The sequence below is a fragment of the Gymnoscopelus microlampas genome (assembly GCF_963454915.1).
Source record: "Gymnoscopelus microlampas genome assembly, chromosome: 11".
Taxonomy (NCBI): Eukaryota; Metazoa; Chordata; class Actinopteri; order Myctophiformes; family Myctophidae; genus Gymnoscopelus; species Gymnoscopelus microlampas.
Window position 1 is genome coordinate 37410687 of NC_139948.1, and position 114776 is coordinate 37525462.

The following is a 114776-nucleotide window of genomic DNA, read 5'->3' on the forward strand; positions in this document are numbered from 1 at the left end:
CACCGATGAATCAAGGGCAGTCCTCTGGTGCTTGCACAAAAAGTGATTAAGAGATGGACAGGATGTGGACGAGATAGATGTGGCAAGAGTGAGACAAGGGGTAAGAAGTCATCGCTAATCCCTTTTAGTGAGGTGGACACTTGCTCCTCTTATTCACTGACTTCCAATCACAAGACATGATGTCACGGTCTCTCCAAAGGGCCTCAGAGCTGCCCTTTCCAGTTTGAGGCCCATGTGTCTCAATCACAGCGTTGTAATCTAGTCCATGGGGATAACAGGGGGGTCAAAGCAGGCTATTTCTATTTGCCGTGAGAAAGCCAGCAGTTGCGTGCTGAGGCTAGTGCATCTGAGAGGAGAACTGAGAGAGAGCGTTTCCTCCGATTTGGACAGGCCGATGATGGGCCACTCACCAGCCACTTCCTAAACGCTGTTTCTGGGCTGCTGAGAAACGCACTAACGGATCAGCTAATAGCATACCTGCAGGGGAGAGGGAATACCGTGTCAAGTAAAAGCCACTGTCAGTCTGTCTGTCAGCCCCGGTTCCTATGCCTAACTGCCTATGTGGAAGAATACCTGTCTGTCTGCCTAGACGGGTTCCACCTCTCTCTCTCTCTCCTGACAGGGTAACCGTTTCCAAACATAACACCCTGTCACCGTGCTCCCTGCCATGTCATAGTCATGTGAGATGATGACGGCAATGATCATCTGAAATGTATTATTGTTTGATTCCTGACTGAATCAAATGACAATAACTTCCTATAATCAGATGTGGCCAAGCATGCACGCCACTTGTTTCCTGCATGTCAATGTCATAATAGAGGAAAAAAAACACTTATTTAAGGTCATTGCCCTCATACTGTCCCATCTCAATATAAGGACATAACAGACTAACTGACTCTCAGCATCCAATTAATTATATAACAGGCTTGCAGTTGTTTGCCAGAGTTAAGTTTGTTTGCTGGCATAAAAACAGGCTAGCAAGGTGAACAATGGACAAGTAATTTTAGGCACTGCACAAACAAGGGGTACCACCACAACAACACCCCCCATTCCCCTTGCCTTCCTTTTGAGAAACTCTAGGGTTACCATGGGAACTGAAGTATTCCTGGGATAACTCTCCTCGCATGCCAGCTGGCCTTCAGCGCACCGACTCCCCACGTGCACTGACTGACCTGTTGAAAAGATAGATAGATAGCCTACTGTGCGCCTTTTCATTCTTGTTGTTTTCGATCTTTATAACGGTCCATAACGGTTTAAAGTTGTTTTCCTGCATGGTGCAGGACAGTTGTAGAGGTTTTACTTCTGCTGTATACCGTTGCTCTGACTGTATTGTTGATGAGTCTTGCTTTTCTTTTTGCCTTGTATTGCTGTAATCGATCAGTACTTGTTCTTTTCCTTACTCTTTACCAACTCTGTAACCTTAACTGCTGTGCCACCAGGCTCTTGGCGACTGAGTTTTCCCCGCGGGATAAATAAAGGTATCTAACTATCTATCTAAGACTAAGTTCACTTTAAGCCTTGGCTTTGTAATGAAGTGTGTGTGTGTGTGTGTGTGTGTGTGTGTGTGTGTGTGTGTGTGTGTGTGTGTGTGTGTGTGTGTGTGTGTGTGTGTGTGTGTGTGTGTGTGTGTAGCCTACTACTTACCAATACAGAGACATAATACATCCAAGCACACGAGCATCCTCCTCTTGCCGCAGAGAGAGCCCTCCTCCCCGGGTTCAGAGAGGTAGTGCATCCCCACACCAGAGCCGTTCTGGTTCTCCCGAGCCTCTCCCACTCCTCCATTGTCGGCCAGCCGCAGCTGGAGCTCGGCGTCCCGGGGCAGCGTTGTGTGGTGGGTGTTATTAGTGGAATTTAACTTTTGCATGATCTCTAACTAAATGTAGTGTCTTAGAAACTTAAAATAAAAAGAAAACGGTAGGGACAAAGCCTGGTATGAGGTTACTAGGCTGGGTCTTCTTGTTGCAGAAAAGTTAAGGAATTCCAAAAACGTTAATTCAGTCCATTCGTTGACAGAAAAAAAAATCCATGTTCCAAAAAAAACAACGGCTGTAAATCGTTGTTAATAAGACGTCAAGGTAGGTGTTGCGAAAGACGTAATCAGAAGAATAAACATGCGCGCAAACTTCAACGCTCTAAAACTACAGCGAAACTTTCGCTGATTGGCGTGAACAACACTCTTCCTTTTCAACTAGTGTCCTCAATAAACCTTTAAATTACCACCAACAAAAACCCGATCTTCTCTAAGTATCACGCCGCCGGAGCCCACAACAACATGTTCGATCCGTCTGGCAGCTTTCACTGACTTGTCCATAATATTCCAGTCAGTCAGTGAACTATCTCAACTTTAACACACAGTACAGCCCCATCCATGTGAGAGGAGCACTTTCTCTCCCTTCCCTCTGCTGCTCTGCCCCTCTGAGCCCCTCCTTCCCCACAACCAGGAGAGTTTGTTTTCATTCTCAGTAAACCCTGTTATGTAGGGTCACACAACACCCTGCTGCTCTCATCTCTGCTCTGACAACCAGTGGTGGGAAAAGTTTTTTACTTGAGTGAAAGTACAAAGGTATTGGTATCTAAATGGACCAAAAAGTATCTAAAGTAGAAAGTACTAATTTTGCGGAATGCCCCCATTTCACAAGTTTTCAAATGTATAAAAATCAACAGTGGTGGAAAAAGTAGGCCTACTCACATTTTTTGTATCAATTCTGCAATGTAGAAATACTCTGTTAAGTAAAAGTTCCAGGAATTCAAAATGTGCTTGAGTAAAAGTACAAGTAGGCCTATATTGGTATCAAAATGTACTTAAGTACTGAAAATTGGAAATCCAGTAAAGTTAAGAAAAAAATAACTCAAAACTGTACTGTAGGCCTACAGTACTTGAGTAAATGTACTTAGTTGCTTAACACCACTGCAGACAGTACAGTAATGTGGGCCTTATATCTGACATAATGATGATGAACATTATTTTTCTTACTTTTGACCAATGTTTTAGTCAATGAATATCTACAACTGCAAGCCATAGTATTAATGAATAAAAACGATTATTTCTTTAGGCCTTTGTTGTCCGTCCTATAACATAATTAGGCCTATCAGAATTTGAAACATCTATTTTGCAGATCTGCATTTTACCCCAGATTAGCTGACTAAAGATAACACAACTGAAATACTTAAAACTTAATAGATGAATTAATAAAACTTAATCAACTTAATCATTTAATAATAATACAAAAAAAGAATAATAATGATAATAATCATTTTAAGTTTAAGGATTTTGGTTGTTGTTGTTGTTGTTATCATTATTTTATATAAAAGCAGTTTCACCATAAGCCTTATTATCTGGAAATTGCCTCATGTGAATTTTGCTCACCTCATTCCCAAAGGTCATTTGATTCCTTAATAACCATTTTCTGCATGTATTTTTTTGTTATCCCCTCCTATCTTGACTAAGCAGGAAGACTGTGCCATCTGGTGTAGAGAATTAGGCATTGCTCCTTCTTTTCCATTTCTTGCAGTGTCACTGAAAATACGAGCTATTTCCTGTCATACTGTAGTAGTGTGAACCTCAAACACTAGACTAGACGGTAACAGGAAAGGTGGGCACCATAACATTCTGGGCACTAGGGAGAACTGGGGACTAGGGAAATGTGGGCCTGTGGATGAGTGGGCACTTTGGGGGGAGAAGAGTGGGCACTACAGACTTCTATTGATTGCTGTGTGATGTGTGAAGTGCTGGACAAGACAATCCAGGTGTTGTACCAATGTTGTGCTAATCTGGTTCAGATGGAACCAGTTTCACATATAGGCCACATTTCTTGCATGTGATTAAGTACACACAATTAGCTGTATTACTTTAAATTAATATCTCATTTGTAGTGTTTAGGGTTAGGGTTAAGGTTAGGTTTAGGCCATAGTTTTACTGAGGTTATAGGGTTAAGAGGTCAGGCATAGTTTCTGTTTTACTAAGGTTAGGGTTAAGGTTAGGATCAGGCATAGTTTTACTGAGGTTAGGGCTAATGTTAGGGTTAGGCATAGTTTTACTGAGGTTAGGGTTAAGGTTAGGATTAGGCATAGTTTTATTGAGATTAGGGTTAGGCATAGTTTTATTGATGTTAGGGTTAAGGTTAGGGCATAGTTTTATTGAGATTAGGGTTAGGCATAGTTTTACTGAGGTTAGGGTTAAGGTTAGGATTAGACATAGTTTTATTGAGATTAGGGTTAGGCATAGTTTTACTGAGGTTAGGGTTAAGGTTAGGATTAGGCATAGTTTTATTGAGATTAGGGTTAGGGTTAGGCATAGTTTTACTGAGTTTAGGATTAAGGTTAGGGTTATGGTTAGGGTTAGGCAAAATTCTACTAAAGGTGCCAGTCATCCCCCATAAGGGTTAGTTAGGGTTAGGGTTCTCTAGTGCCCACTCTTCCGGGTGTCCATTCTTCTCTAGTACCCACTCTTCTCACCCAAATTGCCCACATTTCGCAATCTCCGTATTTCCCGTATTTCCCGTGTATATATATATAGTAGACTGTAACTGTCAGATCCTGCTCAACGCATGCCTTACCTTAGTCACTAAAACAACCATGGCATAGCACATGCCATAAGGCAACCACTATGGTTATGGTTTCTCTACTAGTACTCTACATTATTTCTATGCATTTGATATATTACCTTGTGTTGTCCTTGTTTACTGTAAATCGCTCTGTATTAAAAGCGTCTGCTAAATGCCTAAATTGTAATTAAAATGTATTTATTTGTTGACATTATCACTTTGGTACAATGCAAAGAATTCACCAAAGATAATAACACACACACACACGCACACGCACGCACGCACGCACGCATGCACACTTTATTTATCACTCATTCCTCCATAAAATTGAGTCATCCACAGATTTATATGTGCCTTTAATTGCCCCAACAGATGTAATTTATTGTGACTATGATGTAACCACTCCCATTTCTCTTGAAAACATGCATTGAACTAACACAGACAGACCAATACAAAAATCTAGTCACTTCTGGTTTTAGTTGAAATATCAGAAAGGTTTTTGGTATCACCTACTAAGCTGCAAAAGTGACAGATATGCGTGTCATTCATTTGCATAATGAGTGCATGTTGCTTTCCACTAGAGGGCCCTATATCATCAGTTACTTGACAGACATTTAGAACAAAAGGGAGGAAAGGCCTGGTGTACTGTAAAATCTAAATGAAACTGCAGTGAATGAGAAATGCGTGGGTGCCTGGAAGTCAATGCACTGTGTGTGTGTGTGTGTGTGTGTGTGTGTGTGTGTGTGTGTGTGTGTGTGTGTGTGTGTGTGTGTGTGTGTGTGTGTGTGTGTGTGTGTGTGTGTGTGTGTGTGTGTGTGTGTGTGTGTGTGTGTGTGTGTGCGTGCGTTGGGGGTGACATGAATCTCCAGAGCACAACCTGGATGGGCTGATACACAATGGTACCATAACCTGGATTTTTCAACTGCAGCTTTAACGCCACACCACACCAGTACCACACCACACTCAAAATATCTACCGTTTCCATTACACAAAAGTACCCCCTCTCAAATCCACAGGCATGACTAGCAGACTCCGGTCATTGACACTTCTTTGTAATGTAAACATAGGTGAAGGTCATTGCTTCTTGCCTAACAATGTAATGTAGATGAGTGGCCAACTGTCTTGTATACAAATGCAAATCGCCTGTGCACGTACAGGTGTACTCCATCTATCGGTAAGAACCAAATGGACCCTTATAACTGTGATTATAATACAATATTATAAATCATAATGTGTAGTGAACTGTACCAAGCAGCACAGTCGGTCATGCAAATCAACAAGCTGATACTCTAGGTTCAAGTCAATGTTGTTGAAACCTTGAACCTACAGTGTATTTACTGTACAGTGTCACACAGGGTCTCTCTAAGTGGCTCTCAAATGGAAAACATTCGATCAAAATGTGGGTTTGCGTCAATAGATTCCTTGTTTGTTTGTGTACGCTTAGCCCTTGTCAGTGGAATTGTGTTTCTAGGGAACAGCTTGGGTCCAAGTTTATTTCCTGGCTGGCTGTCAGCGACTCATAGGCTACTCACAGACATTGTAACAGGAAATAAACATGTACACGGTCCCATTTATAATGTTTATGTTGTGTGAAAAGGTTTAGCGTCTGCTAAATGCCTAAATTGTAATTAAAATGTATTGTTTTGTTGACATTATCACTTTGGTACAATGCGAAGAATTCACCAAAGATAATAACACGCACGCACGCGCACACTTAATTTATCACTCATTTGTCCATAAACTTCCACAGATTTATGTGTGCCTTTGGGTTGCCCCAACAGATGTAATTTATTGTGATCTATCCATTCCTTGTTTGTTTGTGTATGCTTAGTCTTTGTCTTTGGAATTGTGTTGCTAGGGAACAGCTTGGGTCCAAGTTTATTTCCTGGCTGTCAGGGACTCACAGTCACTTATAACAAGTGAACGCGCACGCACGGGCACGCACACACACACACACACACACACACACACACACACACACACACACACACACACACACACACACACACACACACACGCAGTTTGCCTGGACCTGAGTGGTGTTGTGGACACAGAATGTGCCTCTGTTTGTCAGCCTCTGTCACCTGACACTGATAGTATAGCCTATGCCTCCTACAGACTAACAGTACTTAAAGGTAGGGTAAGTGATATTTCTTTGTATTTTTTGTTAAAAAGGTACTAAAAGTACTACATTCTGATAGTGATCATTGCTACAGAGTGTTTGTTTGGTCACAGGGGTCTCTACAGCTCCAGTAAACAGAATATAGTACATTTTCAGGTAGGTGACAACATTCAAGCCAACCAGGAGGGAGCACTGAAAATGCTTTTTCTGTTTAATAAAGAGCTGGAGAGACATGGGAGACTCCTTTTACCGAACAAACACTCTATAGCAATGAGTACTATCAGAATATAGAGCTATTTAACACTTATTTTAACCAAAGTAAATCACTTACCCATGGACCATTGATATGCACGAGTCGGCAGCAGTTCTGTAAAAGGTGAGAATGGGGCAGCCAATGTCTATTGTTGTCGGAGGAGCAGAATTGTTTTTTCTCGACTTTGTCTTTCAGCAGCTAGACTGGGCCAGAGCTCCATTGCCTGGGCTGGGCTGTAGGCCGAGTGGCCCAACAGACTCTACGCATCTGAACACAGCACCACTGCTATGTTATTCCTCTTCACCTTCTGTGATCCTGCTTAAGGCTTTGGGTATCGAGCTGAAAAGGTTTGGGAACCTCGGCTCTAAATATAGGTAGATGTTTATTGTCATTGCATAAAAACACAATGAAACCTCAGCAGCAATCCATTCCAAGAAGCAGCATAGATTAAAAACCAGCCTGATCGCCAGAGAATTAGTATACATTGCACAGATTTGTGCACGTCATTCCGTGCATAGTCGCCTAGAAACCCCCAAATTCCGTGCATATGTACGGGGAGTCCCACGGTGGGCGTAACCAGTCGCAACCCGGAAAAACCAGGAAGTAGAGCAGTCCCCACAACAAAATTTACGATTCTGTGCCTATCGGTACGTAACTCAAACGGCGCTGAGTAGGCTCAAGGGAATGTCGCAATGTTCAGGACGGCAACTCGCTCGCTTTAGCTCGCTCGGTTGTCCTTCACACGGCGACAATTCCCTTGAGACTGCGCGCCTCCGAAATGGTTTAGTCACAATGGGGGAGATGCGAGGCGGCTATGCACGGAATTTGTGGTTTTCCAGTAGTCTATGCACGGATTTTGAGAAACGTTGAAAAACGTTCAATGAGAACGTTTCCTCTGGCGATCGGGTTGTTAAAAAAATATATACAAGGTGAAAAAAAAAAACAGTGGTTGGATACATTTCACTTGTCCGTGGTGTGTGTGTGCGTGTGCGTGTGCACGTGTGTGTGCATTTGGGAAGGATGGGTTATGATTTCAGTAGTGTTTTCACAGCTCTTGAAGACACTGTTTTTCAGTCTCTTGGTTCTGGCTCACATGTACGTAGAACACTGATGTGTTGCTTTGACCTCTGAGGTCACTATTCTCACTGATGAAAAAAATATCAAAACTCATACTTAACTGCCGTGAAATTTCCCCAAAAAAACCCAATCCAAGAAAGTGCTGGCCTCATCATTTGCAGAAATGTCAAAGTAAACAATTGTGTTACATAATGACCTCCTTACAGGACCAATGACTTCCTCAAAAATCAAATAAACCATGGTATGCTTTGTAAAGTTGTAGGAATGTAAGAATGTGTTCATTCTACACGGTAAGGTGACTCCCCACCACACAGACTACTTTCAGACTACAACAGACAGGCAAAAGTTGGCATTTAGTTCAGCACAAACTCTGTCAGCCGACGTTAATATACTGTCCTTGCTACGTGTACATTAGTGTACATAGTTAGACAGTCAGCCAAACTCCTTTCAAAAATTACATGGGAGTCAGGAAGTAGCATCCAAGCTCTGGTGTTTTGTCACACTTGTACATTCAGAAATGGAGTAAAACTATGTAGAAAAGAAAGAAAATGACAGGCTGTATCAAACAAACAAACAAACAAACAACCAAGCAGGTGAATCACTGAGCTAATCTACACAGTGAAAATCCTAATCTACGATAGCAAATGTAAAACAAATCAATTAAGCATGAAATAAACTCTACAAAGTTGCATACAAATCAGAACTACAGTCTCCTGTCATAAGAAAAAAGGAACAGATCACACTTACAGACAATGCTGTCAACTGGTCAACAACAGATGGTGAATTGAAGAATTTCAGAGCACATACATAATTAAGAGCACATACACCTGTGTGCTTCTCCTAATCAGGGCAATGCAGTACACCTGTTGTATAAAGGTGGCTCTGGCAACACTTGCCAATAAATTGAATGGCCAGTAGGTGGCTCTGGCACACTTGCCATTAGAGGCCAAAACAGTTAATGAGGACTCATTACGTTAATTAATTTACATGCAGTGTTGCCATATTTTGTGAGAGAAATAAGCAACCAGGTCTAGGAAAACAAGCCCAAAAGAAGCAACTTAGGCCACATGATCACTTGAAACCTATATGCATCGGCTATTTGAAAATAACAGATCTACAAGCTGGGGTATTTTCAAAAACTCTTGCAATAAAATGTGGAATATTTGGAAACATTTTGAAACATTCTAACAACACAAATGCACAAAACATTTTCATGAAAATATTTGAGAACCACTGGTTTAAATAATAATTTCATTTTTTGGAAACAAGCCTAAATAAGAAACTACACTTTAGAAACAAGCCAAAAAAAAAACGCAACCCGCAACTACCAATTTTTTCAAGCAACTTTACTGAAAAAGAAGTCCAAAGTCGGTTATAATAAGCCGACATGGCAACACTTGGGCTAGGGAAGGGGCAACAACCGTTTCTCATGCTTTGATTCACTTCAATACCCCACGGCTAATGACGGCTCTACCGGTCGGGACACGACCGAACCTGCTCGGTCGTTGATCGACGGTATAGAGGCAGTATGCACGTGACATCATCGTACCCGGAAGTTATGTGGGAACGCCTACTGAGTGGCAAAAAAACGACTTTCTGGCCTTAATTGACAACCCATACATCTAAACGGAAAGTCCTATCTGATTGCACTAAACAACGTTAAACTCACCAACTTTGCAGCTGTATGGAAAGCTTGAATTATATATCCTCTTTCTATCTGCAAAGTTTTTGTTTCATGAAAATCCAAATGTTATGAGCTACTTTCTGTCAATAAATTCCATGCAGGTGATTAATTTTCGAATTGGAGTTTGCAAGCACTCGTTTTCAGTAACGCAACATCCTGCTGCGGCCTCCTGCATTGTGTAACAGGTGGTACGCAGGACCGTTGAGTGATTTCCAACGAGCACTTCCAAGCTCCAACACTCCATGTTGTTTGCCACTCAGCCTAGTTGAGGGGGGGGCATGTCCCGGCGGAAAAGTGACTCATGTGCATACTCTCTATTATAGAAGTCCCGGCGGCACGGCGTTATCTACAGCAGGTTGTCGGCAGGAGACTGTTGTGGAATTCTGGATCAATCAGCAATCGATAAGGCACATAAGAGTCGAGACAATATTCTAGGTGGAGGTGGTTATGCTTTATGTACATGATGTCATGGTCAGAAGTACATTAACACGCATGTCAGTGGTACGGTAGTTCTGCCTCGAGCACAGGGCAGAGATCACAGTTATACTGTAGCTGCCTGAAGGACAAACCGAACCATAACAAGATAGGCTGTTCCAAAACAATAGCTATTAGGCCTAGTGGAGACATCTAGGCTCTCACAAGCTGTCAAATATCATAATGTATTGTAGAACCACTATAAGGGATGCATGGTATAATATAAAGGTTAGATATAAGCAGCCATATAGCTTCTTCCTCAAGACGCTTTCCAACGCCTTCCGCGGCCGAGTCGGGCCAATATCGGTGCGGTGGAGAGTTGGCTTTATGTTTTGCGTGTGCCTTGGCATGTACACGTGTCGAAACTAAGGGCAACCTTTAGCGTAATATTGTTGATGTAGAAGGAGTGCAGAATATTTGTAGATGGAATTCAGAACATGGCTTGCTCGAACGTGAAACAAACTATGATAATGATAATGAATTTATTTGTATAGCTCTTTTTGGGGGGAAAAAAGTTACGAAGTGCTTTACAGAACAAAGTAAAAAATCTGCAAGCAACAAAGCAAAATCTGAAGCCAACAATAAATGTCAAACAGAAAAACACGTTTAAAATGAGAGCTACATTATCATAATCAAATACACATGTCTGCATGGACAGGCTTGCAAAATAAGTGTTCTTCTGATTTTGTTCTTCTGAAATCGCTTCCTAAAGTGTTTTTAGGACATTTCTAATGGGGGGGCATAGATGTTCATGGGTGCAAACCTTCTCAGGATGAATTAATAGGCAAAAAGAAATTACACAAATTAAATGATCGATGTGCTGCAATATCTGATGAAAGTCCGGAGTAAACCAGTATTTAAAGAGGTGGTGCCGTGGTTTTGCACTTTTTCTGTTTTTCATGTGTCTATGAAGTTGATAGAACTTTATTAAGCCCCATGCCGGTGTTTTTATGGTGTTTTACGTATTCTCTGACTATTTGGAGTTTCTTCCTGGAGGCTGAAACCTTGCGGGTCAAACGTGCCAATAGAAAAACAGCGCTTTAGTGACATAGTAAAAACATGCCCTCCCCCTCATTATCATAACACAACAGGTGTGGGCATGAGGAGGAGGAGGGACTAGGACAGGTGGGTGGTGCTAAGGTGGTGGAGGAGGTGCTAAGGTGAGAACCAGGTATACTTAATGAACTGGAGGCGTGTCCACATAAAAACATAATTTTAACATTTTCTGTACACTTTTTTGAAAAAAATCTTCCTCCTAGTATAACCATAATACCTGATGATTATGTTTTAGGGGGGGGTAAAATCACTGAAAATCACGGCACCCCGTCTTTAAGTTATCACTGACTGGAACAGACCAAGGCGGCCATGATGCACATGTGAGGAAAAGCTTCAGACCCTAGACTGTAAAAGCTTCAGACGCACGAGGAGAGAGGACCAACACAGTAAACAGCAACAGCTGGAGACTGTGTGGTCCCCTAACCGCACGCAGAAGTCACGTAGTCGGAATAATGGGCCGTCGGACTTATGACCAGTCCCCGGAAGAAGGGGGGTGAGGTGTGATTTGCAGGAATATATGTGTCAGGAAAGTTTAGGCCTTGATGCTCGTAAGCAGTGATGCTATGCTCATTTGAGAAGTGGTTGCACTCTCTATTTTAATGACGTGACGCGCACGTTGCTTAACACCTACAGTACAGGTCACACAATGGACAATTGATATTCATATAGGCTAATTCCTATGTTAATGTACCGCGTGAGTCGGGAGCCTTTGTAAACTTTGATGAAGTGTGAATTTAAAGTAGTTTTAAATCTATGCGTGTGCCTGCACGTCCCCCTGGCCAAATAAGTGGTTGCACGGCGTGCAACCGCGTCCACTGAGCATTGCACCCCTGCTCGTAAGTGCCCAGACTGCCCACGCCTGCCTTGTTCTTGAATCTCAAATGATTTTAAAAGTCATACATTTGTTTTAAAAACATACGCAGGACGTTGCGTGAACCAAATAAACCTCGTGTTGAAGCGGAGTGGCTTCTGAAACCAAAATGCTGGAGCAAACAGAACAAGAACAAAGAGTCTTAAAGGGTAAGACCACTTTGGTAGAGGTTTGGGTTGTGTAGTTACCTTGCCATGATGTAACTGGTGGGCAAGAAATTAAAAAAAAATTGCTCCATTGATTAGAAATTGATAATTCAAAATATGCTCCTCATTGACTTACATTGTACTGTAAAACAGCTCTCAAAGTCACTCTTTTAGCACATAAATGAACCCAAACAAAGCTGATTCAGACAATATAGAACATCCCCAAACCCAGTACTGTTTGTTTTTTTAATAAAAATGTCAACTTCCTGTTGATTTTACTATTTGAAGATCTGGATCCGGATCCGCCGATCCAGTCCGGGTTTTCTACTTATTAAAAATGGCAAAATCAACAGGAAGTTGACATTTTTATTTAAAAAAGAAAACAGTACTGGGTTTGGTGATGTTCTGTATTGTCTGAATCAACTTTGTTTGCGTTCGTTTTTGTGCGAAAAGACTGACTTTGAGTGCAGTTTTACCTTACAATGTAAGTCAATGAGGAGCATATTTTGAATTATCAATTTCCAATCAATGGAGCAATTTTTTTTTTTTTTCTTGCCCACCTTTGGAGTTACATCATGGCAAGGTAACTACACAACCCAAACCTCTACCAAAGTGGTCTTGCCCTTTAAGTGAAAAAATATTTCTTTCAAGACATTGCAATGGAGCTGGTACAATACAACAGGTGTCGTTGTACTGTACCAACTGGTTGAGACAAAGATGCATATCAGGATATGCACTCTGTCATCTCCCATCTCCCACACATGTCTGGAAATAAAGCCTGAATTTATCTTACAAGGTGTGTGGGCCACTTATCTGACATTTAGCACTGGTACAGAACCATTCATTCATTTGTTTGATACAATCACTGCACCTCTCATCCTCTCCAGGCAGAGATGTATGTCTTATTTATTTACTTACAAATGTTGAATAAATCTCCCTGCATGAATATTTCTCTGTTTGTGTCCATGCCTGTGTCCATGTATCTGTAGGCCTATCTGTATCTGTGTTGTACTCAACCTTCCTCCCAATGACACGTGTGCTTTTGGCACAAGTTCCTCATCTGCACACCAGATGGCCATAATTAATGCAGCAACATGCTCCAAATGTCTCCGCTGCTCATTGACGTCCTTTTGTAATCATTGATGTCCTTTTGTTGTGTGGATGGGGTGGTGCCTGTCCTTGATGATGCGCTGATGATGCGCCGGCCAAAGCTCAGCGCATCATCAAGGACAGGCACCACCCCAGCCACAAACTTTTCATACCCCTACAGCCTACAAGGACCGCGACCAGGCAAGGTGGCCTATCGTAGTATCAAGGGTGGGACCACAGCTTCCACTTGGCTACAATTAGACTGTTGAGCAAGGCAATGAGGCATGACCACTGCCTTTCACCTTGGACTTTTGCTCTTCCTTGTGGGTCTACCTGTGGATTAAACAAGTGAAAGTGACCTTTTGTGGACTACACTGTATGTGGTTGAACCTGACATGCGCTGATACTCTGCATCTTAATCTCATGTACAATACGTTGATATTCTTGTACCTTAATGTTGAATACTTTATTAACAGTACACAAAAATACAGTAGTACGATTATACAATGATGCTAAAATGTCTATATCATGTACAGTATACCTGCTGCTATAGTATATGCTCATGCAGCCTTATGTAGCATCCTGACTAGTTTCATCACTGCCTGGTATGAGACTTGTACTGACCTTAACCACAAAGCAATGCAGAGGGTCGTGCGGTCAACTGAGCACATCAGTGGATCTGAACAGATATTTAAAAATCACACCCTGTGTGAAGGAAGCGGTGCCTTTGGGGCGGGCCTTAACTCATTTCAGTTCGTCCCTATTGGTGGTCTGAGTCCACTTACCAAATTTGTACTTGGTAGCATGCTGCAAACTGGAATGATGGCTGTTTAAAGCCCAGCCAATGGGCAGACAGAGGGGGCGGGGCTTAAGTAATGACAGTTAGTCCCTATTGCTGGCTTTAGTCCATGTACAAAATTTGTACTCCATAGCATGCTGCGAACTTGAGTTATGACTGTTTGAAGGCCAGCCAATGGGAAGACAGAGGGGGCGGGGCTTCAGCAATTCATGCTGGTCCCTATTGGTGGTCTAAGTCCACATACCAAATGTGGACTTGGTGGCATGCTGCAAACTGGAGTTATAGCTGTTTCAAATCCCGTGCTCATCCCGTGCTCATACGGGCGCTGGGGGTCCCTGGACCCCTCTTTGATAACTTCATCAATTCATGCTCGTGCCTATTGGTGGTCTAAGTCCACATACCAAATGTGGACTTGGTGGCATGCTGCAAACTGGAGTTATAGCTGTTTAAAATCCCGTGCTCATCCCGTGCTCATACGGGCGCTGGGGGTCCCTGGACCCCTCTTTGATAACGTCATCAATTCATGCTCGTCCCTATTGGTGGTCTAAGTCCACATACCAAATTTGGACTTGGTGGCATGCTGCAAACTGAAGTTATAGCTGTTTGCTTCTTTGCCGTGCTCATCCCGTGCTCACACAAACGGACGGACCCACGGACACGCAGACAGAGTCAAACGTAGAGCGATTGGCACCGCTAAAAAGTGCACTCCTGCACTGTCTGCACCGAGTTGATATTTGTGTTCAATTTTAAAGGGATTCTATCAGCCACTATATAATGATGCTGGGGTGTTTTCTTGCATTGAAACACAGTCCTCTTTCTGAAATCCGTATTTTCTCTACTATTTATGTTTTGACATCCGGGACTGTCCGGGACGTACATGAAATGAAGTGCATGTGTGTCCGTGCGCAATTCCGTAACAATTATTTTGTCTCTGTACAGCTTCTGATGTCAGGTTGGTGGGAGGAACCAGTCACTGTAATGGTATATTCGCGATGCACCACCAGGGAAAGTGGAGAACAGTGGATGATTATCAGTGGAACCGGCAGACAGCATCTGTAGTGTGTAGACAGCTGAACTGTGGCTCTCTTGTTTCAACAAAAGAAATGTCTTCGTCTTCAACCTGTATGGTTGATTAGATCTTTTTGTAAGGGACCTGATTCTTCACTGAGGGAGTGTATATTAAAGTGGGATGATAGATCTATCTCCAGAATAGAAGTGATCTGTTCAGGTGACAAACAATGACTTGAACAATGACAGTATCTCTGGGATAGAAAGGCTAAAACACAATAAAGATCAACAGCTTATTTCCTTTGCTGTCCTTTGATAGTAAGGGTGTGTGTAAACTGAGTTCCACTGATTGGGGGGTGGGGGATAGCACAGAGACATACAGAAAAATACAGTCAAATCAATGATAAATGCAATCATATCATTTCCAATGTACGAAACCACACACAAAAATAAAACATAATTATATCGAACCTGCTACAGCTCAACTCTGCCATTGAAATTACTGTATATCTTCAGCTTGTTGGTCATATAACTCTTTTCTCTTCATTGCTGTGGTATTGTTCATTGCCTTTTTAATATTACTACCTTTTTAGAGCAGAGGTCACTCTCCACTGACCTATGGTACGTATGAGGCATTCCAATCGACAGTTTTGGAGAAGCCAATGGCTGGTCTGCATATTTAGGACAGCTGAGCCAAGTATATCTGAGCCAGGTATATCTGAAAATGTGACTAAATCAATCTTTAAGAGAACTTGTGTGTGTGTGTGTGTGTGTGTGTGTGTGTGTGTGTGTGTGTGTGTGTGTGTGTGTGTGTGTGTGTGTGTGTGTGTGTGTGTGTGTGTGTGTGTGTGTATAAAGGAAGTCAGTCAGTCAGAAATCTTATCCAAATGCATCATGTCTTGCATCACAGATGTGTCATAGACTAGTCTAGTGTTTCCCAAACACTGGGTCGGGAGTTGAGACCTTATTAATAGATTTTCAGAAATATGTGATAGGGGCGTCTGCTGGCCTAGCGGTCCAGGCGCATACCACATAAACTGGTAATCCAATGGGGACTCCCGTTCCCAATGACCTTTGCTGTCTCCCCCCATCTCTCTCCCTATTTCCTATCAGCATAAAAGCCCCACCCCCCAAAAAAAAGAATAAAAAAATAAATTAAACAAAACTAAGAAATTGTGAAAATAGCAGATCTACTGTACGAGCTCACATGCGTCGCATCACGACACGTTGAGGATATCAGTCTGTTTTACATCTGTTTGTCCTACAGTATATGCAGCTATGTCTAATACCTGCTGGTTACCTGTTCGGTATATGTGTTATTAACTAAGATTAGCATGCTCTATGTAGAAATAACCATTTATGGACCTGTTCACCAACAGAACGTCATATGTTTGTGTCCTTCTGCTGTCTATAAAGAGGACGTGTGAACTGGATTCCGGATTCTGGAGACTTGCCTTTGATGTTGCGGCCTCTACAGGAGTTCCTACTTTGGAATTTACTTTTAAGATATCTGTTGGATAGAATTTAGTTGTTTAACTTCATATATGTGGTCAATTTATCATGACAGAGCCTATTTTTTTTTTTTTATCAGAGAACCGGCAGGGGCGGGCAGTGACACGGATGTATCCGAATAAAGCAACCTATTTTCGGCATAGCCCCTTCAAAAGTCCCCTTGCGTCATATTGCTGGTGGTGGGGAAAATGGGCTGCTGATTGGCTGAAGGGGAACGAACTGCTGATTGGCTGAAGGGGTTGTCAGTCAACGGTACTAATCCAGCCCAGCTCTGTTTGACAACAGTTTATTTCTTTTTTTTATCTCTGAAGTTGCCTAGAACCCCTTTAAATGCTTTTGAAAAACTTGCTATTTGTCTTGAAGGTTTTATACCAAGTAAAAGCAAAATCTTGAAATATTGCTGCTATTCGTTTCAAAAGCTTTATACCAAGCTAACCTTGCTTAAATGTATAACTATTTCTAACAGCAAATGTACAATTCTTATAGCTAGGTTGCAATGTGTATGGCTGGACTCAGAACTCACATTTAAATCTCACATTAATCATGTTCTAAAAAAGGTTAACTTTGGAATAAGTGTCTTATATAGATCCAGAGACTGTTTTTCACTCAATGTCCGTAAGAAACTGGCTACACAATTAATACTTCCATTGTTTGATTATTGTGACGTGGTATATCAAAATGCCTCGAAGAAAGATCTTGTTCCACTTAGATTTGTCCTTGGTTGTCCTTTTCTCACACACCACTGCATAATGTATGACAGACTTCAATGGCAATCACTACAAGTAAGAAGACACACGCACTGGCTTCAGATGGTATTCAAATGTATTTATTTTAGTTATCCCATCTACCTTGAACGCTTTTTAGTTCCCATTCCTTCAACACAACGTACCAGACACTCTACACAGGTTTATTTTACTGTCCAGTTGGCAAGAAGTAAAATTGGTAAACATGCCTTTTCTTTCAAAGCTCCTTCAGATTGGAATAATTTACCGGTTAATATCAGATCCATTACAACATTCCCACTTTTTAGTTTGTCAAGGTTCATAATGTTATTGTGTGTCTGTTTTTGTTTCGTTTGTCTATTTGTTTTGTCTACTCTGTGTACATGCAACGATTGTGACATGTATTTATGTTGGGACCAGGACCATGCCGATAAAGCCCCTTTGAATTGAACTCAACTGAATTGAAATAGAGAGAAAGAGAGAGACAGAGACAGACACAGAGACAGACACAGACACAGAGAAAGTTCCCCTTTTAGTACACCACAAACCACAGCCTATAGGACTGATGACACATGTTTGAAAAATATTAGTTGTTGAAAGGGATCCAGACAGCATCATTCTATGTAATAGAAATAGGGAAATAAAGGAAAAATAAAATAAGATTGTTGCAAACTCTCATTTCTTTTTTCTACAGTGAAGAGTGGAAAGATTCAATGGAAACTGGAGAAAACAGAAAATCTGAAAACAGAAAATCAGCTACTAAGCCTTGTGGATGGAAATATAACTATAATGGCGGATGGATACTACTTTATTTCTCTACAGGTGACACTGATGCGCTCACAGGAGATGGGGAAAGTGCACAGAGTGCTGCAGAAATGGGACTGAGGTAAGAAGGGGCTTCAGCGTGGGATAGGAATGCAATGCGGTATTCAGAAACTCATGTTGTCTCAAACTAGGAGACATATTTAATTCCTGAACAATATGCCTGTGCTTGTGTGAACGCGTGCGCTTCCTTCACACATTGTCCAGTGTATAATATATTATATCCTGAATGGAGGGAAACTCACATCCACTGATGCTCTAGGCCAGGGGTCTTGAACGCACCCATCGTTTTCCTACCCGCGGTGACCACCCCGCATCGTAGCCCACTGTTGGCTTGTTATGCAACGCGGAGTCCTACCGGAGACTCCGCCGGAGAGGTTCCTCTGTCCAGGCTATTACGCAATTAGTTTTTAGTTTTGTTGCTTTGTAGAATCAGCAGGAATGGTTGTTATGGTAACCCATGCCTTTAGTCACTGGGTGCTCCAGTGATTGTGATTGTGATGGCATTAAAAGAAGTGTACTGTAGCCCTATTAGTCACCTAACCCTAAAGCACTTGCTCTTGATCTACTTGTGTTTGTGACTCAGTTCATCTAAACTGGCATTGGATCCCACCGCTCGGCCTGATTAAAAAAAAAAATCAAGTGGCATTTCTTCCTGGGCCTAATTGGAATGTGCGTGCAAATTTTCACACAAAATCGAAATCGCACACCGTGTTCTTGATTTGAGGCATTTTGTTCAAAACGGAGCACTCTTCAAACTTTGGAAGCCAATCTTAGCCAATCAGAATGGAATATGAAAAATCTGAAAGACACGTTTTGTTTAATGACTATATAGAGAATGATACTGTGTACCGATTATGAGTGATGTTTGGCCAAATGTACACACGTCACCATCAGTGGTGGAAAAAGTACTCAAATTCTTTACTTAAGTAAAAGTACCAATACCGCAATATAAAAATACTCTGTTACAAGTAAAAGTCCAGAATTAAACATGTACTTGAGTAAAAGTACAAAAGTATTGACATCAAAATGTACTTAAAGTACCAAAAGTAAAAGTACTAAATATTTGAAAATAGCAGATCTACAAGCTCACAACGCGTCGCGATGCGACGCGTTGTGAGCTTGTAGATCGGCTATTTTCAAATAGCCCAGGTATAAAATAGGGCTAAAGTGGTTAATGTATGTTTCATTATATCATAGTTTATATCTGAAAAGTAACTACTAAAGTTTTCAAATAATTGTAGTGGAGTAAAAGTACAATATTTGCCTCTGAGAAGTAGTGGAGTAGAAGTAAAAGTACTGAAAATGGGAAATACTCCAGTAAAGTAAAAAATCCTCAAAATTGTACTTAAGTACAGTACTTGAGTAAATGTACTTAGTTACTTTACACCACTGGTCACCATGGAGATCAACAGCAGAAATTGCCATTAGTGGGAGAAAGGGAGACCCGAGTATAGGCCCTTCAGAGGTGAATGATTCATTTCAAATGAATGAGTCAAATGTTGTTAATAGTGAATCTTGTTCCCTCTCTCTCTCTCTCTCTCTCTCTCTCTCTCTCTCTCTCTCTCTCTCTCTCTCTCTCTCTCTCTCTCTCTCTCTCTCTCTCTCTGTTATTTTTAGAAACCATTACAGGCAAAGAGGGCCGGCCTTGTGTGTGGCCTATAAAGTCTTCTCTCTGAGATGCTTTTCAGCAACACATGGGGAAAGTAGGCTACTACGCAACACAGATCAAATCTGTACAAATTTAAGATCACACTGGCCGGCACAGCTCACAGTCAGACGTCATCAAGCTCAGGAAACAACAAAGACTCTGGTGCACAGCAGATCAGGAAAGGAAACTCTCAGAACCAAGACGTTCTGCAGACAGACTGCAGTTGAACTTGTCACCCTCTCTTCCTGCGCTAATAAGCTTGGCTGCTTCGTCCATCCTCAGCCTGAAGATGTCACAGCAGCACCAAGGGCGCATCCATCTCTGCCTGCTGTGGACCTTTGTCCTTACCAGCATTACCATCCAGCTGGGGTTCATCACTTACTACTTCAATGAACACCACCACCGCCAGGTAAAAACATAGCCTATATGCATGCTACACTGTGTAAAGTGTAAACAATGAAGAGGGTCACATTAAATATTTAGCCTACCATAGTTTTTTTTCTTTTAGTTTTTTGCACATAATATTGAGGTCATAAACGTATGTGCTACATCTTAACATGGATAAATTCACTACAGAGTAGTAGTTTAAATGTAAATAAAAAGTCTGGATGAAAGTTTCCCAACATACAGCTGTGTTGTAGGCTACTGTACACCTGCTGCAGGGACACCTGTGCAGTGCATCTGTTCTTTGTGGTGGTTTCTGTATCACAGCTGGCGGGAGAGACACCTCAGACTGTGGTCTCTGCCGATGCTGTGTGTAGATAGATACAGAAAGAAAACCCCCCCAAAAACCCAATTTTTATCTTTATGTATATGTTTTTTCAAAATTTACCAAAGTGGCATGTCTGTTTTGTAAGAGGCCAAAATCTTAAATATAGTATATTTATCATCATTATTTCCCAAAGTCACAAGGTTTTTTTTATATGCTATTTTATGTATATTTTGAATATGTTTATGGGAGAACACAAACCAACAAAGACCTTTGTCATGACTCCCAGGAAACTGTCATCTGTTTTAGGCTATTTTGCAAACAGACATTCAAAAGTGCTCATTTCTGAGATCTATCAGCATAGCAAGTGGACAATATTGAACTTATCTATCAGAGACCATTCCTGACATAGAGCAGTGGTTCTCAACCTTTTCAGGCCGTGACCCCCAAAATAATCATATTTGAACTGGGGACCCCCCCACCCTGATAAGCACTTGGAATGTAGGAGTTGAGGCATTCAATTTAGTTTGACTCGGTTCCACAGATTTTGGAACCGACAAATATTGTGAGAATAGCAGATCTACAAGCTCACAATGCCTCGCAATGTGAGACGTTGTGAGCTTGTAGATCTTTTCAAAATGTTTGCCTCTTTCTTTTCTTATATTATTTGACAATTTGGCCAATATTTGACCAGTTATTTTCTATGAAGCATTAGTTCATGCAGGACACGGAAGTCTTGCACGCCAAAGCTGTAATCAGCTGTCAGTCAGCTGATGTTGAACATCAGCTTTCTATTCCCCATTCACAGCGCTGCTGGTCATTACATCACACATTCATACTCCAATCACAACTCATTAGCAAGGGGTTCCTTTAAATACGGCTTTGTATTCACAAGGTCTTTCTTGGTTGATGACCAAATACCAATGCATTCTGCTAGCTCCTCCTCCACCCCAGCCTCCACCTTTTGATTAGAATCTGGCATAGGCTCAGATACTTGTGATTATCATGTATATCTGCTAATTCAAACTTGTCAATGTATTGCTTATTGTTGACATTGTATCCCTATGGGGGATTTGCTTAACATTTTCTGAATATATGCTTAGCAGGCTGCTTCGACTAAATTCAGGGAATATCTCCAAGAGCGTAGCTTTAACGCCAAGCTTAACTGTATTCCATTTGTTGCAATAAATGGTTAAATCTACTTTGACGTGAGTGTTTCTGATTGAAGTATAGTTCGTTGATTACTTTTGATGCAGCTAATGGTCTTTTTCTTTGCTTTCTTTTAATTTTTACTATGTTAGGTAAAAGGGTACTTAAATAGTCACTTCACTGTCATCTGGGGACCCGCCCTAAAAACATGTGGGGACCCCCCTGTTGAGAACCACTTACATAGAGAACCTACCAACCACATTCTGTTTCTGACTCTCACCCGCATCCTCAAGTTGTGTCTTGGCAGAAACTTAAAGTTGCCATTATTACCACATTGGGGAAAAGCCACATACGCATTGTTTTCCTCTTTTTCATCCTCATATGAAACAAGTGTATCACTTCATGTTGTGCTCAAATCTCTGACTTTGTTTAAGGATACAGGTTTGATTATCATATCAGAAAACAATCTCAAGAAAATGTTTGTCTTCTTTACAGCTAATGAAGACACCAGGCAGCAAAGTGGTCACTGCGCAGGCCACTGAAGGTATGCCATTTATGCAGTAGGCCTATCTCTGAATAAATTAAAGAATCAAAGAAGCAATAATAATAATTTACAATGATTTAGGCTTCATTTAACAAGTCACTCTTCCTCAATGGGTTAATAAAGCAACTATCTGGTTAGGAGATGGAGTTCCACTAATCTGACAGTGTGTGCACTTATACTGGTACTTTGAATTATTAAATAAGTGCCAATTACCCTAGGCAAGTACACTGTATTTTTTAATATAGTTAACCAGTCAAACCCTCTATTCTTAGTAAAGTCTTAGTAAAATGGACCTGAGTTACAACTGTACTTGGACTGCCTTTTTCCCACCTACACCAAATATCTTTGCCAAAAATTGATGATCTGGGGTTCAATTGGTTAATTAACACTCAGAAGTTTTAATTGATTGATTGATTGAATACTTTATTAGCAAAAGGTCTGCTAAGAGAATTATACCCAAGAAAGCACGATACCTTGTTTCCATTGGGGTCCTTTGTACTCAATTCATCGACACATTTAATGACAGACATACAATACTATGCGAAAACATCATATAAACGAGTAGTAATCAAAAATAAAAATATTTACAGTAAACTGGGGTGGGGGGAGGTTTGGACTTTTTACAAGGGCCAGTTCAGAATCGCAGCCACCTGCAAGTGCTCTTTTAGAGCGGTTTTGAAGGAGAGTACTTTTTTTATGGTAGGGCATTCCATATTTTGGTGGCATAGCAATAGAACAAATTTAACCCGTTGTTTTGTGGAGCTCCCTCTGGTGTTGTGATTGTGGACGTCTTTGACGTTTTTGAAGTAGTTTTACAGGCACATGGGTGTCTTTGTCTAAAGCCGATTAGGCAGCAAAATGGTCACTATGCAGGCCACTACTGTGTACTACTGTATGTACGTACTGTATATGTACTAGTCTATAACACGTTAAGCCCCAGAAAGTTGCATCATTTAAAGTCTTCTGCACCGTGGTCAACACCTCTGCCTTTTTGTTAAACCCCAGAAAGTTCCCCTTTTAGTACACCACAAACCACAGCCTATAGGACTGATGACACATGTTTGAAAAATATTAGTTGTTGAAAGGGATCCAGACAGCATCATTCTATGTAATAGAAATAGGGAAATAAAGGAAAACAAAATAAGATTGTTACAAACTCTCATTTCTTTTTTCTACAGTGAAGAGTGGAAAGATTCAATGGAAACTGGAGAAAACAGAAAATCAGCTGCTAAGCCTTGAGGATGGAAATATGACTATATTGGAGGATGGATACTACTTTATTTCTCTACAGGTGACACTGAGAAGGTTCTCACAGGAGAAGGGGAAGGTGCACACAGTCCGCATCAAGAATGACAAGAACAAGGTTTTCCTAGAGGGAGAGATTGCAAACTCGTCCCTCAGCACAGGCTTCCTTGGCAGGGTCAAGGAGCTGTCTGCTGGGAACAAGCTGGTGGTCACCATAGAGCCCACAGCAGACATCAACTTCAACTCTGGTAGCCGCCTAGGAATCATCTACCTGTCTGACCATGTCTGACCATGAAGATCAAGGTGATAGCTAGATGTGGAAGGTGTTGATGTCAAACAGACCCTGTTCACGAACATTGTCTTTGGAGCACCATAGGTCAACCCCCCTCTCCACACATTACTTTACATATTGGTAAAGCAATCCTCTGCATTTCCAGAGTGCCTCTATACATCGACACACCGATGATGGAGGCAACCACGTTTATCGGGAGCAGTTAGAGGTTCAGTGTCTTGCTCAAGTACACTTTGATATTAAGCCAGGAAGAGGATGGGAATTGAATAAGGAATATTCTGGTACCTGGACAGCCACTCTACCTCCTGAGCCACTGCCACACATACATCAACACACATGTCAGAGACTTGATTGGATTTATTTCAACCACTTAAAGCTGCACTCTGTAACTTTCATGTCCTGCATGAGATACAAACCTGGGTGCTGAATTGTGTTTTTACCAATGAGCTAATAGAGCAGCACACCTTCTTACTAAGGCGAGACATTTTATGAAAGTGTTTCCACAGAATAGGGATCATATTTTGATTTTGATTTGATGTATTTGAAAAGCAAAATGTGGAAAAGCAACATGGTTACAGCACTTCAATGATTACACAAGAACACTGACACTTATTTCCATTGAGGTCCACATTTAACAGCCAATACGTTAAAAATACATTACAATACAAAACACATGACAATCACATATACAGTACACACATACAAACAAGTGCTCCCTTATCATTCCCTAGACTAATGACCCTCTATAGGGGAGCATTTTCTAATAGTCTGCTGCTCAGTTTGGTTGCCAGTTTGACACTGGTTTCGAGGTCGTTCTACTGTGTGGCTCCTATGTAAGTAAATGATCCCTTGCCCACTTTACTTTTATATCATATTAGGGTTTAAGTCATAAGATTCTACTTTTTAGGGCAGATTAGCTATTTTCATCTATTTATTTATGTATTATGTCAGATATAGGAAATATTGTCATGACTTTCCAGTTCAAGATTGAATCTTTAGCTCTCTCACTCCTCTGAAACCTGCTTGCCGTAGTTTCCAAAGGAAATAGGTTTGGGTTGTTGTTCGGTAGTTCCTCAGGGAAATATTGTTGATTCCAAAGGTCATGGTTCAAATGGAAATAGGTTTGGGTTGTTATGGTTGTTATTTGGTAGTTCCTCAGGGAAACACTATAGGGACTGTTTTTTTTTTATTATTCAGAGATGCATTATTTTACGCATCAGCTCTATGCACTGAAAAGGAACTGAATCACTTTTATCTACATTTATTGAAGGAGTGCCTACTAGTACAGCGGTTAAGCTCCCATTTTTGAGAAAATCGTGCATAGTTAGTATATGCCGTAATGTTCATTTTCATATGGGGAGGGAGGTCAGATTTGACCTCTGAGGACCGTGAGAGGTCAAATCCAAAATGGCCGCTAGTCCAACTTAAGTTTGGAACCAAACACAGCCAAAAAAAGTATAGTAGTATAATTTCCAACTAAATAGGGAATGTCTTTTCATATGGTGATACTCTCGAGATCACCAGATATCAAGGAAATGCATTTAGGTCAAGGTCAAGGTAAAAATGAGCCCCCCCCCCCCCCCAAAAAAATAAAAAAAATAAAAACTGATTTCCTCAGACTCAACAAATGGCAGTGTAACAAACACTGATCTCTTATATAGGCGACACCAACAATTACACACCTGATGGGGTTTAGACAATTAATGAATTAACATTCCTCTAGCAGAGGGCAATGAACTTTATGCAACCAATGGAAGTGGAGTCCCCTCTTCTCCTGCTGATTCAAACCAGTGACGTAGCCAGAACGCTAGCGTAGGCTAGGCCTAGGCAGGAGCAGGTGCGCGTGCATGTGCGCCCATACCTCTCAGTGGTCAGGTCAAATCTGACTTCCCTCCCCATCTGAAAATGTATGTTATGGTATTTACTGACTATGCTGAAAGTTTCTTGCTTCTTACCAAAAAGCGCACGATTGTATTGCTAACCAGCTGCACTATACAACAATTTGTCAGTGATTGTATCACACTGTGCCTTAATACACTCATTTACCATTTCATCATAACATTATATCTGCTGCTTTATTTTTCTATTTTGTCATTTATTTGAGCTCTGGTTTATTGATTATTCTCACAGAACAGGTCAGTTACAATTAATTTATTTCACTATGTGACCAATGGTGCCAATTGACAGACATCCTCTGATGTTACTGAGTCCACGATTGTATATATGTACAGTCTATCTATTTTACTTGATTTGTCCATTGGTTTCATAGAATATAAAATTCAAAGAACTTGAAGAAAATGACTGATCACTGTGTGTTTCAAAATCTTAAGGTATGTCAAAGACAATAAATGGACAAGAAAATATTTATTTTGTTTTATTTATGTTGCATGTTAATTCCTCATATCTCTCCTCTTATAAGAGTTGATCATGACTTTCACTCTTTATCAAACCAATTTGATCTCAGAAGCAAATATTGCACTTTTTTCTCCACTGCAATTATTTTAAAACTTGAGTTAGTAATCGATTACAAGCTCACAACGTTGTGAGCTTGTAGATCTGCTATTTTCAAAATATTATTTTATATTGTACATATTGAACTTGTGAAATGGGACATTCTGCATAATGAGTACTTTTACTTTTGGTACTTCAAGTATATTTTGATGACAATACTTTTGTACTTTTACTAAAGTAAATTTCCTTGTAAAACAAATTTTACAAACAAATAAATAAATACTACATGAAATGCTACATGTATTGTAAACACAAACAAGTACTGGTTCTGCAGCCATTCTTTGTGGTAGATGAAGTGCGATAGCACCGTTGCCGTACTGCGAACGTGTTAAGCAGCCCTGTAATGCTCTCCAGATGTTCTCTACTGGTTTGTTCTTCATCTTAGTTTAGGCACGTAGGGCACGGGGATACCATTCAAAGTCATGAGTCATTGAGTTCAATGGAGAAGTGGCGCCCTGTTCTATTCGGTTCCTCAAGCTATATTTGACAGCGGTGCTATATATACAGTAGCACCAAAAGAGGCTGTTTTGGTGCTATATATAGCCTATGATCGTAATCATAGGCTATGATTACAATCCAAAGAACCACTTTTAGAGCTATTTAATACCATGTTTGATTAGTGACACTGTACTAATAGAGAAATGTCTTGTCTCTAGTTTTAAAGAAGAAAGTTCCTCTCATCAATGAATTAATAGAGGAAATTAGGCGCTTGGGTGGCACAGTGGTAAAGTCCCTGTTCACCATCACGGAGGTTGTGGGTTCAAATCCATCGCGGTGCATCCGGCTTTGTCGAGCGTCAATGCGAACACAATTGGCCCGTGTTCGGGGGAGGGAAGCCGGGCGGGGAAGGTGATATTGGTCATTGCACACACTCCTACGGGCTGCGGCGGCACCTGTTGGCAGGGGCGTAGCACCAAATTCTGGGCCCGGGGACAAAGATTCACTGTCGGCCCCCTATGATTTTATTTCTTTAAAAAAGACAAATGAAATACGCCTACTAGGGCCCCTTACCTGGGGCCCTATAGTAACTCAGTCCCATTTACCCCCCCTGTGACGCCCCTGCCTGTTGGGCGGGAGGAGTAGGACGAAGGCCCTACGTCCTCCCGGTGGGTGCTCCTCATGAGTCAGTAGGATACAACACAGAAATGTGTGTGGGGAGGGGGTAAAAATAATTGGCTTCATCACATTAGTTGATCAACATTGCAACAACAGAGTTGAAAAATAAAGTGCCGTTGGAACATTTGTTACTCATCGCAAGCCAGACACATACATTCCAGTGAGTGAGGTTAACATGAAACCTTTTCTCTTCCTGAGCTCAGTTACAGCCTGCCATCTCTCTCACCACTGGTTATATTAGCTGTTACCACCACCAGGTTTCAGCCATACGTTTTGTGTACAAGGTCACAGAGATAGGTACCACCCACACTGGTGGAAGATGTACACCGTTTCAAGTAAAATTCCTGCATTCAAAATGTTACTTGAGTAGAATTATAAAAGTATTGGCATCAAAATATAGTCTACATAAAAAGACTTCAAAAGTTTATCCAATTATTTCAGGGGAAAAAAGTATATAATAGGACTTTAAGTATGTTTTGTAACATAATCTAAATCTGGAAAGTAAAGGAACTAAATTTTTCAAATAATTGTAGAGGAGAAAAAGTACAATATTTGCTTCTGAGATGAAGTGGAGTGGAAATTAAAGTCAAGTAAAGTAGAAGTACTTAAAATGTGTACATAAAGGGATATTTCACTTTCAAACATGTTTGGGGTCATTTTAACGTCCACTCAGGCTTTTGTGAGCAGTTTTTAAGTTGCTTCAGTATTTAGATATTTGACATTCCTATACAAACCCATTGTAACTTCAAACTCCATTTTAACCTCATAACCTCATAACCTCTTTAAGCTCATTGAAAACACATGTCCTTGTTCTGGTGACTGATATTGTCCTGATATTGTCCTTCAAATACATGAGGGACCATATTTGTTTTAAATCATTTCCCAAAACAATGATCATTTTTTGGGGGAAAAATATTATTGGAAAACGTCATCCCCCTCACGTATTAGAAGGACAATGTGAGTCACTAGAACCAAGGACATGTGTTTTCAATGAGTTTAACATGGTTAAAATGGAGTTTGAAGTCACAATGGGTTTGTATAGGAAGGGGGTGTGTCTGATAAAATGGATATCAAATGTCTAAATACTGAATCAAGCTACTTAAAACCTGTCTGGGGGTGTAATTAGTTACTTTCCACCACTGCCCACTGCTTATTATCTTTAGTAGGTTTATTTTTGCCATTGTTTTCCATTCATATGAAGGCGGCTACTCAAGAATCGTATGTCCTCAGTTTCAGTTCTTCGTTTCTCTGGAGAGGCAGAGGCATCCCTCAGAGACAAGCCTCTTCCCACCATGTCCAACCAGCATGGCATCATAGTTGATGAGCAGCTTTCACTGTTAACCACTTTTAACATAGTGTCCCTATTTTGGGCACATAGGCTACCTGACGGTTTTCAAAAATACTTAAGTGGTTAAGCTCAGTAACCAAATGAGTACTTGTAGATCGGCTATTTTCAAATGCCTGATGTATATTTAGGGCTGTAGACTAGTGGTTAATGTATTTTTGTGATAATAATCTAAATCTACAAAGTAACTAGTAACTACAAGTTTCCAAATAATTGTAGCGGGGTAAAAGTACAATATTTGCCTTTGAGACGTAGAGGAGTAGAAGTAAAAGTATTGAGCATTGGAAATACTCAAGTAAAGTAAAAGAAAATACCTCAACATTATACTTAAGTACAGTACTTGAGTTAGTTACTTTCCACCACTGTGTGTGGCCCATTTTGATGGAGAGGCATGAAAAAAAAAATCCCATAGGGTTCCCCAACTTTCTTTCAATATTTGCAGAATTATTTTCTCTTTGATAATTAAGCACCCAGAAAGTGACATTAGTTGACAAGTATTTGTGTACTGTACCTTCTATAAAGACTGTCACAAGGGGACAGTATTTAGCTGTGGACTGTATACTACTGCGACAACCACTTCCAATGTCATCTTGCAGAGAAACCTTTGTCTACGTACATTTAATGTCATATAGCTATGGCAAGGCACTTCTTTGACCGCAAGCTTATAAACCAGTTATTTACAGTAGCACCAAGCCTTGGGTTTTCCAATCCATCAACACACTCCAAGCTATAAACAGAATGAAATGATATTCACATTTAGAAATCTATGTGAAACTGTAGGCAATATTAGAATGCTCCACATCAAAACAAGTCCAGAAGAGAGTACAATGAGGGGAGGAATTCCACCTGCATAAAAACCCAACCACAGTCAGTCACACCTCAGTCCTCCATTACCCCACCATGACTGTGACTCACACGTGCACCACCAACACAACATACATACAGTATTGAAAACAGAATACAGAAAGCAACAGGATCGCACAGATGAATTGACAGATTACAGGGGAGAAGGTTGGACAAAGTTCCAATCAAACAGGACCCAAGTTCCAATTGAATGCCCCCCTTCCCCATCGGCATAGAGATCAGATGCACACACAAAACATCTAGCCTTAACTCTCCTGGTTGGGGGCAGTGGTGGAAAAAGTACACATTTTTTACATAAGTAAAAGTATCAATACTGAAATGTCGAAATACTCTGTTACCAGTAAAAGTACGGAATAAAACATTTACTTGAGTAAAAGTACAAAAGTATTGATATAAAATACTTAAAATAGCCGACCAAAAGTAGAGAGTATTCATTATGCATTATGTCCCGTTTCACCAGTTTTTCAAATGTATACAATAAACTTCAATGACGTGAGCTTTGATTGTGAGCTTGTAGATCGGTTATTTTCAAATGGCCGAAATGTATATTGGGCTGAAGTGGTCAATGTATGTTTTGCAATAATAATATAAAAGTCACTAGTAACTAAAGTTTTCAAATAATTGTAGTGGAGTAAAAGTATAATGTTTGCTTCTGAGATCTAGTGGAGTAGAAGTAAAAGTACAGAAAATTGGAAAGAGTCAAGTAAAGTAAAAGTACCTAAAATGTGTACTAAAAGGGATATTTCACCTTACTACCTCACAATTGTACTTGAGTAAATGTACTTAGTTACTTAACACCACTGGTTGGGGGTTGGAAATGAAATGAGTCAGCAATACAGCCACGTGTGTTACCTGCTGTTCATATCTCCCCCAGCCGTCCCCACCTCCACTTCCTCTGCAGTTTACAACACAAACAACTGAGGCCTGCAGCGTAGGTGCTCTTAGAATGTAGATTCTGCGAACAGGGCACAGCTGAACGGAAAGAGCGACAGAGCATTGTGAATGCACAGAAATAAGAAGAAAAGCTCTTCTAGATAGAGAGAGAGAGAGAGAGAGAGAGAGAGAGAGAGAGAGAGAGAGAGAGAGAGAGAGATGGAGGGAGATAGAAGACTTGTTGTTTTTGTGTGGGTGTGTATACAGCTTCTTCGCCATGACATGCCAAAAATAATCTAGAATCTTGATAAGGCTATTAAACACATGGCTATGAGTTAGATTAATAAACAAATGAATTCCTTTATCTCTGGAGAATTTGATAAATTGCATACTTATTATGTGTTTTTCAGAAACATTGGAAACCATGACCAATTCCACAGTGATTGTGAGATCACAATCACTTTATGTATTTATGGTGCAAGTGACTTGAATTGGCTCAACTCTGTGATTAAAGCTGTAGGTTGAGGTTTATATCTTTATACTTTAACTTAACTTATACTTCACTTAGACTTAATTTATACTACAACCATGCTGCTCATTGAAAATAACTGGTTTTCGGTGAGCAATAGTAGTACAATGAAGTATAAATTAAGTGATTCATAAGACAGATAAATAGACATCAGTGTTGGCCTATTTTACCTTCTGTACAGGCGTGTGTGCACATTGTGGTTTTAGCTGCGATGTGGTTTTAGTGAGTGGGTGTGATATCCTGCCTCTGAGACCACTCAACAGAAGCTATATACATATAGCTATACAGGACAGCCTAGCCTGCTCTTCTGTGCAAAGACATGCAAGAGTTTACTCCACATACGTAAAGCCCAGGTGTGGATTACCGAGCCCAGAGGCCCAAGAGCTCAGATGGCCCCTAAGCGTAAATGTTTGCCTTTATTAAATTGAAATGTATTGTCATTCATGTCAATAACAGAGCCCCAAAGGTCCTACTGAAAACTAAGAATAGCTTAAACATTCACTTTGAAGATGTCAAAAGAAACAATGTTTACAAGTCCGTGCCAATCGTGTCATACGCTGCCTATGATAAAGCCTATAGATGACTTCAACTGTCTATAATTGCTAGGAAACCATGGCCAACTTCCGGTCCCCGGTTAACAGACCAAACTTTACTATTTGACAGCGAATTGCAAAACACCTTGTGGCAATAAGAATTATGTAGTTACAACAGTGACAAATTTGTGTTTGTTCACGTTAAGGGCAGATATGTTATTGAACATATAACATATATATGTTATTAGTATATAGGCTATATAATAAAAAAAAACTCAAAGAAAATGGCAAGAAACACAGGCTATGAGTTAGGATTAGATTGATGTTTAATATTCAATACACTGAAATAATAAAAAACATAATTTTGATCAACACATTCATTCCTTTAATCACTGGAGACTTAGATAAATTGCATACATAGTATGTGTTTTTCAGAAACAATAGAAACCAATTAATTTATAAACAAGCCTACAGTGATTGATTTTGATGGCGTAGAATACAATGCGATACGCACGCACGCACGCACGCACGCACGCACGCACGCACGCACGCACGCACACACACACACACACACACACACACACACACACACACACACACACACACACACACACACACACACACACACACACACACACACACACACACACACACACACACACACACACACACACACACAGATTTGAGAGATTATTTAAAAGTAAAGCATTCAAAGAGTATACAGCTTACATTACTAAACAAGATTGCACAACTTCACCTCCAGTGTGATGCAACGACAACACTAACGCCACTCTACCCAGCAGAGTTTTGGATCTGGTCCAGAAATAAACAAACAGCTTTCATACCTTCCAGTAGGGCTGGGCGATATGACTTCAAAGCAATATCACAATTATTTAAAACTTTTGCCTCGATTACCATTAATGAACGATTATTATTTTCAAGCTCACAACGTGCCACGATGCAACGTATTGTGAGTTTGTAAATTTCACACATACATTTTGCAGGCCACCATTGTACAACGAAGTACTGTATAATACAGGGCTTAATTTAGACTTATCAGACTTATCGATTTAGTCGATTATAAGAAATCTGTTTCGGTTAATTGTCCATCCCTACATTCCAGTAATGATTGCATTACAAAAATATAAAAAAGGGACATCATAGAAGCCCCACCAAACACCACCGAAATGATCTAACTCGTAGGTTTTATGAACTTTAAGGGTTGTAGGGATTTAGGGCAGAAACAATATGCTATCATGTCCACATTGGTATGATGTGGTGTGATATATCAGTGTTTCTCAACCTTTTTGGGCCAGTGCCCCCTATCCAATATCCAGGTCCCTTACCGGACCCCCACACCCAATTAAAATGCAAGCTTTATTTTTTATTGTGTATTGTGTCTGTAATGTAGAAAACACGATTTCCAAATATCAGATTGTATGTGATTATTACACCAGGATAGTGACATGATACTGACCATGATACTGACACCATCAATATCATGTCAGTATCATGGTCAGTATCATGGTCAGTATCATGGTCAGTATCATGGTCAGTATCATGTCAGTATCATGGTCAGTATCATGGTCAGTATCATGGTCAGTATCATGTCAGTATCATGGTCAGTATCATGGTCAGTATCATGTCAGTATCATGGTCAGTATCATGTCAGTATCATGGTCAGTATCAGGTCAGTATCATGGTCAGTATCATGGTCAGCGCCATGGTCAGTACCATGGTCAGTATCATGGTCAGTGTCATGGTCAGTGTCATGGTCAGTATCATGGTCAGTGTCATGGTCAGTGTCATGGTCAGTATCATGGTCAGTGTCATGGTCAGTGTCATGGTCAGTATCATGGTCAGTGTCATGGTCAGTATCATGGTCAGTGTCATGGTCAGTATCATGGTCAGTGTCATGTCAATGTCAGTATCATGTCAGTATTAACCACCACCACCCCCCCCCCCCCGCCCCCATTGAGAAACACTATTCTATATCATGTATGCACCAAAATAGTTTTCATGGGCCCAGAACTGTACAATCTGTGAGGTGTCCTTCACTTCAACAAAGAGGCTGTCTCCTTCGAACAGGTGGAACACTCCACCCAAGTAGCTGTTTGATCGTACCTGTCCTTTTCCTGAGTTGTGGGAGGATTTTCTGGACTGCAGAAGGGTTATGGGTTTACCAAGGTAACGTGGTGTATCAACCTTGACACAGTGGTCAAATGCATCGCGTTCCGTGAAGAACACTTTGGAATAGACGTAGTAGTAGCCCTCCTTTTGAATGACAAGTTTTTCATCTTTTATCTCCATCTCATAGAGGATGTCTGCGTCCATGCTCCATGACATGATCTTAACTCCGCTGGCCTGTGGCTGACTGGCTGTAAAACAGAGAAGATAATGGTCACAGATTGACATCATACACAGTAAAATCAGAGCATTTTCTTTATATAAACTGATTAAAATGGAATGGAAACAAGTCCCCAGGACTTTTTTGTATTATCCTTTTAGCCTAAATGTCTGACTGTACCTCGTTCTGACTAATAAAGAATTCAATAAATCAATCAATCAATCAATCAATCAATCGCGGATTATTTGTGGTTGTGAACCTTCTAGTCAATGATCAATGAGCTATGTATCAGATATCGAGGGAAGAAGGTGATGAAATATCAATAATCACTCAACAGTGTGTGATGGTACTAATCCACCCATATGAGAGCAAAACTTTGAATGGTAAAGATCTCACCTTTCAGGTGTGCAACAGGTTTGGAAGGCAGGACCACAGGGTTTGGTCGTTTAGTTGGTGGTGGAACAGCTTCTGTGTTGGGAACAGGAATGCATCTTATTGTATATCGTTGCTGTTGGCACAAACCTCATATCTCCATATTGTGTCTCCAATGTTTTTCCCCCCGTAAATTAATGCCCTGCTTCATCATATAAGAGTGTCACTCAAAAGTAGTAAAAATAGCCGATATACAACCTCAAACAAGCACAAGAACAGCTTGTGGATCGCCTATTTTCAATATTTAAAAATGGTTTCAAAATAATAATAAAAAAGGAACGGTTTTGGCCAAGGTTTCCACCCGACAGTAACAATATGATGAACGTAATTAATGGAACAAGGAAGAAACAGAGACTGACAAATACGTACCTCCAATAACTTTTGAAGCAGTTGCTGACTCCGCCTAGAATGGGAATGAAAAGGGATTACTCCTCCTTGATACAGCACAATATGCGTGTGTGTGTGTGTGTGTGTGTGTGTGTGTTTGTGTGTGTGTGTGTGTGTGTGTTTGCGCGAGCGCACGCACCTGCGTGCGTGCGCACAGTATGTGTGTGTACTTGTTTAGCTATACATCTGGGGCCCAAAGTATCCCACATGGATAGTAGCCTACAGCCAGACAAACCTAACCTTATGGGGACATTGTTTTGGTCCCCATGAAAGGGTAGTTTTGATGGCTAAGAAAGATGTTCAGAGCTAAGGTAAGGTTACAATTAAAAAGACTTGCGTTGGGGTCAAAGTTAAGATTAGGAATTTAAAAGTTAGATTTAGGGGATTGGGTTGGGTTCAAGGTTAGGATTAGGTTTAAGGTTAGGGTTAGGGTTAGGTTTAAAGATGGGCAACATGTTTTGTTTTCTTTCTGATTACTGTACTGTCATTTTTGATTAACATTGCATCCTAAAAGCATAATATTTCCCAAAAAGCTAGAATCCAGAAAACAAAGAAAGAAAAGTAGATCACAGCCCCCATGCAGCAAACAAGACCACCTCTTTCACCCTGCCCACAAACTCGGTTTCCACACATAAGGAGGACCCTTAGTGAGTGGAAACGGAACCTATGCAGTATTGCAAAGGCACCTGACCAGACATCGTCACGGAACATCGTGCGTGCCCTTTAGAACGTAATTTCTCCGAAATGAAGTTACGGCTAAGATACTTCTCCATCTCCACTCCATCCTCTTCCTCATAGTGAAATAATTTCACCATCAGCACTTTTAAAAGAAAGAGTAGGAGGGTCACTTTCATTTCCATCTCAAACGTCATTCATTAAATGAAATATTACATAAGGAATGGAAAGTGAAGGCCCTCAAGTCACAACTTCTTTCACTGCTGAAATATACAAAGTTATTTTGAATTGTCAGCGTTTTGTTTTGCATAAAATAGTATTATGACAAAAATATACAGTAGTCCCACACTTTGGGGCAGAATCTGATTGAATCCTAGAATGATGGAATGTAGAGTATAGCTGATGTGGCACATGCATACACATTTTTCTCTCCATCAAATACTGTGTGCTTTACAGTATTCTAAATGATCAATTCATTTGCTCAGTTCATAGCATAATCGGGGAATTTAATTCGTATTGTGTAATGTTCTTGTTGGTTCAATAATCAACAACAATTACTGTGTATGGCATGGCATTTTATGTTATTATGTAGATTTGGATGATTTTTTGGGTTGTGTCTTTGCTTGTGAGCTTGTCTTGTCTCTTCTGCTGCTAATGTACAAGTTGTCAGGCAGAAAACCTTGTAGAGTATGCCCAAAATCCTTACTTTTCAGGAAACCTGTGTTCCAATGGATCCAATGTAGTTATTAGTTAGTCACAAGCTCTTGTTAGTACTTTCCATATGTATAGATTCTACACATACTGTAGAACCACTTACAACCTGGCTGAAAGTGGATTGATTTGAAAATGATCAATGTTTCAAAAATGTTTCAACAACAGCAGCTCTAGAAGTAAGTGAGCTTGCAGATCGGCTGTTTTGGCTATACTTTTGCACAACATTGTAAATAAAACAGAAAAGGGTCAAATATAGAGACACATTGTTTGAGCCAGACAGCACCGATATCTATGCTGTTTTTATAAAATATGACTTTAAAATAAGGTGTTGGACAAAAATAAATATTAAAGTGAAAGTGAGACTCTCAGCTAAAGAGAGTGACCCCCCCAAAATAATCATATTTGAACTGGGGACCCTCCACCCTCCACCGTTTGGAATTGTATAGGAGTTGAGGCATTACATTTAGTTTGACTTGCTTCCACAGATGAATATTGTGAAAAACAATATTCATGCGAGGCGTTGTTAGCTTGCAGGGCTATTTGAACAATGTTTGCCTCTTTCATATATTATTTGACAATTTGGCCAATGTTTCACCAGTTTTTATAGAATAGTTTGTTGATTACTTTTGATTCAGTAAGTCTTTTTTCATTTCATTTCATTTTAAAAAAAGGTATTAAAAAGGTCTTAAAAGTCCTTCAATTGTCACTTTACTGTCATCTGTGGCACCCCCCCCCCCAAAAAAAAAAGAAATCATGTGGGGGTCCCCACCCACAGGTTGAGGGTCTATAGGGAGGTGATCCATACACTACAGACAATGTTAGCACTTACCGGGCCAGGGTGGTAGAGACGATAGATGAAGCAGGCTTCGATGGCCATGCCGAACAGTGCCATGCTCACCAGGAAGAACAGCAGGGTCTGAGCCACCTTGGCACGCCGTGGTGGACGCTTGATCCTGGGGGGCATCGGAGGGTAGGCCCCATGGCTGTCTACCACAAACACAGAGGGATACTGGGCACTACTACCCTGATCCATGGCTTCAGTATCTGTTCTACTTCTCAAACGGGAGATGTACGAAAAGAAGAAATGATCATCCAGGAGAAGGACGCGTTTACGTCGTAGTCCGAGAGGGGCTCAGGGGTCTGTGACGAGAAATGAAGACTTCCTCGTAGTGAGAATGAGTATGAGTGTGTGGGTGGGATCGGTTACAGTCGGTTCAAGATGCAAGGCGACTCAGACAAGAACTGTCAACCACAGATATATATACGCAATACACATCCAACCAAAAATGTCTCACTAGAGAAACCAGAGAGAGACACCCCTAGGCTACGTGCTCACAGCAGGGGCAAGTAAAGCAATCAAAATTATTAACAAATGCATCCACAGCTACAGAGATTTAGGACAAGTCACACCACCAAGGTAAAAGATGAGCGTATTAAATTGAGAGACGTATTAAATGTACAATGCATCTTAACCTCCCCCTTTACGGCCTCCCACTTGATAACAATGTTGAAATATCTCACATTTTTGACTTCCTTCTCTTTCTCACTACACTCACTTCCATTACGTGAAACAACTATGACATGTGTGACAGCTGACACGTGCACAGTACGTATTTACGGCAAGCCACCTTTTTGTTACATGAAAACATTTGTGTTCTTTTATGTCTTATCACTTGGTATCAGGAAGTGGTGAAATGAACCCCAATGTATGGGGCTGCAGGATTTATATTGGTGTTTCACAACCCTGTTGTGACAACAGTCTCAAAGACAGTATCTCTGTCAGGCTTATAAAAGTTGTTTTCACTTTATGCAAAGACCTTTTCTGTAATCAGAATCAGAATCAGCTTTATTGTCACATCGCAGGTTTACAGAAGAACAAAAAAAAGTTTTCGTGCATAGTTCCCATCGTATCGTTATTATTTACATAGAAAAAAAGAAAGAGAAGAAGAATAAGAAGGGGGGGGGGGCAAGGGGTAAAGGAGATCAAACCAGAGAACAAAGAAAAAATCAAATAGTTGCACCATGAGCATGCGTGCATAAATGCTAATGCAGACGTACTTTACAATGGTCCTCCTCAGACGGCTGTTGTCTGGCTAGACTTTGGTTCAGTCTTCTCAGAAATGACTGATGCATGATCCGCTGGACTTTCTCTGTTATTTCCCACACGAGATCTCTAATGGGGTGGGGACCTATTTGAAAAAATGTGCAGATCTACAAGCTCATCTGCTATTTTCATCATTTTGAGAGAAAATAAATCTGGAAGATCTTTGAATTCCTACTATAGATGTCTACTATGACAGGGGTCTTCAACAGGGGGTCCGGGACCCCAAGGGGGTCCTCAGAGTTACTACAGGGGGTCCGCCAAATCTTTGTGTGATAGGATTTTTTATTTTACCTTAACCACTTGAACCCTAGTTTCCCTTTTCTGAGGAGAACTTTGGCCAAAAATAGCAGATCTACAAGCTCACAACGCCTCACACTGCGAGGCGTTGTGAGCTTGTACATCTGATATTTTTGGCAAAGAGGTATATAGGTGTAGAGGGGGAAAACATGTATATAAAGGGGGTCCCTGCTTCATCTCTCTCTCAGCTAGGGGGTCCCTGGCCTGAAAACGTTTAAGACCCCTGTACTATGACATTATAGACAGTATACAGACCAACGGCTAAACCTTTACCAAAAAAGGTCCAAATGCCCATCCCTAATGGGCATAAAAGGGACACAAACAGACAGAAAAACGGTTACAACGGGTATTGCATAACCGGATGGGGAATGCATTTCCAACTTGAATCATTCCCGATTAGGCCGGTGCCCAGCAGGATTTATTTTTTATAATTGTTTTGTGTATATTTTGAAAATATAGTTGCGGGAATCATTTATTTCTATAAAAACATTTTTTTAAATGTCCTACGAATGGAGCCCGGGCTTACAGACAAAACTGTGGTATTGAGGATAGATTTAAAGACACAATTGATTGAAAGTGGTGCTTCTTAACCTTGAGGATCAAGTCCTGGTAACCACATGAAACATTATATTCCTATTCTGGGCAAACTGTAGGCCCGGGGACCATTCATCAAAAATAGGCAGTTATTTGGTGAAAACAGTTGATCTACAAATTCATGACACAGTGCATTATGAACCTGTAGATCGGCTGTTTTGTTAAGACTGTCAGGAACTGGTGTCAGGACCCAAGTGCAGGAACTCAAACTTGACTTGAATGATACAGATAAACAATCTGCGCATGCACACACACACACACACACACACACACACACACACACGCACACGCGCACGCATGCATGCACGCACGCACGCACGCACGCTCACGCACTAGGGCTGGTAACTTTCCTCAGAAATTATATTCAAATATTGGTCTTAAAAATTGGCAGATATTCGAATATATTCGAATATAATTATTATTATCATTATTTAAAAAAATATTGAATGAAAAAATTAAACAGGGACAATACAAAAAACAATGTATCAAGTGTTCGGATCCAATAATACATTGTTTTTTGTATTGTTCCTGTCAAATAAACATGATTTTTTTTATTTTTATTCAAATATTAATTTTCATATTCGATTATACATATTTCCCCCATATTTGAGGAATATTCGAAATTCGAATATTAATTTACCAGCCCTAGCGCGCACACACACACACACACACACACACACACACACACACACACACACACACACACACACACACACACACACACACACACACACACACACACACACACACACACACACACACACACACACTTAACATAACTTACACAGACTGTTGTAACTAACACAATAACTGAACTCAAACATAACACTCGCAACAAAGAACCTCACACACAACTTATGACCCAGCACTGAGCTAGCCTGGCATGGACAGACTAATGTCACTGCGTAGATATTAGTCTGGAATCTCTGTGCGGAACTGCATTTCCAAGGGGCTGATTAAAAAAATGCCTCTGATGATAAACCCGTCCCTCATTTGCATACTGGGCCCTGATTGGTGCCACACAACTTAGGGGGCAGCGAAATCCAATCACAACCAAGCAGAGACCCAGACCAAATCTGCAAAGGGTAATTACTTTTTTTTCTTTGCAATGGCAGATTCGTCTGGTTTCCAGGCTAGCACTGAACACACACAAGAACAGAAATAAGACAGTCTATCGTCTTTATAGTCTCAGGGTCTCGTGACCCAACCAGGCTCAGCTGGTCCTCACAGGTGACAGCACTCAGGGCAATCAGACTCCTGGCCTCAGGGAGAGGAGAGAGGAGACTGGCTGAGGGGAAATAGGAGCAGGAAAACAGTTACATCAGAGACAAAACAAAACAGAGGCACACCTTACACAGACAGAGGCCATGATCACGACAGAAAGGAGGGGGGGGGGGACCAACAACAGACCCCTGGGGACCCCTGTCAACTAAGTAGGCCTAGATAGGGTTTAATTGGTTAAAGCCTAATATACTCCATCACACAACAGTGTTCCTTGCCAACAAGAACTGATCCTCAAGCTAACAATGTGACTCGTCTTACTGTCCCTCCGGAAGAACATTAGCAATGAGCAGAGCACACAGTAACATGCAACTTGGAACAAGCAAATGCGTGACTCAAGCAATACTGGATTTTGCACTTTATTCCACATCAACTGAGATGTCGATGATGATGTTACTTATCCAGCTTTGCTGAGCACTGGTCAACATAAGTCCCAACAGAGATCTCTTATTAAAAAGGTTGCTATTGAGATGCATTTGTTAGGAGATGACTGCTTCAGGCAGAAAGGCGGGGTTTAATGGTGGGATTTCATGCTCTGATTTGTTGACTATGTCAAACATTATCTGTGAATGGTTTAGTAATAGCAGCAGTGTAACAAAAAAAATGTTTCAAATGTGTCTTCAGATGGCAAAATAAGTGCAATCTGAAGTGCAATTTATTCAGATAATCAGAACGAGCAATGGCCCTAGCCAGCGTGCTATAAATCCCCCTCACAACCCCTGCTTGCAAACAGAAAAAACACTGAAAACCACTTCCTCTGTCAGTGTCCTCTTTTCACTGACAGAGCTTCTCTATGTTGCACACACGCGCACACACACACACACACACACACACACACACACACACACACACACACACACACACACACACACACACACACACACACACACACACACACACACACACACACACACACACACACACACACACACACACACACACACACAGACGGACAGACAGACAAATAAACATGAACACTGAACTAATGCCTCCCCAAAACAAAATAGCAAATGCAATTTATACGGAACTGGTCTGGCTAGAGAGCTGGTTGTGAGGTCATTCCACTCTGTAGGGAAGTATACTTTTTTCAACAAATGTGATAGAGAGACCCCGGGTGGAAATTCCCTTTAAGATTCAGTAACGAGTGGTTTGTAGAATGACTCAGTCTCGGAGAGCAAAGCTGGGCATCCACCTGTCATCATGAGCAATGGAAAGAAACACTTTCTTTGCCGGTCCAGACTAGACGCTTGGGGGGGGGGGGGGGTCAGTGCATGCAATCATACAGAGATATTCACTTTTAAGTAATGAATGGTTATTATTAAAGATGGGTCTCTTACGTTGCTTCGGTCATGATCAAATACATTTCTGTAGACCTACTTTTTGCATTTTAGATAGATAGACACCATCAATTATTAATAAAAAGTATACTAATGTATACACATCATCCTGCCTGATACAGAATGAGAAAGAAATTAAGCATAGATAAGCAAGCAGAGTTATGAATGACATCAGCACAAACCACAGGTAACGTTACAGATGACAACAGAGTGCATGTTACAATAATTGCATACCGCCATATGAGTCACAGAAAGTAAATTAGTGTTGACCCTTGCGTGCATCGCTGTACATTCTCATAGCAGCCGGCACAAAGGACTGACAAAGTCCCTCCAACCTCATCTCGGGGTAAAGGAACAAATCCTTCCATCCTCTTGCTCTTCCATCTCCGTGTGGAGGGGGTGGGAGTGGCTGGCCCTGATGGCCTCGAGCTTCCTCTGTAAAGTCACAAGTGTTTCCTTTCTGTCAGGTAAAGTTGTCCCTGGATCTGGTGCCATTATTTATGGTCCTCCCATAAGGCAATAACTCCCAGCCAACATGCCACTTGAAGGGACAGTTCACCTCAATAGCCTCAGTGTCTCTCTAACCAGACCACCAGCGGAAGCACCCAGGATGCCCGACACACACTCCGTTACCCCTGACATCTTTTCAAAGTTGTCCACTCCCTCCCGCTGATGTGCAATTCCCCCAGTACAGACTGCACTCCACTCTCCTCCTTGCTCAAGAAGATTGTTGAGGATTTACTGCCTGTTAAGGGGTTAGAGTCTCATCAGCTGCCACAGGCGGTTCTTCCCCTGACCCGCTACTGCTCATCTAGCTGTCGTCTGATCCTCTGACAACAGCATGGCATTGAAGACAACATCATCATTCTAGACATGTGTCCTCTGTTCCTCTGACCACAGCACGACACTGAGGACAACATCATCATTCTAGACATGTGTCCTCTGTTCCTCTGACAACAGCACTGAGGACAGCTTCACAGCCACAATGGCCCAAGGAGGTTCACAGTCTCCCAAAGAGCAAGTTGATAAGGCCCTAAACATATACAAGCATGCAAACAACTACTTACGCGCGCGCACACACACACACACACACACACAGGCACACAAAGAAAAGAATTCCAATGCACTCCGTCTCATGTGAAAAAAATTTATGAATTTATTTAGAGCAAGGCTAATCTCTCAAGAACAGATCCATCGCTGCGCTTGGATCTGTCGGTAGCCGTGTTGACAACCCGTGCACATTGGCGTGGCGTGGGCATGCCTTCAGATCAGGAAGCAGGCCGCGCTTTACCCAATCAAATGTAGTGGGCGGGATTTACATGTGTGCTGCTCAATTCCCACTGGAAACAAACCGAAACTCATTTAACAATAGCGTCCTCGGAGCAGACAAAACCACGGAAAGTTAGTAACATTTCAACTTGCTCTTTCATCATAGAAACAAGTGGGCTTATAACCAAAACGATCCATGTTCTTTGGGAGAAATTGTGTTAGTGTTCCGTGGAGAGCAAATGAGTATGACCAGCGCGTTTCGACCTAGAATGTCTTCATCAGGGTCTATCTGGCATTTTGGCTAATCAGTCACTTAAATACAGCTGTGGGCGATGTTTCAATCATGTCAGTACGTTATTATCACATTTAAATGACGCACAATTGCCAAAATCAAAAAGCAGAACCCAGAGTAATGACGTAATAACATACTGACATGATTGAAACATCGCCCCACAGCTGTATTTAAAGGGGCTACACCATGAATTAAAAAAAAATATATTATATATAAATATTGCCCCCTAATACGTTTTAAACAGGTTGTAAGCCTAAAAAACATCCAGATATTTTTTCTCACAATCTGACTGTCTGTCATTCCAAGCTTTTTCAGCTGCAATACCAAAACGTCCTATTGGGCAGGGGGGAGCTACTGAGCAATTCTGTCTGGCCATCGTCAATGCAAAATCAGTGCAAGTGACATCACTTGCACAGCCATTCTGAAATGGCCTGTTCAGACACGCCCATTCAGGAAATCCATGAAATGAGCATGAATGACTGAATGTTAAAAACAAATATTTTTTGGGGTACAAGAGACACTGGGGAGCCCAAAAAATACTAAAAACCTAAAAAAAAATGAAATTCATGGTGTAGCCCCTTTAAGTACTCTGAGTGTTGCTTTTTGATTTTTATTTTATTTTCATTTATTGGGGCAATTGTGCTCATTTGAACTGTCATTTAAATGTGATAATTACGACATGATTGAAAGCTCATAGTGCGGCACCGAGTGCTGAGCTATGAGCTTTCAATCATGTTTTGTTTTTTTTTAAATCGTGAAAAAATATATTTTTATTTTTTTGGATTTAGAAAACATTTTAAGAATCGGACTCAGGCCTTAATGTATTAAGACATATAAGGCTTATTAGCCAGGGATTCTTTTAAAGGTTTAACTGAAATCTTACATACAGTACAGTAGACAACTCAGAAAGGATGACTAATATGGGTGCTACAGCGATACTAGTGATCTGTTATGTTTACTTTACTTTATCGGTTGTATCTGTCAGAGAATGTGTAACCAAGTGTGACCAAATGGACCCGTACAGTTTACATAATGCACATTCTCTGAGTTAAATTAACACCGCAGGATTTAACCTGTGAAAACTCTCCAACATACAGTAGGCCTAGTAGACGACTCATCAGACGGTATGAGTAATATTGGGTGCTATAGTGATATAGGTCTGTTGTGTTTACTGTATCTGGTTGTTTTGGATGATAAGTGTGTGTGTGTGTGTGTGTGTGTGTGTGTGTGTGTGTGTGTGTGTGTGTGTGTGTGTGTGTGTGTGTGTGTGTGTGTGTGTGTGTGTGTGTGTGTGTGTGTGTGTGTGTGTGTGTGTGTGCGTGTGCGTGTGTGTGTGTGAGACAGCAGAGAGCTAGACAGCAATGGCACCAGCGTAAAAAAAAAAGTTTGTCCAGAGCAAACTCATCGACGCGAGGACGCCTAAACGAACGTCAGCCAGGCGCCAACGCGTCGCCACCGCGACCGCCTGATTTGCCTGGCCTTACTCATAAAGAGATCGTGCGTCCGCCACTGCTGTAACTAAAACACAAGCAGTAAACACGGCTGATGTCAGGGATTACACCCTGCAATGGCGCCGCTATGGTCCCACCATAGGGTGTCCTCAACATATTCTTTACGACCATAGCCTCAGATCTGGTTGTAAAACTACCCCCTCACTCTGGGAGCTACGGTAAAGAGTACGGTATGTTGACTCATTTTACGAAAAACAAAGCCGTGGCCGGGTAGAGTGAACTGGAAAACCGCAAGGTTTCCCAGTTCGATCCCGGGCTGGGACGCTCCCCTAGAGTTAGTGTCGAAGTGTCCTTGAGCAAGACGCTGAACCCCTAATTGCTCCCGATGAGCAGGTTGGTGCCTTGCATGGTTTCCTCCGCCATCAGTGTATGAATGTGTGTGTGAATGGGTTAATGGCACAATCAATGTAAAGCGCTTTGGATAAAAGCGCTATATAAATGCACCATTTACCATTTTACCATTTACGCAAAGATGATTTTAAACTCTCCCCTGTGAAAACAGATGAGGTGTTTAAAAAATTGAGCGCACTACAACAACACAGAACCACAGGCCTCGACAATATCCCCTCCAAATTTCTAAAAGACTCAGCCGCCTCCATTGCTCCAATCATTACTCACATAATAAACCTCTCCATCATACAGGGACGGGTCCCTAACGACTTAAAAAAAGCAAGGGTGACCCCTCTGTACAAAAAAGGAAACCAATTAGACCCTGGTAACTACCGCCATATTTATATTCTTAGCTCCATCTTGAAAGTCATGGAAAAAATAGTCTACGAACAGGTCGATAAGTATCTTGCAGAGAAAAATCTAATTTACAAATTCCAATCTGGTTTCAGAACAAACCACTCCACTGACACATGCCTTCTCTATTTGAACGACTCTATCAAACAAGATGTCGACAATGGCAAATATTGCGGCATTGTCATGCTGGACCTCCAGAAGGCCTTTGACACCGTTAATTACCCAATTATGATCGATAAGCTCAAAGCAATATGTTTTGATGAAGGGAGGGAGCAAGTGGTGGAAGTAAACGGCACCCAGTCCCCTCCCAGTGACTTGTGGTGTTCCGCAAGGAAGTATACTAGGACCTTTACTGTTCCTGATATATGTGAACGATATGTCTTCAGCTTGCGACTGCATACTGTTCCTGTTCGCAGATGACTCGGCTCTGCTGGTCTCGGACAGGGACAAGCTGCAGGTTGAGAAAACTCAGCACTGAACTCAACAAGATCTGTATCTGGCTCTCCGACAACAAACTATCATTACACCTGGGTAAAACTGAATCCATCCTCTTTGGTCCAGTTCTAACCTTAGCAAGGCTGAGAGTTTCAAGATCAAAGTGGGTGATGATGTTATCACAAGAAAGGAGGAAATGACCTACCTGGGTTCCATCTTGGAGGCAAACCTCTCCGGTAACAAAAAACAATCAAAAAGGTCAACCAAAGAATACGCTTTTTGTATAGGATTGGAAGTCTAGTCAGTAAGAATACTTTGAAGATTCTTGCAGGGGCCCTCATACAAGGTTATTACGATTATGCATGCTCCTCATGGTATCACAACACCTCCAAGGGCTTAAAAACAAGGCTCCAAACATCCCAAAACAAACTAGTAAGGCTACTTCTTGGCCTCATCACAAAACCCATCTAACCCCTGCTCATTTTGCTAGGATTGGATGGCTTAGGGTTGAGGACAGAGTACAGCAACTTGCTATGGGCCTGGTCTTCAAGATACACCACAACATTGGGATCCCCCTGTATTTGTCAAAATACTTCCAAAACGTTAATGAAGTCCACGATCGTAACACCAGAGGCAGCTCCACGAATCATGTTCAACCCAGATTTGGCACAACAAAGGGAATGAACACGTTCTCATGCTATTCATCAAAAATGTGTAATGCCCTACCAAAAGGAGTAAAGGAGTGTAAACCCCTAGTCACTTTCAAAACCGCCCTAAAGATACACCTTCAGGAGGTTGCAATTCGAAAATGGCCCCTGTCTAAGTCTTAACATACAATTTGCACATGGTCATTATAATAATAAACACCGGACCGCTCATGGTCATTATAATAATACATGTAGAGAGAGAGAGAGCAACACTACAGTCTAGGAAACAAGGCACGCTCATTTATGGCAAAAGTACAAACGTATTGGCATCAAAATATACTTAAAGTAGAAAGTATAGGCTACTCCTTATGCCGAATGTATTATGAAAAGGCTTTGAAAAATGCTGCAATTCATTCACTGTGACGAAACCCCTCTTTCTGCGCCGAGTAGCGCACACGGGTTGAATGCGGGGTCTGTCGTCCTAAAACACAATCACCCCGGGTCAAAATCCAGCGACCATGGAACGGCCGTGGATGGCCCGCTGAAAAGGTGCGTGGGACGGGGTATTTTGGGACGACCGTTCCGGCTACCCATGGAATGAATTGATGAAGTAAAACTCAGCTGTTTGCGCTGTAGCTGCGCCATAATAATGTTGTTTTCGTTTATTTTTGTTCACGTATGCTATTAAAATAATGCAGCTATTGCAGTATTGGGCCTTAACATGTGATTAAAAAGGTATATGTATTTGGCCCCTTATATATAAAATAAATGTAAATCTGAAATCTGATCAGCTAGCTGATCAATAATATTGATCAGAAAAAAATCCCTGTCCACACGTAAACGCAGAAACGCATTAATGCGTTTCTGCGTTTATGTGTGGACAGGGATTATTTTTTTATCTTTGTCATGTGTCCTGGGAATCAGGGATTCTTTTTAAAAACGGAGGACTAAAATATCCGTTTAGAAAACGATCCATATAAATGTAACCTATAGGCCAGAAATCCTCGGAGCGTCCGTTCTCCTGGACAAATCTGGGCTTAACCATTACAGCCGGCTTATTAAATGACGCTATAGAATAGAATCATTCATTTTATCCTGCAGGAGCGAGCGCTTCTCAGCACCAGCCGTGGCCGAATTAGAGATTAGATAGGTCATTTTTGGACAATTCTGACAGTACTACTAAGCACGGACATGCGCAAAGGAATGCATGTATTCCAAACAGACAGGAGCGTTCGGAATAAAGTGTTTATATGGTCAATTCCGATTGGTATACACCGATTCAAACGGTATATACCACCCCTCCTAAACCGAATGAAAATGCATTCGGGTCAGACTGGAATGGAATATTCTATTCCAATTGAGGTGTTTACATGAGCATTTCTATTCTGAATGAATTCATTCATTCCGAATAGAAGTGCATTCATTCCGAATAAAACTGTCCATGTAACTGCAGCCAGTGAGTGGTCTAGTAGCCTACAGTGGTTCTCAAATCTCAAACAGCCCACGCACGCAAGCACGCACGCACGCACGCACGCACGCACGCACGCACGCACACACACACACACACACACACACACACACACACACACACACACACACACACACACACACACACACACACACACACACACACACACACACACACACACACACACACACACACACACACACACACACACACACACACACACACACACGTTGGTGTAAATTCCAACCTTTTAACTTTCGGCAGGCATACAGTAGTGTGAACGGCTGGAGACACACTCGCACATACAGACATACTACAGAGCGGGTAGCTAAGTAATGAATGATTATTATAGACCCCTTAACAGACGACGTCACACTGATAAGAACCAGTATGCGTGCAACCATTATGCACGCAATGAAACCCATTCTGTCAGGTCTCGCTATAGGACGCGCCTCACTAGCCAACACACAAGAGGGGGTTGGGGTGTGCTGAAACCAGCGCACCCCAAAACAACAGTTTGGGAATTGATTGTGTGAAACAATCACCTGTGCGTCCAGTCTCAATGTTAGTAAACAAATAATTGGTCTATTAAAGATTGGTCTTACATTGCTTCAGTCATGATCAAATACATTCTGTATGACCTAGTTTTTTGTTTTAATGGATGTATCCATCATTTCCCAATGCTAGTCAATGCAAGCCTGATTGTTAAAAAGTTTCGGGGAGAGGACCCCTAGCCCCCCCCCCCCTTCTCACAGTCAGATGTTGGCACAACTTGGCAGGCCTGGACTACATATGAAATGACAAATGCTATGCATATTTGGAACAACACGGCACGCAGATGAGATCACGCACGCACGCACGCACGCACGCACGCACGCACACACACACACACACACACACACACACACACACACACACACACACACACACACACACACACACACACACACACACACACACACACACACACACACACATGAATGGAAATTAAATATGACTGAAAATAAATAGTCGAGTATCAAAATAAGCCGATTAAAACAAGCAACTATACCAGTAAAAAAAACAACAACACAATTCTCCAATGCTTGGAGACAAGCATTAGTCGTTGGGTTGATTTCAGTATTTGTTTTTATTTGAAAGGAGACAGGACAGCTAGTGACTCACTCTTACTAGAGAGACAGTCAGGAGAGATGGAGAGTTGACATTACAGAGGTCGTAAGGTCAGGAGTCTAACCACTGGTTGCACCACTGGTTGTGTCCCACACAGGGGCGCCAGCTCTGCAGGTTTGGAGGTGGACAGACAGGTGGCCACCGGTCAGACTACAGCGCTATTGGGCTAATCTCTATTTAACTCATTTCAACTTTGGTCGAGAAGGTTCATGTTTTTCTTTATTTTTAAACCACAGTAAGAATATGAGTTGAGAGTAACAAACATAGTTTTATTAGCCTATGTATCTCGTATGAGCAAATCTCAGTAGACACAGGAATTAGCCTCTTAAGCAATGTGTTGCGAATGGATAGTGTCTAAAGTTTCTGCTAAACTCTGTGTGCTGACATGTTTTGCGCTTGTTATGGACTTGACTTTCGGGTTGGGACAAATTAACCAAGACGCTGAATTCACCATCTTATTACCTGCTGGCAAAACGGAATGTTTTTTCCAAACCACTGCGAAAAATTGGAGTATGGAAATAGAATACCAGGTAATATCTCTGTCCCTCTCTCTCTCTTTACACCTTGAATCAGTGGTTGGAGGTTTATATATAAATCAATAGTGGATACCATCCGCTGAACACGTGGAAATGGACTTTGATCAGGTTGTTTGTTTTCCTCTATTTGGTTCCTTGACTGCTGCAAGGCTGCATACAATCCGAGGTAAAGTTAAAGCAGTGGTTCCCAAACTGTGGGTCGGGATTCCCAGGGGGTCTCCAGATGACAGAAAAGTGACAATGTAAGGACTTTAAGACCTTTTTAATACCTAAAAATAAATAAATGAAATGAAAAAGACCACTAGGCCTACTGCATCGTAAGCATCAAACTATACTATAAAAACTGGTCAAATATTGGCCAATTTATCAAATAATATATAGGAAATACAAACATTTTGAAAATAGCTGATCTACAAGGGGTCGTGAGCTTGTAGATCTGCTATTTTCACAATAGTTATCTGTGAACGGAGTCAAACTAAATCTAAACGCCTCAACTCCTACAATTCCAAGTGCTTGTCAAGCTGGGGGGTCCCCAGTTCAAATATCATTATTTGGACACACACCACCACTGTCAGCACTAGATTAATTACTTACTCACCTTCTGCAAAGATGAGAAAGAGAACACACGTTGTCCCATAGGCCCACATTGTCTTGGTTTCAGAGAGCATGGTGGTAAATATGAACTTTTGCCCCAAAGTCTTTATATTCCATAATGTCCCACCACGTCCGTGTTGTTTACTTTTACTCATGCATGGGGAACGTAGGCTTGACTCAGAAATCTGTTTCCTTTCAAAACAATGCGCATTTCAAAATAAGAGTTTTTGTTGTAATCTATACTTGTAATGTGTTATGTGTATAGATGTATAGATAATTTATGTTTGTGTATGTTGTTTGTGTTTGTTTTTTATTGTGATTTCATGAGATTATATATATATTTTTTTTTAGGGGGGAGGTGGGGTCACCCCCTGCCTCGGGGCTCCATGCAAGTGCGTGGTCTGCCTAGTTCAAATATCCGCCCCTGCCTACCAGTGACATCATTGATGGGGAATCCAAGCCAGCTGATCTAGTATGAGAGTGACGACACTATCATAGACTCCCATTGTAAGAATAGAATGCAGAAATGCTCTTTCTATCTCAATGAGGAAGTTCCAATGTTTGGCAATACAGCCCATATTTCTATTTCTATTCCTGGAAAGTTAGCGTGCTATAATAGAAGGAAGACCTTTTTCTCATGTTAGTAAAAATCAAAATACAAAATTTGAAATCTTGTTTAGAAAGATAAATAAAACACCTGCTGTCACTGGTAGGTGGGTTTCTGAACTGTCCACAGCCCTCGTCTGAGACGGGTACACAAACCTTTTACCATTTTATAATGAGCATTAGTGAGGACCAATGTATATGAATATAGGTTGAAAATGGGTGAACTCGTGCTTTAACACGTCAGAGCACAGTGCCTGTACATACAGTAGGCTATTCAGACTCTTTCCCATCCCACTCCCCTCCACTCCAAGCACTTGGAATGTAGGAGTTGAGACATAAAAATTGGTTTGACACGGTTCCAATGCCTTGAGTTGCGAGGCGTTGTGAACTTGTAGACTATTATAATAATTATTATTATTAATAATAATATTATTTGAACTATTAAAAAAATATTGCCTCTTTCTTATATTATTTGATAATTTGGCCAATGTTTTACCAGTTAGTTTGTTGATGACTTTTGTTGCCGTTAAAAACTGCAGTTAAACACTTCACTGTCATCTGGGGACCCCCCCAAAATCATGTACTAGTCAGAGTGGAGCCTGCCAGGATTCCCAGGATATCCTCAAACAGCTGACACATTGCTTAGGGGCATGAACACTGGGCTGATTGCTGAATGGCTGTAATGATGGAGATTCCTTATGCAGACCTCTTTATCTCACCTGCTCACAAAGGGAAACCACACTAATGCTTGCCTGTGAAGCCAAGGGGCTGGTTCATAATGTGATATTATTCATAGATTTCTCACAAGGTCTGCTGATGGTGTTGTATTTTGGGAACATGGTGGCATTTATGGTATGATAACGTCCTAGCAATACTGGATAAAAATAACACAACAAAGCACAGCTCAGTTATACTGTAAAAAAGGAAAGGAAAGGGGGTGCTCGGAAGTTCAAAAAAGTGTAGCGAAGGTGCTCTTTGGTAGGGGACTGAAAACGTGCAACAAAGGGGAAAAAAACAAGGCACTCTTCTGGTGAAAAAGGTTTAAAAGCCTTTATTGATGTGGCTATTTCATAATGGAATTTGTTAAAAACTGGGATAACCTATGCGTAGCGACCTGCACGGCCTTCTTCAGCCTTCAGGGCATACTGTACAGTTCTGTGAGCTAACTTGAGTTCATGCAAAAGGTGCACTGTAAAATCCAATTGAACTCTGAAGGTTTTACTGTCCTGCAGGGAACTTGAATTTGAATATGAAAATCTGTTGCCTAGAGAGACAGATCAAGGCCTAGCCCCGGCCTGTGAGCTGGGTCTCTGGAAGGCAAAATAAGAACATGCTAGTCATGTGAATAATCTCCTTGATTTGGTATCAAACTCCCAAAATTCACCAGAACATGTATCTACTACGTTAAAAGGTTTCTGGGGGACGACCGCCCAGACCCCCCCCCCCCCCCTTGGGGTTTGATAAGTGCATGCAATCATACAGAGATATTCACTTTTAAGTAATGAATGGTTATTATTAAAGATGGGTCTTTAATAATAAAGAAATATAATAATTTTACTTAACTTGCTTCAGTCGTCAAATACATTTCTGTAGGCCTACTTTTAGCGTTTTAATGGATGACATTTTAAAATGTTAGTAAAGCAAGCCTGATAAAAGTATCAATACTCTGTTGGACTAGATGTCATTTCTGTGGGGGTCTGGTCAGTGCCCCTCCCCCCTCAGGGTAGTGAGGGTGCTGTAACAGAACACACCCATGCTCTGTCATATGACGGTGTATAAATCAGCCTTAGTAGTCTTGAATGCCCTGTGTTCTTCTTACCAGTATCTCTTTCTTTCCCCTACCAGGTGATAGCAGGGTCTGGTCTGGATGTGGGCTTTACCCTCATCTCCCCCAGCGGATATAAGCTGGTCTCTGACTTTAGGAGATCTGATGGGATCCACACGTAAGTTGTAGATTTCTATAGGGCTGGTTTTATTCTGCATACACTATAACAGTGGTTCTCAAACTTTTAAATTTCAAGGACACACCTTAACTCTTGACAGTATACAAATGGAACCAAATGGACCCATGAGGGTCCATTTGGTTCCATTTGTAAACTGTCAGAGTTACAGACTTGTAACGGTCATTTTAGAACCCCTACAAGGAACCCTGAGAGCCCCTGGAACCCACTTTGAGAACCACTGCACTATAATATCCTTATTTGCCAGCATGGGACCCCCAAAATACACAGCTAATGAGCTTTTAATAAGTGGTGTATCCTACAGACAGAGTCTGTCCTGTCCACCTCGTTCTTCTCTCCTCTTATACATTTCGGAATAAATACTATATTTATTTTGCAGATTGTCCCACTGATTTCAGACTGTCTGTGTTTCACTGAGTGGCGTGACATCAAGAGCAGTCAGGCAAAAATTGAAAGACTTGAATGTTTTGCCTGGTGCCTGTGAGGACAGTTGTACAGTATAATAATACTTTCAGTTGTTTTTGACTTTCAGTCGTTATTACATTTTGAAAAAACATCTCGTGTAAATGTGCTATTAAACCTAAAGCTATTAAACCTGAAACACAAGTGAATAAACAGGCTGAAATATGGAGAGACATGCCAGAAATGCCCTCTGCACAATGTGTGCAATTAAATCATCTTACGATAGCTCATCATTATGAGAGAGTATTCAGTCAATGTTCAGTGTTTAGGCAGTGAGGGGAGAAGTGGAGTGAAACGGTGTCGTCCTTTTCCCCCCAGAGTGGATCTCACCGAGGCCGGAGACTACCGGCTGTGTTTTGACAACAGCTTCAGTAAGCTGGCGGAGAAGACGGTGTTCTTCGAGGTGATCATCAGCAGTCAGGACAAGAGCCACGAAGAAGTTGAGGATTGGGCGGACGACGTGGCCACCCAGGACAGCATGGTGGAGTACAAACTGGAGGACTTCAGGGTGAGAGTCACTGGAACAAAACACTGTCTGCAACAGTGGTTCTCAACCTTTTCAGGCCCCCAAAATAATCATATTTCAACTGGGGACCCCCCCCCAACCCCTAGCAGTTGAGGCGTTCAATTGTTTGACTCGGTTCCACAGATTTGTGAAAATTTCGGCTATTTTGTGAAAATAGCCGGAACTACAAGCTCACAACGCCTCGCAATGTGAGGCGTTGAGCTTGTAGATCAGATATTTTCACAATATTTGCCTCTTTTATAATTTGTCAATTTGGCCAATGTTTGACCAGTTTTTATAGTATAGTCTGTTGATTACTTTTGATGCAGTAATGGTCTTTTTTCTTTTGTTATTAAAAAAGGTCTTAAAAATCCTTAAATTGTCACTTCACTGTCACCTGGGGACCACACCAAAATCATTTGGTGACCCCCGTGGGTCTCGACACCACAGGTTGAGAACCACTGGTCTGCAACAACAAAACTAATGTCATAGTTACCCTTTGATCTCTCATACTGTACCACAGGTCCATTTGTACACTCTGAACACTGAGGATTTTACTGTGTAGCTGTCACCCGCACCGCTCTGATCTGATGTTTGCTGCACTTTTCCTGCGTATAGGCAACCATAGAAACCATTTACTGGCACCTGGAGAAGAGCCGGAAGGTCCAGACCATGCTCCGCGCCTTCGAGGCCCGGGACCGCTACCTTTTGGAAGACAACCTGTGGCGTGTGTCCTTCTGGTCATGTGTCAACCTGCTGGTCATCCTGACCGTAGCCGTCACTCAGATCTACATGCTGCAACGCCTCTTCGAGAGCAAGAAAAGGGTCTGTTCGTAGCACAGGCCCTCGACAAGTGTGCTTACTGCAGAGCTGCAAGACTTAAAGACTCTTTTACGTAACCGGAAGACTCGCCCCAAAACACGCTCGCCCCATTTCCTTTTGCAGACCGCTCGCCCCCAGCGGTTCTTTTATTCTTGTATTTGTTTTACTGAGGATAAGGTTAGATTTAAGTTTAGGGTTAGGCATAGTTTTACTGAGGTTAAGTTTAGGAATAAGGTTAGGTTTTGGCACCGTTTTACCGAGGTTAGGTTTAAGCATAGTTTACTGAGGTTACATTAAGGAACACCTGGTGGCGACGGATTTGACCCGGGGCGAGCGTGTTTTGGGGCGAGCGTTCTTGTATTCCTATTAGATAGATTATATATACTGGCAAAAACATTTCTTGGGAAAGAATTATGCCGATATTATGAAACACGGCTTGAAAGGAGCTACTAAAAAAAATGTTTTTCTCTGTAAAACTGCAATCTCTTCTTCCAAAATGGCAACACCAGAAGCGTGCCAAGTTTAGTATGAATCAAATTAGTTTTTTAATTAAAAACCTAAACTATGCCTTAAGCTCTAGTGCCAAACCTATTCATGCCAGTCAGAAGCACTGAATTTCAAGCCAGCTCAGTTCAAAGTTGGATCTTATTTTTTTAATTATAATTGTAAAGCAACAGAGTATTTATTAATGAGATTATTACTGTATATACTGTATTGCATTAATAAACACAAATTTTCTTCCTCCTCGTATCTTTTTTGGAAATATCAGTGCAGCAGTCTGAATCGTGCTGTTCTCAAGGGAATGTTTTTAATTGGGTTTCTGTTATTACAGTTGTTGACATTATGACATTATTACTACATTGTGTGATAAGGATGAGACAAAATCAGCCCAACCAAAATTCAGAAACCTCACCCCCAGCATACTACCACTAGCCTGGTAAACCCCTCCCTCCGGAGATTTCCGGAAGGGGGGTTTACCAGGCTATACTACCACAACTACACTTCATCCTTGTAGGCTAAATCACAAATTGTTCCACACATCAAATTAAATCAAATCCCTTTTAAATACAATCATTGACCTCCTAAAAAAAACATATTCACACAATCTAAAAATAAAATTCCCTGATCAAGTTTTCCAGCTGGGACGAACCTACCTAAAAATGTCTAACGGAGCAACATAGAAGGCAAGTTTGTTTTGGCTAAAACAGCACACTTTTGGCCACACTGTAGGCCCCTGACAGTATGCATTAAAGCAGTATTTATACAATTGCACTTGCCTGGGTATAAATACACTTACTGTAGTAAACACTACCTAAGGCATATCATGTATACTGCAAAATCCTGAATGTTCATTTTACTCTGGGAGTTAAATTAACACTCAGGATTTTGCAGTGTATTTTATTACACATTTCTCTTAGCAAAAAATAGTTTGGTATTTACAACTTGACATTTCCAAGTACAATGCTTAGCACCACTTTTTTTGTGGTCTGAAATTTCAGATAGACCAAAAGCTAGGAATTAGTGTTATATAATGCCTTCAGTTAGGCCAGACATTCCTAGACACCAGTCATCTAGAGTTCCACATTTTGAGCTGTTATGACTGCTGGCACATTGTCAAGCAATTTTCCCATGGAAAATGTTTCTCAAATTACTGTTCTTGGTATGAATAAGCAATGATATTGTTATGTTGTGAAATTAGCTGAAATTTGAAAACCACTGAGTGTCATGAAATTCACTCACTCCAGTATCATAAATTGGTTCATTATTGTCAATGTGGATATACTGTCAAGACACAAGTCAATATCTAACATTGGCCTGTATGCATAACAATAATCTTCTTGTATTTTATGAAGATTGTGAGCATGTATTAAGCATTATTGGCTTGACAGGAATGCATACACTTATTCTTTGGCGTGACATTAGTATCAGTGGTTCCGCTGTCCAACAGTTCTTGCCGTGGTAAGGTGTCAGGTCTTGTCCAAATGGTTGAAGTCACCACAGGTTTCGTCGAGGGGCAGGGCGCCTGTTCAGGAACAATCGCAATGACAAGACCAACATTAATCATTTTCCACTCCTTCTGATGGACTCGTTGACATGCAAGTAATGCCACTTACTGTCATGGCAAGGGCTTATTTTCAATGGGGCTTCCTACTATAAAAGATAATCTTTGTCCCCAAAGGGATATTCGTCTTCAATCTGTTCAAATACAGCACATATCATATCACACGAAACAACACCAAGACAATACATGGTCCCCACTACACATAGAAAACCATCCTATCAACGGGGACGTTTATTTAATGCCGCAATGGCTGAGGGGATAAAACTCCTGCTAGAACGAACCTTTTCCCACTTCAAGGTTCTGTATCTTCGTCCAGATGGCATGAGTTCGAAATAGCGATATAGGGGATGATCAGTGTCATTTGTTATTGTAAGTGCTAAGTGTGTGATGGCCTTATCGTTCATATCAGAAAGTGTGGCCGATTCGTCACTACCTCCCCGTATATAACTTGAGTGGACACAGAGATCTTGTGCCGTCATGAGGATCAAGAATGGAACGCATTTGATAGGTCTAGCCTTCATTTAGGTATCACACATGGTGTTATTTTATCCAGTCACAAACCACTACAATTATACTTGACGCACTAATGAATGCATTTCAAATATCCTATTAAGCCATTTCTGAGTTCTGTAATTCTGCAATGCAATTTCTTCTCACTGCTGGGGAGCCATGATAACTCGCACACCTTAGTACTTTGTGTTATGCTTTTAGCATCATTGTATAATTGTACCACTGTACTATTTAGCAAACTAAACTGTTAATAAAGTATTCAATGCCTACAGCTTTTACCACTGACAACTTGTGACAAGTTATTGATCGGTGCTTTTCTGTAATTAAACAATGCTTCTCTGGAATTCCCACCCTCAATAACCTGAGGCAGACAAGTCTGCCGCTGAAGAGTTGCCATGGGAACCTCTACACGGGCTGTTATGTCTGCTGAGGAGGGAAGGAGGCAAGAACAGGCAGTCCAGGCAGGGAAGGTTGCATGAATGGAGAGAGAGAGGAAGGAGAGTGGACAAAACAGGACACAAAGAGACACCAACCACCAGAGCCAGTCCCTTTATTGTACACAATACCTCTTTATTATTAACGCTCCTTTCAAAAAAAAAAAAAAAAATCAGATCATTTTGTTTATTCAAATCCGTTAATTGCTACAGAGGCACTTGACATGGATTTGCAAAACAAAAGAAAAAGAGCGATGCGCAAAGGTTGGTTTACCCAACGTTCACATCCAGAGTGTGTAGGGACAGAGGGAGGGGGAAGGGGGGGGGGGGGGGGGGGAGGAGAGGAAAATGAAAAGATCAAGTCACCACAAGCTAACTTTATCACAGGGCAGTAACATTACAGGCTGTCAGGGGGACAGGCTTGAGTGACAGACGCCTGATGGGACGGAAATTTCATCACCGTAGCAGGCCGATCGGAATTTGAATGATTGCAATTAGTTGTTCTATGAATTCTCTTGAAACCACTGGGTGGTTGGGGATGCCTTCACATGATTAAACATAATTCAGGGAATAGCATAATCACTTCCTTTTTTTTTATGATGCCCCCAAGTAGTACTGTCACTGTAGCCAGAATTGCTGAGAAACACAGGGGTAGAAAAAAAAGAGTGCATCCTGCCTCGAGAGGCTGTTGTTCAAGGACCACCTCGGTCCACTTGCCGCTGTGTATTGGGTTTGCTATTAGGGTTGGGATCCTTTAGGATTTTAACGATTCCGTTTCCGACTCCCTCATAACGGTCCGATTACTAAACGGTTCCATTTAACCATTCCTATAGGGGGTTTCAAATGGACCCTTACAGGTCTGTAACTGAGAGTGTACAAATGATCCCGTGGTCCTTGAAATAAAGACGTTTGAGAACCACTGGTATTGTAATTTGTATAGCAGACGTGAAGTCCACATGCCAGTTCTGACAGTGTGATAAAACCCGGTTCCAGAAACGGTTCCAAATGTGATGGAACCGATTCGGTTTCCTACGGTTCCGGATCCCAACCCTAGTTGCTATCCAGTGGAGACGGCCTCTCCAGACAGGATGTGCAGTCACACACACCACAACAGAGTTCCAACACCCACTCACAACCACACCACCACCTCCTGCACTACTCATCAAATCCAAAACAGAAAACATCAAAGTAGTCCATTGTTAAAACCCCGCCCCCGGGACCCGTTTCTCCTTTCCTTCCACTCCCACAAAAGTTCAAGAAACAAGAAGAAAAATATATTGATCAAAATACCCTCACAGAGCAATCAAGATATTCATGAGCAAATAATCACAACTTGTGGAGACTGTTTTGCCCTAGTTACCCCACCCTGTACAGACAGCCAAACCCTGTCCTACAATCCACAATAATGTCTGCTTTATACTTAGTTGTGCAAAATGTAACCGAAAATAGCCGATCTACGAGCGCACAACCCATGGCAACACACCGCGCTGTGAGCTTGTATAACGGCTGTTTTCGGTGAGTGACGATGGCATATGAAAAGAAAAATACTTGGGCACTTCAAAAGAGACCCAAATAAAATACTGGAGCACTCGACTGGGTCTGCACGTTTTATTAATTTGCAGGGGTGACTGAATATATATATATCAAACCTACTACCTTGAGGTTACCTCAAGATGTTATTGGAGATTGTAGGGGGGAGGGGGGGTGCACTGAGTAAAACATGTTTGGACAGAGCCAACAGAATGGCAATCAATACATCGTAAAAGAAATGACAAATGCCCAGGTTATAAATAATAATACATCAGGAAATGACAAAATATCTTTCCATAAATCCCAGGCTACTAGTATGTAGAATGACTGTTAGTGCTTCAATTAGTATGATGTCTACATGATGTACATTTAAAATGTTGGGTTTTCAATAGCAATATCGATAGCATCTTTTTTTTTTTTCGTGTGTACGCACGCCCCATTGGCCCTGGAGTTAAAACGCGCCATCAGTGTTCATTACCTCTCCATTTAAGGCTAGTTATATACAACGATATTCTATGGATGGCAAGACAAAAAAATGAGAGCGACCATAAACGTCCTCGTCAACCAAGCCACTAAAGGGACGTGCCAAACTCTCTGTGCATGGTGCCACTCCCCCGTGTCCACACACACCCCACCGCGTCATCCTCATTTTAGAGGAGACCGTACTACACGTGCTGTCCAGTAGGGGATCCATTAACCATATTGAATCCTAGTATATACTTAGTTGACCGGGGTCCCACAGGGATCCGTACTTGGCCCCCTCCATTTTCTTTTAACCTCTACATCAAATGTCTTTGCTATTTTCCCAGAATGTTCACCTATTAAGACAGGCCCAGGATAGGGATGCCAGGTTTCATGAATCATATGGTTAAACCCAATAAAACCAGGAAAGCATCCGTGTAATCTTAGATTTTAGTGTTGGCTATTCAAAAGTAGCAGATATACAAGCTCATAGCAAGCTTGTAGATCTGCTATTTTTGAAAATGTATGCAAATCTTTGAATATATAATTTTTTTTAAAGCGAACATTTTTATCAAAAAAAAACTTTGCTTCTGGAGGTCCCTGGAACAAAATATCTTTGAGATGTGGGTCGGTGGTCAAATACATATAATTTTGGGGGTCCTTGACATGAAAAAGTTTGAGAACCACTGATGTGGAAACATAAGTGTTTCAGAAAACTGTTAGGACTTAGAAGACATTTGTAGAATCGGCCTCAGGTCTTAACGGGTTAAAGCATGAATGACTAAGTAAGGTCCACTCAGTGACTGAAGGGATCAGTGCTCTCTGTGTTTCCTGCAACCCAGACGTGGAGGAGAAGAAAATCTGCCCCACAAAGTGCAGTGTCTGTCTGTCTGGTCTGGTCTGGTCTGTCTGTCTGTCTGTCTGTCGGCATGTGCATAATAATAATAATATGACAATATCACAATGGATTAAAATCTCACTGTTATGAGTGGCTTTGTTGGAAGGCTAGAAGTGGTTAGAAGTGCTTGGATTAAAGTCGTCCATCTGGCTGACACTTTCCTAATGCGACATGATATTCACACGGCAGGCTGAAGCTACGGTTCATTTCGTGCAACTTCAATGTCTTTTTATGATTTTTTATGTTTTTGCTGCTGCAATTAGAAATTCATTTTTAAAGCTACATTGATGGGGTCAAATAAAATAGACATGGGGGAGGGGGAGGGGGGGTGATCAACAACACCACCAAAATAACAATGATAATAAGCCATCGTTTTCAGTATGAAATCAGTTAGAAACATGGAAAACCCAGAGAACATTGACAATAGAATAAGTGTGTATATTACACAGAGGTGAAGGGTCAGGCTTGAAGGTCAATCTAAAGACAGAGGGACGGAGGGGAGAGGAAGTCCAGCCTTAAACAGTGTATAAAAGGGTTAGCCACTTAACCACAAAAATGTTCTGAATACTTAAGCGATGTGCTGTGACTTGTGAGCTTGTAGATGGCCTATTTTCAATTTGTTTTTAATTTAGAACATTTTAGACTATAGATTATTATTATTATTATTATTTTGTTTTACATTTTCGCCTAGAAATTACATGTCCACAATTAAAATTGGGAGGCCAGGGTTAAAGTGGTTAAAGGGCTGCTGCTGGGCACCTTGTCAGGAGAAGAATTTGCAAGTCTACCATTATAATAAAACAGATCTCAAGCCGAGTATATTATCTGACCAGATCTGCAGAACCGCCTGATGCCTCCTGCTGGTTGAACAGGAGTACTTCGCCCGCATCAGCTCGCCTAGATTGAGTGTTAAAAATATATATTTTCGTAATATTCCAGTGGTTAATTAAGGTTTCCTTTCTTGTGCATGCGGACTGTTCCCACCTGGTGGAGACTAAATTAGCAGCCTATTTAACATCGCTTGAGTTCAGTTTTATTAAGGCTGGACGATGCAGATCACTGCACATACATTACACTCCCCCCTCCTGACCATATTGTGCGCACATACATACATACATACACACACACACACACACACACACGCACTCTCTCACACATACACACACACAAAGACAGACAGGAAGGCCTTGCCACAGGTCTAGTCTAGCAGGGAAGGTTCTGCAGGGCGGATAATGGTGGGCCGGTGCGGAGGTGCGCCAGGTGGTCTTCGGCTGCAAGGAAGAGGAGAAGAGGGAGTGAGACGCGCTCACTTGGAGAGACGGGGGAAACAAAACAACCCGACAGGTGAAGAGGGAGAGGGAATGAGACTGAAAACACCAGAGGGGGAAAACGACATGCACAGGAGATGGACGAGTTCAATAAATGGTACGAGGGGAGAGAGAATCGATGGCATGCCTGCGGTTGGAAAACAAGACAGAGATGAGATGAGATGCTGGTGATGGAATTATAAGGGGAATCAAATTAAAACCTGAAACTGGAGAATGTGCGCGCACACACACACACACACACACACACACACACCGCGTGAACAACACACAAAGCACTGTTAACCCATTTACACCGGGAAAGTATCTGTGTAATTTTTAGATTTCTTTGGCTATTCAAAAATAGCAGATCTACAAGCTCATAGCGCTATGAGCTTGTAGACCTGATATTTATTTTTAAAACGTGAAAATGTGTGCAAATCTTTTGAATATATATATATTTTTTAAAGCGAACATTTGTACTTCCTCCAGAAGCAAAGATTAGAGTTAAAATGTCTTTAAAAAAAAACAAAAATAGCAGATATACAAGCTCATAGCGTGGCCAAAGTATAAAATAATGGTTATAGCAAAAAAAATCTAAAATGATACAGTATGCGTTCTCGGTCTTAATGGGTTAATCAAGTTCATGTTGGCTCCCTCTCACCTGTCTGGAGACTAGGAGGGCGTGTCTTACCTGGGTACGCCGGGGGGGACGCGGGCTGGCCGGGAGGGAATCAGCGGGGGGGCACTGAAGGGGTCCTGGCCGCCGCTGTTGAAGGCATTCATTGGTGGGCCGCCCGGACGAGAAGGGATGGGGGGCGCGCCGAAGGCAGGAGAGGGGTTGAGGGGCGCCCCGAAGGCCGGGCTGGGGTTGAGGGGCGGTCCTGGCGTTGGGCCTCGCACGGCAGGCGGGCGGCTCGGGGCCGGGGCGGCCGCTGCTGCTGCCGCCACCGGCCTGCGCTGAGGGGTTGGGCTATGATGGAGGAAAAGAAAGAAAAACGGGCTCACGTCATGACCTAAAAACATGTCTTGGATACAGTGCTCGTGGGTATAAATTCAGAAAATGTAGCTAGTGTTTCACTGCTTTTAAAGCTGTGTTTTTTTTCCAAAGTGGGCCCCCAAGGGGTCCCCAGCAAAAATAGTTCATAAATCAACCAACCAATGAACAAGCTCACATCTCAACACATTGTGAGCTTGTAGATTTATTTTCTAAAAATTGCTAAATTTTAAAAACAATTTGTAATCATTTTGACACAAATCTTCTCTTATGGGGGTCCCTGGCACAAACCCTTTTCAGATGGGCATCCATGGCCTAATACAGGGGTCTTCAACCTTTTCAGGCCAAGGACCCCCTAACTGAGAGAGAGATGAAGCAGGGACCCCCACTATATATTACATAAAATTGTGTTGCAGATTAAAGCTTTTCATAGATGTTGGATTCATATTAATGTGTATTTTCAGACATGTAACGACTTAAACCATCAATACTTAGTGAACTTTCACTCTGTACTTGGTCTGTTCGTTATTCCCTCTTTGCCGAAAATAGCAGATCTACAAGCTCACAACGCCTCGCCCTGCGAGGCGTTGTGAGCTTGTAGATCGGCTATTTTCGCCTAAAGTTGTCCTTAGAATATAGGGATGCTAGGGTTCAAGTGGTTAATGTAAAAAACAATGATCCTATCACACAGAGATTTGGCGGACCCCCTGTAGCAACTCTGAGGACCCCCTAGGGGTCCCGGACCCCCTGTTGAAGACCCGTGGCCTAATATCAATGTGGGGGTCCTTGACATGAAAATGTTTTTGAGAACCCCTGTTTTTTTGTGTGGCGGACAAGAAAACTACAGTAGCCTATGTGAGTTCTAGTACTAGTAGTTCCTCACAGTTGAACACAAACACCCAGCTCATCGGCTCTCTCCGCTCACCTGGATTGATTGATCCAGTCGCCGGCGCCGCTGAGGGGCGGCGGCACGGGCACTGAGATGGTGGTGGTGCTGATGTCGCCGATGATGTGGAGCGCCTCTTTGAGGGCGTGGTACATGCGCAGCATCTCCTCTCGGTGCTGCGCCTGGTCCGCCGACTCCTCCATCAGGCTGTTCTGGTCCCCAGACGAGTAGAGGTAGGATGGTAACTCTGTGTGGATGAACTCCTTTGTCTGCAGGCCATGTCAAATAGGGATGCAACAGTTAATCCAACTAATCCATGTCATTGATCAGAAATAACAATCGATAATTGATTAGGGTTGTCACGATTACAAATTTAAGTTGACGATTAATTGTCATTCAAATAATTGTGATTAACTATTCAACTGTGTGTTTGGCATTTAACATTGGAACATATGAAGCCTTTTAGGTTTCGTAATAAAAAATTGCACAGGGCAGATATGACAAATAACTGAAATATATAAATAAATTATTAACATTTTTAAGAATTTTTATACATGTAAAAAAAGCAAAAATAGCTTATCTACAAGCTCACAACGCGTCACGAAGTAATGCGTTGTAAGCCTTTAGATCAGCTATTTCTGCTTTTTTTTTTTTACGTTTACATTTTTACATTTCGGTAGGACTCCAGTAGGAGACTCAAAGAGTCTCCAATGAGTCTCCGCTGGTTATCAAATGATTGGCTCAGGAATGGACAAAAACTAAAAAATCTCCATGAATTCAACGCTTCATGGGGTGTGTAATTGATAGAAAATAAGGATTTTTTGGGGGGTGAACTATCCCTTTAAGACTATTCACACAACTGCTTCCATCTAATATTGGCCGACATTGTGAATTTAGCAGTTGGTGGCGGACAAGATAACTACAGTAGCCTATGTGAGTTCTAGTCTGCTGCGTTAGCGGTGGGAAGCTGCGGCTGATAGTCAGACAGACAGACTCACGCTGTTGATCATGAGGTGCATGATGATCTTGGGCATGAGGTCTTTGATGGACTTGTTGATGATGCCGATGTACGAGTCCACCAGGTTGCGGATGGTCTCCACCTGCCTCTCCAGCTGAGGGTCCTGAGAGGTGGTGCGGTCCTTGGCCGACTCTGCAGCGGCACTCTCATCGTTGTCATCCTGAGGAGGGCAATGGTGTAAAGTTACACCATAACTACTATTTACACTATAAGTACTATTTACTCGAGTACTGTACTAATTTTGAGGTGCTTTTACTGTACTATTTCCAATTTTCAATACTTTTACTTCTTCATTACATCTCAGACGCAAATATTGTACTTTTTACTCCACTACAATTATTTGAAAACTTTAGTTACTGGCTACTTTGTAGATTTGAGCTCATCTAGGGCTTATCTGAGTCTTATTCGGTGAATAATACCTGGTCCTTCTGAGGATAAACACCTGCCCTGAGGAAGGAGGCTTTCCAACTGTCCACATCCTCTTGAGAATCGCAGGCCAGCTCAATCTGACGCAGATCTTTATACACATTCCTGTATAGAAAAAAACAAGGGTTATAACTGAACCTTTTTATGTTTTCAACATGTTTATTGATTTCTCAATTGACAAAAAAAGATAGTTCTCTGTTTTCCCCCCTCACACACAAATGGTAGTACATATATTTAAAATAAAATATTTAAAAATATAATCATTCTCAATAGAATATTATTTCCATAAAATAAAAATACAAAACAAACAAAAATACTAAAGGAGATGAAAAAACATTAACAACAAATATTAAGACGGGAGCTTTTAGATGGGCAAATTGTTAATTAATTGAAGTGGTTAAGCAGTTCAACAAAAACAACTCCCCAGCTATGCGCAGCCCTGACCTCTGCTCGGTGTTGAAGATGGCAAAGATGTGTTTAGTGGACATGAAGCCTTTCTCCACGTCTCGTAGCTTCAGGTTATCCAGGGGCAGCATGTACTTCTTCTCTTTCTCCTGAAAGGACCGAGACACACAGGGGAAGAAGAGAGGGTTTAGGTAAAGAAAAGAACTTCTCTTTCACCTGAAAGGACCAGACACACAAGTGAAGAAGAGAGGGTTTAGGTAAAGAAAAGAACTTCTCTTTCACCTGAAAGGACCAGACACACAAGGGAAGAAGAGAGGGTTTAGGTAAAGAAAATAACTTCTCTTTCACCTGAAAGGACCAGACACATAGGGGAAGAAGAGAGGGTTTAGGTATAGAAAATAACTTCTCTTTCTCCTGAAAGGACCAAACACATAGGGGAAGAAGAGAGGGTTTAGGTATAGAAAATAACTTCTCTTTCTCCTGAAAGGACCAGACACATAGGGGAAGAAGAGAGGGTTTAGGTATAGAAAATAACAAGCTCAGCTAAATTGATAGTAAGGAACCAAATGGATCTTTACAGGTCTGTAACTCAGAGTGTTCAAATGATGTACATTTGTACACTGTTATGGGGGTCCATGGCCCAATGCAATAGCACACTGGGGGTTTCTTGAAATAAAAAAAAGTTTGAAAACCACTGCTTTAACCCATGAAATCCAGGAAAGCTTCTTTATAATTTCAACCATTATTTTATACTTTGGCGATTACAAAATAGCATATATATATATAATAAGCTCAGATCTACATGAGCTTGTAGATCTGCTATTTTTGAAAAATATTGAACATTTGTGCAAATCTATGAATATATATATTTTAAAGTGACTCAAATCTTTGCATCTGGGGGTCCCTGGAACAAAATGTTTTGAGATGATGGGGGTCCGTGGCCAAATACATCTACTTTTGGGTGGTCCTTGACATGAAAAAGTTTGAGAACCACCGACATAGAAACAAACGTTTTTTCAGTTTTTTGGGGGGATTTAGAAGACATTTGTAGAATGGGCCTCAGGTCTTAATGGGTCATCATGTGGGAAGGGACTAAGGGAGGGGGGGGGGGGGTCTCCACAACAATAAGCTATGGTCACACAAACAGGTCTACTCTGGATGTTTTCAAGGTGAAGCACAAAGCGAGGGAACCGTGGTGGCAGACTAACGGTTCTACCGCCAATGAGCAGACGCCATGGAATGCATTTCCTCTGGTCTGGAAGACCACCATGCTGATGATGATGAGGAGGGGGGGGGGGAGTAAGGGCGGAGCATGAGGAGTGCTTGAGACTGAGAGGGGTGGGGGCGGGGTGGGGTGCCAGCTTTCGCTGTGGAGCAAGAACATCTGGAAGCATTTATGTCTGCGCGCGCTCACACACACTCTCACACACACACACACACACAGCAACGCAGGTCCAACAGTTACATCACGCAAAGCTCCACATAAGCCCCTGCCCCCACAAAACACACACACACACACACACACACACACACCAACTGGGGACCAAAAACTTACACGAAGACAGACAAAACGCATCCAGGTATCTCTTCATAAACAAACATGCTGTGTGGGGGCTTTAGGCACACCAACACGCGCACACACACACACACACACACACACACACACACACACAAATATGCACACGGTGAGACGCTCTAAAATTCAAAAGACTAAAGCAGATGTATCGAACCACAGTCAGGCACACACAAACACGAGCACACACACACACACACACACACACACACAACCAGTCCCCCCCCCCCCCTCCGTAACCTAGTACGATTTCCTGCAAATTCCAAAGTCAGATCCCGGCTGGAACATTTCAGCCCGCCTGCCACGTCAGTTTGCCTCCGCCATCCTCCCTCGCTCTCTTTACTCTTTACCATCCTCCCTCGCTCTCTTTTACTCTCCAACTCTTTCTCCTTCTTTCCCAACTTTTTTTTCGATGAGGTGACTGGTATGAGGTACGTGCGTTGACCGTTTGTGGCTTTTAGATTGGAACGATAGCTTTGGTTTGGAGTTACATTTTTTTCACGCTTAGCGTTAATCTTTTCAAAAAGGTATTTTTTGAAATAAAAATATGTATATATATATGTATATATATACACATTTTTCTGTGAGAGTGGATAGGAGCGAGGCCTCGGGGGAGATCTCAACCATACGTCTTCGGTCATATTTAACGGTGAGTAAAGTGATTTCACAGTTTCATTGATATTATATTATATTTAAAAACACATTTACAACATTTATATGAAGCTTTAAGCACTCGGTTCACCTAGATACATCTTTTGAGTTATATACCATGGACGTAGCTTAATTAATCAAACCACTTTATATGTACTATTATACAATGCAAAGACGGTGCCTTTTACTGAATTACAATTCCATCCGTCATCGAACACAACCCCTGAAATGGCCTTAAACATAAATAAACTGTAGAGAGCTGTGTTTGTGCTGACTGTGCACATAGCTATGTAGCAAAGAGGGCAGACAGTCCAACTGTGTTCCATGTTAACTGTAAAAACAGACAAAAAATATCTTACAATCAAGGTAATGATCCTAGATTACCATTTCTATGCATTTGATGCATTACCTTGTGTTTTCCTTGCTTACTGTAAATCGCACTGGATTAAGAGCGTCTGCTAAATGCCTAAATTGTAAATTGTGAGGTCAATTTCCAATAGGTTTTCTGTGTGTTAACATTTCTTTTAGGATAAAACACTGGATTGTTAACGATGATATCAGCTCAGACAGACATATTGGGCTCCTCCATGTGGTAGCTGTTTAACCAGCAGTGTTTGCTCTCCGTTGCCCTTTGTCCTACTGTCCCCAGGGGAAGCGACCTGCGGCCACAACGACCTCGGGGCTCTTCCTCCCGGCGCTGCGACCCCCCCTCCGTCCCTCCCTCCCTCCCTCCCTCACCCCCCCGCCTGCCCAGTGTTCAGACTACCTGTTCATCAGGCTGCAGCTGAACAGTAGTCTGCACATTGGTTAGGCTGGGCCGGGACACACACACACAAACACACCTCCTGGAAGGAAGACCGAGGACAGAGGCTCTCCATCCCATGAGATGAGTTGTGGAGAACGGTATTTTGCTCCCCCGTATGCCTAGTGTGTATTGTGGAAGTGACAATAAAAACTCATTCTGATATCCTATGCTGGCTAATGACAGGAGTTTGATGTGTGTTGATTTAAGCCCTTATACTTTGACGTAACAACAAATTGCTAAAATAGCCGATCTACAAGATCACAATGCGTTGCATCGCGACATATTCTGAGGTTGTTTATCAGCTTTTTTTTTATCAGCCATTTCTGAAATAATTTAAAAAAGACTTAACAATTTAGATTTTTTGGGGCCAAATAGCGATTCCAGGGTTAATGTGGCTTAAAACACTGGCTTAACTGTCAAATAGATTGCTCTCACCTCCTCATCTTTGTACCAGGAGAGGGACTCGGCAGTCAGGACAAACCAGTACTCCTTGGAGCCTCCCTTCATGATGCTGATGTTGATAGTGAGCCAGCCTTTGCGGATCACCTGCATGGAGAGTAGGACATATGAGAGAGAGACAGAGAGAGAGAGAGAGAGAGAGAGAGAGAGGGGGAGAAGAGAGTAATAGGAAAATGGAGGGAGTACAACTTTACCATTGTAATGTTAAGGGCTTCATAATATGTTGCTGTGCCATTCATCATACGATGTTAATGAATAAACTGACTCAAACCTAATAAAACCTTACCTGCTTACTTACTGTCTCTGCCTGTGTCCTACCTTAACATTAAGCCATTTAAAGTCAGTATGTCTAAAATTTTGTGTGTATAATAATATATATATATGTATAACTATATCAATCAGATGGCAAGAGGTGACAATAGCAATACAGTCACACATATTGAGCGTAAAGCACCTAACCTAACATGTATTAAATAAAGCATCACTGCTCTGAAGGGAGCATTAAGCAGAGCAAACTGAGAACGTGTGCAGTCCTCGTCTCAACGTCTGCAGAGGCGTCCTCACACAACACAGGGTGCAGATGGTGTCCAGACCATGTTGGCCCCACAACAGTGTGGGGGGTGTCAGAGGGCAAGGGGTCGACGGTGGTATGTTAGGGTCAGTGGGTCAGTACACGCTAGCATATACACTGGGCAGTTAAAACACAGCGGCGGGCAGGGTTAATGGTGTTAACTGGACGTCAATGTACACTCCAGTGTGGGCTGGCAGGGGACTGGTGGTGGGGGATAAAGTCTGGGTCATGAAAGATGAAAGACTCAAGAGAAAAAGGATTGTTTAACGGAGAGAGAACGCAGGTAGACTGAACACTACGTGGTGTACGGCTAGGGATAATGAATTTATACTTCGTCGTGCGACCGTTTGCCGAAAAAAACGGTAATTTTAGGCGAGCATTTCAGTCGTACGACGACACATAAATCACGGCCTACGGTGGAAAAGTGGAATGGAGAGAGGAAGGAGGAAGAACCATGAGATGACAGGCAGATTTAGGATTTTAAGAAGCTCTGTCTCCGAGGACAATATGTGTGTATTTTGGAGGAGAGTGGCTCTCTTAGCTGCAATTCATCTCCATTTTGTGAAACGGTCTCCGGTGCGATGCTTAATGTACCGGGACGTAAGAGCATCGATCAGAGCGCTCACATCAAGAAAAATTAGCTAAGTGTCCACTTGAAGATCTGCTATAAACCCCTTCTTCACTCTCTCTCCATTCGGAACAGGACTAGAATGAGTTATGGGTAAGGCTCATTAGTAAGAAAGCGCCAACATAAACAAGGGAAATGAGGCGAGTGAACACTAGAGCTAAATTGTTAGTTTGCCTTGGCGGGTGCATACTTCATACCGCTCAGAAACTAGGACAAGTTAGTTGGAAACCTTTAAAGTTAGTTGGAAATATTATAACTATTATGAGGCTATATTAGAGGAAAGACCGTCAAGTTTTCATCTGCCAGATATTAACATAACTTGTCACAATGAATACTTTTCAATGTATGCATTGAAATAAGAATTAAAATGTAATCAATGTGTAAGATGATCACAATTCAAAAGCTAATAACGATATCCTCCTCAACTAGCATCACTTTCACATTGTCAAGCACAATGCAGATAGTACTTAACAGTGATTAAACAACAGAAATGTTTTTATTCAATCAGTAAAGTAATGAACTCCTAACCAAACCGGTATTGTGATTCTAACAATCAGACAGATCTGATTAGAATACAGAAACCTACTGGTCAAACCCATGGAAAAAGAATCAATTTAGGAGTTGTCAGTAGGCGTGGCTGGTAACAAAGTGAAGCTATGACAGAAATGTAAGACGGACGGTATGTTGGCATGCACTGATCTGAATAAATCTGCTACTTCATTGAAAAGGAACAAGAAATCTGAATTTGCTAAAGGGATTGCACTCCACTCAAAAATAAAGTATCAATGATCGATCATCTGTATGTTGTGTTCAGTTGATCTGATGATTCCCCTCCACCCCAACCCCTGTTGATGTTCAGATTGATTCTCCAAAAGGCAAACTGCTGGTCGCCGTGCTGGAGGCAACAGGGACATTAACCAGACACAAACAGAACTGACGCCGGCCACAGTCACTCATGGGAGGGGGAGGGGGTGGGTCCACCATCCTCTCTAAGGTCTTTCAAAGAGAGTCAAAGCATTACACAGAAGAAGACAAACATGTATTGTTTTTTCTCCACAGGAGCATTACCAAGCGGAGAGAAGACTTGTAAAGTTGTTTTCAAAACGGTTTGGTGTAGGTGCAGGTTAAGTAAAGTTAGTCAGTCTATCGACAATTTTAAGACAATTACTGTCTTGTTAAAACGAGACCCTACGAATTATCGAGGGAAACCCGCGTGTTACTGTGAAGGCAGTTGCCGATTACTGGCTACTGTATGATCAATTAGAATTGCTCTGGGTTTCTGCCCACGGTCTGGAGACACTACCTTCTCCTCATGTCCCTCTCCCAGTCCGCCGAGCTGCAGGGTGGAAAATGTCTATGAGAACAGAACAAGTCAACTTGACAAATAAGCATCAAGCTCCAGGCAGCATGTCGTGGGTTGGTCTCTATTGGCCTGACCGTAAAGCTAGACGGGCTGACTTGTGTGATGGCCTCAGTTCTGTGTAGCTGTTTAGCCCTGCCTCCCCCTGGCACAGTGCGCTTTAGATCTGTCGGGTACTTACCAGAATCTCACCCTGTGATAATTGGAAGGGGAGGAGGAGGAGGGGTTAAAGGCAATGGATGAAAAAAAAAATCATAGCCAGAGAAAAAGGGAAAGCAAGCAAGCAAAGATGGGAGATAGATGGAAAGGAAGAAAGAGGGAGGGAGGGTTGGAGAGACGTAACAGGTGAAGGAGGAGGAAGATGTGGAAGAGTGGGACCAGGTGGAGAAGGAGAGGGGTGGAGAAAGGACAGTTGAAGGGTGAGGTTGGAGATGGAAATGGAAGAAAAGGATGTAGAAATGGACAGAATTAACAGTTTTGAAAGGAGGGGGGGGGGTATAATCCATCAGACAGCAAGAGAAATGGATGGAGAGGTCAAAAAAGAGACAGGGGGAGAGAGAGAGAGAGAGAGAGACAGAGGAGAGAGAGAGCAAGAGAGTTACATGCAATTAGAATTACTTCAATACCACAATTCGGTTATTTCATATTCGTTGCTCAACCAATAGCAGCGGGATGCATGCACATCCATTCCATTCACATTCTGAATTTCAAATGCAAAAGGTTGAGTTAATGGGACGACAACGAGACAAAACAACATAACCGAGAGATTAATTGTTGCTTTGCCGTGGTACGACATCATGCCTGGGTTGTAAAAACAGCGCGTGCAAAACAGCGATTAATGGCAGCAGTGGAAACCCATGCTTAATTCCAAGTAGGGTGAAGCAGGGAGGCGGGGTCTTCATGTTCACTATAAAAGGCAACTCTCCCCTCACTGAAACGGAATTTGATACCACAGCCTTGAACAACACGGTCTACCTGCAACCTCAAATATTGATCACTGGAGATTAGCAGCCATTTAATATTATTTCAGGATTGTCTTTTGTTCTTTTGAATAAACAAGAAATGTGTGGACAACACCGGAAAGGAGAGATACCGGCTTCACAACATGGCAAACATAGACAGGCCAGTTTAACATCAAGATTAGCACTGGGAACAGTCAGTATTTAAGGGGCGTACACATGGGAGTACAACTAACAGTTAGATGGGTCCAAATAGATTAATAGAATTATAACTGATTACTGGTGGGATTGGGTCTATTTACCTGGTTAATAAATAGACTGGTAATGATATCACTCAAGGGGGATTAGAGGTGGGGATTGGTGAGAAGGGCAGGGTACTGAGTAGTGTCAGTTTGAGGGTCAGAGGGGTTCATGGTACCTGATTAGGAATAGCCCTCTTCTTGTTGGCAGCCGTGTTCCTCTGCTGGGCACTGGGAGGAGATGACACATAGTTAAACAGAGACAATATCCTACAGAGTCAGACCATGTCTTGTTTAAACTGGTCTACGCTAACTTTTTGCACACGAGAAAAAGAGTATTAAAAATGGGGTGTGTAAGTGCTTGGGCAGTGGAAAGGGTGACAGGCTCACACACACAAATGTATAAAAAAAGGTATACAGTAAATAAGAACACAAACACAAACCCCTGCGTGTTATCTGCCAGCCCACCTGTTGTTGCTGAACCCTGGGGGGCTACCGTCATCCAGCCTTCTGTTGTCGAGACTGAAAGTGACGAGTCACGTGAACCGTTAAACAACCCTAACGGACTTCTCACACACTACGGCAATCCACTCACCATGCGCCAAGACACAAACCCACACACAGCAGGGCTTGCTTTTGTTACTCAGTCAATGGCGTGACTCAAACAGGGGGAGAGGGGAGCTCCACTCGACTACATGCTACGATGATCGACTACGTTAGACTACGTTAGAGTGCATCATCGTGCACTAGGGGAACCCTGCGGAGACATCCCACATGAGCCATTGAATGTCTGAAAAAACAGTGCAATCATAGTGCAGAATAGCGGCTGTGTGTCAACGGCGAACACACATTTTATTTTTGTAAATACATCTTTTTTTTTACAACGCCACTTCTAGCGGTCCTCCCTGAGTAACGTGCACAACCCTCATCACAAAACAGCCAGCATCGCATAGGGAGTGTATCCGCCTAGCAATCAAGCATGCTTGATTGAACTGGTTAGGCAGGAGCAGTACAGCAGCATGCAGACCAAGGGCCAAGGAATCGGCGCTGGAATTGACAATTTTCTGGTTCTCATAAGGCATGCAGTTCCTATTAATGGCCCAGCAGATGTCGCTAGTTCACCTTCTGCAGGGCAGTGAAGGCTGGAGGAAAATATACTCTCAATAAATACAAGTAAATGAGGATTTGGCTTGCTTTGTCCATATTTTTTTTTACAGTCTATGATGCAGACAGATGACTGGACAGCCAAATTGACCATGAGCATTCTGGCCCCAGCCAACCCCCCCGCCCCCCCAACCCTTACACAGGAACTCACTCTTTCTGTTGCGAGTGGATCATTAATCAGCAGACTACATCTCTGTGACTCACTGCTATGCTGACAGCATGTCGTTATTCGAATGGTGAAACTCTTCTTTGTTAAGAGTCACCACAACCCTCACAACCAGGGAATGACTCAAGTGCTTGTGATCGCCGATCGGAGGGACAGCCCTGACATAGAGACTTGAACGGGGTTGAACCCCCGTTCAACCTCTGCTATGTCAGACTGGCACTAATCCTACACGGAAATTTGCTGTGTACCCGGTACACGAGTAGAAAATCATGCAAATGATGAAATTAAATCTATCTGACATAAAAGATGGAGAGGTTGGGGGTGAACAGAATTGTTGCTACGCTAATGATAGAGACAGGAAATTATCTATGTAATTCTACCTGCCTCAAAAAAGTGACGTCACAGCTGTTTCGGTGCAATGCGAAGAAGAAAATTGGTTTCCCTATTTTGAGCATGTCATCATATTGTCAAAAAATGTCAACAATAGCAGATCTAACAAGATAGGCTTGTACTTACAAGATATGATTGTACATCGGCAATTTTTCATACAACCTAGTAAATAGGGCTTACGGCCATGTGTCCACCAAAGCATTTTGTCCCAGCTGAAAATGCATGGCGCTCTCCCTAAACACGCTTCCAAATGGCCAAATAAAAACGCCAGTCGTGAATGCGCAGCGCAGAATAAACGCTCAGCGCCTCGTCATGCTGCTGGCGTTTCCAGAATAGCGTAAATACACGGCACTCACATTGAAAACAATACAAATCATACCCTGCCAGCACTCAGGAAAAAAACGTCTTGGCGGACACAGCCCCCTAAGTGGTTAAACATCAGCCTAGCGGCGCAACCTAAAGGTAGGTATGTATCAGGCAGCATGGTATTAATGGGGATTACAACATCCCCTATACTGATATGAGAGGGATGGGCTACATGCTGCTGTAAGGTGGGGGATTTGACAGGGGAAGGGGATGGATGATGCATACTTAGCGAAGCCAATGAAGTCCTCATGGTTTGTGTTGATGTAGGATTGCTCAATGTCAATCAGAAGGAGAACCTTGATTGAAGACAAAGTCATAATTAGAAGTTTGATGGAACCAAGTAGAACTGAAAGGCTTGCGGATTGGTTATTAACTTTTCCAACCTTCCAATGCCATCAGTATCTATGAACGTCAATTATAGCTTGATCTACAACACACACACACACACACACACACACACACACACACACACACACACACACACACACACACACAGTTTAGGCATTCAGCAAACGCTTCTATCCACAGCGACTGACAGAGTGCAGAATGAGAGTAAATTGCATGGACCCTAGTCAACTAACGACAGAGTAAATATAGTCACATGAGAGCGCAAAGACAACACTGCGGTGCTTCAAAGAAATGAGGATACCAGGTAAAAATAATCTAACCTAGCATCTGTCTAAACAAGTTAGAATAACCCAGTAAGACCCGAGGCCGATTCTACAAATGCCTTCTAAAATCAGTAGTTTTCAAACTTTTTCGTAATTCAAAATTATTCAACATTTTTCAAACACTTTCAAGATTCTTCAAAAATAGTAGATGTACAAGCTTTGCGGCGCCAAGTGAAGCGCTGTGAGCTTGTATATCTGCTATTTTTTAATATAAACCGTTAAATCTAAAATGACACAGATGCTTTCCCGGTTTTAATGGGATAATGATGCTTTGAAAAATGTGCGCAATACAATAATAATACAAAACCACAATAAATACATTCCCACTGGTTCCCAGAAATGCATCCAGGATGGGATAAGGCATAATGGCATCTACAGATACTAAAGGTCCACCTTTACCTCGCCTTTTTCTTTTTTTTTACACTTTCTGGGTTAACCACATTTCACGGTGTGGTTAAGAAGCACTGGTCCTGGTAATGAGCAGTTAAAAAGCACTGGTCCTGGTAATGAGCAGTTTAAGAGGCATTTTCAGAATCAGAACTGACCTGATCCTTGGTCTTGCCTTCTCTCTCTCTCACATAGGTGGTGACAATTCTCTCTGTTTCCTCTCTCAGTCTCGGGTAGGAGCCAAGCTGTAAAGGAAACACACACAGCCACACTGCAGCACTGGCTGAAGACAACATACCACCCATAGCGACTAAATCAGTGGTTCCCAAACGTTTTTAAAGGTAGGGTAAGTGATATTTTTGGGTTAAAACAAAAAGTATTTAGTAAAAAGGTTAAAGCACTATATTCTGATAGTAATCATTGCTTTAGAGTGTTTGTTCAGTAACAGGAGTCTCCCCGTCTCTCTAGCTCTTTAATAAACAGAAAATACATTTTCCGGAAGGTGTCAAAATCTCAGCCAATCAGGAGAAGGTACCCATTTTTAAGCTTCATTTTTATAGTGTTCCAGTTCCAATTTTGCCTGCTCATTTCTTAGTGTCATCACTTCCAATTTCACTTGTTTAATTTATATCCTGATTGAGTTCTCTATCCTGATTGGATACAATTGGAAATGAAACTGAAACGAAAATGCATTTTCTGTTTAATAAAGACCTGGAGAGACAAGGAGACTCCTTTTACTGAACAAACACTCTATAGCAATGAGTACTATCAGAATATAGAGCTATTCAACACTTATTTTAACCAAAGAAAATCACTTACCCTACCTTTAACTCAAGATCCAAAAGAGAAATTTGACGTCTGCCCCGGACCCAAACTAGTGAAAATAGCCGACCTACAAGCTCACAGCGACACGTTGTGAGCTTGTAGATCTGCTATCTTCACTACTAGTTCTTTAACTTTTTTTTTTCTTTGATTTATTTGAAATTATGTGAATAAATGTTTGAAATTTCTTCTGAAAAGATTTTTTGTACTTTTTAAAAAAATCTCTTGGGGGGAAAAGTATCCTCTATGATCTTTTTTTTGTAGTAAAGAAAAAAAAGGGATATTTACTCAATACTCTTTACCCATAAAAACGTGTCAGCGACCCACGAATGGGCCCCGACTCAGTGTTTGGGAAACAGTGCTCTAAATAGCTCACCCAGTGCATAGAAAAATACATAAAACATTGGTGAGACTGAACATACAGATATACAGTAGGAGAGGATAAGGAAAGTGACAGTCAGCCATCTACAACAAGACACAGTAGAGACATGTATGCATACAATACATGTATTTACATGTACCGTATGTAAATAGGATGAATATATCTCTGCACTAGGCGGGTAGGCATCACTAAGGCATTTACTACAGCTGGGGATGACACAGTGAGACATGAATCATTAGAGCAGTGGTTCTCAACCTTTTCAGGCCGTGAGCCCCCCAAATAATCATATTTTAACTGGGGACCCCCCCAAAATAATCCCCAAAACAATCCTATTTGAACAGGGACCCCCCACCCTAAAAAGCACTTGGAATTGTAGGAGTTGACGTGTTTAGTTTGACTCGGTTCCACAGATACATATCGTGAAAATACACGTTGTGAGATTTTTGCCTCTTTCTTATATTATTTGAGTTTGTTGATTACTTTTGACGCAGTAATGTTTTTTATTTCATTTTTGGTATTAAAAAGGTCTTAAATTGTCACTTCTCTGTCATCTGGGGACCCCCCCAAATAATGTGGATCCTGACCCACGGGTTGAGAACCACTGCATTAGAGGAATGCTGCCTGTTCCAAAATTGTTTTTTAATGAATAGACCAACCAAAAGGAATTTAGTTTGTCAGGTCATGAGGAGAAAGCACCAATGCATTGACATAAATGTATGTACTGTATAGTGTTTTTAAAAGCACAATCTATGTTGGTCATCTCTAACTGTTTTGATGCCATTTCAGATTAGTGAATACTTTCTTGAGAGGAGGAGGAGTGAGGATGCGTGACGGAATGAGGGCTTCACTTATAATGTTTAGGTAATGCCAGAGAGACAAGGTGGAGGGTTCGGCTGGGGTGAGGGATGTTGCCGGATGTATGTGTGCGTGTGTGTGGCCTTATGTGGGCATCATGCCGCAGCTCCTCCGTTTGCCCACCAGAGGGCGACTGTCTGAGTGCCGTTACTATGGAAACGCTCCATTCAAGCTGGTGACTGGGCCCGGAGGGAGCCACGAGGCTATTTGTATTGTCTCCCTCCCTGTCAATCACTCCCTTTCCTTTCCATGCAGCAAGGCCAGTGTTTCACAAACTTTTTAGCTTCGAGACCCAAAAGATACATGTGATGATGACTCCCTGGGACCCAAAACCACCAAAATATGTTATGAATTATTTAATGTTGAACATAGCCGAGCTTGTGGATCGGCTATTTTCAATATTTCTTAGGGTTTTCTTAATTCATGAATTATTTTTTGAACATTTCAGAAATTCTATAGATTTTTGTTTTCCTGAATTTTTTTTTTTCTCTTATTATCTTTTGAAATAATACAAAATTAATTGTGGGAAACATAAAAAGGGGGATATTTACTCATGCCCCATAAAAATGGGTCCGTGACTCAGTAATGGGTCCCGGCCTGTTGTTTGGGAACCAGAGAGCTAAGCAGATAGCAGAATGTCAGTCCGCTGTGCAGGGTCAGTGGAGACACTCTGACAGATGGACTAGGCATGGGGCTCAACTAGGGAGAGAAGGAGGGAACCACATGGTGGGCAAGGGAAATAAAAAGAGAAATTCACTTTAACCCATACAGATCTGAGGCCCATTCTACAAATGATAACAGGTTTCTGAAAAAATCTTATGTTGCTGCTATATTAGTGGTGCTCAAACTTTTTCATGTCAAGGAGCACCCAAAATGATATGCATTTGGCCGCCGACCCGCATCTCAAAATATTTAGTTCCAGGGACTTTAAAAATATATAAATGTATTCAAAGATTTACAAAGATATTCAAAATGTTTGAATAGCGAACCAATGTCCTCTCTATTATATATAGCTAAAATCTAAAATCACACTTTCCCGGATTGAATGGGTTAATGGGTTGAAATCAAACTCAATGGGGGGGAACAGCAGGGAGCGGGCAAGATGGGACACTTTTGATAAGCACTTGAAACATTTCAGACGTGATTTGCAAGTCAATGTTTGATCTGGAAGGCATGGAGGCTTCCACAAGAAGGGAAGGAAGTGGGAGTGGAATGGGGGTGTGTGTGTGGGGGGTGGGGAGGGCGAGACACGATCCAAGCACTGAGGATGGATGACATCATGGGGACGAAGGGTGGGTATTTTTAAGAATCGGGCTGACATGGATGACGGGCAGCCATTCACGGAGGAAGACCTCCGTTTTCTCACAGTGGCGGTCTTGTCCCTCCAAGTTACCTTGACGGCACACTTCGCGACGAGCGCCGTGAGCTCGGACACCACGAGGTCCACGCATTTGAGGCTGGGCTCTTTCAGTTTGAGGATCTGCTTTTTGACTATCGCCTCGAAGGCCAGGTCGGGGGTGAACAGCCCCGTTCTGATGGGGGCAGACGGGGGGGTTGGGGGTGGGCAATTTGATTTTTTTTAATACGGAGGTAGTGGAGAGAAGAGGGAAAGACAGAGAAAAAGGACAGACAGAAAAAAAGGGGACGTGGGAGAGAGAGGAAATAAGAAAAGAAGACAAACGTGTTTGTTCAAGTTAGTCATTTTGTAGTAGTAAAAAGAAAATCAAGAGACGGACAAGCTGCAGGTTTTTCATATCCTGTCAAGTCTGTGGACAGTTCCTCTCTTTGCCAGTGTCATATTTCACTCTCGTCCCGCTTCATAGTTCCTCTTTTAAACTGAAAGGTCACAAGGAGTGCCACTCAACCCGCCCCCCCCAATAAATAACTCATAATAATAACAATAAGTAGTCCTTACTGTGAGACCTGCAGCTTGTCCAGACCAGACCCAGAGAGATGCTCAGGGATACACACACTCATACACACATCAATCCCCTTAAGACACCTCACCTCCACGACGACACCACCACTACACTCGTCACAACACTCCACAACACGACAGCACTGCCTGTGCACAGGGCTGGTGTCAGGGCTGGGGGCTGAGGGAGGGCAAACCGTGCAGAGCCAGCGTTATACAGACTAAAATAACACTCAGCTTATCCCATTAAGACCCATATAAATGCCTTCTAAATCATTAGTTCTCACACGAACTAATGACTTTTACGAATTTTCTAAATGTTTCAAAAATAGCAGATGTACAAGCTCACAGCGCAGCACTAAGTGACGTGCTGTGAGCTGGTATATCTGCTATTTTTGAACAGCACAATGTATAAAATCTAAAATGACACGGATGCTTTCCCGGTTTTAATGGGTTAAGTACAGTCAATGTTTTTTTTTCCGCTAACACCCGCCGACAGGTGCGCCGTGCAGGTGTGCCCTCCACTCGCCGCACCCCTCGCCCCCCACCCAATGCCCTGTGTCCGGGCTCGGGCTCGGGGGAGATGCTGGACACCCGCAGTACCTTGTTGGTGCACTGCCTGACTGTGTTGATGAGCTCCTGTATGACCATATCGATACATTTGAGACAGGGCGTTTTCAGCTCAACGATCTGCTTTTTCACGATGGCCTCAAACGCCAGGTCGGGAGTGAACAGGCCCGTTCTGAGGACGCACACAGAGAAGACAAGAAGACACGGAGACAAGATGGATTGGAACGTTAACGGACAATGTGGGTGGGACAGATGTGCAGGTAAGACAAAGACACACGTTGTACCAAGGGGGTTAATAACTAGGAGACAGGCAGGAAAAAAGACATGAAAAGAAACGGGCAGCCATTCCATCAAGGACAGAACAATACCGAAAGTGACAAAGAGTGAACAAGCAATTAAAATAGACAAGTGCAGACGGGACGTGTCATGCAAGTAAGTGGAAAAACTGAGACAAAGTAAAGCCAGACAATTAAGACAGACTTGCAGACATAAATACGTTTGCGTAACATAAAATCACACCACAAGTCGTCATGTCGCATCAACAGCGAAAGAAAACAGCGTGGGTGGTGTGATAGATAAAAGATGGAGAGGATGGGGGGGGTGGAAACATTAAAAAGGTTAGGTTTCACATACAGTACATATAGAAAGAGCCAGTGATAGCTATGTAAACACATTTAGAAGAAGAATAACAGGTGGGAGAGAAAGCAGGTGGATTATGCAGCGGTCCACCTAGCGAAGACTGGTGGTGAACTGCTTCCAGTGCATTCTGGAGGATGTCCGTCTCTGAAAAGAGGATCCGCCTGATTGTCGTTTCACTTGCCTGACACCATGGACGTTCTTGATGGCATTCTTGATCTCCCTCCTCAGCTCCTTCTCATTAAAAACGATCTGGGGGACAGAGAACAAGCAGATATTACCTTACCACACTTATACAGCACATTAGTCAACAAAAGGACTTCACTTGGGATGGAACGATATGAAAATGACATGTCACGATTATTGCGGAAAAAATAATTGCGATTAACGATATTATTGTGATATTCAAAACATGCATAAAACTTAAAATGCCACTTTTGTTAACCACTTGAACCCAAGCATCCATATTCTGGGGGGAACGTTCGCTAAAAATAAAAATAAAACTAGACACTTGCTTGTGGACTTGAGTGGGTGGTCTCCTCTTTTTTTTTACCCCAATTAAGTCATAATGCCAATTAATTCCTCCCCATACTTTTCTGTGTTGCCACTATTGTTGTACCCTACTGGCTCACCTGCCAGTGAGGAGCTCCCGCCGGGAGGACGTAGCACTTCAGTCCTATACTCCTTGTATTCAACACCCCTCTGGTGACAGGTGTAGCCCATAGGAGTAGGCTACATGCAGCAGCAAAAATCAACTTCCCTGCCGAACTTCGATACGCCAAACACGGCCAATCGTGTTTGTGTATAGACCCGAGTGCAACGTGGAGTTGAACCGGTAGACTTCGCAGTGGTGGACAGGTACTTTAAAGGAGTAGTTCACCCAAATAGTGACTTATTTTTGATCAATTACACACCCCATGAAGCCTTGATTTTTTTATGTCAAGGACCCCCAAAATTATATGTATTTGGCCGCAGACCCTCATCTCAAAATACCTCCAGAAGCAAATATTTGAGTTAAAAATGTTGTCTTTAAAAAAATATACATATTCAAAGATTTGCAAGAATGTTCAAGATTTTTGAATAGCCAACCAATGTGCTATATACAGTATATATCTAAAGTCTAAAATGACACAGATGCTTAGTTAACCCATTCAAACCGGGAAAGCATTGTGCCATTTTAGATGTTAGCGTTGGCTATTCAAAAATAGCAGATATACAAGCTCACAGCGTGTCACTTCGTGCCACGCTGCGAGCTTGTAGATCTGCTATTTTTGAAAAATCTATTTGTGTAGTGAAATAAGAGCGTACCAAATCCGTTTTTATCAAGTACAGAGGGTTTAAGTGGTACTGAATTCGCTGCTCAACAAAAGCGAATGAATTCATCGTAGTGTATAACGGAGAACAAATTCTCGACACATTTAAATCTCAGTGATACGATTATTGTGAGTTTTTTTTTTATCACTATAAACGATAAAAAACGATTATCGTCCCATTCCTAGACTTCACAGCGGTCCACAGCATGCCCGGGTTAAAGTCGGACACCGGGAAACGCGCAGCCCTCACCTTAACCAGCTCGTAGGTTAAGCGCTCGTGGAAGATGCGGTTGATCTTGGCACCACCTGACAGCTCGTTGGTGTCCACCTGGTCCCCGGAGCCCTCGATGCACTTCTCAAAGTCCACGCCGAACTGCTGCACCATCCTGAGGGGTGAGACATGGAATTAAGGCGTCAGCTAATGATGGTTATTATCTTGTGCAGATTAATTAGACCATTAAGTAACAGGTAATGATGGCAGTTATCTTCAAATTGCTTACTATACTCACCCAGCAGTCAAAGACTTTTCATTTTACAATATGGAACAAAGACAAGCAGTCACATTTTAGTGTTGTACATTTGTATATTTCAAAATGATTTAAGCGATACATCGCTAAAACAAATAATTATTTACTTATATAAACGTTTCTGTCGATCAATCATCAAGCATAGTTATTAATTTGATAGATGTTTTCAAACCTAGTAGTGATATGTGTTCAGTATTCATTTCAACAATGTGACGTGCTATTTTAAAATAGCCGAAGTGTATATAGGGCTGAAGTGGTTAATGTATGTTTTGTAACTAGTACCCAAACATTTTCAAATAATTCTAGTGGAGTAAAAAGTACAATATTTGCCTCTGAGATGTAGTGAGGTAGAAGTAAAAGTATCTCAAAATTGTACTTAAGTACAGTACTTGAGTACCTGTACTTAGTTACTTTACACCACTGTACTCAACTGTAATAAAGCCTTGGTCTTGCGGGTGGGGTCGTCAGGGCGGAAGTTCTTGTACTCCTCCACCTCCTTCTCCAGAGAGAGGAGCTGGCTCTGAAGCTTGTTACGCAGGCCGGGCAGGGTATCCCGGATGTGATTGGTAAGTTGCTAGAGAGTGAATGTTTAAAAGGATCTTCATTAATGGGGCAGAATAGCAATTAAGACTGTAGAAGACTACATCTAGTGCAGTGGTTCTCAACCTTTTCAGCCCGCGACCGCCCAAAATAATCATACATGAACTCAGGACCCCCCCACACCCTGATAAGCACTTGGAATGTAGGAGTTGAGGCATTACATTTTGTTTAAATATTGCGAAAATAGCAGCTCTACAAGCTCACAACGCCTCGAGGCAATGCGAGGCGTTGTGAGCTTGTAGATCGGCTATTTTCACAAATGTTTTCCTCTTTCTTATATTATTTGACAATTTGGCCAATGTTTCACCAGTTTTTATAGTATAGTTTGTTGATTAATTTTGATGCAGTGGTGATATTTTTTCTTTCTTTTTTTTTTTTTAAGGTATTAAATTGTCACTTCACTGTCATCTGGGGACACCCCCCCCCCCCAAAATAAATCATGTGGGGACCCCCCTGCGGGTCCCGACCCACAGGTTGAGAACCACTGATCTAGTTGACTGTAAATGTATAATTATGTAACAATACAATACAAACAAATCAATAAAATAAAAATAAAGGAGACCATAGGTCACAGCAGACCTGGTTGAGGGTCTTCTGTAGGTGCGGTGTGCCCATGCGCTCGGCCATGTGTCTATAGCCTGGGTGGGATAGAAAGAACTTCCTCTCTGCAGCCAGTGCAGCTTTGATGTCCTTCCTCCCATCTATGTCCTTCTGACTACGGTTTACTACACCAATGTATCCTGAACACAAAACCACACAATGTAGTCCATAAGAGAGCAGATTTTTCTGTGGTTGGTGTGTGTGTGTGTGTGTGTGTGTGTGTGTGTGTGTGTGTGTGTGTGTGTGTGTGTGTGTGACGTGTCCATGTGTGTTTACTTGTGAATCACCCTCACCTCTACGCAGCGGCAAAAGCTTATTCTCTAGGATGTCCTTTGCGTCCGTCCCTTCGTCCATCAGGTCTAGTTTTGTGATAACGCCAATGGTGCGCAGACCTGGAGACAAAGGGAGAATGTAATACACTCCACATCATAAGCACTAAGTGGATCAAACACAACTTATCTGACCCTCATTCTGTTATTTCACAACACGCTCCAGTGTAAAGTTCCTTTGCCCAGCAGTGTTTACAATGAGAAATAAATAAAGTACAGTACATGAAGAAGCCGGAGATGAAAGGGTAAACTACATACAGAGAGCAGTGCTGTAAGGCAGTGGATAACACATGGATTAAAGCACAATAAAATCTCACGGCTGAAAATGTTTGTATGGCCAAGACCTAATGTGCGATTTGGCCCCCCCACTAGCGCTGATTCCAAAACAATTAACACAATATGTAACATGGTGATGTTTTAGTTAAAATATATTGATCCTGCTGTTCTACATACAGGCCACCAGGTGAAGAAGTCACTGAGGCTTTAACCTTTACAAAAGTATGAAATATCCAAAACTATTAAGATTTTGTGGAAAATGCTTCTGAACATTATTGCTAGTTTGACCACTACAAATGCTTAAAATAATAACAGAAAACAGCTAATCTACAAGCTCTCAATGCGTCGCAGACGCATTGAGAGCTTGTAGATTGGCTATTTTCGCTGCGCAACATGCTTCCATAGAAGACATGCTGGCTTCTATGGAATCCAAATGGCTGAAATCATTTGGATCCATGATAATCCATGATAACATAAGACTGACTGGGTTCTCCTTTGTCATCTTTACACATTTTCTACGATTATAATAATCCCCCCGTACCCTGTGGGTCCACCTCCTTGGCGATCTTGAGCGCGTCAGAGTTGGCCAGGTCCTGGTTGGCGGGCGTGACGGCCAGGATCAGACAGCTCTCCTTGGTGATGAACTGCATCAACATCTCCCGGATCTGGTGCTCGATGTCCACGGGCTGGTCCCCGACCGCCACCTTGGTCATCCCCGGCAGGTCGATCAGGGTCAGGTTCAGCACTAACACGGTGCACACACACAGACACAAGACAAGGGAGAGCGCGTGACAAGATGAGATGCTATTATAAACCAATCAATCCGGAAACGCATCCGTGTCATTTTAGATTTCTAGCTATAACCGTTATTTTATACTTTGGCTATTCAAAAATAGCAGATCTACAAGCTCATAGCGCGGCACATGAGCTTGTAGATCTGCTATTTATTTTTTTATCTTCAACATTTGTGCAAATCTTAGAAAATGTTTAACTCAAATCTTTGCTTCTGGGGGGTCCCTGGAACAAAATATTTTGAGATGGTGGTCGTGGCCAAATACATATCATTTTGGGTTTGATGGTTTTACCCATCAAAATATGTTGTTCCAGGGAGAAGCAAAAAAAAAAGATGAAAGGCGTGTTGACGAGTGGATACAGCTTGCCACTGTGGGCACTGGGCACCGTGTGAGGGATGAGCGTGCCATACAGAGGCTGCCACATGGGGTGTTAAGAGAGCGGCTCTTGGCTACGTCTCGTCTAGCTGCGTTTTCATTAGTGGTCGAGACGAGAGCATTACCGTTCGGGGAGTACACCCTCAGGTTAATGGGGATGGAGGAGATGCCCTTGTTGGAGCCGGTGATCCGGTCCGTCTCCGCCTCGATCTCCGACCGCACCTCCTCGAAGTCCACAAACTTCTTCCCTTTGAGGTGCAGGAACTCCGCATATTCTACACAGGGACACAGAGCAATGGACAAACAGTGAAGGGAGGGAGTAGGGCTGTCACGATTACAAGTTTAAGTTGACGATTAATTGTCACTCAAATAATTTGCGATTAACGATTTAATTGTGTGTTGTTTGGCATTGACCATTGGAACATATGAAGCCTTTTAGGCTTCGTAATAAAACATTGCACAGGGCAGATATGACAAATAACTGAAAACATACAAATTATTGACATATTCAATCATTTTATACATGTAAAAAAAAGCAGAAATAGCAGATCTGCTATTTCTGCTTTTTTTTTATATATTTGAAAATGTGTGAACATTTTTCAACATGGAAACGATTATGACGATTATGCAAAAATAATTGCGATTATCACAAATAATTGCTATCAGACGATTATGTAATAATTGTGACAGGCCTAGGAGGGAGGTAGAGAGAGAGGGCAGACCAGGTGCAATGAGTAAGAGAGAGAATGTTGCATTACAGAGAGATAAAGGCAGAAACCAAGGCGCTGTAGAGTGGAGGCCACAGTGGCGGGACAGTGATGAAAGCGCACAGGGGGGGGCATCGCTGTGCAAAGGACTGCGAGACTCACCTGCTTTATTGTTGACCAGCTGCAGGATAAGAGGTCGGCGGGTGACGATGCCCGATCCACGTGGAAGGAAGTCCCTGAGGGGAAGGGAGAGAGACAGAGAGAGAGAGATGCACGGGGTTACAAGAAAGTCGATAGGGAGTCGAAACAAGAAAAGAGACAGAATGAGAGAGAACGGGAGAAAGAAAAACAAGACGGAGAAAACAAGATTAGTTAGTTAAATTATTCATTACACCCATTAGGTCCATACCACAGACCACCACGTGGGCGTGATTTTCTCATGGCATGGTCCGCGGCAAAAATCACGGGCCTGTGGTCTGTGGTAAATTGATGTGCGCAGGGGAATTTCACGTGCCTGCAATCTGTCTCCGGACAGATCAAATGTGACAGTCGTTTTCTCTGTCATCATTTTACAGCCTTGCGATACAGATCAATTCATGCACACACACTCTTTGTCGTTATTATGGCTGCATTGATTTTGTACTGTGGCGCTTTTATATCGACACACTTGTTCCTTCCTCTGCAAACAATTAAACAGCTATACAGGGCCTGTTTAGAGCAGAGACGAGGCCCTTGCTTTCAGCTCAGCCACGATAAGCCTTTGTGTGTGCACCGCAGTCTGGCTGTGTCAATAATACAGTTGACATCGCTCAAGGTTATGCTTTAACCACATTATAGTCTTGCGTCTCACACTCGATATCGTCTTGTGTGGTGTTCCAACATTCTCAGGAAGTGTGCTTATACATCATCTCACTATTACTTCATAGTCGATGCAACTTCAGCATAATGTAACCTAACTGTGAGCCAAGGTTGAACAATGTTTAACCATCTGGGCAACGGAGCATTGGGTAGACAGTAGAGTAGACACCTCGCCCATGAGGAAACAATGTGATATTGGAGCGCTTTTATGCACAGCACAACACATTCTTTTTAACCCATCAAAGCCGGGAATGCATCATTTTAGATTTTAGCTATAGATATATATATCATCATACGTTTTTCAGTAAACTCTTAGGATTTAGAACATTGGTTTAAAACAGTGGTTCTCAAAAAAAGCAGATATACAAGCACGTCACTTCGTGGCGCGAGCTTGTTTGAACATTTTTAACACAAGTCTTGTCTTTTGGGGGTCCCTGGCACAACCATTTTCAGATGGGGGGTCGGAGGCCAAATATATATATATATATATATATATATATCAATTTGGAGGTCCTTGACACAAGAAAGTTTGAGAACTACTGATTGAGAAGGCATTTGTAGAATGGGCCTCAGGTCTTAATGGGTTAAAGTGACACAGCACCTGAGGAATTTCAGCCCAACTCACTTGGGGCTGACGAGTAGCTGAGTCAGCCCCAATATGAAGAAGCTCCACCCTGCCTTCAGTACCCTTGTTCTGAAGGAAAGTAACACAACACACTACATCTGGTGGTAATCACCAAAACGCTAGTAGTCCTGAGTCCTGGAACAATCCTATCTAGTATCTACAACATCAGAGTCTGTCGTTAACCCATATAATTATTATCTTCCCCATCTTTCAGTCTACACAGCCAGATCCACAGGCCTGGGGGGGGGGGGGGGAAGCCAGGCCTGACAGACTGGAAGCAAAGTTGCAGCCATAGAACAGGAGTGTGGAAGGGTTTTTCTTTGTTTTGTTTTTATGTGCCTTTTGTATTATCTTGGCTACTGCACTACACTTGAATTTCCCCCTTGGGATCAATAAAGTGAAATCTAATAATATAGGCTATAGTACATCAGTAGTCATACTTCATGCTAGACCTGGGCTGCAGCTATATGCTGCCTGCATCAGTACCTGGAACATTCCAGATGGCCTGACTTCAGCAAAAAAAAGTACTAGTAGTATTGTGCCCTGAGCACACGCACGCACATGCTTGCTTTCTCACTCTCTCTCACACACACACACACACACACACACACACACACACACACACACACACACACACACACACACTAGAAAGCCCTGGATAGGTGTGAGGGAATAATGGAGAGGGACGGAGTGAGAAAAGGAGATAAGAGGAGAGACAGTGAGGCAGACATGGTGCTGGAAATGAACGACATGCAGACAGAGGGAGTTGAAAGAGACGCAGCTCATCGGTCACAGTGTCACTTCTGAGTGCCAATGCATTAATGCAATGCTCCAGTTACACACCACTCTCTCTCTCTCAATGGATTTATCAAGGCAGACGAGATGAATGCCTACCAGACGGAACACTTTGGGCTCCAATTCCGATGAAGAGAACAAAAAGCACCTGCTAAACGAGGCCAGACGGAACGTACGCTAATCTGAAGACGGAAAATTGATACTATTAATTTATACACCGAGTGATGAAATATAAATTGGGCAACACAACACAACCTCAAAAGAAGTGTTTCCGAACTTCAGATATTCTATTCAGAGAGGGTACATAACCCGACAACAACGGCCCATTTTGAAACAAGCGGGAGGCCGGGCTTCCATTATTGATGTGCTGTAAATGATAGAGGAGGCCAAGCAGATTGTGTATCATTTCATGCATTATGGATGGCCGAGCAAAGAGCTTCGGTCCCAGAGCCTCCCTCAAATATAACAGAGAGACAGGGAAAGCATACAAACAGGGGGGGGTTAAAGACCGTGACGGCCTCTGCATCACATAGCCTAAACAGTCATATTACTGATTTCAAGGAGCCGCAGGCTGCTGCACGACTCATCCCTGCAAAAAGTCCATTTGCCCAGGATTTTGGGGACATCAAGTCTGGTGTGCAAAATAACCCCTTGAGGTCACAGCATGGTTCTCACAGGCAGCATGCAAATGAGCTCATTTGCTCGTGTGGGTCCGTGACAAGGCACAGAGCACAATAATCAGGGCTCCCCGCATGCCATGGCCATGCTACAGTCAGGAAGATTGCTCTCCAGGCTTCTGTAGGCTGAAGATGCTGTGGGCAGAACCACTGGCATACCTAATTTAGGGTAAAACATCTTCAACATAATCGGCTATTTTCGTTTACAAAAATCTCTCAAATTAAATTCAGTGGGGCTTATTGGCATGAGAAAACATACATTTACATAATACATTCTCTCTCTCTCTCTCCCTCTATCGCTCTCGACAAAACCAAAGATATGGGATATATGCTACAAAATTGGTTATAAAAATATATAAATGAAAAACATGCATCTATAAATGCACAAATTCTCTCCAGGCTGTGTGTCCCCTGCATATCTCGAGAACAGCCTGACCGATCGACTTCAAACATGCCGTGTTATCACGGAGGAGCGGCGAGGACCCAAGAGAGTGCAGAGCCGAATGGGAAGTCCGTCAGATCAGCGGATCACCAAAAATCCACAAATCTCTGTGTACGTTTCCGTCTCTGTCCCTTTTATGCCCATATATGGAGATCCCTGATGTCATGTCATTGATATGATGACTGGTCTCCAAGTACTATGGTAATGGGTCCTACACTAAGTACTCTGACATCTGAGATTTCGTCGACTAAAACTATGACGAAAAATGTTCGTCGACTACCTTTTTTCACTGACGAAAACTAAATAAAAACTAAGCTATGATGACTAAAACTAAGACTAAATATATTGACAATTTCGCCAACAAATAAAAACTAGACTAAAATGTTAGTGAGGGATCTAGTGGAGAAGAGATCCAGTAGAAATAAGACCAGTCATTTTATGTTTGGTTGCGCTCGGGTGTTGCAATCTGAAAATAGTAGATCTACAAGCTCACAACGCGTCGCGACTAATATCTTATGATATTTAGTCAACTAAAACTAGACTAACAGCAAAATGTTTCAGATGACTAAAACTAAATAGAATTTTATTTAAAAGGCTATGACTAAAACTAAATCAAAATGTGCTGTCAAAATCAACACTGGAGTACCGCACCAAGTACTCTGACAACGGGTATTGCTGAAGGACATGTGTTCCCAAAAGGCATCAGCCTAGTATAAACGAGTGTCACTCTTTCAACAAAGGTCCAGTGATGCAAGCTCTTCAAGCTTCAAAGGGATCCGTAGGCCCAATTGGATCAAATCCTGACATCAAATGTAGTAATTAGACTACATAAGCAATGTCATCATTGTTCAGAGAACAGTTTCATTCAAGCAGTGTTTTTAGTCCACCAGGTTGTCTGTTTAATAGTATTGTCACTTTGCCGACCAGCAGCAGAATCAGATAAGAGCCCCGCCCAAGCCAGCTTGCTGTGCAAGATATGACCTCCACGACGTACGCCCTCTTGGGACAATGACATCACAACGCAGTCAAAATGGAGACTTCCTTCCTGGTCATCCCTAAATAAGAGTTATTCAGAATTCAATAACATACACATTAAACCATGGAGAGGACTGGGGACTTCTTGTTTTACTTTGTTAGACCAAATGCGATTCAACACAGAGCAATTATGCTAAAGCCAAGCTGCATTTGGCAACAGGCCTGAACTGGCTTTGTATTATTTCCTGGAGTGTTTGTTAACAGCTGTTAAGGGCCATTTACACCACTGAACTAAGGGCAGGTCTGTCTAGAGAGGCTGGTGAACCCTCCAAAATAAGGCCTGCAGAGTGCAGGCCAGCATTGGACTTTTCTATTATTTATTCATCCTGAAGCTTCAAATGAGCTTCAACCGCTACAGTTAAAAGGCTGGAATAACAAACAGGCTGCTTGTAGAGTACTTTAACCCACGTTCAGCCTGGGAGTCCCGTTTTGTAGAATGTACTTGTAGGTCCTAGGCACGCGCACACACGCACACGCACACACACACACACACACACACACACACACACACACACACACACACACACACACACACACACACACACACACACATACCCTTTGAGTCGGTCACAGTGATTTAATTAGTTCCTGTCCTGCAGAACACGCATAAACAGTCATCCATGGAGTTCTTCAGCAGCAAATATGGTCCTACTTTCACAAGCTACAACTAGTTGCAAAATAGTTGCCCAACATATGGTGTAGTGACCGCAGGGACATGACAACAGAAACAGCAGAGAAATAATATGGCAGGACATTAGCCTGCTAGCACAAGCATATCAGATCATGACATCAGCACAGGACTGGGCCATATGGACAAAATCATATGTCACAATATTTGTTACTTAATACCACAATATTGATACCTCGATCAATATTGTGATGATAATGATAATATCATATTGTGATAATAATATAAATTGTCTTTTACATGTTTTGACAAAGTATAAAATAAAACTTAAGTGATTTAAATCAGGAGAGGAGAACACTTATGCTATATCACAATATTACAACGAACATGCAAAATCCCAGATGATATCTGGTCTCATGTCACAATATAATATCGATATATTGGCCAGCGCTACATCAGCATAGAATTTGGGCGGGAGAGAAAGACAGGAGAGGAGGAGCAGTTACACTCTAAAGGGTGTGTGTGTGTGTGTGTGTGTGTGTGTGTGTGTGTGTGTGTGTGTGTGTGTGTGTGTGTGTGTGTGTGTGTGTGTGTGTGTGTGTGTGTGTGTGTGTGTGTGTGTACGTGCACGTTTGTTCTCATTACTGAATGACTCTGTTCACATTGTTGGTGCTTTAGACAAGAGAGACAGATTCTTTTTTAACTGCCTTTGGGAAATAGAGATGAATCTGGCCTTTCACACACAAACACGCCCTTCTCATGGTGACAGAGACAGACCTTGGCAGCTAGAGGAACCACAGAGTGGTCGCTGCAGACACCAGCACCAGCTCAGTGTTCACACGCCACAGCTCAATTCAATATCTTCCCTTTTCCACTACAGAGGAAGCATTTCACAACACACCACATCAGAACTCATGAGCGTGCTTGCTGGTGAGACGACAGTCGCAATACAGCTGACATACTACTGTAGCATCGCTGTTGGCTGGGAAATGTATATGAACAAATGGAAAAACCTGTTCCGATGGCCCTAATTGAGTTGTGACATTTAGTCGGGAGCACTACTTTCACCCTGGTTTTACCATTGAGCTAATAGAGCCTGCTTGCTTGCTCAGGGGATACATTGAATCTCTTGACCATCAGGTCAGAATTTGTGTCAGAGCTAAATGTCTCAATAGAAGAGCAGGGAGACAAAATACAACCACCCCAATTGTATACGTTATATTGTATTAACATACTCTACCATAGAGATGGGAGAAAAATACATTTTATTCATTAAAAAAGTTACATAGTGCCGGAAGTGGTTAAATATTTGTATAATCCAAAGAGAGACGTAAAGTGACCAATAGCATTGATCTATTAAAGAAAGAAATAATAATAATAATGGTGATTCCAGCCGACAGTGACCATATAAATGTCTTCAGACAGTGTTTACATAACGTTAAAGCTTTAGACTTTGCTCAGAGGCTTTCCTGTCACTGGTTTAAAAACAAAGCCTGATTTACACTTGCACACTGGTGTTGCCTGCTGTAAAATAGCAGATACAGCATACAAGCTCACAACAACGCGTCACATTCGTGATGCGTTGCGAGCTTGTAGAGCTGCTATTTACTGAGCACGATGCCGGCACGCAACTAAGTATAAAATCAGGTTTAAAATGGACATCTCAGATGATCAATCGGTCTCAGTCTGTTACTAGAGAAGACAAGCAGCACCACCCCTTCCGTATGGAAGTCAGATGTAACCTTGCGCGCGCGCGTGTGTGTGTGTGTGTGTGTGTGTGTGTCCGACTGCCACTGTTCCAGCTCATTGACCCAAAAGGACAGCTAGTAAATCCAGCTGCACTCAGTCAGTCAGCAGCTACTGTGCTGTCGCTTTAAAATAATCATTTGCAAGGCTATATTATGTCCGGGGCGGGGAGCGGCTAAGATTTTTTGACATGCTATTCAGAAGCAACATAATAAAATGGTTGAGCATGGATGGCATGGAGCTGAATAATAATACATTGCCGGCTCTCCTATCTGCAAAGGGCTTGTTGTACCACCTCTGACGGCATGGACATGGGTATATGTTGGCCCTGTCAACGGGGAGGGGAGGGGCCTTGCTCCGCTCAGGCAGAAGAATCGAGGTCACCAACCTACGTCTCATGTTAATTACAGCAGATATGTGTCAAACTGTCCTCACGGTGCAAAGTCCCTCTCATCTGAATTAATGTGTGTTGAGAGGCGGGCTAATCGGAGTGTGAATTCCCGACTACGGGCGGTTAACTTACAACATGCTCTGGCCTATAGATGTGTAAACCACTAACCACCACAGGGCTGTCTACATACTGTACATGCCCCATCTTAAAAGTGGGCCTACTCCCTCTCTGCACACATACCTGCATTCACGTGCATGTGTGTGTAGTGTGTACTGTATGTGTGTGTGTGTGCGCGTGTGTGTGTGTGTGTGTGTGTGTCTGTGGGTTGGGTGACACACTGTGTTAACTTTCAATGGGGGGAAACCTGCTAAACAAGCTGCTTTAGAGTGAGCTTGTTTTGTGTCGTTATCCGCAGGGGAATCACACACACTGTCTGTTGATGTGGGAGAGGACAGGGCCGGCCGGCGTGTTAAAGAGCCCTAGGGGTTAATTCACTGGTTCAGTTTCACAGGGTCCCCAGATGACAGTGAAGTGACAATTTAAAGACTTTTAAGAAGGAAAGCAAATGAAAAAGATCATTACAGCATCAAAAGTAATCAACAAACTATACTATAAAAACTGTATAGTATTGTCAAATAATAAATTAAATTTGTCAAATAATAAAGCTCGCACCGCCTCGCATGGCGAGGCTATTTTCACAATATTTATCTGTGGAAGCAAGTCAAACTAAATTGAATGCCTCAACTCCTACATTCCATAGGGGGGTCGCCAGTTCAAATATGATTATTTTGGTAGGTCACGGCCGGACAAGGTTGAAAACCACTGGGTTAATTTACTACAAAATAAAATACAAAAACTGAAAGATGTTACAACATGCATATCAGCTCCGGCGAAACAGGAAGAGGAGCAGGGAAGTTGTTACTGGCCCTGTAGTTGCACTGTCTGACTCAACATAAATAAACCTCATGTTCTAAATCAGTGATTCTCAACCTGTGGACCGGGGACCACTGGTGGGCCATGAGGACGCTGTAAGTGCTGAATACAAAAGTATTAACCCATTTAATCCGGGAACGCATCTACAAATGTCTTCTAAATCCTAACAGGTTTCTGAAAAACCTATGTTGCTATATCAGTGGTGCTCAAACTTTTTTTTTAAAGATTTTCTTTTTGGCTTTTATGCCTTTATTTGATAGGACAGTAAGCTGACAGGTGATGGGGAGAGATATAGGGGGTAACACGCAGCAAAGGTTGTCGGGATCGGGCAGCAAAGGTTGTCGGGATCGGGAGTCGAACCTGCGACCCGCTGTCAGGCTGGATTACCAGCCTAGGTGTCCAGACGGTTACGCCAACCGTCTGGCCCTGATCAAACTTGTTTCATAATTGTCAAGGACTCCCAAAATGATAAGTATTTGGCCGCCGACTCCCATCTCAAAATATTTTGTTCCAGGGACCCCAGAAGCAAAGATTTGAGTTACAAATGTTCGCTTTAAAAATATGTATATTCAAAGATTTGCACAAATGTGCACCATTTCTTTTGTTCTACAAGCTCATATGAGCACCATGAGCTTGTATATCTGCTATTTTTGAATAACAAATTATAAAATAATGGTTATAGCTAAAATCTAACAGCTTTAAACAGCTTTGATCTACAAATAAGTGGGTTCTCGAGTGACAGGGGAGTATCCTTCCTGACCTATAGTACATTCTAGTTGTGGCAAGAAATTATAAATAGAACCACTGGAAAAAATAGTTTATGCTCAGAACAATGGCCAAGCAGAACAAAGACAAAAATGGCATGTCTAGAATAACAGTCTGCAGTTAGTGTTTGATATTACTTAAACAATGGAATTACTTAAACAAAGCTACAAATAAAAAGAAAACGATTAACATTTATAAAAACCCATTGATCAATCATATTTAAATATGCATGTCACTGGATATTTCAAGTGGGATTACATTCTTCAAAAGAGTATTTGCAACCATCTAACTTCCGAGTAGTTGCTTTCGAGGCTCGTTTACAGAGAGAGAGAGAGAAAGAGAGAGAGAGAGAGAGAGAGAGAGAAAAGGTCAACAGGGGGTTCTGGACCCCTAGGGGGTCCTAAGAAATACTACAGGGGGGCTGCCAAATTTTTGTGTGATAGGATTTTACATTATTAACCACTTGAACCCTAGCATCCCTATCCTGAGGAGAACTCAGGATACTAGGCCTCAAAACGTCTCACACTGCGAGGTTGTTTTGAGCTTGTAGATCTGCTATTTTCAGGAAAGTGTGAAAGGTCAAGTTTACTAAATATTGAATAAGTGGTTAAATGTCTTAAAATACACATTAACGCAAATCCAACACATTAAAAAACATGAATTTACACAACACTGATGATAGTGCTGTCAAACAAGTCTATGAAGCCATCTATAAAATCTATGCAAAAGCATGATCTGCTACACAATTGTATACTTTATGTAGTGGGGGGTCCCTGCTTCATCTCTCTCTCTCAGCTAAGGGGTCCTTGGCCTGTTAAACGTTGAAGAACCACTGACATAGTAGAGTACAGTTATAGTGTAAAAATGTAACCAAGGTATATATTTATGCACCTGCAATGTCTACCACTAGAAACAAGTGAATTTACTGTCAACCTGGTTGGTTACATATACATATTATGTGAGGGATTAACTGTGCAGTTTGATTGCATATCAGTGTTTATTTTGCACACTGTTGTGTGTGTTTGCACACCATTTATAACCAATTCACGTAAACTTAAATTATTACAATCCATCAACGTTGGCTTATGTCACGCAAAGGGCGCACCTTGGTTTACGACGAATGCGTAACGTCAACAGACATACCATGTCTGCTTATTATAAGCCACTTTGGGCCTGGTGTTCCTGTAAAGTCGATTGTAAATATTGGTGGTTGCGGTCTTTTGGGCTTGTTTCTAAATAGTGGAGCGGCTAAATGCTTTTTTCTGGCAGAATCTTTCAGTTGATGATAAAAGCGTGAAAATTGGCATGAGCAGTCTCCATGGGTCACTTGACAAGAATATTGTCTGAGCCATTTGTAATTTCAAGATGGCGGCCATTTTTCAAGATGGCCGATACCTTAGTGGGCAGTTAAGTGATATGATGGTTTATTTGGTGATACAAGCATGAAAATTGGCATGAGCAGTCTCTGTGGGTCACTTGACAATAAGCCACCCACAGCTACTTGAAATTTCAAGATGGTGGCCATTTTTCAAGATGGCCGACACTTTAGTGGAGCATTTAAGTTATATAATGGTTCATTTGGTGATACAAGTATGAAAATTGGCATGAGCAGTCTCTGTGGGTCATTTGACAATAATTCACCCACAGCTACTTGAAATTTCAAAATGGCGGCCATTTTTCAAGATGGCCACCGCCTTAGTGGAGCAGTTAAGCTTAAGAAATCATTTAGTTGGTGATACAAGCATGAAAATTGCCATGAGCCGTCTCAAAAGGTCATTTGACAAGAAACCGCCCACAGCCACTTGAAATTTCAAGATGTCTGCCGTGCGCCATGTGGATCCTTAAATGATACCTTTTCTCATAGAAATGTATTGGGTTCCTCAAAAAGCTCTGTCAAGAGAGGTTGTTTGACTGTGTTTTGTCTGACTCCTCGCCCACAAGCTGTCCAGTTTGGTAAAACCTGTCAGGAGTTGCCTCCCACCGGCATAGCTCTCAGTGTTCACTGAGGTAGGCTTACACAAGGTCCCTTACCACGACAAGGTAACAGTCACAAGGGAGGATAATATATATCTTTTTTTTTTAAACCAACAGCCATTACATGTGTCAAATAGATACTAAGGGGTGGGGAAACAAAAAATAAGATGAATAAATTAACACAGTTGTGGTGCTGATAAGCACAGTTGTGGTGCTGAACGGACAGTGCTCCAAAATTATGAGCAATGGCTAACACTGAATGGCAATAGCCACGGAACCATGACAAACTATACTAAGGAACTAAACTGAAAATGTGCTTCACTGTTAGATATGGCAGTGGAAGGTAGTGGAAGCAATGTTACAAAGTAACAACTGAAAATTACACAGTAATAGACTAGATACAAAGTAAAACATGATGCGCCGATGTGGCGAGGGGAAGCCGAGCCATAGGCCTACCCTTGAAAACACAGAGGACAACGGGGAATAACTCTGGCAAAATAAACATGCAAATATAGGTTGTAGCAGGGGCAATTACATAGGCATGTGAAACTGGGTCCATATCTGAAGCACTTACACCTTCCAGTACATGCCTTGGTGCACCCACAATTGGTCAACTCCCAACAACTCTCCGCAATAGGTGGAAGTGGAGTCCAGAAGACTTTCCACTTCTCGTCCTGTTCCACCCATCTCCAGTCAGATGGGCTCGGCATTTGTGGAGGTCGCTTCAATGCCTGTCCCCACACGTATCCAGCCTCATAAGAAGCACGTTTGGCATGCTCTTTGAGTGCTGCTTGAGTTGGCAGGATCAAGTCATATCGTCTTTGCTTTCTGGCAAAGAGATCAAGCCTGGCCTCGTTCACAGTTGTGACATCACTGGACCGGTCATACATTAGATCTTCTTAGTCTCTTGACATGGATATCTTTGGTATCTTCAGTGTCTTCAGCAGATGTAGATGCTCTCTTTTGGGCCCTTTCCAGCTCTGTGTTGTTGAACAGCTTGAATGATATGTTGCTCTGTTTCTTGTCAATGTGCTTTCTATGCCATCACCTTCATCTAGTCGGGTTGGACTAAGTAAGATAGGCAGAGCATTGATCTTATGAAATAATGGAACATTTCTTGCAATGGTATCATGACCAGTACGATCGTGCTCTCTGTTGAATAAACTTGGCTGAATGAGTTTTTCCTTGGTGACCTGCTGACAAATGAAACATCTGTCCCAGTTAGTTTTCACAACTGTTATGATGGCTTCTGCCATGTCTGCAGCATAGGCAGAGGCAGAGGGTTTATCCTTTTACCACCTTTTACCAAGCACTTTGATGTATGGGATACAACTAAGTTTGTGCCTTAACCCAACACTTAGTCCGATCGTTCATCCAATGCCATTTAAATCCCATGCGATCTGTACACCATCCGGTTAATTAAAACCCCATTAACCTTGGCTAGGCTCTCCCGCACTGGCACAACCTGTCAATTCAGGTGCGGCTATCTAACTGTTTTGGGGTAAATTAGACAGCATTTGGGATACTAACTTTCAATTAGCTGACATTGAACCCCACTCTGAGGTTTAACAGCAGTGATATATCACCAGTGTGCCCTGGTAGTGCAGATATTCACTCTTATCTAATCTATCTATGATCAACACAACTGTTTTAGCATAATAATAATAATAATAATCGTCCTTAATGAAGAAAAAAAACATACATTTCTATGAGAAAATGTCTTTTGAGGATCCAGGGGGTGACCATCTTGAAAATAGAAATTTCAAGTGGCTGGGAGTGTTTTCTTGTCAAGCAACCCTTAGAGACTGCTCATGCCAAATGTAATGCTTGTATCACCAAATAAACCATTATATAACTTAATTGCTCCCCTAAAGTGTTGGCCATCTTGAAAAATGGCCGCCATCTTGAAATTTGAAGTAGCTGTGGGTGGCCTATCGTCAAGTGACCCAGAGAGACTGCTCATGCCAATGTTCATGCTTGTATCACCAAATAACCCATTATATAACTTAATTGCTCCACTAAAGTGTTTGCCATCTTGAAAAATGGCCGCCATCTTGAAATTTCAAATAGCTGTGGGTGGCCTATTGTCAAGTGACCCACAGAGACTGCTCATGCCAATTTTCATGCTTGTATCACCAAATAAACCATCATATCACTTAACTGCCCACTAAGGTGTCGGCCATCTTGAAAAATGGCCGCCATCTTGAAATTACAAATGGCTCAGACAATATTCTTGTCAAGTGACCCATGGAGACTGCTCACGCCAATTTTCACGCTTTTATCATAAATTGAAAGATCGTAGCACTTAGCTGCTCCGCTAAAAGTGGAGTGGCTTATTTTGTAGATCGGCTATTTTCAAACAGCCAATGTATATAGGTTTAAAGGTCTCATGTAGCCTATAGTAGCTTCTTTTGGGCTTGTTTTCAAAGACCAAAATCTGGCAACACTGACTGAGGCAGCTGCTGCTACAGGTTCACATTCACCTGCATATTAGCGATCAAACGAGCAATTTCATTCAGTGGGTAATAAACAAACAAACTAAAAGGGTGGCAAAGGTGATCTTTGTTATTAACCTATAGCCTTGGATCAAGACTATCATAGATGTATGTTATCGATTTTGACACTTGCATATCTATGATAGACACGAAAGTGAAAGTCAGACTCGATCAAATACATCCATGATCGTCTTGATCCAAGGCTATTATTGACCGAGAGAACACACACACACAAATAACAAGTTAGTTAGTTATACCTGCCAACGAAATTCTCCAAGACCGAGCTCTTCCCAGCACTCTGTCCACCGACCACGGCGATCTGCGGCAGGTCCAAGTTACAGCTCTGTCCGATGGTGCTGAAGGCGTCTTGAAGCTTGTTGATGAGGGGGATCAGGTCCTCCATCCCCCGGTTCCCCATGGTGGCTGGCTGGGTCCGGCTCTCCTCTCCTCTCCTCTAGCTCAACACACAACCTGTCTGGGAGGCTAGCTGACGTTAGCTTAGCAGCAAGCTGCTGCTCGGGTTACTCTCCTCCTAAAGTGTTCAGTTAATTCCACCCAGCGCTTCGAAACAGTTCCCTCCTTTGCACTTTTAGGGGAAACCTTATGCCATTAGCGTTCCCTCCGTTCACAAAAATAACATTTTATTGTTATTTTTAACGCGTTAAATTGTTCAAAGTCAGGAAAAAAAAGGGGGGACGGAGTGCCCAAACTCACAAAACAAAACTTCCTCTACGCATCGCCATCCGGTCAGGGGCAGGGTTGCCAGGTTCCGAGAGTGAAACAAGCAACTAGGTCTAGGAAAGCAAGCCCAAAAGAAGCAATTTATGAGCGCTTTAAACCATTCGGCTATTTTCAAAAACTCTTGCAATAAAATGTGGAATATTTTGAATATTATTGAAAAATTCTATCTCAAATCTGGTATGCGGGGCTCCCTGGCACAAAACATTTTCAGCTGGGGTTTTGGGACAATTAATTTGGGGGTCCATTACATGGAAATATTTGAGAACCACTGGTTTGAATAATAATTACATTTTTTTGGGGTAAAAAGCAACTAACACTTTAGTAACAAGCCCCAAAAAAACACAACCAGCACTACCAATATTTACAAACAACTTTACAGAAAAATAAGCCCAAAGTCGCTTATAATAAGCCGACATGGCAACACTGGTCAGGAGAGAGACTACATCCGATGCTAAAACCGGTGAGTGGAAGCCCCTCCCTCCTGTCTGGAATCCTGGCCAGTTCATTGGCTGATTTAGCTGCCTTTCAATCACGCCTTCGTCTTCATTGTAGAATGGGATCAATTCTACTTTGCAGTTTGCATTTCTGGTCCAGAGCGGATACGGAAACTGTATGTGTGTGGGCTTGTGATTTGTGTGAAAATTACCCGGATACAGATGGCGGGCTCTGGAACGGATCTAAGCACCGAGCAGTAAATGGTAAAGCAGGCTTTCCACGGGTACTGCGGGGAGAATTGTGACCCTGCTGGCGACATGAGGTATTACTTCACTCGTGAGAGGGCGTGGGTTTGTCTTTGATTTAACAGCTTCTCATTGGTCAACTGGACTGTCAATAGAGAGCCTGTCACCTCACACGTTTTAGTCAGGGTTACCAGGTCTGCTTATTATAAGCGACTTTTGGCTTGTTTTTCTGTACAGTTGCTTGTAAATATTGGTAGTTGCGCTGTTCGCGTTTTTTGGGGCTTGTTTCTAAAGTGTAGTTGCTTATTTGGGCTTGTTTCCTAAATGTTATTAAACCAGTGGTTCTCAAACATTTTCATGTCAAGGACCCTCAGATTAATATGCATTTGTCCTGCAGACCCCCATCTGAAAATATTTTGTGCCAGGGACCCCCGTACCAGATGTGTTGTTAAAATCCAAAACTACTACATTTTTCTATTTCTTTTCTTTTTTGAAAATAGCAAATCTACAAGCTCACAACGCGTCGCTGTGAGCTTGTAGATCGGCTAGATGATCTTGTTTTCAAAGACCTGGTTGCTCATTTCTCTCACACAATCTGGCAACGCTGGTTCTAGCGTGTGTTTCAAATACAACATGGCGGCGCCCATAGAATGTGGCGTTGAGCCTAACAACATTCATAACAGCATGTCTTTGAAGAAGTCTCTCTCTGCCGTGGTGTCGCCATTGACCCTGCGACTGGTCGCTGAATGTCCAGTGACAAAGGCCAGGGCGTGTGACCTGGTGCTGCCACATGGCGAGGTCAGCACCCCGGTGTTTATGCCCGTCGGCACCCAGGGGACCCTAAAGGGCATCACGGTGGATCAGCTGGATGCTCTGGGGTGTCGCATATGTCTGGGCAACACGTACCACCTAGGCATGCGACCGGTATGTGGAATACTGCAATGAAAGTAGCATTATAATCATCATGTCTCATGGTTCATTCATTGTACGCCCTGGTCTGCTGCTTGTAGTACTGGTGTGTTGTTAACATCAGTCACTCAAACTCTTGGTCAACTGTATTCATATAGAATAGATACTTAATAGTTACTGTCATGGGTGGAAAAAAGTTCTCACATTTCTTAAGTAAAAGAGTATCAATACTGCAATGTAGAAATACTCTGTTAGAAGTAAAAGCCTGGGAAAAAATACTTTGAAAATAGCAGATCTACAGTAGGCCTACAAGTTCACAATGCGTCGCATCAGTATAATATTTGCCTCTAAGATGTAGTGGATTAGAAGTAAAAGTACTGAAAATTGGAAATACTCCAGTAAAGTAAAAATACCTCAACATTGTACTTGAGTAAATGTACACTGCTTAATATATACCTTCTTATCTTCATTTCCCACTATCCATAGGGCCCAGAATTGATTGAAAAAGCAGGCGATTTGCATGGCTTCATGAACTGGAAGCGAAATATCCTCACAGTGAGTGTCCTTTTTTTTCCTTCTAAACAAATCTAGATTTGAATGTATCTCCTTGCATCCTAAACATGCACAGTAAGAGCAGACATGAGATACTGACAGGTGTGTGTGATGGTAATGCTCTATCCTCTGATCACAGGATAGTGGAGGCTTTCAGATGGTGTCTCTTGTTGAACTGTCTGAGGTGACAGAGGAAGGGGTCAAGTTCAAGTCTCCATATGATGGCAAAGAGATTCTTCTAACTCCGGAGAAGTCCATAGAAATACAAAACAGTCTGGGTCAGTAGGCTTGAGTTTTACTCAGGTTGTTTTGTGCAAAAAACTTAAATCTAATACCTATTTTGTCTGTTGGATGTAATGTCTAGACTCCGTATCTCAGGAATAAATGATCTAATTACACTGAAAGTAACGAAATACTTGGCTATTGCTATGCCGTCACTAAAGGTCAGTTATGGTTCCATCCATTTAGGGTCAGATATCATGATGCAGCTGGATGACGTGGTAAGCAGCACACTGACAGGACCCCGGGTGGAGGAAGCCATGCACAGATCCGTTCGCTGGCTGGACCGCTGCATAGCAGCCAATAAGAATGCAGACAAACAGAATCTGTTCGCGATCATCCAGGGCGGGCTGAATGCAGAGCTCCGCAAAGTCTGCCTGGAAGGTAAAGAGTTGTTGCTCCTCCAGTGTAGTGTAACTTCCTAAGGTCGGGATGATTTTAACTATTCCGGTTCCTTTGCGAGTCCCTCTAAACGGTCCGATTCCTTTATCGGCTTAAAGGCATAGTTCACCCAAAAAAAACATTTTTTTCTATCGATTATTTCTTGAATTCATGGATATTTCTTTGTTTTTGTCGCAATCCTAAGCCAATAATTTGATGACCAGCGGACCGGTAGGCAGCGGTTCCGATAGGAGACACAAAATAGACTCTTTGTGTCTCCTACCGGAACCGCTGCCGGTCATCAAATTATTGGCTTAGGAATGCAACAAAAACTAAAAAATATCCATGAATTCATGGGGTGACTAATGTATGGATGAACTATCCCTTTAACGATTTCTATAGGGGGTTCCAAATGGCCCCTAGCAGGTCTGTAACTCTGAGAGTGTGGACATTTACGGGTCCATTTGGTTCCATTTGTACACTCTCATAGTTATGACGGTCTTTGAAATTAAAATGTTTGAGAACTTAAGTTTGTATTGTAATTGTATAGCAGACGTGAAGTCCACATAACCAGCTCTAACAGTGCGATAGAACCGGTTCCGGAATCGGTTCCAAATGTGATGGCTCCTCAATGTTGGATCCGGGTTCCGAATCCCAAACCCTATTCCAACCATGGCTTCGTTGTGTTTCACATCATGTTCAAATGTGTGTCCTGTAGAAATGACTAAACGTGACGTTCCTGGTTTTGCCATCGGAGGCCTGAGTGGAGGAGAAGAAAAGGACGATTTCTGGAGGATGATCACGCTGAGCACGGACCGCCTGCCGCGAGAGAAGCCTCGATACCTCATGGGCGTTGGGTGTGTTTCAGCAGTACATTTCCCTATAGGCCCAGGGCATAGCAGTGGTGGCCATTTTCTGGTGCCACAGATAGAAAACACATACTTTTTCTTATAGAGATTTCCGAAAATATTTAAATACATTATTTTAAGGGAGGGACAGACCATGCTAATGATCAGTCAATCATGTGGGATGGGAGATTCTTGAGATAAGTAAGAAAGGGTTGCCATATCCTATAAAACATGTGTATGTTTTTTTTTTTCTAATTTTTATCCCACGATTTTGTAACCCTTATTTTTCACCCGGTGCCAATTTTCTAAGTGATCCTGGGCACTACACTCCCCTCACCAGCCTAGGGAGGCCAGGGCCGAGCTCATGCCTCCTTCAATGCATGAGAGCCAACTGACCTTCTTGTCACCTGACAGGAGGGAGTTTCCCTGGTTGGACGTAGCGCGTGGAAGGAACACGTTATTCCAACCAGTTCCGTTCCCCTCCATCAGGCGCCCCGGCTGTCATGGGGGAGGAGTTTAGTGACCAGGATTACTACATGTTTTTGTGAGGGTATCAACTACCCTGAGAGACACGGGGAGAACATGCAAACTCCACACAGAGTGGGCCCTTTCGCCAACCCCACCTAGGGTATGGGCGCTGATGACGTGGAGGAGGAGACACGCCCCCAGCGCCCACAGCGTCCCTGGCGGGAATTGAACCCAGGACCTTCTAGCTGTGTATGTTATTTCTTAGAGAGAGTGTTATCTTTTCCAGGGGTATACAGCTGTTCACCTCTGTAAGACACAACCCAATTGGCAGTGGGAGCTCCGATTTCCATTTCATTGCCATGCATTTTTTGGCAATAGCCGAAAAGATTGCTGTAAGCTTAATGGAATAATGTGTAAGATTAGTATTCGAAAGGTTGCCCAGCAGGCATATTTCTGGATCTCTTGTAAATGTAGTCCCATGGATTGCTTATAATGCACCACATATTCCCTGCCAAAAGGATTGTAAAACTTGTTACACTGCCAAGTGGAGTGAAGGAAAGTGCCTTCTGCTGCACATTTAAAATGATATTATGGAATTATACCCACGTAATTTGGAAGGAGTAAGATGGGTCTGGTGCAAGAAGTTAAATTAAGTCAGTCCATATATTGAGTTAAGTGTACAACATGTAACACCATATCTACATAGACCCCTCCATGATTCTGGGTCAATCTCTTTGTCTAAGTCATTCTCCCACCTATTTCTAGACCTGTCCAGACCTGAACATTCATTTTAATGGAGTTAATTTGACCTAATAAGGTAAGGGGGAGAGTCATCCATCTTTTGAGGTCTTCCTCCACTTTATGAAGTAAAGGCAATATGTTTAGCTTGTTCCTTGTTCACTAGTATGCCCAAATATTTAAGCCCAAATATATTTTGACACAGAATCAAATGTTTTATGGTCATGATTCATCAGGAGCCTGGATGGCTTGGTTCCAGGCTTAAAATAATTGATATAAATATTTTCAGAAATCTCTATGGGGAAAATGAATGGGTTTTCTGTCTGTGGCACCAAAGGCCACCACTGCTATGCAATTTTATGAGCGACATCGCTTGTTTCTTTGGTTGTTTTTTTGTGTGTATTTAATTGATGTGACTCCTTCCTGTGTGTTTCTCGTGTGTTCTAGTTATGCTGTGGATCTGGTGGTGTGTGTTGCCCTGGGCTGTGACATGTTTGACTGCGTCTTCCCCACCCGCACTGCAGTAAGCACTTAAACCTTCCGGCCTTGCACACTGATACATCTTTCATCTGTAAAGGAAAACTTTAAAACATCACTGCGCTCAAGGCAAATCCGGCACGAGTCAGCAAGACACTCACAGTCCAAACACTTGGCTGGTTTGCACTCAAACAGCTGACAATAATGCGTTTAAATAGTTTTGGTTGACAAGAGTACAGAATCTTCAGCCTGTGGCTGTCATCAGTGTACTTGTACCCATTAACCCATTAAGAACGGGAAAGCATCTGTGTCATTTCAGATTTGAGCTATATACTGTATATAGAACATTGGTTCTCAAAGTGGGGTTTTATACTTTGGCTATAACACGCTATGAGCTTGTAGATCTGCTATTTTTGAAAAATCTGAATCTTGTGACAATTTGTGACACATCTTTAATATATATTTGTGAACATTTTTAACCCAAATCCTTGTTTCTGGGGCCAAAAAGCTTGAGCACCGCTGATATACAGTAGCAACAGTTTCAGAAAACTGATTTAGAAGACATTTGTAGAATCAGCCTCAGGTCTTAATGGGTTAATGATAGCAACAGGCTATCACCAGTGTACTTGTACATTAATGATTGCATTAATGATAGCAACAGGCAAACTCGTGCAAAGCTGCAAATTGTTTGGGCTTTCGTTGATGAAAAATCTGTGTCTGACTGTTACTGGCAGTGATGTTCTTCTTTTTTACTCCAGAGGTTTGGCTCTGCCCTGGTGCCATGGGGATCTCTCCAGGTCAAACAAAAGCAGTATGCCAAGGACTTCCAACCCATAGACCCAGACTGCCAGTGTCCCACCTGCAAAAGGTAAAAGGAGATGCAGCGGTAAACGATGAAGGTGTATATTGGATGAAATGTTAGCCTCAATTGAAATTAATAAATGGAGAAATGAACAATGACAGCATTATTTTAGTCTGGTTGACCCACATTATAGTGAATAGCCCTTCTCTAGAGCTACACCTCCACAGTCCACATCATCCAGAGAGTGCCCCGACTGGTCTGAGAGGAAGGTGCTCTTAAACATTTTCAACATGGCATCCCTATTTTGGGGATGTCATAAAAAATAAAGATAGAAATTTGCATATCTACAAGCTCTCTACACAACACTCACGCTCGCTCACAACACGCTCATAGATATGCCATTTTCGCTGTTCGTTTTACAACCAAGTAGTGTTTAACACCGGGATTCCCGGGATGCGGGAATCCCGGGAATTCGTTTTTTTTTACCATCCCGGGAATTCACTTCGGTTCCCGGGCTTCCCGTTTTTTTTTTTTCTTGTTAGAAATCGTGACTACTAATTGAAGCCGAGGCCGAATTGGGCCAAATCGCATGGATGAGCCCTGACAGCACATGGTTGGTGCTACAGACTCCAAATTTCGCACACAGATAGCTCAGACCTTTGCCTACGATCTTAGCTAGGCCTCGACCCGACCCGATATGCGGTTTTCTGGAACCAACGCGAAAGGTTCGGAATCTCCATATGCGGAGATGACTGACATCGGGCTGTTCCGGAGCAAGCGCTGACTCATTGTGACATCACTTCATAAAAGGCATCACATACACTAGATGAGTCAACAAAAAATCTCTGAGTGTGGCATAAACTATAGTCTTTCTTCCTCTCACTCCGAGGTGACAGATGAAAGTATATAAGCCGGCTTCTAAGCTAAGTCCAGCACTCTTGACAGACCTCTGCATATAGTCTATAAGCAGCTCTCAAAAAAATGAGTACTCCAGAAAAGCTACCAAAGCTAAACCCCGGTGAAGGAGAAATAATTCGTAACAACTTGGTACTTCTAAATTATCAGTGCAAGTTCATGGAAAGCCGGAAGGAATTGCAGGAGCAGGCCTTCAAGACATCGACTCAAGTCCTTCTTTATATACAAAAACTGGAGCAGGAAAAAAGAAAAATGAACCAAAGAATTACAAAACTCGATTGGGATGCGAAATGGAAAGCTAATAAGGCTGTTGCTGGGGATCAGATGGGACAGTCAACATCTGCTGGCCAGACAGGAGGAGCAGACGAAGGAGGAGACAGTGTTCCTGGGGAGCAGATGGAACAGTCAACATCTGGTGGGAAGACAGGAGGAGCAGACAGAGGAGGAGACAGTTTTTTTGATGAGATCGGTGATGAAGAATTAATTAACTGTGCTGCTTTTACTGAAGAAAACAAGGATCAGTCAAGATCTGAGTTGGATTAGTTGGAAACATAAGACAAGCTAAATCAACAGCACAAGACCAACAAAAAACAAGTTCTCCAAAAAAACTCAAGCTGAACTCTCCCGCTACAAAAAAGAAAATAGCAACAAAGCGTGGGACTGGGATGATGACTTGAATGATGCAGATTTATGCAGGCTACATATTCTGCTTAAAGAAGAAACAAACAAAAAGCGACAGAGATATATGCCATATATGGGCATAAAAGGACACATACAAACAGATACATAGATCCCCATATATGGGCATGAAAGGGAAACGGACAGACAGATCCAGAGATCTCCATAATAAAGTCAAAACGGGTCCAATGACAACAGGTATAATGGGGTTTGCATTAAAGGGGGAACCGGCACTGTGTCTGCAACACAGTCGAAGGCACAGACAGATACAGAGATCTCCATTATGGGCATAAAGGGACACAGACAACCAGATACAGAGATCTCCATATATGGGCATAAAACTATGACAACAGGTATAATGGGGTTTGCATCAAAGGGGGAACCGGCACTGTGTCTGAAACACAATTTCGCACGCAGATAGCTCAGACCTTTGCCTACGTTCTTAGCTAGGCTTCGACCCGACCCGATATGCGGTTTTCCGGAACTAACGCAAAAGGTTTGGAATCTCCGTATGCGGAGATGACTGACATCGGGCTGTTTCGGAGCAAGCGCTGACTCATTGTGACATCACTTCATAAAAGGCTCTGACATCACATACGCTAGATGAGTCAACACAAAATCTCTCTGAGTGTCCATATATGGAAACATCAACGTGCTGACCTCAGTATGACATCAGACCGTACACAGATGATGACGGGTTCATCTATAAAATAGATGAACCCATCATCATATTATAAGAGGACACTCAATGCAGCTGCTGCAACAGCAGCAACAACAGATAACCAGGTATAATGGGGTTTGATTTAAAGGGTGGAGCATTCATTCCCTATTTACATCGTTCCTGTGTAGGCCGGTCCCCGACTAGACCCTCGGCCAGCCGAAGGGCTAGACGAGCTTCTAGTTAATACTAATTAGTAGAAAGCCCCATCTACAGCGTGGAGGAATTACTATTATAATTAGGCAAGTTACTTGCCGCGTTGCCGACCAGGGCAGGGTCCCATCGTCCCGTTGTGAACCAATATGGGACGCACTGAATGAATGTAACAGTAATGAACAAAATAAAACACAAGTGGCCGTGATGCCCCATGCCTGCCCTGCACAGTGCGCACGCTGATTTCACTGTTTCCTCTGCTGTCAATATGGTAGACACCAGTTGACTAGTTCAGATTCAACATCATCAAGTGAAACGCTGCATAAACAGTAGGCCTAGGTAGGTTTGATCGAGCCTATATTCCAGCTTAAAATGCGCACAAGCCAAGCAATGCTTTTGATAGAGAGAGAGGACAGACCGGAGAGCTCAAGAGAGAGAGAGAGCTCAAGAGAGAGAGAGAGAGAGAGAGAGAGAGAGAGAGAATTAGACCGATGTGGTCCGATTGTTTTATCATCATTAATGTAGCCTACCCTACCAGTACCTACACTTGCATTTTAGAACGTTCAAACTACCATTTTACTAGAACTACCCAGTAGAACAAGTGAACTGCACAACAGCTGTCTGTCTCATTGATTGTCAGTGCTGGCAGCGCATGCATGTGCACATCAAAATCACACTACAAAACCCCACATTTGATCAACAACAAAATATAGATTAATAGACAACATACAGCCAACATCCCAAAATGGAGTCTTATAATATCCAGCAAGTAGCCTAATATAAATGAATAACTGCAAACAAATGACAAGTTTAGGCTATCAAATCAATATCTTACAAAAGTAGAGAAAAGCTGTGACCTCACCGGCGCTCTGATGGACAATAAATACATATTTCTTTTGCAAATTCTCTTGTCAATAATGATACAATGGAACGTTTCTTTCAGCAGCTAGAGTTTGACATTGTTTGAGTGCGTTTTGAGCGCAGCTCCTCGTTAAGTTAATTGTCTTCACCCGCTGCGCAACAGGGCAGATCTCCGCCAGGGCAGGGCACTATAGGCTATTATATTTATATATTATATTTATATGATTTTAAAAAATCAAATTAAGTCATTATTAGTGCAAGTTCATAGGTGGACACAATAGGGACATTTGGGCACCTCGGTGTAAAATTGGCTATTTAAGTATATAAATGCATTTTAGTGGGCACTTTTTTTTTTTTACCCTTTAACGGGAATTCCCGGGAAGCCCGGGAAAAGGTCTGAAAATTCCCGGGAATTAAAATTAGCTATTTCCCGGAAAATGTTAAACCCTACAACCAAGTATATAGGGCGTAAGTGGTTAAATGAATAGAGTGCTCTGAAGGAGGGTCCAGTTTGGTGAACTTCAGCACCCACAGTGCCAATTGCCAAATGTGCCTTGTGTTTGGGCAAACAAAGACATAAACAGCGTATATGAAACAATGAATATCATGTTAAGGAAGATGTTAAGTATATGCTTGTTGTCTTGTTGTCTCAGACACAGTCGGGCGTACCTGCATGCCCTATTCAAGACTGATACGGCAGCCATGCATCATGTCACCATCCACAACATCAACTACCAGGTCAGTATTGTAGCGACTAATTCTTCCCAATAATTATTCAAACCATTTAAAAGTAGGGCCAAGAGGCTGAGTTTTGGCAGGAACTGTGACGCGTTTCCACTCCAAACTAAAGCAGAAAAGGTATTGCTGATAAGGTGATTTATTAACACAATAAGGTCCAAACATGTTGTACTGAAACTTAGATAAATGAAACTGAAGGCAAAAAATAAAAGTTTTGATTAATGTAAGAAAAAAAAGAAGTTCCTATCACACAAAGATTTGGTGGCCCCCCTGTAGTAACTCTGAGGATCCCCTAGGGGTCCCGGACCCCCTGCTGAAGACCCCTTGTGTAGTGTATTGTGGTGTAAAAGGGGCAAATGTCAAAGTCAATTTTCAAAGATCCTCCGTCTCCTGTATTGAAAGTAGACTTTGGTCTGTTCAAAAATCCGGTCTAGGTCTTAATTCAAACTTAACGTACGAGTCCTCTTTTGTCCAGAATGGTCTTCACAATGTTTCCAGTTAGCCAGGAGTTCCGAGGCGATGAGTCATCCACTATGATCACGAGGTCTCCTGGTGTGAAGTTGCATCTGATGTTTGATGTTGGGTTGTCTTTCCTGTAACTGGGGAAGATATTCTTTGACTTTCTTTGATTCGAATAAATCCGACATACTTGAAGAGAACTTGCCTCCACCTGCGGCGAGCATAAATGTCATCCTTCTGAAACTGTCCTGGTGCCATGGAAGGTGTAGTCTTAAGAAGAAAAAGGTGGTTCGGGGTAAGTGCGTCAAGTTCATTGGGATCTGTAGAAGCTTTGGTGATTCGTCGGCTGTTAAGGATAGCTTCAATTTCACATAGAATGGTGTGCAGACTTTACTCATCAAGATTTTGCACATTAAGGGTGGAATTGAGGACCATTCGCACTGATCTATTTAGTCTTTCCCATACACCTCTATGGTGTGAGCCAGCAGGGGGATGGAAGATCCAATTGATTCCCTTCTGGAGCATTGCATTATGGATCTGGGCTTGATTGCAGCTTTGAATTGCTTCCTTCAACTTACGTTGAACTACCTCTTCACTTGATCACTTCTGGCTGTAAAACGATGAAGGGCATTGATGATGTCTCAAGTGATGATGCCACTTCAATGTGAATTGCTCTTATAGCCAAACATGTGAAATGAAAGATCTAATGAAAAGTTATGGTAATGCGAAGGATGTGCAAATCATAATGGAGAAACTGATGAAGCTATATGAGAATGAAAAAGCAGAACATGATTCACTTATTGTATTGATTTAACTGGAAAGGCAAAATAAATGTTTTTCACGAGTTACAAAATACAACGGAGATTTCATAGATGATGTAAAACAATGGCTTGTTGACGTTGGAATGCCAATGCATCAAATAAGTACCCGAAGAGGTACCTGTTGGGCATCAGGAGGAAATGCCACACACTAATGCTCAACAGCCCTCTTCCCAGTCACATAAGGCAACATCTGCAGCATTTGATACAATTCAACCTGGTAACAGTGTCAAATGTAAGCAGAAAAACCCAAAGGCACAAAGCTTCAAGTATAGCATCAGCATGTCTTGTCTAAAACCTGAGGCAGAAATGGCTGCTCTTATTGTGCAGCAAAGATCAAGGACACAGTAGACATGCCTTGGAGGCACACATGGAGCAGCTAAGAAGGGAAAAGGAGCAGCTGCAGCCGGAAACACATATGGCTGCTAATATGGCAAAAATGGTGCTAGGTTCAAAGAGATCTGGTGTTACTATTAAATCTAAAGTGACAGATGGAATGTCGTCATATTTAGAAAAGGGACAGCAAGCAGATGATTCCACACCACATTCAGAACCCACGCAGGGACAGGTCCCTCACAGTCCAAACCTCCCCCAATCGTGGCAAACCAGCGCGCACAACACAAGCCACAACCAACAACAGTCCCCAATGGACAAGCAGCAGCACTTCCAACTGTGTTCAAACAACAAATACACAGAAGGAACCTATGCAAATGTATTGCTCACCGCTTCTGATGGCTGTGATGCGCTGCTGTCACTCAAGCGTTTCCACCACAGCCGCGGTCAATGTGGCTCCAATCAGAGTCGAAGAGGGGCAACATAAAGTCCAAATGTTGCAATGTCAATACCCATCATGTTCCAATGTTTAGACCCAAATTCATTCATTCCAGAACTTGATCCATTGTCCATTTAATCACAAAACGCCACGATTCAAATGTTCATTCATTTAATTTCCAATCCAACACAGAATCCCGGTCCATAGATGAATCGTGGGTGTAATGAATGAACCCATATCAACTAGTAAGACGTGATGCAGGAGGTTTTGTGTACAACTTTGCTTTTGTATATTTAAGTGTTCAACAAGATAATTAAAATATTGTTTTTCAAATGAAAATGAAATAAAAGAAAAAATCCTCCTTTTATTGCAGCTCACGCTGATGCGTTCTGTAAGACAAAGCATCGTGGAAGGTCGGTTCCCAGAGTTTATCAGGACGTTCATGGAGCGAATGTTCCCCTCCCGTGACCAGTACCCCAGTTGGGCAGTGGATGCCCTGGCCTCTGTCAATATCTCACTGGACTAAAACTGGAAAGACTGGTGCTACAGTATGTTTCTAGTGGTGGCTGGGACCTTTATTAGGCTACCTTTTGTTTTTGTTTTTTTCTTGTTTTTATTTTATTTTGTATTCTTCATATTGATTTCTTTTAAACTGTTTTAATTTGCATTGCCAGTTTGTCTTGGTGGTGTTGAAATGTTTTTTATACTGTTTGATGGTCTGTCTCCAAATGTTCATGATCAGAATGTGTAACTGGTTGAGGATTGGAACAATGTATCCCCTCTGGTACCACACTTTTTGTCGTTACCATGGCTACAGAGCAAGGACGAGACCCACTTAACCCATTAAGACCTGAGGCCGATTCTACAAATGCCTTCTAAACCAGTAGTTCTCATACTTTCTAGATGTTAAAACATATGTTCAGAAATAGCAGATGTACAAGCTTGCAGCGCGGCACAAAGTGACGCTGGGAGCTTGTATATCTGCTATTTTTTTAATAGCAATGCTAAAGTAAAATAACACGGATGTTTTCCCGGTTTTAACAGGTTAAGAAGTCGTATTTTGACTTCCTTTCTATACCTTTTGTAATATTCCATTCCTTTTTTTTTACACTTTATTTATACTTTCCATGTACAACAAACAATAGAGACATATGCATTTGTACTGTATTCAACATATTATCCCCCTCCCAACAAAGCCGTAATTTTCCATTCCTGACCAAAATGCAGGGCAAAATATATTTGCACAATTGCAAAGCTAATAAATCAGTTGTTTTCCCCTATAACTCTACTTGACACTTGAAAGGTCTACAGCTTGTCTGCCTCAAGTCTGTTTGGATTTCGATACATTGATCCAGTGGTTCTCAAAGTGGGGTCCGGGGATCCTTGGGGGGTTTCAGGGGGTCCCCAGCAAGATTAGTTTAAAATAGGCTACTGTAGCATGAACATTATTTCTAACCATTTGAACCCTATACGTCATTGAAAATGGTGTTAAAAACAACTTCATAATTGTGAACCATTTTAACAAAAATAAATCTAGTATGGGGGTCCCTGGCACAACATATTTTCAGATGGGGGTCCATTGCAAATACATGTTAATTTGGGGGTCCTTAATTGGCACGAAAAAGTTTGAGAACCATGCACTGCATTCATTGACCGAACGAACGATCGTG

The 114776-nt window shown here is 42.1% G+C and overlaps 5 protein-coding genes across 8 annotated transcripts in view; 2 read left to right on the top strand and 3 right to left on the bottom strand.

Moving 5' to 3' along the window:
• The window catches only part of ppap2d (phosphatidic acid phosphatase type 2D), a 23284-nt gene extending 20854 nt beyond the window's left edge, over positions 1-2430 (bottom strand). Inside the window, exon 1 of the mRNA XM_084072744.1 lies at positions 1645-2430. Coding sequence (XP_083928870.1) covers positions 1645-1867 — 223 coding nt within the window. The 5' untranslated portion in view covers positions 1868-2430. The remainder of the gene's footprint in view (positions 1-1644) is intronic.
• Positions 2431-33516: 31086 nt separating this feature from the next.
• tnfsf14 (TNF superfamily member 14) lies at positions 33517-37491 on the bottom strand. Its single transcript, XM_084072746.1, has 4 exons — positions 36928-37491; positions 34692-34725; positions 34287-34358; positions 33517-33921 (listed from the first exon to the last, which is right to left on the bottom strand). Exons 1-4 carry the CDS (start codon positions 37129-37131, stop codon positions 33533-33535), a joined length of 699 nt encoding a protein of 232 aa, XP_083928872.1. The 5' UTR covers positions 37132-37491; the 3' UTR covers positions 33517-33532.
• An 11974-nt stretch (positions 37492-49465) lies between these two features.
• On the top strand, positions 49466-55101 carry LOC311056259 (transmembrane emp24 domain-containing protein 1-like). Its single transcript, XM_084072745.1, has 4 exons — positions 49466-49777; positions 52829-52926; positions 53725-53914; positions 54530-55101. The coding sequence occupies exons 1-4, from the start codon at positions 49580-49582 to the stop codon at positions 54746-54748; spliced, it is 705 nt and encodes a 234-aa protein (XP_083928871.1). The 5' UTR covers positions 49466-49579; the 3' UTR covers positions 54749-55101.
• Positions 55102-55522: 421 nt separating this feature from the next.
• Positions 55523-100852, bottom strand: LOC311056252 (dynamin-2-like). 4 transcript variants are annotated; one of them, XM_084072735.1, is made up of 22 exons: positions 100377-100852; positions 86918-86991; positions 86174-86323; positions 85421-85624; positions 84568-84666; positions 84254-84414; positions 83506-83648; positions 82798-82933; positions 81419-81486; positions 80632-80770; positions 76213-76299; positions 75222-75292; positions 73090-73141; positions 71894-71905; positions 69130-69240; positions 65705-65814; positions 65254-65365; positions 64815-64994; positions 63856-64085; positions 62628-62906; positions 61821-61900; positions 55523-56756 (listed from the first exon to the last, which is right to left on the bottom strand). In XM_084072735.1, exons 1-21 carry the CDS (start codon positions 100535-100537, stop codon positions 61828-61830), a joined length of 2652 nt encoding a protein of 883 aa, XP_083928861.1. In that variant the 5' UTR covers positions 100538-100852; the 3' UTR covers positions 55523-56756; positions 61821-61827. The 4 variants fall into 4 exon arrangements, with proteins under 4 accessions (XP_083928861.1, XP_083928863.1, XP_083928860.1 ...); XM_084072737.1 differs by lacking the exon at positions 61821-61900; XM_084072734.1 differs by lacking the exon at positions 55523-56756 and having other exon boundaries at positions 57839-61900.
• A 1321-nt stretch (positions 100853-102173) lies between these two features.
• Positions 102174-113779, top strand: qtrt1 (queuine tRNA-ribosyltransferase 1; the record flags this gene model as incomplete). The annotated part of the gene is made up of 9 exons (XM_084072739.1): positions 102174-102464; positions 102936-103004; positions 103141-103279; positions 103470-103664; positions 104380-104518; positions 106163-106238; positions 106951-107060; positions 110973-111057; positions 113480-113779. 9 exons carry the CDS (start codon positions 102174-102176, stop codon positions 113630-113632), a joined length of 1257 nt encoding a protein of 418 aa, XP_083928865.1. The 3' UTR covers positions 113633-113779.
• Between the last annotated feature and the right edge of the window lie 997 nt (positions 113780-114776).

Excerpts from the sequence above, each read along its gene's own strand:
- tnfsf14 (XM_084072746.1), bottom strand. The coding sequence starts at position 37,131 with ATGGATCAGGGTAGTAGTGCCCAGTATCCCTCTGTGTTTGTGGTAGAC. Across the intron at positions 34,726-36,927 it reads GTCTCTACCACCCTGGCCCG|GCGGAGTCAGCAACTGCTTC; the intron begins GTAAGTGCTAAC and ends TTCCCATTCTAG. Across the intron at positions 34,359-34,691 it reads TGCTTCAAAAGTTATTGGAG|AAGCTGTTCCACCACCAACT; the intron begins GTACGTATTTGT and ends TTCCCAACACAG.
- LOC311056259 (XM_084072745.1), top strand. The coding sequence starts at position 49,580 with ATGTGTTGCGAATGGATAGTGTCTAAAGTTTCTGCTAAACTCTGTGTG. Across the intron at positions 49,778-52,828 it reads GTATGGAAATAGAATACCAG|GTGATAGCAGGGTCTGGTCT; the intron begins GTAATATCTCTG and ends TTCCCCTACCAG. Across the intron at positions 52,927-53,724 it reads AGATCTGATGGGATCCACAC|AGTGGATCTCACCGAGGCCG; the intron begins GTAAGTTGTAGA and ends TTTTCCCCCCAG.
- LOC311056252 (XM_084072735.1), bottom strand. The coding sequence starts at position 100,537 with ATGGGGAACCGGGGGATGGAGGACCTGATCCCCCTCATCAACAAGCTT. Across the intron at positions 64,995-65,253 it reads TTTATCCTCAGAAGGACCAG|GATGACAACGATGAGAGTGC; the intron begins GTATTATTCACC and ends TGCCCTCCTCAG. Across the intron at positions 61,901-62,627 it reads GTCCCCCCCGGCGTACCCAG|CCGAAGACCACCTGGCGCAC; the intron begins GTAAGACACGCC and ends TCTTCCTTGCAG.